Below are 144179 nucleotides of genomic sequence, written 5' to 3' on the forward strand. Positions count from 1 at the left end.
TGGGAGGTCAATAGTCGACAAGTGCCTGGTAGTATACTTTTACTTTGAGACTCTGCCACCTAAAGGGAGGCCTGAGAAGGTTCATATAAGAGCATGGTATTCAGTCATGTGCAGAGTCTCAAAGAATTTGGATTAGAGAATAAAAATTTATTTGGTTTAGACAATAGAAATTTCTGTTCTCTCGTTTATTGAAGGTACAAAATTGGAGTCTAGTTTTGTGCTTATGTAAGACAAATACATTTGCTTCTCAAAGATCACAATCTTTTCTCACAGAATCCAATCTTTTTGTATCTAGAAGACAAAACTGGGAAATGGCTATATTCAGATGTGTGTGTGTGGTGGGGTAGGGGGTGGGGGGCATTGGTGGGAGCAGGAGAGAGCTCATATGGTTTTAAATCATTAAAAGTTCTATTTGCTGCTCTAAATTCAGGTGCCTAGAATAGCAGGAATTTGAGGACAGGCCAATGCTAGCCTTTAATTCTTGGTTTTCAAGAACATCAAGGCTCATGTGGTAGGCTGAATAATGGCCTGAGAAAGATGTTCATGTCCTAACTCCAGAACCTATGAATACGTTACCTTACATGGTAAAAGGGACTTTGCAGATATGATTAAGTTAAGGATCATAAAATAGGGAGATTATTCTGAATTATCCAGGTGGGCGCAATGTTAACACAAGCATCCTCATAAGAGGGAGGCAGGAGGGTCAAAGTTGAGGAGGAGGTGATGAGTCCACGGTAGCAAGAGATTGGAATGATGTGCCAAGCATACTGGCAACCTCTAGAAGCTAGAAGAGACAAGGAATGGATTCTCCCCTGGAGCCTCCAGAAGGAAGCAGCTCTGTCGACACCTTGATTTTAGCCCTGTAAGACTTATTTCAAACTTCTAACATTCAGAATTGTAAGATAATAAGTTTGTGTTGTTTTAAGTTATTAAGTTTGCGCTGATTTGTTATAGGAGCAATAGGAAACTAGTACAGCCCATAAAATTAAAATAGCTAACATAGCAAAGGTGGTTGGGCTGCTCGTGAGAGAAGCTCATCTACCTTCACTTCCTTTAGCCTGTCTGAGTTGACCCCACCTCCCAGTGAACTTGCCTTCAGGATGCACACTCTGGCCTGCTCTGCACAGTCTAAATACAGGGCCCCTGGAACACTGGCAGCCTCATTGGGCCTATCTAGGGGCCCCACATCTGCATCTCCCATGTTTGCTGGTTGACGCTGATACAATGGCCCACGGTAGCCAGCGGAAGACACATATTGGGCAAGCAGGCCTCCTTCTTTCATTTTCCTAATATAAATCTAATTCACAGCCAGACCTATTTAGTATATTTCCAGTCTGGGGTTCACAGTTTACCCGCTTGAATGTTGGTCTTTTCACGGCAGAGTTGCTGAGGTCCTTTCTGTGTAGTTACATTGAGATCCCGTAAACTGAATCTACAGGACTCTTAGGCACTGTTCAAGATCCCAGGCACTTAGCCATATGTTTTCTGATTTCATATAGCCCAGAATAATATAGGCTGTTTAGGGGACCTCTATACCAGTACAGTATAGTGTCTAAAAGAAACACAATTTTGAAACCCAAAGCTTAAAGAATAGTGTAGATCTTTGTTGCACCACGTTAACTCCTAGCCAAACTTCCTAAAAACCCTCCTTACTTCTATGTCCCTAGGTTGTCAAGGCAGGTTTTGAAAACTCCCTCTCTCCAGCTGCACTCGATAGCCCCAAGCTGACTTTCTGAAACTTTCTCTTTTCTCCCCAGCCTCCCTCCCCTGCTTTTCCCAGGTTAGTTCCCTGCCCTATCTAAGGTAAAAGCAATCCCACCTCTCTCAGCTCCCACCAATTTTCCTCACCCATCACCCAGATGGACGTAACAGAAGCTGAGGAACCATGCAGTTCTAACAAAAAATCTTCCTGGGCAATTAGAGCAGAGGAAAGGCTGTGGACATTAGACATTAATATTTTTCATCTATTTCGCAACTGGAAAGTAAGAGAGCACAGGAAAATGTGTTTGGAGGAAATTCTGAGTGGAGGTGACACCTCTTAGTCTCCCCAAGGACAGCATTGTCTTGAATACTTGAGGATTTCCATTGGAAGGAAACAGCAGTGTTTGGCCAGAAGATGGCACTCTTTGAAAACAAATTTAGGCAGCTCCTTACCACAGGGGGCTGGGAGACATTGAATCCTAGTTGATAAAGATCTCGGAGTGCAGAGAAGGGCTGGGTAGACAGAACAGTAAAAGACTGAAGGTGAACAATGGTCAAAGGAGCAAATGGGACTTTACATTCAGCACTTATGGATGATGCTTATTGTGATTTTCTTTACCATTTTTAGCCATGCAATCTGCTAGGGACTGATGTTTGTGCCTCCCTGAAATTCTTATGTTGAAATTCTAACTGCCAAGTTGATGGTATTAGGAGGTGAGGCCTTCAGGAGGTGTGTGTGTAGGTCATGAGGGTAGAGCCCTCATGAATGGGATTAGTGCTCTTATATAAAAAGGCCCAAGAAAGCTCCCTAGCCCTTTCCACAGTGTGAGGACACAGCGAGCGAGAAGTGAACCAAGATACAGAAAGGCTGAGTGACTTGCCCCTGCCATACAGATAGGCAAAAATAGATAGAGTGCTGGTAACAAATGCATAAATCATATAATGCTGCCATGAAAAGAATCATTAGAAGTCATCAAGTGCAACGCACCCTTTTCCAGATGGGGGAGACTGAGGCAGAGAACCAAAGTGATTTGCTCAAGGTATCATAAGCTAATTAGGTGAGAAAGCTTCGATCAGACTCTACATGGACTGACTGTGGCCCAGAATACTGTGGCCCAATATTCTAGCATTTAATTAGCTTCCAGAAAACCTTGATAAAACATGAAAGTCAAATTGAACTATGAGAGTTTGGAGTCAATATAAAGTGGTTTTTAAACCCATCATCCAGGGATCACACCTCATTGTGACCTCTTGCTATAAGAAGCCATTTAACCTTGGGACCACTGACTAAATAGAGGAGCCAGGTCTGAAGCAGGGGTGGTAGTGCAGTTTATTAACAAACAAAACTGTAGCATACAGGCGAAATCATACTTCAATGGCAAAACACACACATATACGTACTCCCACATGTAGCACTGGGGCACAGTTCAGAGAGAACATTAGGCACCAAGCTCACAATCAAACTAAATGTAGTTCACAATCCTTTGATATTTTTTCTTCAGTGTAGTGTAAGTCCTTATTTAACAGTTGTGAACAAAAAAGGTTAACTTTTAAAATCTAATTCTAGACCTTACTATGGAGTGAGGCCAACTCAGCCTTCAGAATTGTGAAGCAGATGCCTTAACAGGGCCAGGCTCTTTCAACTGCTTAAACTGGCTGTAGTTTCTCTGGGTTGGAGAAAAGACCTATGGTATCTTGGTGTTGGATGGTCTCGTATATGGTGGGAGTTCTCAGTTCTGATTTCACGTCTGAAATGGCATTCATTTTGATACTCAATCTGTAGCTTAACAGGGCTGATCTAATTAGGATAAATTAATTTTTCTAAAAAGTTTGAGCAGAGGGTAAATCACATACTCAGGAGTCCTTCAACATTCAAGACTTAGATATGTTAACAACTTGATTACTGTTAAAACTGTTGCCAGGGCCGGCCCTGTGGCTTGGTGGTTAAGTGCGCGCGCTGCGATGCTGGTGGCCCGGGTTCGGATCCCGGGTGCGCATCGAGGCACCACTTCTCCGTTCATCCTGAGGCCGAGTCCCGCATACAGCAACTAGAAGGATGTGCAGCTACGGCATACAACTATCCACTGGGGCTTTGGGGGGAAAAATAAAATAAATAAAATCTTTAAAAAAAAAAAAAAAAAAACTGTTGCCAGTTAAGAAGTTTAAATCAGCATTTCCCAAAAGGTGTGTCAGAACCAAGTTAATCAGTAAGTGAACAGAAACAACTGAAATAGATCAGGGATGCGATTTCTCAACATGGTTTGATATAATATGCAACAACTCCGTATGTACTGGAGCATATCCAAGACATTACTAAAACTCCTAAATTAAATAAAATGCTTTTTAATTGCAAGGCAGAGTGGCAGAAAAATCCTGCTCTTTGCTCTTAGGATAGGCACTAGTCCCCACATCAGGGTCCAGTGACTTAATTTTGGATTTATGATAAGATTAATTATGTAATAACTTGGGTTGGTTTCCTTTGGCAATCTTTAATTCCCATTCAATAAAAAATAGATAGGAAGTTAGGTTAAGAAGTATTGGGAGGTAATGGAGATAACAAGGATATAAAATAAAATACTGAATATGGGAGATGATAGAAGAAGCAGTAGACTGACCAGCTATAAAACATTCACATGACACTTAGTACAGGGGCAAATCCAATCGTATCACTCTATTATAAAAGTATAAAATAATTGAGATACACAATGATTGACCTGATTAATAAAAAAAGATGAAGTGGAATCAAGCTTATTTAATAATGTGTGGAAGTCAGTCCACCAAAATTTTTATTTGAAAATTTTGGCACATAAAAGAAGAAGCTTCAGCTATTTAGAAACTTCATTTAAAATAAAATGCCTCATTCATCAATGATACCGAATAAGGTATTACTGGGTATCCACCACCTGTGTACCTGATTCCATGGAATTCTCTCGACTGCTTTATTGGATCACATCTGTGCAGATTTTTTAGAGATATTTATATTAAAAAAAAGAAGTATTTTTTGGCTGAAACCTTTGGAAGGGGATTTTAAAAATCTTACAGTTTTTAAAATGGGAAAGACAAGATGTGAGCACTGTTCTGGGCCCACATTTCTCCTAAGAGAACTTAGTTTTCATATATAAAATCACTCGATTTTATGTTTTATAAAACTTAATAACTAAAGCAAGTGAGGTTATAATACAGAGCCCTAATTCCCTTTCTGTATTGGATAGTCTCAACAAATAACAATCAGAAATTCATCATATGGATTTCAGTACTTATTTGAGAGAAATTGGCAGGTAACCATGTTGAAGACAAGTTAATGGATCTGCCTAATTCTACTATGGTCATAGGAAAACAGAAAAAATATATGCCACTAGGGGCCTTCAGAAGGCCAGGGTCTACCTGAAAAAAGGAAAATACTGCTTTCCTGCAATCGGCAGAGAACGTTATCATTGAAAACGAGGGAAGTGACGTCTAGCCACCTTCGAGGAGTAAGAGCAGATGCCTATTGCAGTTGGTCTCATGCGGAGCTAGTCAGGAAGGCCTCTTGGGGAACAGTCTTGCCACTATTTTCCTCTGCTCACCTAGGGAGCTGCACAAAAGCCACAGCAAGTCAATTTTAACATTATACCTTGGTAAACACTGCCCTCTTTAAGAGGAAAAAGAGGAAAATACAAATGAGCTAGCACTAAGACTAGGTGTGTAGAAACTTCACAGGAATTAGAAGTGGTCAGGAGAGTCCTGAGGCAGCAGCCCAGAAGATGTACCCCCTACTGGTCTGAGGGCCTTGCATCCTCCTGCCTCCACTGCTTTCATTTACTATTCCTCCATCCAAAGTGGGAGCTGCTCACCTCAGGAAGCTGTGAGCCTCTGGGCTCTGGACCTATACTTCATCATTTCCTAAGGACTGAAAAGGACAGTCACAGGCTGGGCCTTAACTTACTCAACCTCTGCAGAGAGAAAGTTAAATGCTTCATTTCTGCAATCATCAGGCATTTTGTGTAAAAGGGGAGAAAATCAGGACACAGAAATTGTTTCAGAATGAGCATTTCAACTTGAAATTCTTGAAATTAAGCGAACAATCACAAGGTTTTATTCTACCATCAATATGAGTTAATCTACACAAGATGGAACTTGATCTTACTGAAATTAATGAGGTGATTCTTCGGATTGTTTTCACTTAACACGGACTGAGACTAAACTGAGGGGTGAAATTCAGTGCACTTAAAGGTGGTCCAATGACAAGGCCTTTGATTTGTCAACATTTTGCTTTTGATGGTGCTGGGAAAGCGTAAGCAGGAAGCATTAGGTTGAAACTTCAGGATCGTGACAGCCCCCTGAATTTGTACACCACGATCGACAGGGCAGTTATTGTTGTGGACAATCCAATGATCTTCAGCAGGCCTGACACGGAGGGCAGATTCCTCTCCCAGAAGGTGTGGGTGATGTCTGTAGCTGGAACATCCTAGATGAATGAATATAGCTCATTAGCAGAAAACTCTTGCACTGACAAGGAGGGGCAAAACATATCTGTAAAATCAGTGCGTGGATATGCCCTGGAGAGTGGCATCTACAATTACATCAGACGCTAGAAGATGAGACAGATGAGTTTTACATGCAGTTACTGGTCCTTGGAGATGGAGCTGCCGAACTGACCTTTGATTCAGGTTCTTGAAGCCATACGTCTTTCTCTGCCACCTTCCCCCAAGCATTCAAGACCTGAAAGAAAGTGGCCATGGTATTAAGCATGAAATGAGGTTCTGTACTTTCAACAGATTCAAGGCCCTACTGGCCATAGATGAGCCCCATGAGTGGAGTAAGGGGCGGAGAAGTGGACATACAGATTTATCAGTGTCAACATCTAGAAAGGCCAGATGCCAAACACACTGCCGGACTCAGGAGGGAGAGTGACTCGCCTTCCTCTCTTACCTCTCTAGCTGCCCGCTCTCCGGCCTCAACTGCTCCTTCCATGTAACCGCTCCAGCGTGTGGCTGTCTCCGTGCCAGCAAAGTAAATCCTGCCTACTGGTTGGCGAATCACCCTTCAAGGGAACAGAGAGGTCACACAGAGTTACCTGGAAAGGTGCTGAGGGTAAATGAGCCAATCACTGCCCTCATTTACAACAAAAAAGACACGGAAACTCAAACTGTTTCAAAAACTCCCATGGGACTCAGCCAAAGGTGAAAGGCTCTTCCCTGTTTCCTGGGCCTGCACCTAAGGATCTGAACTTGCAAGCCAGAGAGAATCAGGCTGTCAGATCATCAATCACTAAAGATGATGCTGACTTGTTCCTAGCCAGCCAGAAGTGGAATATAAGAACATGCATTAAATCCACAATCAGATTTATTTGCTCTGTGTTTCCTGTTTGCAGTCCAATATGCTCCCTACAGTCTTTCCAAGGGGCGCATTCTCCATGGGATCACATCTGACTGCAGACCCCAGCCATGCAGGTACTCCAAGGGTGTCAGGAGGAACCGCAGCGGCAAGTGGGGACACAGGGAGATTAACTACCTTCTAACAAAGGAGAGATCTGAGGGATTATATGTCTGTCTCCTTAAAAAAACACATCTGTACAGTTAGCTTCTGTGAATTTATCTGGAGACTGGCTGAGGGCAGGGAAATGGGCCTTCTCTTACAAACAGGTCTCGGTGAAGAGAACCACGGAAGGGCTAAGCTGAATGGGCCACTGTCCCCTCCTACCCTGTTGGCTTTGACTTCTGCCACATCTGCAGCCACTTTCATGAAATCTCCTAAGCTGCACACCTCCACCCCAAAGGCCTTTACCTTAACCCACTGTCATGCCTTTTTCCAATTCCAGGAATCTTGGGCTTCATCTATTCCTAATCCTAGTCCCATCTTCTAGACTTCTACTTTGAATCCAGAACTACTCCAGTTAATCAATTCTGTTATCACTAACAAAGGCTATTCATTCACGACTTGAGATTTGACAGAAATAGACAGCACTAACTGCCCTTTGGAAAAGGAACTGTAAAGAGCACCCAAGATCAAAAAAGGTTTTCAGATAAATCATTTAATCTTTCATCAGACATTGATGACTTTCATTGAAATCCTGCATAAGTATAAAATATGATTGATTCTTGCATAAACCTGAAATTTAACTAAAATCATTACTTAATGATTCAATTAAGAATAAACAAACAAAAAGTTCATGTAAGGAAAGGATTAACAAATCCTTCTTCCTTCTCTGTGGACCAACGTGACCTTGAGTTAACTTTCTAGCTCTGTTCCTTTGGAAACCTGATGAAGGAATAACACCATCTACGTTACCAGGTAACACTGCTTATGGTAAAAATGCGTCCCCACACCCCTACATTGGAAAATTGCATCTGGGCTGCGAAAACTGTCATGAAATGTAAATACCTGTAGGAGTTTATCACTTTGGGCTTCCCTGAGTATGGTGCCTTTTGTAACTGGGCATGTCCCTTGCAAGGATCCTGGACACTAAGCCTAAGAGGCTGTTACAAGAGACAATGGGTCCTATGGGGCATGGGGCTTCTAAGCCAAGGTGAACTCTCCCACCCTGAGTGGATATCACCTCCTTACACCTTAGCTGTATACAGCGAGGATGCTTCCCCATGAAGAGGAATGTCTGACGCTGCTCTGGCTGGCAAGACGTGTTTAGCCCATGTCCCTCTGTGTAGACTGGTGCCCAGGAGCCTAGGTTAGTCATGTGAGACTAAATGTTTAGTTGAGCTCAAGAAGGCCTCTTGGAGGACACTGCAGCTTGCAGAATTCTCAACGTATTGCTGGCATCTGAAATCCTCACCAGTGGTCTGTGATTGTTCTAGGTATTGACAGCTGTTGTTCTTTGTACTGACTTATTTTTGTTATTTTGTTATTTGTACCGACTTTGTACCTACTTATTTTCCTATGGATATCTAGAAATGTACAAACTGACTATCTGGGATATTAGAAATAAGAATGCTGATGACTATTTTTACAATTTCTATTGAACCTTGCTTATCTTTTTAAGTTTGGTGCATGTGTTGTATTAATCAGTTTAGTGTCCGGGTAGTACCTTCCGTACTGAGTCATGATCCCAGGGGGAAAGTAGGCAGTGTAGCAGCCCCCGGAGTACTGCTCTTCACACCAGTTCTTCTCTTCATAGTGCACCGGCTGCAGATCAGCGGGAAGAAAATTTCAAAGGGAAGACAAAGCTGAAATGCTGGCAGTCAATAATAAAGGCTCTTGTGTGTTTTACTTTAACAAAAAGTTTACATTAAAAAAAAAGGCAGCCCTGTTTTTCTAACTCATTTAAGGGGAAACATGACAGTATCAAGTAATGGCCTTTTGTGAGGTACCAAGTGACAAACTATGTATACTTTGACTTTCTCAACCTTTTGCCTAGGAGAGACATGAAGTATTCCAGTATCTGGAAGAGAGGGCATCTCCATGCAGATTCTGAAGTCTTTTAGACCTAAGTCTATAGGAAACCCCACCAACAATCAGGTTCTGGAAAGGTCTGCTCAAATCTCTGGATTCTCTAAATCATAGACTTTACTTCCCCCATCTACTACAGTGTTACTGCTGACAGAGGGGTGGAAGGGAAGAGGCGGAAGATAAGCACAGTGTCTAAGAAAGGCTTTTTTCACAACCAAAACATATAAGCTGGAAAAGTGAATGATGGGAATCCTGCTAAAAAGGGGACAATTAAGATGAAAAATGTTTCTCAAGGGACATGAGAACCTTCTCCGATTTCCCTAACACATTCTGCAAGTTTTTTATTTGAACAGTTCAGAGATAATCCCCTGAAAGAGCCCCCAACTATCTGGTAGGTTCTTCAAAAAGAATTTCATTCTTGTAATCACTTTCAACAGTGGATTGAAAACACTACAGTTCCTAAATGAGCCGTGAATTGAGTCTACAGATGGAAAAATAAATTAGTATGACTTTGATCTGGGCAGAGAGTCCAGATTCAGTGTGTCTTATCAAGTATATACTACTGTGCCTTCACCAACAAATGATGACATATCTGGGATTTTATTTCACAGTAGTCAGTTGACACTGACATGAGGGCAGGACCTCTGTTCTGGGAACTGATCTCACCCACCCTGGAGATAATACCTGCAGCTCCAGGCTCTGATTACAATTGGCTGCCAATTATCTAGTGAACAGCCCAAGGAACTGCTGCATCAGAAATTGCATGCACCTGACAGCAGCTTTTAATGGCCTTTTGTGATTGTTGAAGTTAATCCTCTAGTAAGCATATCCCTTTATACTCTCTTAAGACTGTCAGGAAACCAGAATCCGCTTTGCTTTACCACTTAGAGCAAACTGAGCAGAACCTGCTAGGGATTAAAGCTGGAGGTTCTTACTTGTAAAGCTTCTTGGGATCCCAGCACTTTGGCATAGAGCTCACAGATTTTCCTCTTCCTATAAAAAAGAACAAAAAAAAGTTAAAGAAGTAAAAACTGATGAGTATACAATAGAGACAGCAAGACAGGGCTCTTGCCAATGAACCAGATTTAGTAAGGAAAAATTAAAATCAATGGCCTTCTGTCACTAAACAAAATGAACAGTTCCATGAATCTCCGCACTCTAACTCTATGCCTCAATACAGTCATTTGATTTGAAGATTCAACAGAATTTTCCTCTTTTTAAAAAATATTTTTGCCTCTTTCATTACCCTATACCATATCTATTCAAGATTAAAATGGGGAAAATGAGATTAAATTCAATTCAGTCAGTTTTAGGAACTGATTCTAAGTCACTTTTCTGGAATATGTAGAATTCCAGAATAATCCCTTTTATAAGTCTATAGTACATATGACAGTGTCTTTTAAGTATCCTATATTTATATTTTAAAGATCTACAAACATATAAAGCTCATTTGATCTTTTAAGCATAACATAAAATATGCTATACCTGGAGAGGCCTACAGTCATTCCAGTCTAGTAATCTGTCACTCGACAGAATGGTCTGCAGACACAGTACTCCAAAGGGCATCTGGGCAGTGCGCATGGTGTGCTATGTGATGTTACCTCAAACGCAGTCTTTGGTTACCCTCATAATTCATTATGTAAATGACCAGCACAGAACATGGCACGCGTTATGTCTTAAAAATCAGTAGCTTAATTTATCTAAGCACTTCTTGAAACAGATACATTTTAAACTTATAACCACTCTTGGTGATATTAAAAAGTTCTAATTTACTAAAATAACCCATTTTAGAAATGAATGGGTCTATTTCAGGATTTGTTGGAATAGGTTCACACCGATCCCAGTTATATACTTTTGGTATTTACCTACTTTAGTTTTTATATAGTTTAAACATTGAAAGTGCTCCAAAATACTTGTTACAGGCTAACAAGCAATTGGAAAAATATTTGCTAAAAAATGTGGCAAATGGTTTAATTCAAATCTGTAAGACGAGCATTAAAAGCTGAAGAGACAAACGACCAAAAACGTGTGAGGGGGAAGGTTACACTTACCAGTACTAAAAGAAACAGAGATTTTTAAAGATGACGATTTTATGTTGCCAATTACATTAGAAAATATTTTTAAAACATGTCCCCAATTTCTCTGAATAATGTGGGACAAAGTGTAACCTTATAAATTTAACTGAATGCTCACATTTATACCATTTATATAACCCCTAGAACTTCCATCTTGTGGACATACAGTGTTAAGTCAGGAGTAGGAGGTGGAATTATAAACATTGCTTATTGCTACCATTTTACCGTGGAAGGTTTTAAGGGAGAAACAAATGCCACTCCTGAGGTGATGTCACACAACATTAGGTGGCTATTTAAGTTCCAGTACAGACAGGAAAAGTTTGGTTTCCTTCAAGGAGCTGTTCATACTACAGATCAATAATCATAAATGAAAGGCAGAACTGGAAGAAGTCTCAAGACTACTGTCCACCTGTCTATCTCTCTCTATCTAATCCAAGCCCCTCATTTCAAAGATGAGGAGGCTGAAGCTCAGTGCATTGAAGAGACTTTTTCAACATCACTCAGCTAATTAATGGCAGGGCCGAGGCTCTACTCTCTTGAGCATCCCGCCTGTAATAAGTGGTCAATAAAAATTTATTGAATCAAAATCCATCCTCAGCCTAGTATGGTACCTTCTTTCCTACTCTATGATGAGATGACTCATTCTTAACTACTTCATATGAGTGTTACAAAGAATAATTCTGACATTTTGAGTCAATTAGAAAACAAAAGTATTGATAATCATCCTGAAAAGATTAATGATGCTTAACTTATGTTTGGAACATGTAGTAAAATCTTTATTAAAACAGTGAAATCTAAAATCCAATCAACCTACATTGTAGTTAATTTTTCGTTCATGAACAATAAACCAGTTATAATAATGTCATTATTTACTGTATTTCATACTATTAGAAGAGTCAAGGATGAGTTCATACAAATATATCAGGAAATTATCTTCCCCATCCCTTTCCTCCCATTAAAATTAAAAATTTTTGGAAAAGTTATGTAAGACAAGGATATTGGAGCAATGCAATGATTGGTTAGTTGGGCTCTAAAAATAATAGAACATATTTTAAATGATGGCCAAAAGAGGTCACTGTGCGAATCATCTTGTAGGTGAATTTACCCACTGGTTTCTAAATCTGGCTGCTCTTCCTAATAACTGGAAAAGCCTGTTAAAAAATACAAATACTCAGGCCTCACCTCTAACCTACCAAATCATAATCTACTGGCCTCATAAAAATATATTTTCCAAACATTTTTTGGGAGATTTTGATGCAGTCGGTTCTGGGAACCATTGCTCCAGTCAACAACATAGTCAGAGTTCTAAGGGTTTTGCCTCGTAAAAACTTTTGAGAAGTTCAGCCACCATGTGGAATCATAACCAAATGTCTACATCCAGGCTGGTATTTATTTTACTATTAAGAAGGAGGGAAAGCAGGAAATCCAAAAGAAAATGTCAAGCTTAGTGTGGCGTAATGAAAAAAAGTACACATTAGATGCTATTCCTGACTTGGTCACAAGCTAGCTATGGAGCCTTGGGCATATCATTCCCTGTCAGTGGACCCCAAATTCTTCCTCTACTCAATGAAAAGGTGGACATTAAAATAGTTCCCTTCCTGACATCAAATTTCATGGTAGCTCAAATAAACAAATCTGTGTGCAAATGTGGGAACTTCTACAGCCTTTCCTTGACTTCCAAAGTCATCAAAGTAACTCTCAAAGCAAGGGCTGTTAGTGGAGAGAAGTATACATTTGTGTGTGTATCGGTCCTCTTCAAAAGCTAACAAAGGATTTAGGACTACCCTAAAGAAGGGAAGCCCAGAAATTCCCAGAAGCAGTTCCCCAATAGCCAAATGCCTGTTTCCAGGTAAGAGTTCCAAGTAAGATTTTATTTGAACAAAGGATTCCAAGGCAAAATAAAACAAATATAACATGGTACAAAGAGAGAAAGGGAGAAAGATAGAAAAAAGCCATTGTCCTAAAATAATTGTTCTACACTAGGAAGCTCTCGGGAGAAGGGAACATCAGAGCTGTGTCCTAGGTAATCAAAGAGGAATACTTTATGTACACAAGTTACAACAGGTTGAAACACATATGTATGGATTTGCTTTTCAAAAAAGTACATGTTAGAGAACCTTAGAAAAGGAATAATGAATGGTCTTGCAAGGTGATCAGGACTGGGCCTCTAAAGCTTTTTTCAAAGCTAATGTTTTCTATGATTTTCTCTATCTTACAGGGAAATCCTACCTCTGAACTACTGTAAAATGAACACAAACATGTAAAACTCAATTTATATATGCATATGGGCAAGGACTAAGTCGAGGGGCTCATAGCAAAATACAAAAAGGTTGATTTGTTGTGATTTTTTTTTTGTGAGGAAGATCAGCCCTGAGCTAACATCCATGCTAATCCTCCTCTTTTTGCTGAGGGAGACTGGCTCTGAGCTAACATCTATTGCCAATCTTCCTCCTTTTTTGTCCCCCAAAGCCCCAGTAGATAGCTGTATGTCATAGTTGCACATCCTTCTAGTTGCTGTATGTGGGACGCGGCCTCAGCATGGCCGGAGAAGCGGTGCGTTGGTGTGCGCCTGGGATCCGAACCCGGGCCGCCAGTAGCAGAGTGCGCGCACTTAACTGCTAAGCCATGGGGCCGGCCCGATTTGTTGTGATTTTGAGAATATTAGTGGATTATTGTGTTTTTCATAATGCTATTATACTGTTGTCAGTGCAATAAGCACAATATAAATCTAACCTATTATATGTTTCAGATGTAAATTCTTACCTTGTTTCTTTATGCAGCTTAGCAAGTTGGTCAGCTTTTCGAGCAACGATGAAGCTAGAGAGAGGTTACACTTGAACGATTAGTCATCAGCAGTTTATCTTAAGAGTTGCTTCTTTTTGAAGTGTTCTTGCCTCCACCTACTTGGCATTAATGAACTCTCCAACACCCTCCCATGATTTCCCTCCACTAGAGCAAATGCCATGCTGTCTTCGGTCTGCCTCTGTGTCCAAAACCCTTGCTAGGCCGTGGGCTCCTAAATGACAGGTCACCTTCTACTCAATATTTTGCCCCCAAAGTTTAGCACAGTTCTCGGCATATAGTAGGAAACCAAACGTTAGATGAATTAATGTTGCATTAAATGATTATCCCAGTAATGACTGTTGCCTTCTGCCAAATACTTGAAAAATTGGAAAAACAAATATAAATAAATGCCTGTAGTAGATGTCATGGTGGGTCACCCAGATCTCTCTTTAGGATCAAGTACTCATTGCCCTCAGCTCATAGCTGAAGCCTTCCCCAGCAATCATTCTGCAGCAGAGAACTGCCTGGCTCAAGGTCCCGCTCCTCCCCAGAATGACCGGCTCTGGGGTGCAGTGGGTACCAAGGCCCACCCCCTTGCCTCAGTGCAGGATGCCTCTGAAGGGTAATCCTGCTCAGAGCTCCCTGTGGGATGGCTGAGGCCTCCACTGGGACAACACTGAAGCCCAATATCTCCCTCTGCCCCATCCTCATTCCTCCCCTTCCTCACAGGTAGTGATCCCCAGAGCACTTCTCAATGAACCTCCTTCACCCAAATCTCCATCTCTGAGCTGGCTTCCTGGAAAACTGGCCTAGCACAGTCCCCAAATTCAGTAACTCAGCAAAACTCTGTTATAATCTGTCTGCTTCCCTTTAATCAGATAGATTCTACTTATTATAATGATATTACTAATTGCATGTATATTTTAACGAATTGAATTGTGACAAGAAGAACTTAGTTATACTATTATTAGAAATCTTCCAAAAACTCAAATGAGCTAAAGGACAATGAAGTTATTTCTCCATTTAAAAAAAATTTTAAAATTGTATTTCCTTTATTCTAGACCAAAAAGACAAGTAGATCAGGACTGAAAAAGCAAGGGCTGGAAACAGATATTTCATCCTCTCCCTCACCCTCAGATTAAACTGTTCCTCAATTTGATTGGCAATTCTTTTAGGGCCGTTATTCAAGATCATTCTGGGAAGCAAAGATACAAAACATAAATGTGTTAATCCAGAGAATAGTATTTCAGAGGAAGCTGTGGACTGTTGAACTTTATGGGATATAGTCATAATTTTGCTTGATTTAACACCTTATGTTATAGCTTGCTAGTAATGATTTTAGTTAAATTTTAGGTTTATGCAAGAATTGATCATTTTAGATTTATGCGGTATTTCAATGAAAATCACCACTATCTGATGAAAGATTAAATGATTTATCTGAAAACCTTTTTAGATCTTGGGTGCTTTTTACAGTTCCTTTTCCAAAAGGCAGTTAGTGTTGGCTATTTCTGTCAAATCTCAAGTCAAGAATGAAATAACCTCTTTGATCTAATTCTAACTATGGACAACTATTCTTTAACTTTCTTTGGTGTTTTATTGAGGAAATTAAACACACTGGCTTTGGGTTGAGGACATTCCACAGTTCTAAAGTACAACGTCCTTTCTAGTTTCCAAAAGGCACTAGTTATCACAAACACAGTGCTGGGCAATTACCAGCCCTATCTTCAAGGCTTTCCTCGCCCAGAGCAAAGAGCAGGGTGGAGGTAATGAAGCTTCAAGGCAAGAACAAGGTGGAGGCAATTGCCCAGATAAAACAGAGTAGAATATCACTTTTTAGGAACTGCCTAAGTAACTCCATTACCATCTGGAAGGCTTCTGCCATACATGTCCTTGTTAATAAAGCTGAAGAAAGCCCAGAAGGGCAGACGGCACAGTATCTAACTCCCAGGGCAAGAAGAACATGAATGTTCTTCCATCTACAATTGGATAGGTCTTGATTGACAGTCTCCTGAAATCTCTACCTCAACCTCCTGCTTTCCTCTGGCATATAGAAGGTGGTAACAAACTGCCCAAACAATCTATATCCTTTCTTGCCCAGTGGAATTAGAGATGAAGGGGATGAACTGTTCCTATGGTGGTTATGTTGTGAGCACCTGCCCTTCCCAGGGAGGCTGGTGCTATTTCTTGTATTTTACAGCCAGAGAAGGGGTTATAAAATGTCTTACTGACAGTCCAGTAGCACAGCCTGCTTTCTAAGTCCCTTGGATCGTGGGTCTGCTCCTATTGGTTTTGTAATTTCCCTTTAATGATGCAATGTGCATGAGCTCAACTCTCCCAGGGGTGAAGGAGAAAACCACTGGTCTCTAAACGTCACTTGACTGCTACAGAAGCTGTGCTCTTTTGTTGTGATGTGGTAGAATAAATAGGCCTTTTGTTTGTATAGTTTTGAGGAGGGCTGAAAGGCACGGCAACTGGGAGGCTGCAGCACTCCTTAGCAATTCCTTTGTGGGAGCTCCTGCTTCCTTCTCTGGACCCCTAGTCCCAAAGGGCAGAGCAGGTGCATGCGGGGATGCAAGGAGAGGGTAAGAGCTCTCCTCTTCCAGATACAGAACCTCGCCCTGGACCATCCCTGGTAAAGGACAGCCATGGAGTGACCTACTAGAAAAAGTGCCATCCACTCAAGGCCTGGCTCTACTTCAAGCTGCACTTCCTAACTGGGCATCCATCTTATGTCCCAGGGTAACAATGAACATATTAACATTTGCTATGAGGCGATGTCTGGAATAGAGAAGAGTATACAGCCCAGAAACCCTAACTTTGGAAAGTTTTATAGGATAAAACAGTCAGTTCTCATTCCAGAATGGTTGTCGACATTCTGCCTCTAGGCAGGGTTGTCTACCATACTGCCTGTCTAGCTGCTTCTTTCACTCTGTCCTCAATCTGTAAGTTTTATCGAGGAAAGAAATATATGAGCGCAAGTTCAAAATGGTGTCAATTTTAGTAAAGTTTCCCAGTGTTCTTGTGCCACAAAACATTACTCTAATATTTTAATACAGGGAAACATGATCTATTTCTGTAGGGTTACTTATCATTGCTTGAGCTTGATTCCAAAACAATATGCTCTGCCAGCATCCACACCAATACACCAACACAATTTGGAAAATGCAGAACACCCAGCTCTAACTTACCCCATGATGGCAGGCAGCGATCCGTCTGGCTTGGTGTCATCCAGGGTTATTGAAATTGGAGCTTCCTCATCTTCAATGATCATACAGCCACAATAATCTTAACCAGGAGAAAATCAATAAGCGATTGGGACTGACCTCATCAGAGATTTAGGGGGAAAAATTTTACATAAAACTATTTTGCTAAGAAGAAGGCAAATCTTAAACCATTGGTCTTTACCCGAACCCTAGAAGCTATTTTCTATTAAATACACACACTGACTATACAAGGATGTCTATTCACCCAGACACTGGAAAATGACCCATCTCAATGACCTCTACATAAGGGTCATGTATGATCAATGCATGGCTAAAAGTCTAAGATGGCCCTGGAGTCCTGGACTACATGGAGAAAGAGAGAGGTGTGTTAGAGGGAATTACCCCTATAAACCCATGGAAGAAGTGGCAGGAAGGAATTCTTTGAGTATGAGCAGAAGGCTTATCAACAATAGCCACCATATCCATCTAGAGCATGCCTCATTTAATCTTCACAATACCCTGACAGTAGGTGTCGTTACCATTTTACACAAAGACTGATGCTGAGAGAGGTGAAGTGTCACACCTGAGGCCACACTAGTAAGTGAAGCCCAGGAATACGTGACTTCAAAACAGTGCATTTTCCACAGTGCCCCTTTGTCTCACTCTGCTCATGAAGAGTAAGTGGCAGGACATATGCCAGGAGCCAGGGCAATGGTGGCCCTGCAACTGGTGGGATCTCTTCTTTCCCTCTCACTGCCAGCAAGTGCTCTTGGGGTCATTTTGTGTCACAAAGGGCTATCAGGAGATGGAGAGACTGAGATTTATAATCCTTTATTTACCAATTTGAAAACACATCTTTTTTTCTGTTTAATGTCTAGCCTAATGTTTCTAGAAGAGTGTGGTCCCTTCACTTAGTACAATTTAAACATGAATAAGTGCTGCATACCCTTCTTCCTCCAAAAGGCCTCCTTGTAATACATCATGCACTTAATGATAGCCCCCATTGGAAGACGCTGAATCAACTGGTTTCTCTCTGATGGAAGCTCTGGTCTGAAGTGGATCTTGGCCGTCAAAGTTGGAGGGATGGCACTAATTACGTATCTGCACTAAAACACACAAACACAAAATAGCACCTCAAACGTGAGTCTTTGCAGAGGGCATGAAACATCATATTTATCATTTTGAATGACACTGAGCAGTAACAACATACAAAATGAGGCCACTACGAGGCAACAAAACAGAGCAAGGCAGGTCAACCAAGGTTGGTAATTTGGAAGACTGAGTTGGAAACGTGCCAGCATTAATTACGTCACTGCTTGGATTATATTTGGTTAAAAGCTGCAGAAGATACAAGGCCTATTTAATATATGATCCTTTTGACTAAAGTGAATTACCTCATAACGTTCATGATTCAATGTCTCTACGATGACGTTGTCACCTGACTGGTCGACATAGGTGACAGGATGCTCCAGCTTCACTCTGTCCCCGAGGAGGTCCATTATCCGTTCGCTCACTTGACCAGATCCACCTACAAACTTCCGTTCCTACAAAAGAAGGCAGGCAGGAAAGGAAATGTTATAAAAGCTCAAGGAAGGAAAATTGTATTGTCACTGATTAGAAAAACTCCAGAAAGTCACAGGCCATACGTTTACCCTCTGCACACTTCACTGTTGAACTCATTAAGGACAGAAGCAAAGTCTACCAAGGCACCTCAATCATTATGCTCTGCACAGCTTCTGGCAATGAAAAGCCATGATTAGTTTATAAAATCACACAATCAGAAGAAATGTTCCCCTTTACCAGTGACACCTTGACCAAATGCAAATATCAGCAAGTCTGTGGGCTTCAAACGCCCAAGAGTGCAGTGCATGGAGGGAGCCCTGGGAAAGGAAGTGTGCCACACTTCTCCCAGGGGATGTGGTTTCTTTTTTTAAGACTAATTAATTATTTTTTTTCCTGGTTTTATTGAGATGGGGATTCAGTTTCTAATTCCCTCTGGTTTCTCAAAGTCCTGGCCAAGGGCTGTCTAGGCAGATTAAGATGTTCTCTAAGAGAACAGGCTAAGGGTGCTCTTAGATATTATCTGGTCATCACCAAATGATGTTCTAAGAATCTAAATCTCAGATGTTGAGTAACTTTTTGCAAAAATGTCTGGAAGTTTCACTGCGGGGGCAGAAGGGTGAAGGCTAAGCACCTGCCTGTTCCTCGACACATTGTTCAATAGTTCCCTTGAGCAGCCCTGTAAGACCATGAGTGCTCCACCCCATGTGATCTGCTGCATTCACCATGGAAATCATTCCAGCTCAATCTATGAAGGCAAGTCCTTAATACAACTCACTTTGTAAGAACCAGGGCAATATTTTTAGCCTGTTGTAGACGATTCTTTGAATGGTTAGAAATACATGTAGGTAGACTAGGGCACAGACTAACATTTGACAATCAGGTACCTCAATCACACTCCTCCAGAAAACCTTGCATGAGTAGCCATGCAGTAATTTTTGCACTTTTATAACTGGCTATTGTTCTAACACCACCACCAAAGTTCTTTACAAAAATATTTCCATAGTAGTTCACACCTAAATTCATGATCTGTTCTTCCTCAAGAAAGTGGGACCATTTAATTTATAATTTGACCTCTGTTTTCCAAGAGTTACTTTGAACTTTAGTATAGTGGAAGGACCATGAACTATTTCCATCTTGTTCACTGTCCACTCCTTCATGTCTAGTATTTGTTGAACTAAATTATTAAAGGATAAATCTAAGGTCTTTATAAAGATATTGTGATAATGGTTTGAGATTCATAATCTGAATTGCACTTTCCAAAAGGTTGTGTAGAATTTGCATAGAAGTACCTCTGCTCCTCTGAATGAGGCATTTAAATATAAAATATGAGTCAAGATACCTCAGAAAGTAAAAAATCTAGGTTAAAAGGAGTAATGTGGGATTTCTAAGTGTAAAGACACGTAAAAAAATGCAACTATCCTGCATTTGTTCAAGCCAATGGTCAAATGGGTAGTAAGTGTTGGGGCCACAGGAATAATTTGGGGACTTCTGGAGGTCTCCTAAGGAGAGAAATAACTCACTTAGCAGAGAAAGACTCGACATCTCCTGCTATGGAACAGAGCCTAAGTTGGAAGTAAACTGCTCCTAAGTAAACCTCATCCCATCGAGGCATAACATTCCTAGAAAAGAGATACCCATTTTTTTGGATAAGGGAGATCCTTGACACAAAGAATCTCGGAGTCTAGAAAATCAGGGAATTAGGATTCTGGCCTCACCATTGGTTTGCTGTGTGTCAAGCCAATGAGCCAAATGAGTTCATTCATCAGTAATGAAAGTGGTATGGAAGCTGAGCAAATGATAGTGGGCAACAAAAATTTAGAATCCAAAATGTAGAACTTACTATTGAAAGAGTGGCCATAAATCACTTGTGTGAATTAGAAGAAAGAAGACACTTCCATTCTATAACAGTTAACATAAAAGAATAACTTTGAGACACAAAATGGGACAAAAAAGCCTCATGGCTGAAAGAGAGATGACTTTAAGTACAACAATTTCACAAGTACTAGAATTTTTTGGAAATTAGTTGATTTTAGTAATTTAGGTCCTCTTACATAAATAGCCTAATTTTATCTACCTCCAAAAGGAAGGAACTAAATTCCCATAACTTAATTAATCAAAATGAAACATTCTTTAGCTGTGAACTTATTTTCAGGAATGAGAAACAGAAATGAGAAATTTTGTTTTCAGAAAAGTTTTTTGAAATCATTTCAAAAATTCATGTTTCAAATTCACTCCTGTTTCAAAATATGAAAGCAATTATTAAGACACTGCACTGGGTGAGGGCAAAATCACAAATGAAGTTATAGTGTGAGAATGAACACTCCATACCTGACCCCCGTTGGTAACCGAGAATATCCGAGTGGTGCCTCCGCACTGCTTCACATACCACAAGAACCACAGGGCAGACACCTCGTGGGGTTCGGATGTCACATTGATATTGACAAAGAGAGTTGCAAACTCCCTAGCTTTCCTGGTCACAGAACAAGAGCAGAAGTCAGGAGTAAATACACACATGCATCACAGGACATCGTGTTTTTAAGACACAGTTCAGTATGGTTAGAGCATTTCTCTTGCTTTTCAAAGAAAAAGAAAACTTCTGGGCTCAATTTCTAAAGGAATGCATATTTTAACTCCTGGGGAAAGTAAACTTTTCCCTTGCTTTTAGGAAATTATGGCTTAACTCCAAATATGCTAATTCCAGTGCAGTCTAAAGGGTCAATATGCTTGTCAGGGATCACTAAGGATATTTATTCTCATTTATTTGAACAACCATCCTCTACTCTCCACCTCCACTGCCCCCACCCCGGTCCAGGCTACCACTGTCCCTCACCAGGGTTACAACAATGGTGGCTCCTTCTGGTCATCCCTACCTGGTTATCCTACATCCCCTCTTGATCTTTCTCCACATTATAGCCAATTAAGTTTTTTAACAGTCCAAAACTCAAAGAAAAACACTCTGCTTAAAAGACTTTAATGGCTTTCATGGTAAAAGGCAAAAATCTTAAACATGGTCAATATATTTGCACGACCAGCCTCTCAACCAGTTCTCCAAACTCCCATTACATCACTTTCTAATGCCATCTTTATGGTCTAGGCATACGGTCCATTCACTGCTGAAACATGTCAACCTCCCCATCTCAGGGCCTTAATAAAAGCTATACGCTGTTCTCTCTACCTGGAAAATAATATCACCCACACCATCCAACCTTTGTATCTCCCAAAATTCATTGTGGCTCATTTCTGGAAGATACCATTCTTCACACCATTCATCCTTCTGGTTTGCCCCCATGACTGTGGGCCATTCCTGGAAGATACCATCCTCCATCCTTCACCATCCATCCTTTCTGTATGCCCCTATTAATTGTGGGTCATTCCTGAAAGATACCACCCTCTCAAACCACCACACCACCTTTCCTTCCTGTCACACCCATCACCTAAGTCACTGTGGTACTTCCTTGAAGATACCATCCTCCCAAGGGGATACTCCCTTCCTGCCTCCCCCTACCAACTGTGGCTCATTCCTGGAAGATACCATCCTTCCACACAACTCATCCTTCCTGTCTCCCCCATCCACTGTGGTACATTCCTGGATCGCACCATCCCCTCAGACCACCCACTTGTCATGTCTCCCCCCATCCACTATGGCTCATTCCTGGAAGATATCATGCCACCACATCATTAAACCTTCCCATCTCCCCCACAGTCACTGTAGCTCATGCTGGAGGATACCATCCTCTCGCACCACCTATCCTTCCTGTTAACCCCTTCAAGTCACTGTGGCTCGTTCCTGGAAGATACCATACCCTCACTATATCTACTCTAACTGTATGCCCCATGGACTGCTGCATTCCTGAAAGATACCATCCACCACACCAACCATTCCTTCCTGTCACTCCCATCAACTGGCTCATTCCTGGAAGATACCATCCTCCCACACCATCCATCCTTTCTGTATCCCCAATAAATTGTGACTCATTCCTGGAAGATATCATCCCCTACACCACCACACCATCTATCTTTCCTGTTGCCCCTACCCACTCCAACCAAGTCACTGTTGTTGTTCCTTGAAGATACCATCCCCCCAAGGGGATACCCCTGCTTGTCTCCCCCTACTCATTGTCACTCATTCCTGGAAGATACCATCCCACCAAACCATCCACCCTTCCTGTCTCCCCAAAGCACTGTGGCTCATTCCTGGAAGATACCATCCTCTTACACCATCTATCCTTCCCATCTCTCCCATCCACTGTGGCTCATTCTGGGATGATACCATGCCCTCACACTATCCATTCTTCCTGTCTCCCCCCAACCACTATGGCTCATTCCAGGAAGATACCATGCCACCACATCATCTAACCTTCCTGGTCCCCCACAGTTACTGTAGCTCATCCTGGAAGATAACATCCCCTTACACCACCTATCCTTTCTGTCGACTCCTCCAAGTCACTGTGGTTTGTTCCTGGAAGATACCATTCCCCCATCGGCCATACAATCTTCCTGTATGCCCATATGCACTGTGACTTGTTCCTGGAAGATACCATCCCCTCACTATATCTACTCTAACTATAACCCCCATCAATGGCTGCATTTCTGGAAGATACCATCCACCACACCAATCATCCTTCCTGTAAACCCCCATCAACTGGGTCATTCCTGGAAAATACAATCCTCCCACATCATCCATCTTTCCTGTCTCCCCCATCCACTGTAGCTCATTCCTGGAAGATACAATCTCCCCACACCATCCATCCCTCCTGTCTCCCTCTGTCCACATAGCTATTTCCTGGAAGGTACAATCAGATTCACGATCCATCCTTCCTGCCCCTCCCCCATGCACTATGGTTCATTCCTGGAAGATACCACCAAACCATCCATCCTTACTGTCTCCTCCCATCCACTGTGCCTCATTCCTGCAAGATATGATTCCCCCACACCATCCATTCTTTCTGTATCCCTAATACACAGTAGCTCATTCCTGGAAGATACCATCCCCTCACACCACTTCATCTTTCCTTCCTGTCGCCCCCCATTCACTGTGATTCATTCCTGGAAGATACCATCCCACCAAACCATCCATCCTTACTGTCTCCCCTCATGCACTGTAGTTCATTCCAGAGAGATACCATTCCCTCACACCACCCACTCTTCCTGTCTTCAACCATCCACTATGGCCGATTCCTGGAAGATATCATCCCCTCACACCACCTACCCTTGCTTTCCAACTCCCCCCCACACAAGTCATTGTGGTTCCTTCCTGGAAGATACTATCCCCTCACTATATCTACTCTAACTATAACGTCTATCAACTGGCTCATTCCTGGAAGATACTATCCCCCATACCATCCATCTTTCCTGACTCCCCCCCCTGCACTGTGGTTCATTCCTAGAAGACATTCACTACATACCAGCCACCTTTCCCCATCCCATCCACTGTGCCTCATTGGTGGAAGATATGATTTTCCTACACCAGCCATCCTTTCTGTATCCCCAATACACTGTGGCTTATTCCTGGAAGATACCATTGCCTTACACCTCCACACCATCTAATCTTCCTGTCGTTCCCTCCCCGCCAAGTCACTCTGGTTGTTCTTTGAAGATACCATCCCCCAAGGGGATACTTCCTTCCTGTCTTCCCCTACCCACTGTGGCTCATTCCTGGAAGATACCATCAGACCACACCACCCATCCTTCCTGTCTCTCCCCAGCACTCCTGGAAGATACCATCCCACAAAACCATCCTCCTTCCTGTCTCCCTCCATGCACTGTAGTTCTTTCCTGGAAGATACCACTCCCTCACACCATTCACTCTTCCTGTCTCTCCCATCAACTTGCTCATTCCTGGAAGAATCCATGCCCCTACATCACTCATCTATCCTGTCTACATCCCATTCACTGGGGCTCATTCCAGGAAGATACCATGTCCCCACATCATCCACTCCTCCTCTCCCCCTCCACAGTCACAGTAGCACAATCCTGGAAGATACCATCCCATGACATCATCTGTCCTTCGTGTTGCCCCCCCCACCCACTCAATTCACTGTGGTTCTTCCTTGAAGATACCATCCACTCAAGGGGATATTCCCTTCCTGTCTTCCCCTACCCACTGTGGCTCTTTCCTGGAAGATACTATCCTCCCACACATCCCATCTTTCCTGTCTCTTCCCATGTACTGTGATTCATTCCTGGAAGTTACCATCCCTCCAAACCATCCATCCTTCCTGTCTCCCCCATCCACTTGGTTCATTCCTGGATCATACCATCCCCTCATACCATCCACTCTTCATGTCTCCCCCCATCCACTATGGCTTATTACTGGAAGATACCATGCCATCACATCTCCCAACCTTCTTGTCTCCCCCACAGTCACTGTAGCTCAACCTGGAAGGTAACATCCTCTCACACCACCTAACCTTCCTGTCAACCCCACCCCACCCTGAGTCACTGTGGTCCTTCCTGAAGATACTATGCCCTTACTATATCCACTCTAACTATAACCCTGCATTAACTGGCTCATTCTTGGAAGATACCATCCCCCACACCATCCATCTTACCTTGTCTCCCCCATCCACTATAGCTCATTCCTGGAAGATATAATCTCTCCATGCCATCTATCCTTCCTGTCTCCCTCCATCTACTATGCCTATTTCCTGGAAGATACCCTTAGACTACACCATCCATCCTTCCTGTTTCCCCCCACGCACTGGTTCATTCCTGGATGATACCATCCCCTCACACCATTCACTCTTGCTCTCTCCCCCATCCACTGTGGCTCATTACTGGAAGATACCATGCTTGATATTATCCACCCTTCCTGTCTACCCCCACAGTCACTGTAGCCCATCCTGGAAGATACTATCCTCTCACACCATCCAACCTTCCTGTCCTCCCTCATCCACTGTGGCTCATTCCTGGAAGATACCATTCCAACACACCCAGACCATCCACTCGTTCTGTCTCTCCTCAGTTGCTATGGCTCATGTTCCCGGAATGTACTATCCCCCACACCATCCACCCTTCCTGTCTCCCCCATCCACCATGGCGCATTCTAGGAAGATACCATCCCCATCCCCATCATTCACCTCTTCCTGTCTCCCCCATCTTCTGTGGCTCAATTTTAGTTGATGCACTAACTCCTTGGTTTATGTTTAAAGATTGCTTCATTAAGAAATCTCTTATATCCTCAGGTCAGGCTTCTTGTTATAGCATTATGTAATTATGTGTATAATGTCAGTCTCTCCTGCTAGAATAATTTAGACTTCATGAGGGTTCGAGCCATGCCTAACAAGTTCACCACCATTCCTCAATATTTGGTACAGTGCCTTCACATAACAGCCCCAAAATGCTGACTGAATGATCTGTAAGTCATTCAGCTAATAACACAGATTCTCATTGAAAACATTATATAGTTTATATTTTTTATTAATATGAAATAGTATGAAATAATGATGAATATAGCTTCCTTCTAATTTCGTATTTTTCTACATCTATATGGAATTACTTTAATATTTTTCCAAATTGCTTCTGTAACTGACCTCTATATAATCTGAAAACACGATCACTTGTTTTATTGCAAATTACACAACCCTTTCATTAAAGTTATAATTCATTCATCTACTTTTCTTCTTATGTTTTAGATTCATTTTATGGTCAAACCTACTCTGAAGTATCTAAAGTGCCCTCAAAGTTGCTACTAACCTAAACATCATTAGGTTTCCTCTCAACTTTTTTTCCTATAATTAAGAAAACGCTGCAGTTTAAGATTGGATAGAAAGGATCAGAAGGGAAGATAAAAAGTAAAATTTAAATAGTTGATTACTTTGTCCAGCAGATTTTATCGATGAGATCTTTCATGGTCATCTTGTCCCATTCCTCAGCGTGTGGGGCCTCCCATGGTGCGTCAGCTGGAATCTGCAGAGAAAGAAGGGCCCGCATTCAGGTGTGATGGTTACTGCCCACTGCCCTGTGAAGAGGCCCACTGGAGAACCTCTGAAAACTGGTCTCTCTGTCTATGTTGGACTGAGTGATTGGCATAGAATTCTATGTATAGATAGTGGTGGGGTTGGGATGGATAGCTCTTTGGATTCTATGCCTTAATGCTGTTGCCAAAATAATAATAATAATTATAATTGCATATAAATGTATTATAAATTAATAGGTAATTATGATGATGATGATAACTGTTATTATTGAAAGCTAACACCCATTTTAAGTCTTCAACTTAAGTTTGAGGCAGTGATATTACAGAGCCTGAGACTAAGTAAAAAAATGTAGGGGAAACACATCCTTCTCTCCTTTACTATCTAAAGTGGCATCACGTGTGGATTGAACAACTATAAGTAGGATACCTGGAAAAATATATCACATAAATTCTCAGTGGCATAGAGTTGAAAGCACACAGGCATTAGTATCAGAGAGATGTTGGTTTGAATCCTGGTTCCCTTGCTATGTGATTTTGGGGAAATTACATAACCCCTTGGCACTCATTTTCCTCATTTGTAAAGTGGAAATACTACCAATTTGGCGGAGTTGTTGGGTGCACTGGAAATGATATACATCAATGTCCTGAGCAATGTTCTCTGTACTGTGGAAGAATATTCAACAGTTGCTATTGTTATTTCAGTAACAGGTCACGGGCAAGCTGACAACACACTTTACCTCCTTTCCCATGTTATCCATTGTCCGCCACAGATTGTTGTAATCCAGATATGCAATGGGATTCCATACTGGAGGAAAGGCTCCCCGAAATGGATAAGTTTTCCCCTACAACATAAAAGCAAAGGATAATACCTTAAATTAGGATGGTGTTCTAAAAATCCAGAAGCAACCAACCTATTTTCAAAGCAACAGGATCCTCTACTGTGTCAAAAGCAAAAGTAAATATATTTTACCTATACAGGCCCTAAATTTCAATTAGATGAGCAAAATTTCCCTGGTATTGTGTTAGTCATTTTTTTTGTGTGTGAGGAAGATGGGCCCTGAGCTAACATCTGCCAATCCTCCTCCTTTTTTTTTTTTTTTTTTTTGCTGAGGAAGACTGGCCCTGGGCCAGTCTTTTTTTGCCCTGGAAGACTGGGCTAAGATGGGCCCTGCCCATCTTCCTCTACTTTATATGGAACACTGCCACAGCATGGCTTGACAAGCGGTGCGTCGGTGCGCACCTGGGATCCGAACTGGCGAACCCTGGGCTGCCGCAGCAGAGCACCCGCACAGAACTGTTTGCGCCACCGGGCTGGCCCCAGTGTCAGTCATTTTTAATTTACAGGAAATTATTATTTGAACTTATTTATACTTATATAGAATGAATGAATGAATGAATGAATAAAGGTAGTTCATCCTAGTATCTAATGTTGATGCCACAATATTCTCAACTCCTGAGTTCCTGTCTAATCTCTTTGGAAGGATGGTCCCACTCAGGTGAGAGCAGGATGATGACATGGAGGATTGTCTTTGGACCACATAGAGGACTGGAATAACAAAGCAGAATATCTCAGACTGTGTTTTAAGGTTCACATAGGCTAAATAAAGACTGGATAGACTACAGACCATGCCTGAAGTCAGGAATCAAAATATTAGAAATGTGGAATAATGGGCATTTGCCATTTTTGGCTGCCCAGCATCCATTCCCCTTTCCTAGTAGTACCCTAGCTTCTTCTTGGGAAATTGCCTCTCCTTCCCTGTGGATAGACGTGTAGGGAGGATGGTCCTAGGCACCATCTCTCATTACAGCAGGCGATGGGCTAGGTCCTTTCTCCCCAACTTCTCGCTCCTAGTGCAGCCAGGCTGTGAGCCTGTGATATGAGCTTGGCCAATCACACACTCTCAGAAGACTCTGCCCCTGTAATGGGTCACCCAAGAACAGAAGAAAGTTGACTGTGGGTTCTCCTTCCCTGGGGCAGCATGTTGAGCAGATGCTTCCTGCTAAAAAGGCCATGGCTGTAGTTCCTGTCCCTAACTTGCCAGAGTTCCCCTGGTCTCTGCCCATTCTTGAGTGTGTCCCTCCAGCCTCCTGTTGATTCTGTGGGCCCTCTGATATCCGTTCAGTTAATCCCCTCTTGTTAGCTCGAGTTGGTTTCTATTGCCTGTACCAAGACCTCTAACTCAAAGACAGCTAATTATTAGCCGCCATTTACTTCATTTCAATTGAGTGACAGGCACTGCGCTGTGCAAACGCAGGGGACAGGGGAGAGTGAATCCTTAGGAAAAGAGACCAGGTCTAGGTCGTTCCTACAGCCTTATTTCCTAATTTAATTTCTTTTCCTTTAAAAATAAAACATCTTGTAAATATTCATAAGGTCAAAATATTGTTTATTAATACAATTTTGCATGAGATTTTAATTTTTTGTCAAATGAAAATATATTCAATATTTGTAGAACGCCTACTGTGTGCACTGCACAATATTTAAGAGCTGTGTTGGATTTTAAAAAAGGGTTAAAGCTAAACTCCTGACCATCAAGGCAGGGACATAAGACATAACAGCATTTGCATTCATGTGAGCACACTCGCACACGTACATGCGCACACACACACTCCAACTGAGTAAGACTATTAAGTGACAAAGAAGTAATTTTCCCTTCCACAGTAGCAAATTCAAATAACCTTGGCAGATTATGTGATCTGATTTCTTATCTGAAAATGCTATGTTGTAATGCTGCAATACAACTTTTCGAGACTCCAAATCCTTTACCGTCATCATCTCCACCACCACCACCACAGCACCATCATTACTAACATTTATTGAGATCTTTCTCTATGCCCGCCACTGGCCTAAGCTCTTCAGATGCATTATCTTATGTAATACTCACCCCAACCCTGGGGATGCAAGCACTATTAATATTTCTGTTTTATAAATGAGGAAACTAAAGCCCAGGGATATTAGCTAGAAAATAGTAGAACGGAAATTTCCTGCTCCCAAAGGCTTTGTTCATAAACATTAAACTTGCTGGCCTCCTGTAGATGGAATGTTGAGATAGGTTTGTTCTAGAGATATCTTAAACTTCCCAACTAAAAGAAAGAAAACTTTAAAATGTGAAACTTATAAATCTTCCACACACATCTTTTATGTTTCTAAGGAGAACAATGGAGACTAAGAAGCTCTGGGGCATAAGATGACTGCTGAGGAAACAGGGTCAGCTTTGGAAAATGCTGAAGTGTATTCTGAGAGAAATAGGCAGAGATATTTTACCCAAAACACAAAAATAGCTATAGAGAAGAGAGAGACCAGGGTTAAGCAATAGCTCATAGGAAGCCTTCAGAACAACTGGTTCTTGTTATAATTCTTCCCTTAATTGAAATCAGGAAAAATCTATATTTTCCTCTGTAAAATGCGTTCATACTCAAGTAATAGTCTCATACAAAACTGATCTTTGCTCTGGAAAAAAAATTAAAAACAAAACTAAACATGCTCAATTGTCTGGGGACATTAAGAAAAGTGTTATAAACATAATTCAACAAAATGTGTCCCACATTCCTAATGTTCTTTGCAGGACGATGCCAACTAGAGTATGATTTCATACAAGGTCCTAAAGACCCCCTGATCTGAGCCTTGATAAACAAACAGGTGGCAGGAGAAGTGAAGAGTTCAGGGAGAGAGAAGAGCCTAGCCTAGCAATCGTTTTAGGAATGAAAGTCATGGAATATTCTAAAAGAATATCATAGAGGCCCACCATGATATTAATTTTTATCCTGCTGACAGAGGCACCAAGTTGATAAAGGAATTTCACTAATTAGTTTCACTTTTAGCAGTTTATGGCTTCTCTGCTCTATTCCACAGAAAATCTAAATCTGCTAAAGAAATACATATACCCGTACGTGGAAACCAGCACCTAAGCGTCACCTCTCCCTTTCTCGCAAGCCTCTGGGAGGCTTATTTCCTCCACGGCCTGCTTCTAAACTAGACAACTCGAGACTACTTTTTGTGTGTGTGAATCCCTCAAGTTGTGCAGTGGGAGGGCCTGGAGGTGTCTCTTGGCTGAGGGGGAGCTGCCTGCGATCCAGACCTTCTCAGTCTCTTACATGTGATTCTATAGTTTTCTTACAAAGGTGTTAGCAGTTTCTCAATCCTAAAGCATTTCTCAACAAGAAATGCCTTTACGACCTAAGAGTGGGAGGCAGGAACTCTGGGAACACTTCCAAATGGCTACTGCTCTTTAAAAATAAAAGAAAAAAGATTCTTAAGTAAAGGTCAAGTTCATTTTGTGCCTATACTCTGAAACCTTCATACCCTTCCAAAGTGGCCTTTAATCTCTAAAGGATACTGTCTTTGACACAGCAGAAATTGCTGATGTCAAGTAGAACACAATGTCCCTGGAACTGTGCCCCAAATACTTAAGCCCCTTTGAGAAATCACATTCTCAATCTACCACTGTTCATAATAATGGGAGACTATTGCCAGGAGATGACAGTTTATGGCTCCCACATTGTTCTTTATTGTTGGTCCTATAATATAAGCCAAGTTTATAGTGAGCCAGTATCATTTACTGATTGGCATGTTGGTGAGTTTTATCTCCCTGTACTTTTATGTTTTAGTTCAACAAAAGGAACTGAGTGTTATTAAAGAGTATCATAGACCACTGAGGAAAGCTGCCAAATATTTTTCTTTAATCATCTTGAAAATAAACAGATATGTTCTGGATTGGTTTAGGAACATGTTTGTCCAACCCATATGAATTCCTTGGCACCCTTCTGGTCTCACTGTTTTCTGACAAGCTGGTAAGAGAAATCTTTTGGTGGTTTCTTTTCTACAGTTCATAATAATGCTTTAAATAAAGAAATCATCTAAAAAGTGATCCATTAAATAAAATGGCAGTATTGTATTGTATTGTATTAGTAGTTTAAAAAGTCACTTTCTTCCTATTTCCAAATGCAGGTAGCCAAGTTCTCTTCAAACATAGTTCTACTCTACCTAGAGAAAGCCTTCACACTTGACATGGAAACATCTATTCCATTGTATTGTGCTGGTTCTCTCAAGTCTCCCTCCACCTAATTCCCATTTCCAAATGCAGGTAGCCAAGTTCTCTTCAAACATAGTTCTACTCTACCTAGAGAAAGCCTTCACACTTGACATGGAAACATCTATTCCATTGTATTGTGCTGGTTCTCTCAAGTCTCCCTCCACCTAATTCCCATTCTTCTTTACAAGACCCTCCCTTCTCCCATCTACTGATCAACCCCCAAGATCTGATATCTCACACCAATATCTTCATATTTGGGGCCATCTTGGCAGGTTCATCCACATACTTCTCCCCCAGATCTCACTGTTACTAGTTTTCTAATCTGTTTTTTTCCAAATCCTTGCCTATATAACCAATCTGTTAGTCACTGCCCATGTATCAGTATAGATCCATACCTCAGGCTGTAGTGGGTGGTGTTGATGCCCTACTCCACATCCTACCTCTGAGTTCACCTGGAGCTGTGGTAGGAGATTCCTAGACTAGAAAGATCACTATCACCAGTGAAAGGGCTTTGGTCCCTGTGGACTAGTGGTTCTCAACCAGGAGTGATTTTGCTTCCCAGAGTATATTTGGCAATGTCTGGAGATATTTTTGGTTGTCACAACTGGGTGAGAGATGCTGCTAGACAACCTACAATGCACAGGACAGCCCCCTACAACAAAGAAATTATCGAGTTCCAAATGTCAGTACTGCTCAATTTGAGATACCCTGCTGTAGAGTGATACACAAATGTGAGTGACTAACATAAAATTTTCTGGAATCTAACCCTTTCCATTTGCAGGATTCCTGGATTTGTGGAAGAACTTGCCTCAGAATCACTCAGGGTATAGAGTGCAGGGATCCTGCCATCACACCTACTAAATCAGGGATGTGTGGCCAGGCAATCTATATTTTTGACAAATCCCAGGTAATTCTAATGTTTACTAAGGCTTGAGCATTATTACATTATAGTGTTTGTACAAAATTCCTCTCATTCATTTAGCTATGCATGTTGTCATATTATTTGAATGAAGAAAATTAAAAATAATAAAAATACTTAATCTCATAAATGATTTCTTTTTAACCCTTATCTTCATTTAACTTCAAAAAATACTAAAAGAAATGATACTTTCTATTGTGGTTGTCCATTTCCTTCATTAATATTTATTTCCTCCTCAATCTTTTCTTAAAAATTATTTAGTTGCTTTACTCTTTTTACTTACATCCATGATTTTACTATGCCTGGATTCCATGTCTGATTTCTCTTGCTTTTCATTGCTCCTAGGTAAAATCTTGTGACCATAAGTTAGATGCATCATAGGGTAATAAATTTGGGCAGGTTTTGATGAATTTAGCAAGTTTACTATGTCTTTGAAGATATTCAGAGGTCCACATTATATATGTATTAAATTTTTAATATATATGTATGTATATATGTGTGTGTGTGTGCGTGTGTGTGTGTGTGTGTGTGTGTGTGTGTGTATAATTTGTTTAAACACAGCTGGTGCCTGGCAGAGGCAGAACCAGAGTTCATGTCTCCATGTTCTTGGTTCACACTCCTCTGCCCCCCTCCTCTGTGCCTCAATCTCCATGTCAGAAAGATCGGACCTGCAATGCCACTGAGCTGGATCCTCCATTGAGAGCCTGTTAGGATCTCCTTCTACGCCTGGAGCTTGTAGGCATGAGTGAATACTGATTTGGGAGAGACATGGTCCCAAAGATCCCACCTGGCTCCCTAGGTCGGAAACCACTTCTGCTTCCTCTGACAAACTAGAGCATTTTGTTCATTGCCCATGGCACCTCACCGTTTTCTGCACTGTATTAAACTGATTTACGTACATGTCTTACTTTCCTGACTAGTCTTAATGCACCTGAGAAGAAGGACCATGCCTTACACATGTTTATATCTCCTACATTGCCTTGTAAATACCAAGGTTCCAAGAAATGCTCATTAAATGAAGGAATAAAAGGAGGAATGGAATTCTTGCTTTTATAGCCCATCTAGTATCACATCTAGCTCCGCAGGTCCCAGAAACGGTCTAGTCTCTTTCTATGCAAACGACTCCCTCTTTTCTCACCTCAGACAAGACCTTCTAAGGAATGCCAATTTAGCACTGATTTTTAACTATCAATTTACTGGAACTCACTATGTGTAAAGTGCTGAAGGGAAGAGAAAAAGATAGAATACTCAGACCTTAAGGGAACCTAAATCTCTAAAAACATTTCCCATGTTAGCATTTCTCACTCTGATCTTTATGGCGTGATACAATAACGGGTTCCGTGGTCATAAATCTGGGAAATCCTGCCTTATAGTTAAACAACTTTTTTTTTTTTTTTTTTTTTTTTACTGCCAGTCCTCATAGAACTTCTAATTTGCTAATGGACATCTTGGCTCTTAAAGATAGGGATAGAATATGGAGCACTTCCAATATTTATCTGACCCACAAACTCCATCTTTTGCAAAGCACTTTTGGGATTAATTTGACTTGGAAAATATTCCCTTAGGCATGTTTTCGTCTTATTCTGGCTGCCACTGGCAGGGGCCTGAAAGAACACAGGAAAACATGGTCTAGAAAGAGGAGCTGTGACAACCAGAATATTTATCTTCCAAACGCTACAAATGGGAATATACTCTCATGTATACCTCTCCTGGGCAAGAGAGTACATCATCCCACAATACTGAGTCGAATAGGAGAAATAAAATGAAATCACTTGTACATCTAGCTAAAACTGCAAGTGCTCTGTGCTGAGTCTTGGACCTGGGCCTCCGCCCCTTAGAACCTGGTAGTATGGAGAGAAAGTACATCAGAGCAGGTCAAGAGGGTCAAGGGCAAACAGAGCTTCTTGCCAGACAGGCTGTTAACTGAGTGCATTCATCTTGTGTATCCCAGTGACTAGACAGATGCAGCCCTGCCCCTCTACTGGATGGTACTGGATGGAGGTCCCTCAGTAGTGGCTCCTGAGATCATGATGGAAGAGACATGATAAGTGGGAGGGAGGTGGACCAGGAGTCATCAGATTCCTGGCACAATCTTCCCAACATTTGAACATCAGAAAAGTATTTTTAAAAAATCTACAGATTGGGAAAAGTCACGGATACTCAGGACTTCTTTGGTGGGCACCCAAATAATTATGTAGATTAGCGACTGCACCCACATCTGTGCCCCAAGGACTACTTTTATCACCCATTGCTGGTCAGCAAGTGTGAACCAATAGTAATTTTTTCCCATTGTCTCTGAAGCCCAATGCTTTTTCGGAGACGTTTATCTGCTGGATATGGCTGTAGAAACTAGGCCACTGGGTACTTTGGCAAACACACAAAATTAAATCTCAGCCTCAGGTTCACCGTGTATCATTTGAGTCTGACAAATTACATAAGAGCTATGGGAATGAAAAGAAATGGACTAGGAGAATTCAGTAATTGTTCTCTTTGTTTGAAAAACCTGTCATGAAAAGGACTCAGTTCCACAGCTTTCAGGATCAAAGTGTTCATTACATTTAACTATAATTCACACTCAAATTTTCTGTGATTCCACCTAGAATTTTCTTGTTCTGGTTGCATTAAACCCAAACACAAAGCAAAAATTAAAATGAAGTGCTATGAAAACAGTACTAGACTGCTCAAATATAAGGTATGAACATTATTATCATTATTTGTCTCTTTTCAGTTTCAAGTCCTGTGTTTGCTAAGGTTAGTTATCATGTAGGCTTTCACATCTGTCTATCTGTCTGTCTGTGTGTGTGTGTCTCTGTCACTCACTTCTGTAGGACCTTGAACCAAATACTTGCATTCTTACAACTTTCTCCTATCTCTAAAGTAAGGATAACTGTCACTTAGTAAAACTCTGAGGTCCACTAAGTTTTCAAAAGGTTACTCGTTCATTGAGTTTGACACAGAAGTGAAAAAGCTTGGATTTCATACCTGAGACAGAAGTCTATGTAGCATCATCAATCCTGTTAGGCGGCAGGACAGGGCAATGACAGAAAAGACTTTCTGGCTGGGCCTGTGTGTGCTCATGGGACAATGGAACGTCCCTTTTTCAGGAAGTGCCCAGAATGGATCAGGTATGGGATTCATAGGACATTAGAGGGTTTTTTAAGTTTCAACTGTTAGAAGGCTACTCTGCAAAAGTTTGAAAATTCAGGACCAATGATTAAGCCTTTTGGTTGGGGTAGCGGGTGCATGCTCTGAGGTGGTAGGGGCTGCAGAGGAGGGAAATAGGCAGGAAGTACAAAGCAAGGAAGAGGGAGGAAGGAGGAGATTTTAACCTCAAACTGGCAACTACATTCTAACCTGAAAGGTCAGAAACTCTAGGAATTGGGTTATCATGGAGACTAGAGCAATTTCCCTTGAGGAAGCTGATTATGTAGTGTTTCATTCTATTCACAAGGTTCTTTTTGCCATTAACCAAAATGCTGAGGCCCCACTTGAGGAGGTGATTGCAAAGTTCCACAGCCTTAGTGAGAAAAATCTTTCGTGTCTGACCTAACCCCCTTTCTATGCTGCCAGTGAAGGCCAGGCCAAGGTGGGAGGGCGACTGTAGGCTACTGCTCAATGAATGCTTAGGAAACAATTTCTGTAGTAAATGACTCCCTATTAAAAATGAATGGAAGGAAGAGTTCTGTGGAGGGATAACAGTAACACAACAATGTGAATGTACTTAATGTCACTGAATTGTACACCTAAATATGGCTGAGATGGTAAATTTTATATTATGTATAATTTACCACAATTAAAAAAAATAAACGGAAAGAAAAAATGTAGTAATTAACCTGACTTTGCTATATATTGGGCTGTTGCTTCCACTGAGTAGAAATTTCATTCTCTAGAAACTAAATCTGAGATTTATCCCTGGAAGTTTATAGGAAAAAGAAAGGAGTCTGAGAGAAAATGGCTAATGGTTACCTAGCTTTCTAAACAGTACAAGGCTTTAAGAGTAATTTCTGCTTTCCTGTGACCCACAAGAAGTAAAGGAAGTCTTTTAAAAATGGAGGAGAAAAAAGAATGGAAGTTACTATTTCTTTTTTTTTTTTTTTTAAAGCCGGTTTCTTATTTTTTTTAATTTTTTTAATTTATTTTATTTTTTTTTCCCCCAAAGCCCCAGTAGATAGTTGTATGTCATAGTTGCACAGCCTTCTAGTTGCTGTATGTGGGACGCGGCCTTATCGTGGCCGGAGAAGCGGTGCGTCGGTGCGCGCCCGGGATCCAAACCCGTGCCGCCAGCAGCGGAGCGCGCGCACTTAACCGCTAAGCCACGGGGCCGGCCCTGGAAGTTACTATTTCTTACAAGCTATGTCCACATATCTTTATACTGAACACTTGATAGATCAAAGTGAAAATATGTAAACATCCTTAGTCTCTCTGCTTTTAAAAATCTATGTATAATTGTAATTTAGAGAAGAAAACAAATAATCCCCCTTGCATTACCTCATTTCAACAATCAAAACAGAATTTCTTACCAGGAGCATAGGCCCATTACCACTTGCCTGTCATTACCTAATTGTCTTTTTTTCATCTTCTACCCTGACTTGTACAAATTACTTTAAATCTTCTTTTTTTTCTCTTTTTTAAACCAGGTAGGGTATAATGGCATAAAATAAAATACTCTTACTTCGATCATACTTTGACTAATAAGTTTACATAAGTCATTTAACAAACAAGATATGTAGCCAACAATTCCAAACCATGCCCTAGACCTCTAGACTTAGTATTTTAACACAATAAATAGAATCCATCTGTAGTCTTCAGCCTGCAGAGCCCAACTGGCGTGGCCTGGGGGTTGCTCAGGAGTCAGGTACTCACTGAAGGCCAAAGGGGATCCAGATCTATGGCTCAGGGTCCAAGAGAAGAGAAGAAGCCACCCCAATGAACAGCACCACTGTTGCTCCCAGGCACACCCACTCCCCCCGAATCCCTGGGTCCACAGGAGCCCCTATTGCCAAAGTGGCATCTTAGCACTCCAGAGCCTGTAGGGGTAAGATCATTTTTGTCGTATCTTAGAGTAGTTTATTAAAGGGGTTCATAAGTTGACTTTCTGCCCATGGAATAAGGAACGATGTGATGTAACCCACAGAACCCTGGACTCAAGAGCTGGAAAGCCTCACTTTGGCTCCTAAACTCTCTGAGCCTCAGTTTTCTCATCTGTAAGATGGGGAAAAATAATGCTTATTACCTCATAGGGTCATTGGGAAGCTCAAATGAGGTAACACATGTATAGGCACATTACAGATGGAAGGCAATGCCAATGCACGGAGTCAAGAGGATGAATTTAGGTGAGTAAAAGAAAAGAGGCAAAGACACAACAAGCAACATCTCTACAAGAGCCTAACACCTTTGGCTTCTTGAGTTTCCTACTGAGAGGGGTTGAAAGTGAAAGCATAACTTTCTTTGAAGACAAAAGAAAAGACTTCTGTGAGTTGGTATGGAAAGGTGTTAAAAGCAGCTTAAAAATATATATCCCTAATCCAAAAGAAACACCCTATTATAAGCAAGGAGCCAAAGATGCAGTTATACCCAGCAAGAATTAAGACAAACTGAAAAAAAAATACATCCTCTGCTTTGAACATGGCCTACTGGCTAAAACAAAGTTCACTTCTTAGCAACAACACAAAAACTTACTTAGTATTCCAGAACACACACCTTCTGAAAAGCCTCTGATTTCAGTCTTTGGCATAGAAACCTGGAGTAAATGGCTGTGGGAAGAACAGAACCAAAACTAGGAAAAATTGCTTGCTGAGCTGTTACTATCAGGAAAGCCTATGTTGTTTTAAATAAATCTTTATCACACCATTCTCTAAAAACAAATGTGTTGTATATATTTATAGTCTCTATTTTTATTGAGAGGACGTGAAAAGCAGGGAGAAAGTGAGAATGGATGAATATGTCAATTTCTCCTTCAAAGCAGCTCCTGCGAAATGCCTTGTTCCATCTCTGGCAGTGTGCTCCCTCTCCACACCCTACCTGCGTTATTATGATCTGGAGGAACCCATGGAAAGCCAAAGAAAGGAATCAAGCATTTCTTCCTCCCTCTTCAAGACTTGGCATTGCAAAATTTAACAAAAACGTCTCCACAACTCAATGAAACTCATTCATAAAATAATCATAATGATGGTGTATCTTATTTACTAATTCAAGTAATGAATCCATAAGTCCAAGAGGCATTCAAGTCCACCTGCTTCCCTTACGCCATCCAAAGGAGAAGAATTGATAAAGAGAACATTTTAAACATATCAAGCTGATGCCACGTAAAATTCACCTTTTAGGTTAAAGACAACATGATTAATTTATATTAATTTTACAAATCAGATATAATCTCCCAAATAAAGTTATCAAGCTCACAATATTCATAAAACTCATGTTCACTGTAGAAACCAGTCAAGAACCTATTATATAAGAATCAGGATCTACTAAACCAGAATTAGAATAGGGTTCTATTCACAAGACCCATGAAGGATACAGGCAGAAATGTTAGCTAGTATTATTTATTTATCGTTATTGTTTACTTGTCTCCTCCCTTTAGATGGCAAGCTCCATGCGAGCAGAAACTTTGATCATGTGTCCACCACTGTATTTTCAGCCTAGAAAAAGATTTGGTACAGAGTAGACTGCCCAGTAACTATTTATTAAACTGATAAATGAATTTAGCATAACGATGTGAACCATCTATGAATGAAGTAGATAGACGTAGTCTCTTGGGAAAGGGATGGGGTGGAAAACACCACTAAATGTCTACCCCCAGTGCTCAGCTCAGAGACTCAGGCTTGGAACTCCACATTGTCATGTCAAAACTTGCACTGCAGACACAATCTAGCAAAAGTCAAGAATAGTTCTTTGGTGAATACTAAAAATCATCCTAGAGTAGGTTGAAACTGGATGCACTACGTCTACTGACAGAAGAAACAATTGGGGCATTCTTTAAGGCTGCACATTGGGAAAATTTAAGAGCTGAAGCAATCTGGATCATAAAGAATATGGCTTGGTTTAACTAGACAGTGGCAATCTTCTAGTGATTCACTCACTTCATTTCGGTGTTATTTACCGAAAAGAATGCACTGTATTAGATTACAGAAGCTGGAGTTGTCATGAAAGCCGATGCAGAGAGTGTCACAAAGACAATTTGCATTATTAACCCAATATACTATCATGCTGGGAAAAAGTCCCTTTTTTTCCCTAGAAGTGGCCAGAACAGTGAGAGTTGAGATATTTTTAAATAAGTGGAATTATTTTCTGCTATACAGTTTATTAACAATCTTACCTGGAATAGTTAACTGAATATCTTCCTGCTTTTCCCTAATCTGGCCTCCTTACTTTAGTTTCCTGGTCATTATAAAAAACATTCACTACACTGAGTATTTCTCGTTGCAGAAATGATACAATTTATTAGAAACACTAGTAGAAAGGTACTTATTCAGATAAAATGAATTAACCTCTAATTGACCCACTACTTTTTTACCTTAACATCGCTGTCTACCTTGGGTGAAAACGTGTTCTTTTGGCTGGTTAAAGTATATGAGAGGATGGTTTAATGGTAAGTATTTCTATTCTCCATCATTTCATTAGATGAGATTATGTCTTAAATGAAAAGTACAGTGTTTAGCATCTTAAATATGTGCTTAATTGTAAGTCAGTCCTAAAACTCATGAAGAGCATGCACTCAAGGGGTAGGCAGACCATTACTAGTTTTATAGCCCTGTCAAGTCACTTTACCTCTCTGAACCTCAGTTATATAATAACTGCGGATAGACAGGGGAGAATCATGCCTGTCTAACAAGGTAGATGTAAGGATTTAATGAATTTATGCATAAAAAGCACTTAGTTGTTTATCATGAGCCTCCAAGGAAAATAAAAATCTCCCAGCTCCTGAACTTTAGGAAGAAAGAGATTAGAAGCATGAGTCTGCTCAGATTCCAGGATAATCACGACTCATTTGCTTCCCAGCTGGACTAGAGAGTGAATTTACATGACTGTTTAGTTAGTAGTTGAGTGCAAAGGATTTGGTCTCTCTCCCTACATTAAATATGCTAATGAATGTAAAAGTGCTCAATAAATGTTAGTTGGTATTACTTTTACCGTTGTTATGACTAGTCCAGGGAAACATGCTATGTAGAAAAGAGAAAGTGGGGAAGCAAAGTGTTTTTTTCCATTTTTGATCATGGCCTATTGAAGCTAGCATTCATAAACACTTTGTATAATTTTTTATACTTTCTTCATTCCTCCTTTGACCTCTGAACTCACTTTTTCTAAAGGCTACTGGTTTTTTTTTCACATGTCACTGCCAGACTTTTCCAAACCATCTCAAACCAGCTATCAGAGTTTCCCAGGATTCCTGATCTCCCTGATTGGGCATCAGTTTGCATACATCACAAGTATCCTTAACTCCCAGCTCTGAAAGGCCTTGAAGACACTAGACCCACATGATTGCCTGGGGTGGGGTGGGAGGTAGATGTGATTACTGGTGTGGGAATCTTGGCATTAGAATGAGTAAATGACCCCTGCCCTAGTGACACTAGTTCCAGGAAGTGGGCTGCAATGTCAGATTGGAAACTTGATTTCTCAAGGCACATTTCCAGACTCCAGCTGCTCCATGTTTGACTTCAGTAAGAAAGAATAACACTGGCAACAGCTGCTGTTTCTTGAGTGGATATCAGCAGTCAGAGTTTAAACAATCTCTTGTTTAAACAGTAGGAAACTGCACAACTGAGCTAGACTTCCCAAGAGTCAAGGCTAGGTACAGAGGAAATTATCAAAGTGTGCAAAGAAATGTCAGGTAAGAAGGAGGATGAATAACCTGTTTGAAGTCTTAAGAAGTGGCCTCAAACTATTGTGTTCCTTGGGGCCTTAGAATTGCCTCATAGGTGCCTTAGGGACTGCCTGGGGCTGTGTGTGTGTGTGTGTGTGTGTGTGTGCGCGCGCGCGCGCGTGTCACAGGCGCTCCCCTACCCCCAGAGGGAGGGGAGGGAAGGAAGCTGAGAGCTTCCAACCCCTACTCCAGTTTGACTGGGGGTGGTGGTGCAGCCTTCAAGGGCCACAGTGGGTGATGTGAAGGAGGGCCAAGCTGAGGCATGACCCCTTGCAGAGATTCGAGGAGTCCACAGGGATTTTTTAAACAGAAAGAAAAAAAGAAAAGAAAAGCAGAATACCACTTTCAAACCGAGAGTCAATTTTTGATTGCTTTGAGAAAGAACAACTGAAAACAAAACCAAATGTTTTCCCAAATAATGCTCCCCCATTGATCACTTGAGCAAAACCTCAGGCTTACCTTGACATATTGAACAAGACGCTCTTTTATGTTCACTTTGTAGGTCTCTAAACCCAGCTCCTTAGACAACCGTAAGATTCTGTTCTGGGTGGGTCCCACATAAGCCCCGCCAACATCTACGTAATTCACATGTTCGTTCTGTAGAAAGAGAAAAAGTGGCCAGAAGATTTTAGTTAAAACTTGAAAAAAGAGTTTCTATGTCTTATTAAAAAAAAAACCATTTACTTTTTACAACTTAAATGTGACTTACATCTCTCTTATAAAATGCAACTGAAAATAGCAATCCTTTCTTCTCCACTCATTAACCGGGCACAACCCTGTACGACACTCATCGCTAAGCAATCCCATTTGTATAGTCACTGCTGAGGCCAATTCAGCAATAATATGCATAAAGAGTAAAGAACACTGTAGTAAATCTTGCTGATCTAGATCCTTTTCAAAGCATTTAGGTTATTATCTATGCTCTTCTTTGAGGTTGTGCTGGAGGAGCCACCCAGAGATTTATTAGGCCTAATTCTCTGATTTCCAACAGATGAAAACTTAAATCAGCCCACACTGATGGGCTCTTGATCCTATTTTAAAACATTTGCAGGGAAGAATGCATCATAGGAAAAGAGAGAGCAAAAAGGTATAAAAAGATTCATGTACCCAACAAAATTATTTTTTAATATGCAAATTTTCTTTCATAAACTGAGATTTACTTTCCCCCTCTTAAATGCTGTTCTACGTTTTTCCCAGCTTTTTTATTAACATGTTTCCCAATGATTAAATCAATAAACTGAATATTGGTGAGTTATAACTCTTCCATGTGTTTGTACTAACTTCTTATGGGTCTCTTTCTATTTTGTCATTTATACCAGTTCTCATTCATGTTGCCTTTCTCCTTGTTTGCCTGATTATTTTTTATTACGTGCCACTTATTGAATTTGAAAACATAAAGAAATAATTTGAATCCTGATATCTTTCTCAGAGAAGATTTATGTCTGCTTCTGCCCAGTACCTGGGGATGCTAACAATACTAGATAACTGTATTGCATTTTCTGTGCCTGACATGATTTGAAGCTGGGCTGAAATGCACACAGGGCCTAGTCCTCTTGCAGTTCACCCTTAAGTTCTAAGATGCAGTCCAACCCAAAGCACAAGGGGTTTGCCAACACCTCCCTCCATACACACACACACCTTGTGGGCTCTGGACTTGACCTTCAGTTGCTCTGTCTTTGTAAGACTTTGTGTGTGTGTGTGTGTGTGTGTATGTGTGAGGAAGACTGGCTCTGAGCTAACATATATTGCCAATCCTCCTCTTTTTGCTGAGGAAGATTAGCCCTGAGCTAACATCTGTGCCCATTTTCCCCTATTTTATATGTGGGACGCCGCCACAGCATGGCCTGATGAGTGGTGCATAGTTCCGTGCCCGGGATCTGAACCCACGAACCCCGGGCCGCCAAAGCAGAGTGCACAAACTTAACCACTACGCCACCAGGCATGTAAGACTTTGAAAGTACTACTCAGCCTCTCACTTGCTTCTTCAGTGGTCAGCAAACTCTCACCCACCCCCCACCCCCAGGGGAAAAGTAGGTCAATCTTTTCTGGATGTTGGCCTAGTGATTCTTCACTACTTTGTTAGCTCTTTGATGCTTTGAAGATTTGTGTGTGTGCGTACATGTACAGTGCAATTTGTCTAATCTCTTTGTATTTAGTAGGAGGGTTGGGACAATTTATCTAATCTGTTGTTTACAAAAAACTGATTGTCTAGTATTATTCAACTTTGCCTTCCTGGGGTAACCCAATCTGATATTATCTTTCTATTGCAGGATATGCTTTGCTAACATTTTGTTTAGGATTTTTGTATCTATGTTCATAAGCGAGATTGAGATCTGCCTGTGATTCTCCTTTCTTCTATAGCCCTTATCTGTCTTTTGCATTAGCGCTTGTCTGTCATTGCTAATCTCATGAGTTAGTGATCATACTTTCTTCTATTCTCTACAAGGGTTCATATATAAATAGAATGATCTATTCTTTGAACATTAGGTAGAACACACCTGAAGAGCCATCTAGGCTTGGTGTTTTCATTGTGGGAAAATCTTAAACTACAGATTCAATTTACTTTGAAGCTAAAGCACTACTCATATTTTCTATTTCTTCTTAAATCAGTGTTAATTTTGATAAATTATATTTTTCTCATAATATATACATTTCTTGTATGTTTCAAAACTATTGATTTAAAGTTCATGACATCCTCTTTTCATTCATTTATTCTTTACTACATCAGTAGTTATAACTTCATTTTCATCTCTTTTATTGTTTATTTGGGATGTCTCTTTTTTCTTTTTCTTGAAAAATCTGATCAGACAGTTGTCTGTTTTTAATGTCTCTTCAAAGAATCAACCTTTGTTTCATTGATCCTCTTTACTGAGTATTTATTTTTTGTATTATTGATTTATGCTCTTTTTTCCCCTCTCTTTTGGATTTATTACACTCAATTTTCTAACTCTCTGCATGCTTATTAGCTTATTCATATTCAGCCTTTTTTTCTTTTCTAATAGAAGAATTTAGGCTATAAATCCTCCTCTAAATATTGTTTTAGCTACATCCACAATTTTATTTTAGTATTTCCATTATTGTGCAGTTGTAAGTATTTTCAAATTTCCATTAAAATTTCTCTCTAAATCCATGTTTCTAAAAGTTTTGCTGTGTTTTAATGTCCACAGCTGGAATGTTTTTTAGTTATCTTTCTGTTATAACTGCATTGTGGTCAAAGAATGTGGTTTATATGATAACGATCCTTGAGGCTCATTTTATGACCTAGTACATGGTCAATTTTCAAATATTTTTAATTTCTGTTTGAAAAGAACATATAGTCTATAAGAAGTTATATGCATGTTTTATACATGTCCATTAGAATAAGATTAATTGTGCTCAATCTTTTTTGTTTGCTTAATTTATTATTAACTTATAAAAGTATGTTAAAAATCCCCTAGTATGTTGGGCATTTATCTTTGATTCTTGTCAATTTTTGCTTTATATTTTGAGGCTATCTTATTCAGTGCATACAAGTTTAGAATTGTTCAACCTTCTGGGTCTTTTATCATTATATACTGACACTTATTTCAATGAAATATTCTTTTGTTTAAAGTTCATTTTTTCTGAAATTAATATAGTTATAACAGCTTAGATTAGTACTTGTATATCTCCTTTTCTATCTTTCAGTTAGAGTTTTCTTTATTCTGACATTTTTTCCTCTTAATTGACAAGTTTGGCCCATTTATATTTATTATTATTTCTTTTAAAATGTCTAACTTACTTCTCATTTTATTATGGTTTTCCATTTTTCCCACTTTCATAGTTTTCCCTGATTTTTTTCCTTCTTTTAGATTAAGGGTTTTCTTCTTTTTGTTTTCTTTTTAAGTTTTTTCTTCTACTTGTTTGGATGTAGAAGTAGAACTTATAATTATATATTATATATACAGTCAGGCCTATTCTTTTAGACATTTTCCTAGCTAACATGCTACTTAATATAGTCTAAAGTTTATTAGTATATTATCTTTCTACTGAAAAATACAAAAAATCTTCATGCTTCAACTGTGATCACCCTTCTTCCCATATGTAAACTATAAAAGTACTTTGTTTCAGGTTTATTTGTCTCTCAACAAATTCAACATTATTTTGTTTTATTCTGTTGTTAATGTTGCTGAATTTTATTTAAATATTTATCAATAACTTTACTCACTGTCCTCTCTTGAATCTCAGATCTTTCATTTGTAATCATTTTCCTTCTTCTTGAAACACATCCTTTATAATTTCTTCCAATCTGAGTCCTAAACTTTATTTTTCTCAATCTGACAAAAAGATAGTTCTAGCAAGTAATGCATTCTGGTTAGTTTCTCTTTCTCTCTCTCTCAGAACAGTGAAGATATTATTTTCCTATCTTCTGGCATCTATTTTTGCTGTTGAAGAGTCACTCATAAGTCTAACCATTGATTTTTTCAGAGTATGTATGATTTGCTTTTGTTTCTAAAAAAATAATTGCTTTTGAGATCTCTTTTCTTTTGTATACTGCAGCTTCTCTGGGTCTGGGTGAGAATTTCTTTTCATTTATCATGCTTTGGACCTAATTAGGTTTCCTAGTTTCTTCCAATAATGCTGGAAAATCCTCAGCCATCATTTTTTTATACCATTATACACTATCTTCCATGTTTTAGGTGCCCCCCACCCCGCAAAATATTTTTCAGTCTTTATCTCTGAACTACATTCTAGATAATTTCTTCAGATCTAGGTCACTCACTCACTTCAGCTGTGTCTATATTAGACATACCTTTTAATTCATCCCAGAGTTTCTTCATTTTAATTAGTACATTTTCATTTTTAGAAATTATTTTTGCAAACTACTCGATCATTTTTTTTTGGTTTCTTTTACCCTGCTCCTGACTCTAAGCATTTGTTTTCTTTAAAATATGCTAAACAGTAATTTATTTTCTGTGTATAATCCAACTGTTACAAAATCTTTCTGGATTATTTTTGCTGCTTATTCTCTTTTGGTGCCTTGTTTCCTTGCATGTTTTGACATTTTTGACTGTGAGTTGCTCAGTTTCCTTGGAACTTTTTGTGTAAATTATTTGAGGCCTGGGTAGAAAGAATTTGATTCTACTTCTGCCAGCCACATTAAACTAAATATTCTGCCTAAGGTTTTTCAAATACCATATAGGTTGTGTAAATTTGGATGGAAACCATGAATGAAGGCAAGCTTTATTTTTCTCCCTTTCTGAATGGTAAGGTTTATTTCTCTTTCACTTTCATGCACAGGGTATAACACAAGGGATTCCAATTTGGAGCGCTTCCTATTAAAATTCCCTACCTTCAACAGGTTCTGGGTTTTATCCTCTGTTCCCTGAATGCCATACAGCCATCACAGTGGAACTTCAAAGTCTTCAGGGTTCAGTACGCATTCAAGGTGAAAGTCAAACTGTGAGCCCTTTTTCTTCCTAGGCTTCATGTTTTTATTTTGTTTTGGGGATTCATTTGTTTATTCAACAAATATACCTTGAGCTCCTACAAGGTGCCAAGTACTGTTCAAGGAGCTTCTGTTACATCAGTGAACAAAACGAAGATCCCTGCTCTCAAGGAGCTCACATTCAGTAGGAAGAGACAGAAAATGAACCACAAACATAATAAATAAGTATCTTAGAAGCTGATAATGACAATGAAAAAGAAAAAAAAAACTAGAGTAGGACAAGGCAGATTGAAACTGCAGAGGAGAGAAGAGAAGATTTCAGCTTCAAATACAAGGGACACGTAGGCCTCCTTGAAAAGGTGATTGTTGCATAAATACTTGAAGGAGGTAAGGCAGTTATCTATACGCATATTTGGGACAAGAGCATTCCTGGCGGAAGGAAGAGCCAATGAAAAAATTCTAAGGCAGAAATGTGCCTGGTGTGTTGAAGAAATAGGAAGCCAGTGTGGCCAGAACAGAGTGAGCAAGGAAAAGAGAATTGGAGATGAGGTTAGAGAAGTTACTGGGGGGAAGATCATGGAAAGCCTCACAGGGCCTTGTAAGGACACTGGCTTTTACTCTGAGGGAGAAGGAGAGCCTTTGGAAGGTTTTGAGCAGAGAAGTGCCAAGATCTGACTTAGGTTTGAAAGGTTCATTCTGGCTGCTGCACTAAAACTAGATTATAGGTGGCAAGGGTAAAGGCAGAGAAACCAGTTAGAAGGCTATTGCAGTAATCTGCAGGATTACTAGAGATGATGGTGGCTCCCACCAAGTGGTAGCCACGGAAGTGGTGGGAAGTGTTGAATTCTGGATATATTTTGAAGGCAAAGCCAACAGAATTTCCTGACAGAATGAATGTGGGGCCTGATGGCGTTGAGCATGACTCCGAGTTTTTCAGAGTTCCCATCCTCTGATATGGGGAAGGCTGCGAGAATAGTAGTCTTGATGAAGAGGATCAGAAGTTCAGTTTGGATGTGTTAAATTTGAGATATCTGTTCAACCTCCAGGAGATCTGCAAATTTCTAACTTCCATATCAAGGCAGCACAGTATATTTTATCCAGCATTTTACTTATTTCAATGGGGAGAGTTAATCAGGCTTTCCATTCTGCCATAATACCAGAAACAAAGTGTTCCTTTGACTTCTTTAATCTGTTCCTCATATAATCTTTACATTCCCTTTTACTAACTATTGGTGCTGTCCTCCAAACCTTCTCTAGTGTCCAACATCCTTTCTAAGATATGAAAACAAAACTGGAGTCAGTACTCCAATAAATTTCCAGGCTTTAACAAAGACAGCAAGAGGACTCTTGGGAGTTTCCAAACATGATTTCTTCAGAACACTGACACTATCTTTAAAATAAAAATCCTAAGTGAAGTAGTAAAAAGTGTGAGGCATTTTACAGAATGTTTCTTTATAAAGTTGAAAGATTCTAAAGGAGGTGCCTCAGATTCAGCATGAAGATACTAGAACTGTAATACCATATTCTGCTTTGTTGCATCTCAGTCTTTAGGGTCTTGATTTCCATCTCATTACTCAGCCTTTGAAAAGGTCACCAACGTGCAACTATATTAGGAAACAAATACACCATCCCTGTGGTAGCCCCGCAGGCATTTCAACTTCATTAATTTGATCCTGAAGAATTATAGAGGAATCACACTAGGAAAAAATGGGAAGTTCTAAACTAATAGAAGATCTATCTGAACAGCTGCCAAGTAACAATACCAAATTTGACATTTTGATACTTAAAGATCCAGAATAATTTTTATGACATCTCCATTCCAAATTATCCTAACTGACCATGCTATTAGAAGCAATTCTAACAATATTCATTTCAGTTTTTTATTAAATACCATTTCTGTCCTTGTTTCTTAAAGCCCTTTCTTCTCCTTCTATTCATTTGAAATCTTATAAATGTTAAGTCCTAGTTTCTAAGCATTTCAAGTTCTTTTCTCACATACTTATGGGAAGTTATAATACCTTGTTCAATAGACAGTATTTCCTATATGGTGCTGACATATATAAATAATGCAGCATGGAAAGCAGCCTGGGGCAATAACATAGATGAGGACAAGCATGTTGGAATTCTCATTTCCCTTATACAAAGAAATTTGTTCTTAAGTGAAAATCTGCAACATGACTGATGCTCCTGTTTAATAACCAAAAGGTTTTAGAGATAAGAAAAGTAGGGCTACGGAACAACTTAATAACTATCTCCAAAATGAAGGAATATTTTTCAGAAAATGACAAGAGAATCATATCCAATACGTCATACAGGCAGAATATGCAATCCTTCTTTTGCACTCCAACACAATGCCTACAATTACAATTCGAAGTTGGAAAGGAGCTTCTTTGACTACATAGAGATTGTATGTATCTCATTGCCCAGATGAGAAAACTGAGATGTAAAGTGCTAATAGGACTTACCCAAGATAAGACAGTGTGTCAGGCCAGCACAGGGGCCAGAATCCCAGTCTCCTCATGCCAAGACCAACAGCCTCCCAGTGGACTACATTTGAGGAAGTACTCAGAAATTCTCCAAATGCAATTAATCTGGATTTACATTAATTTAAAGCAAGCAAGTGTGGGAGATCATGATTTGGCCACCATGAAATATGTCTCTTTACCTTGATTGTTTTCTCTGATGGACATGTGACCTCCCCACTAACTACCTAAAGAATTTAACATAGAAGACCTGTCCCAGGAAGGAGTTACTGTCATCTGATGGCTGTAATATAATGTAAAATAGATGTTACAATAGGAAAGGCACCAACGGGCCCCTCTTTTCAAAAATTCTGTCTCTTCCTGACCACATTCTCTAGGTGGCCCTGCAGGGAGTTGCCAGACAAACATTTACATTTATAAGGGAAATCTCCATTTGTAAAGGTATCTCCCTCTCTGGGGGGAAGGGGGGATGGCCTCTCTAGAAACTTATCAGTGTGGAGGAAAAGGCCTTAAATCTACATACTCTTGATTACTATAATTCCTGTCTCTCTGGCCACGTTCTCTATAGGCGGCCCTGCAAAGCATTGTCTGACAAACATTTACATTTCCCTCTTCATGTAAATTGTCTTCTTCTGGTCTGAAATCCCAAAACACCACCCACCCCCAACATCCTCCTTTGTCTTTAGGTGAAGATAGTATTTAAGACAAGAATCTCTGCCATTTTGTTGAGAAACTCAGTTTCCCTGGTTTCTCCCATGTATACATGTTATTAAACTTGGTATTATTAAATCCTGCTAACCTGTCTTTTAATTATTTGGCCATACAGAAGAACCTTAAGTGAAAGGGCGAAGGGGGATTCTCCCTCTTCCCCGACACAAGCAAACATACTCCATAGAGCAGCACTTCCACAGTATCCTCTAGGCATCTTGTCAAAATGCAGATTCAGTTTCAGCACGTCTGGGACAGGGCCTGAAATTCTGCATTTCTATCAAGCTCCTGGGTGATTCCAAGGCTGCTGGTCCACAGGACACTTTGAATAGCAAGGCTGTAGAATACTTTTAGAGCTGAGCAAAGTGAAAATAGGCCTACGATCCATCCCTGTATATCTAAAATGGTAGAAAGTGAATGACAGAAGGGGAGCATGGTATGGTGTGACTGAAAGAGCTGGTATAATATCCTAGTTCAGATGCTGTTGGTTGGCTATTCAATATCCATTCATATTCCCTTTCCCATACCTACTTCTATTATGCAGCCTGGCAATGCTAAATACTTGCTTCCTCAGGCTCCCTCTCACCTAAGGGTAGCTATGTGCCCCAACTTTGGTCAATGAGACTAAAGCAAATGTCTGCTAGGGTCTTCTAGTAAAACAAAAGCTTTGCTAAGACTTGGGCCACCTCTCCATGCTCTTTCCTGCCTTGAATAAGAGGACTTGATGCTTAAAGTTGCAGCAGTTATCTGGTTACCACTAGGCAATAAGCCAACACACAAACAATGGCTGAGCAGCAAGACAGAAAGAGCGTAAAGCCTTGATAACAAAGCTGAACCCTTGCACCAGCCTGGACTACCTACCAACAGACTTCTTCCTATATAAAAGAATTGAACGTTTGTATTGCTTAAGCCATTGTTATTATCACTGCATAAGCCATTCTAAGTCTGACACATCTTCTAATTAGATAGATGCTTCCTCTCCTTCCAGTCACTTCAACAGTCTGGTTTTGTCCTTACTGCCAATCGTCAGCCTTTAACACTCTATCTGTGTGCTCTAGCAAAGGGTTTCTTAATGGCCTTCTTTCTAACTGCCAAACACAAGGGCCTCTTTTCAGCCTTCATCCTATGTCAAATGCCCATGGCATTTGACTCTGTTTACCATTCCTTCCACTTTCCTCTCCTGATTCGCATGGCACTCCTCTAGTCTGGTCCTCCTTCTCTGCCTCTACTGCCTCTCTCCGGTTCCTCTGCCCCTGCCCCCTCTTAAATCTGCATGCTCCCCAAACTTTCATCTTTGGCCCTATTTCCTTCCCACCTTACATTGTCTCCTTGTATACTTTCATCAGGTCCCACACATTCAACCACCTGCAACCATTTCCTTGAACAGTAGTAAACAACAAGTGTGCCTTTTTCCAGAATGGTGATGTAAGCTCAAGTATAAAAAGGCAGTGATGTAGCAAGAACTGGGCTTCCTTCTAATGTCTAGCCGACCCTATCTGAGCAAGGAGTGTCTCTGGCAGCAGCACACCTCTTAGGGAATGGGCACCATGGAAAAAGTTGCACAGAAATATGCTACATTTACTTCTGCTTACTATAGCCACACTTCTTTTAAGTTGTGTACCCTTGGATAAATAAACAAGGAACCTATACTGTGTGTGTGTGTGTGTGCGCGCGTGCGTGCATGTTGTGGGTGTATGGTCACTTCAAGTCCAGCCAAACCATAACTCCACCCGAGACACTACATACTCTATTTAGGTCTCTAGTATGGAAATTATGACACTGTACTGAAGTTATTTGTTCATGTTTGTTTTCTTCACTAGAATATAAGCTACTGAAGGAGAGAGGCTGTCATTTTTCGATGAGTGCTTGTTGAAAAGAACAGACACTTATTTGATGGAGTAGTTTAGGGCTATGGAGGACAAATGTCTTAACTGCATGAACTCTGCTGATCTCCTCTAGCTCTGCGACTTCCAATGACCCCCTTCTAGTTTGTGTGAGATATTTTATGTAAGTATTAGAATCACTTACTCTCACAGTGTATGTTCTTCCTCCAACTCTGTCTCGGGCTTCCAAAACCAAAACATTAACTTCATGTTCAGCTAAGAGTTTGGCGGCAGATAATCCTAAAAGGAAAAAAAGGAAAATAAAATCGAGGAACATATTAACATCTAAACGTGAAACATCCAAGATTTAACCAGGTCTACACATAAAATGAATGCAGGGCATCACGCATAATCTATTGATTTTGCTGTCTTTCTAATAAATTCTGACCACACTGTGATTAATTAAGCCACCAATTTTATAATCTATTCCATATTACATTATATATCATAATTTTATTATCTATCATAAGGTTGGTTGACAAAATGCAATAACTTTTAAAATATCTATTTCGTTTTATGGTGATAATGAGATCATATTTAAGAGCATTTGTTGAACTCCTAAATCAACCCTTATTGTGTTCCTCTTCCAGAAATCCTGATTATATAAACAGAAGAGTATGTTTTCCTGGAAACTTCCCCTGGCTACACCAGCCCTCCATATATCTGTGCTTTTCTCAACTTAAAAATCCCCTATAATCACCTCTTATAATTTATTCTGGATTACTTGCTTCTTAGATCTTGTTTTCCCCACTAGACTCAAAATTACCAAAGGTAGGAATCATGTTTCATACTTTATTCATTGGCTCAAAGCTGAGAACAGATTTTCACCTGTAAATCAAAACTTTCATAAAAGATAGATTTAAAACTGAGTAGTAATACCAGAAAAGTAGAGAAAATGTGGATTAACATTATATCAAGGGTGCATGCTATCAACATGACTTATCGCTGATGTTAATCTTGATCACCTGGCTGAGGTAGTGTTTGTCAAGTTTCTCCACTGTAAACCTACTCTTTTTCCCCCTTTCCATGCTGTACTTTTTGGAAGGAAGTCTATACACAGCCTACACTTAAGGAGTAGGGAGATGTGTCCTACTTCCTTGAGAGTGGAGTATCGACATAAATTATTTGGAATTCTCCTGCACAGGAGATTTGTCTCTTCTCTCCCATTTATTTATTTATTCAATCATTTACTTATATCAATATGGACTCATAGATAGTTGTTTTATACTTTGGGTTATAATCCAATCCTACGATATTTATTTTGTTGCTTTCAGTTGGCTCCTGTGTACCTTTGACATGCCCCCATCATTTTGTGTGTGTGTGTGTGTGTGTTTGAGCACTTCCTTACTTTCTGGTGTTACAAGATGTTCCAGTCTCATCTTGTCTTCTCTTCCCAGCCCTAGAATCAGCCATATCTCCAATGAGCCTTGGTTCCTTTTATCCGAGACCGGTATTAGAAAGCAAGATCTGGGCTCTAGGCGTGCCTCTTGCTACTGGGGTGTTATTGCTTCTAAGACCTCTCAGCTCACAGAGTAAGAAAATATATGTGTGTACACACTTATTTTTAAATCTACATTTTTTGTACTTCAAATGTTATCTTATACCTAGTTATCTTTATACTCCTAATACCAAAAATATGAAGCAGACTACAAATATAAACATACTTCAAGAAGAAAAAATATCAGTTAGAATACTAGGGTGAAAGAAAAATAAGCATGACACCAGGGATAAGATTAATAAAATGATACAAATAATACCTAAATATGTATACAAGTGGTTGAGGAGAGGAACCATTCTAAGTGACTTTAAAACCCAGTAATTTGATAGTTCATTTCCAATGATATATATCCCAAAGACAAAAAAGAACTGTAAACATTTTGTTCAGTAATCATTTCGTTGGTGCTAGTATTAGTTTTGTTATTTTGAGGCTATTATGTATGTAGTGTGGGATTAAGCAAGTGAGTAATCAGGCTGGTGGTCACTGAGAACCAGAATTTGGGGCATGGTGATAAGAAAATTCAGATGTAAGAACAATGAGATTAAGTAAAAATCTTGTAGTCCTAAATATGAATTGGAATTATCGATAGAATCTCTGGATATAGTCTATCTTAAAAAATACATATTTCTTAGTCCTGTCCAATGAAAAGGCCTAAAAATAATAACCTACCTAGTAGCAATGAACACTCCCAACACCCAGATTGTGGTTTCAAAACAATCAATTCCCCCTAAAATGAACCATGGCTCATGACCTATTCCAGATCTGGGGCAGGAAATGTACAAGACGGGTTTGGACCAGCAAGTCATACCAGAAAGCAAGGAGGCTATCAAAGACTACTAGGATTGTGACAAAAAGGCTCAGGAACCTACCTATATAAACTCCCACTGGCCAAAAGGGAACAATTGGATTACCAAAAATAACAAGTGCAATGGCTTAAATCCATGATTTCATGATAATACTAAATAAACAAATAAAAACTCCCATTTCTCACCTTTGGAGAATGCTAAGGAACCAACTTATAATTTTGAAAAATGATAAAAGAAAGAAAAGAATCTGGCATTCATCTTACCTTTCCTATTTGCACTAAACCTCAAAGCAACCAAATAGCTAACAAAGGGAGGTTTCACTATATAAAAGTATGCTAGCTAATAAGTGAAGACAGGAATAATTAGAATATCAGCATTTGCAAGCCCTAATGAATTAATGGATCTAGTGTAATAATTGTCAACAGCTGCTAACATTACACACAAAAAAGCGAGATAACCAGACATTATCTGCTTCCTGACGCAAGCACACACCACCACCTATGAAGAGCTGAAGGAAGGAAGGGAGGGACGGGAGGAAGGGAAGGAGCAAACAAGCTAAATTCTAATGTGATTAAGCCTCTAGATCTGATACTTAGATACTTTAAGGAACATGTTAAATAATACCACTGGGATGCAAGCAACAAAATCCAGATTGTGGGAAATTATACAAGACTGCCTTGGTTCATTTTTTTCAACAACTTGCCTACTCCTGCTCTCTTTCCCCTTCACAAGCATTTCCTACAATAAATCTCTTACATGGCTAGTTCTGTCTTGATGTCTGCTCTCAGAGGACACAGCCTGATGCAGTATTTTGTTCATATACAGAATGGCATGGAATATACATAGCCAGAATCAAGGATGTGTTTAGGTCTGTAAGATCTAAAATGCAGGGAAGCTAAATCATAATATCCAGCACTGTTATCTGCTGATGTTTGTACGTACTTTCGACCCCTTCAAGTACAGTGTACCCTTACATTGCTGACATCCATCAAAGACTTAGGTATGCAACGAATCTTTGGAATCTGCTCACAAAGAAAGGCATCCCATGACGATTTAAATAAATTCAAGCCAATATCTGCAAACCTTGGTGCACTGTGTTTTCTGGGACACAGCCAAGGCTTCTTACGCTGACCGTTGTAAAAAAAAGAAGGAAGGTGTGATGAAAAACATTTATGCATAAATCTTTGTTCTTATGTCTATTTCTTTAGAATTAAGTCCTAGAAGGGAAACTACTTAGTCAAACGATATGAACATTTTTTAGGCTTAAAGTACCACTCTATATTTAAAAGCAGAGAAACTAAGATGCAAAAAGTTTAATTTCTTCCCAGTTCTCCTTAATCAATCTAACTATAAACCAATTAGATAGATAAATACACCCAAAGGTTTACTAGAATTCCTTGGGTGGCTCTTCTTCTAAGGGAGGAGAAACTTGCCCTCTGCATGCTGCCTAAGAAGAAGCAGAAGTGGCTTTGAACTCCCACAGCAGTGGGATCTGCAGTGGTCCTGCCTCCAGAGGCAGCCTCGCAGTTGGTTTAGCATTGTGCATCCTACAGATCAACTTCATGTGCCTTTCCTGTTGCCTCTCACAGCCGTCCCTTGGAATAGATTTCATTATCCCCATATTCCAGATGAGAAAACCAAGTGCGTGATATGACCACAACAAAGTGTCCTGAAAGGGAAGAAATTTTACTTCTCACACCCTCACTTGGAACCTTAATAAAATCGAATCTAACGTGTAACTCTAAACAAGTTTGGTGAGTGGATTTCAGTGCCAATACTAAATAAATACTACTCAGGAGGATAAAGGGGGAGAGGAGAGCAGGACTAGCTGAGCCAGGACAACGACCAGACCAGTGACAAAGGTCATTTTGCAGTTTGGCATTTAAGGATATAAACAAAATTAAGAAGCTGACAAAAATGGTTGTTTCTGCATTACAGGAAAATGATTGGCCCTATCTTAGCAAGGAACGTTTAAATTCTTAGTTTAAGAAATAAGGAAAATGTTTAAAGCATTTAAAAAGGATTTCAGGAAAATGATTTTAAAAAGGTTTTAGAATTTTAAGGGAGAAGATTTAAGTTATTTAGAAAAATATTTCTTCTAAGATGCTGAATAAATAGGATGCTAATGCTTCAGTTTGAGTGCTAATGGTGAAGAAGACTCTGATAAGGAACTTCATGATAATTTAAAAGTTAGAAAATATAGAATATTGAAATAAAAGCAAGATGCCATTAGAAAAAGTTATTTTTGAAAAATAACTAACTAATTTTCAATGAATAACTCAGTAAGTCATAAATAAAGCACAGGCAAACACTTGTGATCCAGAAAAGCTTTTCTAATATATCAACTGTGGCTGTCTGTTGATTCGAATGGAAAAAACTAAGATAATGCCTGCTTCAAGATATAAGTCTTGGATTATACTCCTTAACTCTTTTTGTGTATCACTATGCATTCTACCCTCCCTTCATTACTACAAAATTCAATAATCACTTATAGAAAAAAAATCATATCTCAATTGTCAACTCCACAGATTAGTTAAAGGGCTTTTGCCATAATCTTTGAAAATATTTATTTAGCCTTTTTTTGTAAATGGGATAAAATTGTTAGAAAAGGTTTTTAAGTCTAAAGGCAAGTCACCAAATACAATGTAGCTACTAAAAAAAAGATTTCATATTCAAATACTTTTTATTTTCATATTTGGTATGAAAACAGATTTAAAATCTTGTATTAAACCTATTTCATCTTGCTCCAAAGAAATATAGATAAACCAAAGCTAAGAGCATTGTGCATTATAGCTCCTCCTTTCATTCATTTTCCATAATTTAATGGCCACATAGAATCTAGAGTGATAGAAGCCTGCTCCCTACCCACCCCTCCTGGCACCCCTCTCCCTCTCCAAGATAAGGAAAAGATTTGATACAGTAGTATGCTGGTAAATGGTTAACCACCATCTCCGGGCTGGGGGAAGGAGAGGGCAGCTGATTTGCAGCTTTGTATTTCCCTGGTATATCCCATGGATGATCCCATCATGGCTGATTTCAAACTACCAGTGTGATTTCAAGCTACCAATGTGATATCACTGAATGTGGAACTAAGAAGAGCATATGCAATCAGGATCAATCCTTTAGAGCTAGTAGAAGCTGGCTCCAACACACACTGTTAAAGCTATAGACTCGGCCTCAGATCAGAGAGGGGAAGGGTAAAGAAGTCATGGACGGGGAGAGAGTCTATTAAATTGGCAAGCATATGAGATTCATTGGGTTGTAGGGGATGAAGGACCACCTTGGAAAGGTGTCCCAGATTCTCAAGTGTCCTAGTGTCTAAAGTCTGTGATTCTCCCATGAGTGTGTTTGGGACAAAAGGTCTAAGTGGGCACCAGCAAAATCTACCATCCCCTGCACCTGCACCGAGAGCTCTTCTCCAAAATCATGGCCAACTGAGCTCATTAGGAAGAAAAGAGCCCAACACTCTAGAATGTCTTGTGGTTTTCTATGCGAGTAGAGAGTCCAAAGAAGCTACATTCACAAAGAGTTTGTCAAGGCCTTATTGTGTAAATAAGGATCTGATCACTTTCAAAATGCAAAAATCTGAAAATAGGAGATAATGGCGCAAGCAAATCTTTAATCATTTTGCAATTATGTATTTTACATAGGGGTGATGAGTTTAAAACAATACAATTCCTCTTCTGATTTCTCTCTCTTCAATCATTCAGGTTTTACAGAAACCAAAATAAAATAGGTTAATGGATTTATTAGAGAGGCTAAAAAAAAAAAAAAACAAGTCTGCTAAAAGTACATCTTGTTTGAGAGTTCAAGCAATTGTTAATCCTAGTTATTAGATCAGAAGAGCCTGGGTGAGATGATGTATACAGCCAGCACCACTGTTGCCATAGCAACTGCAAACCGAGCTCCAGCTTCTTAAAGCCATTGCCCATGGAAACTGTGTTCCCACAGATTCTGCAATGCTACCAATGTCCTGAGATGGCTATATCCCCATAGAAATGGTATAGGAAGTGATTTAACCCACATAGCATAACTGGACAAGGAATTAATAATATCTGCAATGAAGCCTTCAAGGAAATGGTCCTTTGCTTCCTGAGATATAAATCTGTTGCCATGAAACTTAGCTTCACACTTATCCCTGCCTTCTCTACCTCGCCAAGGGCCCTTTTCTTTAGCTTACTCCTTCAAGCACACTCACATTAGGAAAAAAGGGAATTTGTCCATTTGACTCGTGCTATCCTTTCCAGTTCAATTTCTAATTTTCCTCCTACAACAAATGATCTGGTGTCTCCACTTCCTCACTAGCACAAATCTTGAAATGTAGCATATTCGTCATGAAAAATGTCCAGGGAACCCACTTTCAATATAGACAAGTGATACAATCATCTGTCACACTCTGTCCCTGTTACCTTGCTTTATTGTTCTTCTTAGCATACTTCACCACCTGGCACTATACATACTGTATATGTATACTATAGGATATACACATATAGTATTTATATAGTTTATATCCTCTTTGCTAGAATTAAGCCCCCAAGAAAGTAGAGTCATTTGGGCATCTCGAGCTCAATACATCTAGAACAGGACACTTGATATTTCTCCATAACTCATTCTTCCCCTGCCCCTTTTCAACTTAGTAAATGGCACCACCATTTAGCTAGTTCTCAGGTCAAAACTCTCAAAGCCATTCTTGATTCCTCTCTTTTTGTCATATACCTTATTCATTCAAGTAGCAAGTCCTACTGGCTATAGCCTCAAAATACGTTCTGAATCTGACTGCTTCCCACCACTGCAACCACAGCCACTCTTGTCCAAGCCAATGTGGCCTTTTGCCCTTGTCCAAGGTACCATGACCTCTTGCCCAGAGATCTGCCTTTTAACTAGTGTGTCATGACCTTCTTCAGAATAGAACAGAATGTGTTATACATCTTTGCATCCCTAGAATAGAGCCTGCCATGTTGCAGGTGTGCAAATGCTTGTTGCAATGAATAAAAGAACCACATACCAAGAAAACAAAACCATGCTCACCTGAATGAGGGCAACAGGGAAGTTTCTAATGCTACTCAGCTTATATTTATCTCAAGCAACTAAGAAAGATTGACAAGGAAAGGGTACCAGGTAATTTTAACCTTTATGCCTAAGTAAGTCAGCAGATTCTATATACTACTAGTACATTTTCTGGTCTTTGAACCAGTATTGCGCCTTTTAGCAAAAGAGAACAGAGAATATCAATGTGCACACAAACTTGTCCCTGATACATACAACCATTTCTATCTACCTACCTACCTACCTATCTACCTATCCATCTCTATATCCATCTGTATTTTGTGCTTCTTTTCAGAGAAATAATTCTCTGCTTTTGAAAAAGCCAAATCTTCTAATCCATTTGATAAGCTAAAAAGACAGCACTGTCTCAAATGATAAATCGAGGAAAGCTAACAATTAACTTCAATTTGTCCTGAATTCAACAGGCTGGTTGTCTAGACAGTCCTAATTTATTTGATTACTGTTCAGCATTCATCTCCACTTTAGATAAATGGATCTCACCCAAGTTAGGGAACACAATTACCTCTTAATTCATTATTCACCCCATTCGTTCATTGAAACTTAAAATACATCAAGGGCACTCCACACTGCTGTCCTCAGATTCTGCACACTAGGATGTGCTGTGGTTTAAAGAAGTAGTTTGCAAAATGTTTTATGGAAAACTAGTCCTCAAGATGCTTTAGGGAAAAGTATCAATGTTTGTGGAAGTTGGGACACATGCTGTTTCTCCTTCTGGGAAATGTGTGGCACACATTGGCATATTAAAGGCTCTGATAAGTCCTGCAGTGAAGAGACCTGTTTAACTCAGCATTTCCCCACTCTCTTTTTGAAAAAACTATACCTCAAAACACACTTTGGGAAAGCTGGTTTCATCTCTTATAAGATTGTTCAAATATTTACAGTAATAAACTCCCCTGGGCGGGGTCCCAGGGGAACAAAGCCTAGAGCACAAGCTAAGAGTGTTGAAGCAAAGCTTTAGTGTAGCTATGGCTTATGATCTGCTGGCTTTTCCAGTTCTTCCTCTTTATTCCTAAAAAGAGACATTTTTCTTCAACTCTGACTTTCATCTCCACCTAGGGAATGTGTATAGTGTATATCATATATTAAATTTTTAAAATTAACTTTCTATTATGCAGTGAAGTGATCTCAGGCCAACAGAATTCTTACATAACTGCAGGTTTGGACTCTTGGACTGAATACTCCAAGGACAATAAAAACTATAGTCAAACATTAGCTCACACTGAAGTTTTAGAAGAAATGCTCCCAAAGCAGGAAAGCAGCAAAAGCCATAAATTTTGCTCAAAGCACATAGTGAACTCAATCAACAAATATTTATTGAATGAATGAATAAACAAATAAATGAATGAATGAACACATACATGCAGGTATGCAAGAAAAAGGTCTTTAACTTAAGCCACAGCTTACAGCAAACTCATTTAATCTGGAAACGGTCACCTTAAAGGTCACCTTTGTTACACTTCAGAATTTATACAAAATCCACAGCACTTCCATCAAGCATGATTTCCTTCATGAAATCCTTTCCTTGTCTGTCACTTCCTGCTCTCTTCTCTGTACCACGACTGAACCCCTGAATCAACCTCAGACACCAAGAGCACTTCAGGTTCACAGTTGTAACCTCATGACATAGAGGGGTCCTATGCCTCACACGGACACTGGAGAGACAAATGCACTGACAGATGATCTAGAGAACTTAAATCTCCCATTTGGGCCCGAATTTTCTCAAATGTCTTCAATGACCAATGATTTTTATAAGCTACTACAAATGCATATTAAATCAGAAATGTATATTTAATATCGATGGCTTCACTTCAATACATAAAATCTATAAATACCAATGTTGGAAAACTATTTAAAAAAAAATCACATCAGCCATCACAGCCTTCCATTTTCTTCACCAATGTTGTCTCTCCAAATACTCTCTTTTCAAAACATGTTAGGTTCACTGTTCTATTTATCATGGCCTTAACGTAGGAAATGCAGGTGCCTTATTTTTCAGCCTGGATGTCTTGACTGTTTTTATCATTGTCTATTTACATATTCATCACTAGAAATGGTCTAATGACCTAATGAATCCTTTGAATTCTTATTTTTTACCACTTCTGTGAAGTCTCAGTATCAGCCGAAAATATTTACACTACAGGGACAGTGACACTGAAGAGGTTTCCATAACATCGGATTTTTGCCTGGTGCATGAAAAAAAGTCTATGGGTAAAAATATGCATTTTTTTGGTGAAAAGGTCCAGTAGCTTTCATCAGACATTCAAAGGCAAATTTGATCCAAATGGTTAAGAACCACTGATCTAAACTATTCAAACAATCGCTACTCATTATCCTAAACACACCAGAAATGGATTTTTCAAAAACAAAATAGATTCTTCATATAAAAGTCATTTGATCTAATAGTGTGCCCCATATTTCTAAATTTAAATGTTCATGAAGCAGTCATATGCTATGTAATATATTCTAAAATATAAACTACTGTGAAAAAACAGTCACTAGGTTTTAGAGCATCAAACCTCAAAGTAAAGCAGTAACAAATCTTACTGCATTTCTATGAATGAGACTATAAAGCAAGCTCGGTGGGGCGAGGCATAGAAGGAGCACTGTCCTGGCGGTCAATATTTTAGGGATCCAAGGTCAACTTATACTGCTGAGAATTTTGTGGCATTTGGTAATTCACTTGACCCCTCTGAGCCTGCTTTTCAGTCCCTTTGAGCTCTTACAGGGTGTAATTCTATGACTCTTTAACATGCTTAATATGTAATTAACTCTCAAAGCCTATCATCTGGTTTTTATGTTCTTATTGACACTCTTACCTAATCAATCAATTGAATATTGCTATAAAGTGGAGTTTTACTTACTTTGGCCTAGTAACAACTAGAAAAGGCCTTTAAACTAAGGCTTAGAGGGGCCATGGAGAAGGTGTGAATGAGTACCTGTAAGAGAGACCCAACCCTGACTTAAGTTAGTGTAGGATGTCAATATGAGAGATGATGCAAACCATTTCCAGAATACAACATGGAAGAAAAAAAGTGTTGAGGAGGAGTCTGAAAGAGAAAGCTGAAGAGACAGACCTTTAGGAAGCCGAATAATTACTAAAAAAGATACTGGAAGATATATCACATATAACTTAATTCAACCTCTAATTTTACAGATGATAAAACTGTGATTCAAAGATTTTAAGCTGCACTAATTCATAATGCCAGATGACAACATAATAAGGAATAGATCATCCAAATGAAAATACAAATTGCTGGTAAAACTACAAAATATTTTTCAAAATAAAAGGATAAAACAGTCCTAACAATCAACTTGTCTCAAATGCTTACAATGTTTAAAAATGTAACTAAACATCTTTTGATTCATTTTGTGCAGTTCTAAAAACTCAAACTTAAAATGAAAAGTAACTATCGTTATGAAATCTATTTATCTCATACATGCAAGTACAGTCTTCAAATTAGTGCTGATTGGATGTCTACACTCTTTTTTTTTTTTTATTTTTTAATGTTTTTTTTTTTTTTATTTTTCCCCCCCAAAGCCCCAGTAGATAGTTGTATGTCATAGCTGCACATCCTTCTAGTTGCTGTATGTGGGACGCGGCCTCAGCATGGCCGGAGAAGCGGTGCGTCGGTGCGCGCCCGGGATCCGAACCCGGGTCGCCAGCAGTGGAGCGCGCGCACTTAACCACTAAGCCACGGGGCCGGCCCTGGATGTCTACACTCTTGAACACCCCTGTATGTGATATAAAACTACACCATAACCCCAGTCTTTTGGGGTACACCTGAATCCAAATACTGACAAGATTTGTCATAAGTAAAATATGTATATGTCACACCTGCACAAAGATTGTATGACCCATAATTCACCAATAACAGGCTTCCACATTTCTTTTGCTTAATTATTGGTCTCTGTGATCCAATTATACTGTAGTTATACTATACTTATATAATTATACTATACTTACATCTATTGTTAAATATATTTTTCACATTATCTGAGAATTATGTATAGATTCAAATCAATTAGTAATGAGCAAATGCTAAAACTGCCCATTGAATGTCAGATAAACCCTCATTCAACCGTGAAGATATTGAAAAATTAGAACCCAAATAAATGTAATTCTTATGTTCTTTGTTCAACATAAAAAAGTTTATAAAGGAAAAGTATCCTAGTTTATTTTTGAGAAAAAAACACAAAACACAAAACAGGGGCAAAGAAGTATCTTACAAGGCAGAAAATTAATGCTCAGCCCGCACTGAACCTCAGAGTATCTAAATAACTAAGTCATCAAAATAAGTGGCGTTTTTTTTTAATGTAAGCTTTTCTTAATCACTACAAAACCACACAGTATGTGCTGCCAAATTCTGGATTAAAATGCCTAAAATGCTTCTAGCAGAAATGATTCTTCAGGGTGATGTATTTCAGCAAAAAGGGAAATTGTGGTATGTTGTGGATTCAATTGTCCGAATTTAGAACATTACTCAATCTTCTTGCAAAATGGCTTTTCTGTTTCACATGATGGAAAATATTCAGTCCCTGATAATTTTATACCAACTTCTGGGTGGCTACTGTTCTCAATTCTTTTAGTTGAACTCGGCTTGTAGAAAAAAATATAGGGGAGTTCTATCGCTTAGACACCATACGGAAATATCTCTTTTTACATGACACTTGGAATTTAATTTCAAAAAACATGGAAAAACTCTCTAATCACCGAGGACTATCCAGCCTTACGACTAAAGTGTTTTCACTGCGTGCTCGCTAACCGTTGGGCAGATGTGGCACATTGGGGTTATCCCGACAGTTACCAGGATCACATCCCTAGAGGCACAGTAGGCAACAACTTTCCTCCCCTGGAACTCTTGCCATGGGCTTAAACACTGCTCATACATGGCTCACGGCCTCATGACTCCGTATGTGTGCTCCTCCAGTCCCTCCTGTTTGGTGTGTGTTTTTCCCATCCTTTTATCTCTACCTGTTAAAAATCCTACTTATCACTCAAGGTCCCAGCACTTTGTTCATATTCATAACATTAATATTTCTCTCACTGTACGAATGTCAATTATTTTCTCACTTGATTATTTCTTGCAAGAGGATGGGGCACCTTATGGGCATGGACACTAATACTTACTCATCTTTATATACCTCTTTCCTGTGATCTAGCCACTACCGGCATATGGTAGAGGCTCGCAAAATGCTTGAAAGAGTCCATGTACCAGAGCCTCCTCTGCCCAAAGACTCTGAAGTATGCATTGTCTTCTGAAGGTGGGCTTTTTTTCTCTCCCTAAAGAGAGCCAATTCATAAATTCCCAGTTGAGGGCAGATTTTTAAAATCTTACACACTGGGTTTCTGTCATTTGTTATATCTATGTCAGCTCATGAGTAAGAACTAGCATCTGAAGTCAGCAACTGAACCGCTATACTTAAAATAACATCAAGAAATAAAGACAGAAAATAAGTGTGAATTGTTAGATACAGATTATAAGCTCTACAAGAAGAGAGAAAAATCAAGGGGATCCAGAATGACCAAGGAAAAAAATCTTTAATCAGGTATTAAAGAATGGATAGGATATAAATGGTCAGAGAGAAGCACTTCCACATAAAGAAAAACAAAAAGAGGGAAAGAACGGAGGGACAAAATAAACATGGTATAGCACTGAGGACAAGAGAGCAGCATGACTAAAGCTCAGGTCCATGTTGGAATTAGTGGAAAATGCCACCCAAGTAGGACCAGATAATTGGGGGTGTGGAGGGGAGCTTGAGAGGCTGGTAATAGAAGCACTGAAGGTCCTAAGCAGAAGAGCAAGGTGATGGAAAAAGTGTTTTTTAAAAAAAATCGTATCTTCATGTCTAGGAGAACACTGCAGGATGGACATGAAGAGAGAGCCCAAGAGAAAGGGTGGCCACTGGGAAGATGGTCATAACCTGGTGAGCTGAAGGGGTCAAGGGTCTGTCCTGGGTTCAGGGGAGTCACTGGGAATGGAGAAGAGGAATAGCCCAAAAGAGGTGTTAGAAGGATCTGTTGACTGGGTGTAGAAGAAAAAAGAAAAGAATGTGTCAAAAATGATGGAAAGGATGGTGGTGCCAAGAACAGAGTCAAGGAATTGAGGAAGAGAAACTGGGTTGGAGGGCAAGGAGGCTTTTGGACATGCTGAATATGAAGTAAGAATAAGACATTCAAGTGTGAAATATCCAGAAGCAGATAAGCTATGGGACAGTAGTTCAGAGAAAGAAAAGGATTCAAACTAGAAACTTAAGAGCTTTCTATAGATAAGGGAAAGTTGAAGTCCTAGAATGAGAAAGAAGAAAAGAGTGCATAAGAGCCCAAAAGTGATAAACATCTGAACCTGAAGGCCATTTCAAAACTAGAAGTTCACAAAAACATGGGCACAATGAAAGCAACAGAAAAGAAGCAATCAGTGTGGGATAAAAATTCAGGATCCAATAGTGTCACAGAAAATATGAAAGGAGTTTCAAAAAGGACTTGGTGATAGATGATGGAAGATGGATAAGGGCCAGAGCATGTGAAAGATACCATTATACTACTTACAAATGAGCAGGGGTTTTTCCCCTCTACTAACATAGTATATAAAATTATTTAATCAGTGAGTGGACAGAAAAAGGGATTTTGTGGCTGTAAGACATGCTCTGTTTTATGTTTTTTAATGACAAAGGGAGATATATTAAGATGCTGCTATTCTTTGTGCAAAGATAGTTATAAAAAATGAAATATAATTCTGTTAATATGGATCGATTTTGAGGACTGTCATTTAGAATTTGTACTCTTCGGGGAGCTATTTTGTTATATAATAGGAATAACACTGCAGATGCTAAGTATTGGCCATATATTATAAGTATGTGTGGGTAACATATTAAAATGTGCAAGTCCTGACAAAAGTTATAAGACATATCCAAAAGCACTTAAAACTGATACAGGGACTATTAAGTAACTCATGGGATACTGCTAAGCACACACAAAGATGATGTGTTTCTGAGTCCTCAAGAACCCTTGGGAAGTAATGCCTCTCATCTGCTCATCAAACACCCAGTCTGTGTGCAGGGTTTATCTTGTGCCAGATTTGCATCTACTTTTATTTTAGTTATAAACCCTCTGGGAAGGCACCACGGCCAGAAAGCAATGTTTCTGGTCAGATTTGAGGGATTTTAACATCAAAACTGATGTTAAAATCCCTCAAAACTGACTGACAGAGATGGTATTAGGGGGAGCCCAATGCCTTTTCCACTGTCACTGATGGACTACAAGCTGGCTTCTGGAACAGGAGTGTGAACTACTGTGCAAGAAATGCACTCTACTTCCTCCAAACAGAAATGAACAACTTAATAACTAATAGTGACCATGGACAGATCCAGGTTTTGAGGGGCCTGAAGCTTATATAATTTGGGTGCTCTCTTTAAGAAAAAAGAATGCAAAATTAGGAATACAAGATACAGTATGAAACTGTTTAATTATTTAGAATGAGAACCAGAAGGGAACAGCAGTTGTAAGGCCATAAAGCATAAGAGTCATCAGCTACACTTAAATCCACCTCTGCTCATGACCAACTACTGGGAGTAAAGTATGGAAAGGGAGAAACAGCAGGTAATCAGGCAGGGGAAAAATAAAAGACAAAATGCTCCTTAAGGAATACTGGAACACAGAACTAGGAAAAGACAAGGGTAAAGTCCAAAAAGAACCCTGAATTGTGAAATATAGATGGTATAGAGATGGCAGAAGAGACAGAACTCCTAATCAATTTACACAACACATTATCATCATATTTATTTTCCAGTGATAAACAATCATATTGCTTCTAGGAGGCTTGCACAGAAGGACTAGGTTTTTGGAAACACCAGTCCACTTCATTGCAAGCACTCAACAAGTGTTTGTTGAATGAATAAATAAATTAATGAATGAAGGGAAATATTTCTTTTTCTTACTCTGCTTTCCTCTGATGCTCCAACATACATGCATGTTTTTGCTGGCACTGGCTGGAGTTGTCAAAGCAACAGCTCATGTGACTCTCTTCTCTGGTGATGAAGACTTTTTCCTCAACGGGACAAGTCAAAAGCTATCTCTACCCGAAATTAATTTGTAAGCATGTTCAGAGTCTCCTCAAAAGGATTATATATGGGGCCACCTTACTTAACTCCCTCCCACCTTCTTTCTCCCTCTCTTTAAATCAGATCCTGCAGGTATATTCCAGAAATTATTAACACCCTCCTGGGCCGTGGACAGCTTACTGTGGGCTTCTAGATAGAGATCAAACACAATTCCTAAATTTCAACCATTTTACCAGTTATAACAACATAAGTGACAATTTAATACATCAATCATGATGAGGTTTCCAGGAAGATACTGAGAAGCCTCATGCACCACTCAATTGGTCAGCTTCAAACCCAAGCCAGGACCAGGGGAACCCAGGCTCCCCAGCTGGCTCATCACAGGACAAGAGTCCTGTGGTGGTGGGAGCTCTTACAAAAGGACACAACAGGACATTCTCTGACCTGCCGTCAGCGCCAGCTTCACAAACGGATTCCCTTAGGGCAATAAATGCCCTATACCTTCTGCAAGTTCTAAAAAAACTGGTGAGAGTAGGTTAAAACTAAGAACCCACCTGGCTCTCTTCTTCTCTTTTTTAAAAAAAAACCTTTTCCTAAATGCTTCTTCTTCCTCTTCACTTACCAAATTTTCTAAGGAAAAGTGCTTAGAGAAGAGCAGGACTGAAATAACACTATTACTACCTCAATACTACAAAAATCCGTATACTGATGTTCCGCTTAGGGCAAAGGACGTGAAGTCAGTGAGGCAAAGCAGCCACCGCAGGAATTAGATGTGCGAGTCTTAAATGGGAGAAAATCATTTCAGCCACTTCTCGGCTGGGTGATTTGACCTCCAGAGAGTTACTGCAACTCTCCAGACCTCAGTTTCTTAGTTTTGTAAAATGGGGGCTAACATAGTACCCACCTCACAGGACTGCCGAGGACTGAGAAAATCCACGTAAAGTGCTAAATATGACTGCAGAGCAAGAGCTCATTAAATGTTAGTACTTAATAGTAGCAGTAGTAAAATTATTGTTCCTGCCTCCTCCCGGTTCACATCACCAGCAAAACTGGCCCAACCCCCACCCCCGCCTTGCGGGATCCAGCCGGCCACTCTTGCACTCTGGCGTGCACAAGAGAGACCCCACTAAACGCCACGGCGCTACCGCAAGTCCCCCACCCCAGGGTCAGCCAGGTCCCCTCAGGCTACCGCTATGGTCCACACTGACCTGAGATGCCGCCTCCTATCACGACTACGTCGAACATGTGGCCTGCGGTACTCGCCTTCTCCTGACTCGCCATGCTCTGGGTGAGACTCTCCCGGGGCTTGGGTATAGGAGTGGGGCCGGCCAAGGGCGGGGCGGACCCTTCTCGGGGGGAGCCCGGGGGCGGAGCTGATTCTTCCACCGATACCCAGGAGGAGCTGGGCATTGAGGGCGGAGCGGACTCTTGTAATGACACTTGCGGGGAGTTACTAGGTGTAGCAGTTCTTTGTAGCGAACTCCAGGGGGCGCTGAGCGCTGAGGACGGGTCGGACTCTAGTACCGACGCTAGGGAGGAGCCCGAGAATGGGTAAGATCCTGCTAGCGAACTCCAGGAGGAGCCGAGGTCTGAGGGCGGGGCGGACCCTTGTATCGACGCTTGAGAGGAGCCCAAGAGTGAGACAGATTCTAGTACAGCTACTTGGCGGGGGCCAAGCCTTGGGAACTCGATGGACTCTTGTAATGACATTCGAGGGGTGTTACTGGGCGGAGGAGGTCCTTGTACCGCACTCCGGGAGGAGCTGGACACCGAGGACAGGACGAACTCATGTACTGACACTTGGGGAGTGTTATTGGGTGTGGGAGGTATTGATACCGATTCCATGATGGACCCTTCTATCGACCCTCGGGGGGAGTTATTGGGTGTAGGAGGTCCTGGGGGTGTAGGGGGTTCTGATACCTGGGGGGAGCTGGGCACTGAGGGTGGGGCGGACTCAAGTACTAACAATCGGGGGGAGCTTGAGGGCGGGACAGATCTTCGTACTGATACCAGGGGGTTGCCGGTGTCCGGGCTGGAGGCTGGGGCAGCCCCCTCGGGGGTGCTCTTGTGGGTGGCAGACATGGGGATCCGGTCGCTCAGGCCGTGGGCGCCAGAGTCCCAGTGGCCAATCTTCGAGTCCGTGTGAGTCCTCGGGCTAGGACTGGGGCCGGCTTGGGCGGGCGCGCTGAAGCTCCAGGAGTATGCCGCGTCGGGTGTGGACGCGTTCGACAGGTTGCTGGAAAACAGCTGGGAGACGGTCAGCCACTCAGAATGGACACTCCACCGGGACGTGGAGGGCGAGGCCGGGCCCAAGTTGGAGGCTGGGTCCAGGATCTGCGGAGCGACGCCCCGGGCACCCGGCGCGCGCTGTGCCTCGCGCCCTCTGCTGCCGCCAGCGCCGCGGCCGCGGGAGGCGTCCCGGCTTTGTGCGCTCATAGGGCTGACGCACCAGGGGGCCGGGCGCTCCGCTCGCCCCCGCCCCTCCCCCTGTGCGCTCGCCTCTCAGGCCCCGACTGTCCCTGACCGGCACTCTGGAGGCCCAGCCCGGGAGCCCGGCCCACTTGGGGAGGGGAGATGAGGCGCTGAGGCAGCCTGGCTCCGCCTTCCCTGCCCGCCCAAAGCGCGCTCAAGGAGGGCTCCCCCGCCCGGAATAGCCGGGCTACGCCACCGAAAGGGAGGGGGGCGGTGGCCGGGCGACAGTGTGGGCGTGGCCGCGTGGGGGTTTCAACCTGGTGCTTTTACTCTAACGCTTTAACTAAAAGGGGCCTGGGCTGGGGTGGGCTTAGGGAAGCGGATACGTGAAGAAACGGCACCTGGATGGCACGGTTGCAAGGCCGCCGCCCCCACTTGGTCTGGCCCATTTGTGACGTCACGAGGGGGCCGGAAGAGATCTGCGCAGCCGCGCAGGGGGCGGGGTGAAGTGGAAACTGTCAGTTGGGGGAGGATTTGGCAATTATTGGTTTTCTGTCTGGTTTTTCAAACTGAGGTGCTTAACCAAAATTGAAGTAAATAGATGAGAAAATGAAGAACTCAGCTATCACAGATTAAGTGGGACCTGGAGTTTAAAAGCTAAGGTCAAGGAATGGCTAAGGTGCAGAAACAAAGAAAATGTGTTTCCCCATCCGACTGAAAAGAGGGATATTTAGTGCATATATTTTTCCTGTGCAGCCAGGCTCTTGTCTTGCTAGTTTTCTTTCCTTAAATTTCCACTTTATCCTTCTAGAGCTGAATTTGTCATCACTAGAACCCTCAAAAATAGATGTAATTATGACATGAATTCAGAGTAAATGATGGCAACTCTAGGAAGTTAACTAGTATCCATTCTCACTTATAAACATTTCTCCTGCCTGCACCCCCAATTCTGTATCAAACAATATCTTGTTGAAGAAACTTGAAGAAAATATAGATTTAGTCTTTTATCCAATTTTAATAACTTTTACTTTCTAGAAAAGGAGTTGAGACTTATGACTAAATCGGTATCACTTTTATCTTGTTAGACTTTGAAGCAAAGAAAGAGGAAGTAGATATAAAGAATTCAGCCATTTCTAATGTGATTCTGCCCAACTTTTTCTTTATTCCTGTTTCTTTCATTTCTTTTTATTCAAATATTTGATTTCATACTATGTGCTAGGCATAGGGCAAGGTACTGGGGGTACACAGGCAACACAAGACAGTTGGAGACCTTCATCAAACATACTGTCTGCTAGAGCAGCTAGTAGAGGAGATAGACAACTAAACACTTGATGTGTCAATCCAAATTCTGATAAATGTTATCTTGGAAAGGTTCATAGTGATAAAGTGTTAGGATGTCCTGACCACTCTGGAGGTTAACTTTGGTGGGGAGGAGTGTAAAAATGTCCCCGGCATAGGGAACAATGTGGGCAAAGGCCCCGAAGTAGAAAAAAGAATGGTTCATTGGAGCAGCTGAAAGCCAGCCAGTGGAGCTATAGCAAGGGGAGAAGTGCAGGAGACAAAGCTGCTGAGGTTGGCCGGGCCAGCGTAAGATCGTTGGTCTGTGTTCTAAAGCAATGGAAGGCACTGCAAGATTTTAAGCAAGGAGCAACATGACTAGATTGCATTTTGAAAAGGTCTATCTGCCTGCTATGTGAATAATGGGTTGAAGGGGACAAGAGTAGATAAATACAGGGAGACCAAATTTTGGAATTCTTCAAAGAAAGAGGTGATGGTGTCGGACTAAGGTGGGTGGCAGCAGTGGATCTGGAGGGATGTGGACATATTAGAGACTTTTACATGTAAAATTGACAGGACTTGGTTGTGGCTAGGATTTGGAAGATCAGGAGCTTGTTTTTGGACATGTTGAGTTTCAAGTGCCTCTGAGACGTGCAGATGATGTTTATGGAGTAGGCACTTGAACATAAAGCCTGAGACTCAAAAGCAGGAGTTTGGCTGGAGATAAAAATGTGGGAGTCTTATTAAATAAATAATGGATGAAATAGGTGAGTGGAAATATGAGTATTTTCTCTCTTCATTTTACTTGTTTGTATTGTATATTTTGTGTATCTTTTGTAATAAAAGTTATTTTAAAATAGATAAATAAAGGAATCCTTGTGACATGTCCTACAAGTATTGTTTCCTCCCTTGTGTGACCTTGGGCAAATTACTTAAGTTCTCTGTGCCTGTCTCCTCAACCGCAGAATCTCATAAATTATTGTATCAGGCAGGGTTCCAGCAGGAAACAGCAAACTCCAACTGGATCATTTGAAGATAGTATCATAAAGGAAGTGTTTTAAAAGATGTGGGCAAGATGGAGAGAAACCACAAGGAGTCGTGCAGTATTCCCAGGCTGGTGACAGCAAGAAGGCATCACTATGAAGGGAAAAGGGGAGAGAGCAGTAATCAGATCCTGGCAACAGGGGTGTTTGGAAAGGGCTGCCTGACACAAGCTGTGGCCTTTAATTCAGAGAGGCAGTCAGCCCACAGGAAACCCGCAGAGAGGGAGCCAGGACAAATAAATACCAAACCTCCCTCCCCTCCCTCCTTCCAATCTCCTGCTGGTCCTCTCCATTGACCTAATCCAACCAAAAGCTAGAAGGCAAGGGAGCCCGTTGATGGACTCCATACAGGTCAGCCTTTAGGGGACAGAACAGGTGGGTGTGCCTGGAAGGGGCGAGGGAAGATATCCAGTACTGTTGTAGTGAGGGTTCAGTGAACAAATGAATATAAAATACTTAGATAATTACTCAATACATACTCACATTTTAATTTCTAAAAACAACATTATATTCACGTCATGGACTGTAATTTACTTAACCATTATCTTCTAACATTAAGCAATTAGTGCTTTCCAATTTTTAAAAATATAATACATAACGTGGAGACGAATATTTTTATGCATAAAATATAAGTACATATTTCTTAGAATTTCCTTGAGATAGAATTCTAAAACAAGAATTATGGGGTAAGAGAGTAGGAGTATTTGTAAAGCTCTTCTACTGAAATTACCAAATTACTTACCTAAGAGATCATACAAATTTATACCTCATCAGCAATGTCTAAGAATCGCTGTCTTCTTACTGCTTCCGCTTCAATGTTAAAGTTAACTTTTTCTTTCTTTTTTTTTTTTTTTGTGAAGAAGATCAGCCCTGAGCTAACATCCATGCTAATCCCCCTCTTTTTGCTGAGGAAGACCGGCTCTGAGCTAACATCTATTGCCAATCCTCCTCCTTTTTTTCCCCAAAGCCCCAGTAGATAGTTGTACGTCATAGTTGCATATCCTTCTAGTTGCTGTATGTGGGACGCAGCCTCAGCATAGCCAGAGAAGCAGTGCGTCGGTGCCCGCCGGGATCCCAAGCCGGGCCTCCAGCAGCAGAGCGCGCGCACTTAACCGTTAACCCTAAACAAGTTAACTTTTTAACCTTTCTTATCCTGAAAGGTGAAAAATCAGCATGGCATTGCTATTCTAATCAGTGTTTCTTTAATTACTGATGAAACACTTTTTTCACATATTTATTAGCCATTTTAATTTGTCCTCTTGTGAAGGATCAGTTCATATCTTTCTGTAGTTGATTTCTGTAAGTGCTTTATATAATAAAATATTAACCCCTTGTTTGGTATTTTCGCTGCAGATAGTTTATTCTAATTTATATTTTAGTATAGTATAGTATAAATACTATATTTTAGTATTTAGTATTTATATTTAGTATTTATATTTTAGATATGCAGAAATTTAAAATTTGTGTACTTGTATCTATTCTTTAGTGATTTCTTCCATTGCCTTTAAACTTAGAGACCTGAAGGATAAAATCTATGTTTTCTTTTGTTTTTTGATGGTTTGATATTTTAATTATGTAATCCTAATCTACTGGTATTTTGTTATGTGCTGTAGGGTGAGGATCTAAATAGACACCCCCACACATACCCAAATAGTTAACCAATCATAACAGAACTGTCTGTTGAAAAATCCTACTGTTCTCCACTGATTTGTTTTATCTCATATAACATAAATACTGAGATCTGGTTTTGGACCGTCTCTTCCGTTATATTGATCTGCTTATTCTTGCCACATTGCCATCAATGCTACATTGATTTACTTACTGTTCCTTTATAGTAGATTTTACCAGATGGAAGGATTAGTCCTTTCCCAATACTCTTCTTTACAAATTATTTATGATATTCTTACATATTATTACCATTAATGTATTCTTATATATTTAAATGAATTTTAGAATCATTTCATCAATAAAATCTCTCTTGGATAATTTAATTTGGATGATGATTATTCCTAAGAAATTTATATTTGGCAATCTCACTTAACATCTTTTTTAAAGATGTCTTCATTTCCAGAATACTTACAAGAAATTGTTTTATTTATCCCCCAAATTAAACTATTTTGTGAGGATAATACGAGTCTGTGTGCGCATGCATGCGTGCATGTGTGCGTGTATGTGTGTGTGGTATCATACATCCTTTCAATCTGTGGATTTTCAATTTTGAGTTTTTATTAATCCCCATGCTAGGATAGTTTTCTTCTCTAACTTGGATTATTGAATCTGTTTTAAGCGGTTTCTTCCTGAGAAACACCTGTAATTATGTTATTGGAGCATCTTTCTATGTCCTTTATCATTGTTGTCATCTCTTTGTCCTTTTCCTCTGAATTCTGAGAGAGTTAATCAAATTTATCCTTCGTATTACTGATTTAATTTTATGCAGTTCTAATTCTAGTCTTGATTGCTTCTACTGCAGATTTTGACTATGCCATTTCAGTTGAGGGTTTTTTTTTTTTTAGACTTTAAATTCTTATTTCATCCAACTCACTTTTCATTTATGCCATGTGTATGTGAGTGTATTTTCTCCTTATGACGTCCTAATTTTGTTTTACAGAGATCACAGAGACTTATTTTTATACACTTTATGGGGACAACATCAACTGTTTTTGAAAATGCTCTTCTCTGTCTGCAGACATGTATTGCACTCTCGTACATTGCTTGCTCAAGTGCGAAATGGTACAACCCCTGTGGACAGGAATTTGGTAATATCTAACAAAATCACTTGTGCATTCACCCTTTGATCCAGCAGTCCTACTTCTAGGAATTTACCCTAGTAATACACTTCCACAAACAAGAAAAACATATGCACGGGTTATTTATTGTGGAATTACTTTTAATAGCAAAATATCCAAAACAATTTACATGCTCATCCATAAGAAACTGGTTGCATAAACTTTGATATGTCTACACAATGAAACACTATGCAGCTATTAAAAAAAAGAATGAAGATGGTCTCTATGAACTGATAGGAGTGATTTTAAGGATATGTTGTCAACTGATAAAATCAAAGTGTGAGAGAATATATATAATATACCTTTATATGTGTGTGTATTTGTGCCTTTGTGTAAGAAAAATATTTACTTTTCTTTACAAAAAGAAACATAGGAAGGGTAAATCATAAGTGGAGAAATGTGTGAAAATGAGATGGAGAGGGTAGGGATGGGAGTGAGATTTCTTGGAGTATTCTTTATAAAATAGTGCAAATCTCATTAGAGGTCTTCATGGGTTCAACTAAACCTTCAGACTCACAAAACTACCATGGGCCACATTTGGCATCAGTCTGCTCAGAGAGATGCAGATTGCCAGCAAGGCAGAGTCCAGTGTCTATCTTCCACGGGGGTGCTTGCAGCAGCAGATCATAGAGCAGTCCAAATAATAGTACTTCAGCTATCCTCTTTAGCCCCCCAAGTGGTAGTTCAGGTACAAGGGAACAAGTTTCACATCAGACGGGTGTGGACTCTAGCCTGGAGTAGAAGCCTTATGCCCCATAGGAGCCAATAACTTTTGTAATAATTCCACAGCCATAGTTTCCAGGGTCCCTCATATGGGACATATGCAATTTTAACAATCACCACACCTAGTGAAGCCCAAAATTATGGCATTTGCATCAAGTATTTATAGTTAATTTATAGTTTCTACCAGTCCATATGCTATTTCCCAATCAGAGGGCACTTTTTTTTTTTGCCATAAGTAATGTTGCCTAATAAAATTGGAACAATTTGAGCGTCAAAAAGAATTATGATGATAATTAATAAAACATCGCTAAAAATGCGTTAGTTCGTTGTGTTATGCCAAAATAAATAAGTTAATAAAATATAGAGAGAAAGGAGTTAAAAAAAAGAAAAGTTATTCTCTACAGAAAACTCCCAGGGAGTAAATATAGAAAAATTATTTTTAAAAAAACACCATTTTCAATTTGTAATAATTGATTCAAGCAAGTATCTCAGCAGATGCTAAAAACCTTGAGTAAAAGATTATTAGGAAACAGTTTATTCACCTGGTCTCCAAGAATTACTCCACAGATTATTTTATCAATTATAAAGCAAAAACATTCCTTTACACTTAGGAGATCCGGTAGTCATCACCATAACCAAATGACCAAACTTAAGCTCACCAGTCATCAATAACCTAAAATGTCCTTTGGTGTGATGCAGTGAGGTACACAACCTCACTTCTGCAGTATTCTTACCAAAAATGTCTAGCTTGAATCCAATCATGAGGAAAGAATCAGACAAATCTGGATATAGGACATTTTACAAAACAACCAGCCTGGATCCTTGAAACAAAAGTCAATGTTGTAAAAAAACTAAAAGGCAAGAGGACTGTTCAAGATGCAGAGAATAAAGAGACATAATGACCAACCACTGTGAGAAACTTGATTGGATCCTGGATTGGAAAATAAATATACATATTTTGACAATTGAGAAAACTTCAACATGGACTGTATATTTGATGATATTATTGATTAGTGTTAATCAAGCTAGATGTGATAATGGTACTGTGGTTTTGTGGGAGAACGCTCTTGCTCTTAGGTGATGCAGGCTGAAGTTGTTTGAGGTGAATGTCCTGAGTGCTTCCACTTATTTTCAAATAATGCAAGAAAAAACAGACAAATAATGAAAATGTGGTAATATACACAACAATTGGTGAATCTAGGTGGAGGATGTATTAGTGTTGATCAAAATATTCTTTTAACTGTAAAATTTTCAATATTAAGTGTTGGGGAGAAAACATTTCAGAGGAAAAATTATTTTGAGTCAAAAATTCTTTACCAAGCTAAGTTACTAATCAATTATGAAGGCAAAAAGAAATTTATCATACAAGCAGAAAAGAAAGTTTACTCTTCTTTCTGAAAGGAAAGTTTTTAGTATGCACTTCAGAAAAATAAGGCTGAAAGCTAAGAAAGAGGGCTATCTCATGGCAAGGAACAAACTAAACATCCAGTGAAATAGTGACCACTGGCCAGGAGTCTGGAAAGCAAATAGACCAAATTAGAGTTCCGTGGGCTCTATGAAGAATATAGTGGATTCCAAAGGAGATATAGAATGAATAAATTAGAAAAAATTAGGAGCATGGTAAAGAAAGCCTATTATCCTCTCAATTAAAGAGAGACAGAGAAGCAAACAAAAACATGGCATTACTGAAAAATTTGTTGCCTTTAAGAAAAGCAAATCCATTTGACCTTGACACTAAGCAAATTCTTCTTTGCTTGGCACAGGGATCATGACCTTGGAACCAGAGAGAAGAAAACCCCTGTATAATTGTGCCACACTACTCAGCTCTACAATTAACAGTGTTCTCATAACTATGTTGATATTTTACTGATTTTTCTACTTTTAGAATATTTAGTTATGGTTACAGAGAGTAATATAAGTGTTATCAATCTTGAGAATATAAAAATCAAGGAACAGCTGACAAGTGATGTGGAGGAAGGAGTAGAGGAAAATGTAGAAGTGTCACCATACTTATAAAGTGTCAAAAGATACTGTAGAAAATTGGTAGAAACTGAAATAAGATTTTAGGTGTACAACTCAAAAACATAAAGGAGGAACTAAATTAATGAGCTGACAATCAAAAATGGGAGTGAGGAGAAATTGTGGGAGTGGTGTAACTGAATTAAATCCTCACCTAAAATACAGGGAAGTCAATAGACAGTGTCTAAAGTAGACAAATGAAGAAACAGTACTATGAGCTGGGATTGTGGGAAAAAAGCACCTCCATATATTGCTGATAGAAGCATAAATTGCAGCAGTCTATTTGAGGGTAACGTATTAAAACCTTAAAAATATGGATACTCTCACTTGGTAATTCTACTTGAGGGAATTATTCTAAGGAGATAATTATAAGAGATTTAGCTATAAGCATTTTCATTGTTATACAAGTAATATATTGAGAAGAACCCAAATATAGGGGACTTGTTAAATACATTTTGGTTTACCCATAAAGTGGACGACTGTAACCATTAAAAATGATGATGTATATTTCACTCAGGAGTAATCATGGCTAGCTTCAACCATTCATTCATTTAAGAAATATTTATCAAGCACCTGATATGTGCTAGGCACTGTTCTAGATGGCATGGATACATCAGAGGGCAGAGCAGATAAAGTCTCTGCCTCAAAGACCTTGGATTCTAATGGGAGAGAGAGCAGAGGAAACAACAAATAAACATATAAGTAGCTATATAGGATGTCAGGTGGTCAAAGTGCTCTGAAGAAAAATCAAGCACAGCAAGGGGAAGGAGAGTAATAGGGTAGGGTTTAATATTTTGTATAAGGTGGTCAGGGAAGGCCTCTTCCATATGGTGACATTTGAGTAGAGATGTCAATGAATTGAGGGGCAGAGCCAAGAAGATATCTGGGGAAGAGCATTCAAGGCAAAAGTACAGCAAGTACAAATACCTAAAGCTAGAGATATGCTTGACTTGTTTGAGGAATAGCAAGGAGAGCCGCACTGTTGGAGTGGAGTGAGCAATGAGGGGAGTAGTGAGAGATAAGTGCAGTGCAAGAGTGGGCCGATCTTATAGGACCTTGTAGACTATGCTAAGGACTTTGGATTATTTTTTTCTGAGAAATGGGAAGCCATTCAAGGTTTTGAGCAGAAGAGTAAAATGATCCAACTTTCATTTTAGAAGGATAATCCTAGCGACTTTGTAATTGATAGATGATTAGGGCCCTTGCCCTTGAATCTGGGTGATCTTGGGACTGCTTAAACCCATAGAGTTTGGTGGAGGTGATGCTATGTGACTTCTGAGGCTAGGTCATAAAAGGTCATGAAGTTTACACCTGATTCTCTCAGGATGCCTACTCTGGTAGAAGTTGGCCACTATGTAAGAAATTTGACTGAGATCCCCATGCTGAAGAGGCCATTGTATTAGGCACCCAGTCCACAGCCCAAGATGATCTCACAGCTGACAGGCGCCATTGACTGTCAGGTCCGTGAGTGAGCCATCTTGGACAGCCAGCCCAGTTGAGCCTTCAGATGACCACAGCCACAGCTGACACCTGGCTGCAACAGCATGAGAAACTCTAAGCAAGAACTGCCTAGCCAGGTCCTTCCTCAAGTCCTGACCCACAAAATCGTGAGTAAAATAAAGTGGTTGTTGTTTCATACTACTACATTTTGGGGTAATGTGTTGTGCGTGAATAGTAATGGAAACACCAGGTAAGAGATGACAGTGGCTTGAACCTGGGCAGTAGAAGTGGAGGTAGCCAGATGTAATCAGATTCTGGAAATATTTGGAAAGTAGAGCCAACAGAATTGGGTTCAGGGTGTGATAGAAAGAGAAGAGTCAAAGATAACGCCTTGCAGCTGGTCCAGCTGACTAGGGTGAGGCAAATGGGGCCCTTTCCTCAGGTGCAAAATTTAAGTGGCACCAAACACTAAATAATCAAGATAAATAATATTTTAATGCACTATTTTAAAAAACCAAAATTAATGCAAAAATTCATGATGAACAAAATGTCAAAATTTTAAATAAAGACAGGATCAGTAATTCTGATTTTTCGTTTTGCCTTCAGTCTCCAATATGGCTAGCACAGATTAGGCTCCTGGGTGTTCCCAATATACTCATTCATTGATTTTACTCCTCTCAGCAGGTAGAAGATGCATATGGGCCACTCTGTTCAGTTTCCCTCTATGCCATCATTGCCTAGGAGCTTTCCTCAGCTCCTCAGCTCACTGGGGTCCATGGGACATTCTCTTTAGATTTCCCCGCTGACTCTCCCCCTGTTATCTAGAGCACTTGCATGTGAGTCATAGGAACTATTTGAGAGCTAATTGCCTGCAAACTCACTCCTCACTCACTCCTCAAAATATTAAGTGTCTGTGTCATTTCTGTAGAGGCAGTTACCTGCCTAAAATGTTTAAAACAAGATTGACAGATGCCAAATCAGCCTCATAAACTTGCACCTGCCCTCTCTCCTCCAGCCAGTATCCATTCCTCCCAACAGAAGTACAGCCCCTACAGTCGCAGGGTCCACGACTTCTCTGAAAGTAAGAAGGTGCCCCCACCTCCCTCAGAGCTACTACAACTAGCCACTCTTTGAAGAAGGGCTCCACCAGGAAAAAGAAGGCACACACATATTAGGATAATTTGAGGAAGGTTTAGTAATTGGAATATTTATCAAGTTATGAATGGAGTGCAGGGAGACTACAAACAATAGTGAGATACTCCTGAGGAAGTAATAGCAGAGCTGTTACCACCCCTAGGCAGGGTCGGAAGAAATGGAATCTAGAAGGACAAAGTCATACGGAAAAGACCACCTTGAGAGGAGCTGTGAACACTGGTTGAGGGACACAAATAGGTCCTGGAGATCTCACAGGGAAGGAGCCATGGAATAAGTCCCCCAAACTTACTCCCTTTGCCCTGTTATCTCCCCACTGAACTCCCCATTGGATGAACTCAACCAGAAACCAAAGCATATTGGGGCCTGTTACAGACCATAGAGGCTAACCTCCCATGGCAGATTGCAGTGTGGAGAAGAGTGGAAAGTAGATTTAGAGGGGTAACTGGAAGACATCCAGCACAGGTAGCCTTCAATTAAAGCAAGACTATGAGACAGATACCTTGCTTTTCACAACAAATTATCATCTTTTCCATTTTCAGGCCTAGTATCCAGAATTTATGGATCTTTTAAATAAATATATTTTAACTTGCAAGCAACCACAGTCTCTGATGGTTTGCCATTCATCCTCTATAACAATCTTAGCTGGCAAAAACAAAATCTCTAGATGTGACCAAGTGGTGTCTGCTAGAACTGAAGGGGACAGTAAAATCTATATTAATCTTCATTTTCAAAATTCTCCAGTAATCTTTTGTTTGAAGTCTCTCTTGATGTGTTGTTTCAGAAATGATAATTTAAGAGTGCAGTGAATGTTTCTCTCACACCTAACTCTTGGGAGAGTGGATTGGTATAAACTTATCAGAAAAACCATTTGGTGATGTACGTCAAAAGCCTTAATAATATTCATTCCTACCAACTACTATTTCTGTTTTTGGGAACTTTCATAAAAATACAAACACAGAGAAAAGATTTATGTTCAATCATATTTATAATAACCACTTCCAGAAAAAGAACCCATAAAACTGAGAACAACTAAACATGCAACAATAAAGAAATGGATAGGAATATGTCACAAGTATGCCATTGGAGATCACGCAGTCTTCAAAAATTATGTTTACAAGGAATGTTTTCATGGCATGAGAAAATTATTATAAGATTGAGTGAACAAAAGCATGATAAAAATGTAAATGGCATGTGGTCTCAATTGTAAAGCAAAATCTATAGGATGGAGAATCACTGAAATATTAAGCTAAAAATTTAAGTTTTATTTTGAAATAATTATAGACTCACAGGAAGTTGCAAAAATAGTACAGAGAGGTCCAGTGTACCCTTCACCTAGCTTCCCCCAATGGTAACATCTTATATAACCATAGTACATTATCAAAACCAGGAAATGTACTTACATAGGTTGGTACATGCTCCCCAGCATCACTGAAGTTATTTCTGAAGGATAGTCCATATAAGCCCTCAGCAACTATACTTGATTTATATACATATTACTATTGAAATGCTAACACTTCAATTTCTAAAATATTGTTATTTGGTAAAATCTGAGTAAGAGCTGTAGTTTAGTTGATTGTATTGCCTATGTCAATTTCCTGGTTTAGCCCTCCGCTCTCCCACTCTCCTCCCCACTCTGCCTCCCCGCTCCACACACACACCAGAAAGAGCAGCACAATGGTTCATAATTTTTTACTATGCTGCTTCCTGGACTTCATTCCCCCTCTATATGAATTTTTGCCTGGATGTTCTCTATTCATTCTTCTAGACCAAATCATTATCTCCTAATGAAGCTGCCACAGATTGGGTTCTCTGGGAAGACTGAGATGGAGCTAGGAATGCAAAAGGTTTATTGCGAGAAGCACCCATGAAAGAAGGATAGAAGAAGGACTGGGCAGGAGCCGGTGGGCGGAAATGCAGATCTAACAGTCTCTGCCTGCCCAGCGGGAGCTCCGAGCAAAGGGTGCCCATTAGAGGAGCCCCGTGTTGGGTGGAAATGGCCAGCCCCGAGTGCCAATGCCTTGCTCAGTCATTCACTGGGAGTTGCCCTAAGAAGACTGCTTTGCTTAGTCATTGGCTTGCACTTCCCCAAGAATATTGTGAAGTTGGTATAAAGCTGAGGCAGATCCTGAAGAAAATCACAGCTAGGGGCTGTCAGCTAACCACACCCCTCACTTCTGGGTAGAGGGTCCTTTCCTTTTTTATTTATTCTTTTTTTGAGGAAGATCAGCCCTGAGCTAACATCCATGCTAATCTTCCTCTTTTTGCTGAGGAAGACCGGCTCTGAGCTAACATCTATTGCCAATCCTCCTCCTTTTTTTTTTTCTCCCAAAGCCCCAGCAGATAGTTGTATGTCATAGTTGCACATCCTTCTAGTTGCTGTATGTGGGACGCGGCCTCAGCATGGCCGGAGAAGCGGTGCGTCGGTGCGCGCCTGGGTTCTGAACCTGGGCCACCAGTAGCGGAGCGTGTGCACTTAACCGCTAAGCCACGGGGCTGGCCCCCTGCCCTTGTTTTAATGCCCTTCTGTCACTGTCTTGAAATTCTTAATTTTATCTTTGAACTTGTGTTTTGTACGTGAAGCCCAATGAGACAATGGAGCGTGCCTGAGAGCTGAGAAGACAAGCACAAAATGCATGTACTCTGTTCCTTGTCGCTCTATTTGCATATAGCATTAGTGATGCCCTCTTTGAACAAGTGGCTTTGCAATTTCATTTTGCACTGGGCCATGTGAATTATGAAGCTGGTCCTGACAGCAGCCCTCCTCGAACTGGCTCCAATCCTGAATAAATGTCTATCCCCTAATCCTACTGTGAGTATTACATCTTCTACTGCATGTAGTATAAATATATTAAAATTGCCTGTTCATATATCTGTTGCCACATTATGGGGTACTGATTGTGTTTGGTGTACTCCACTCTATTTTATTTATTTATTTACTTATTTATTTTTTGAGGAATATTAGCCCTGAGCTAACATCCGGTGCCAATCCTCCTCCTCTCTTTTTGCTGAGGAAGATTGGCCCTGGGCTAACATCCGTGCCCATCTTCCTCTACTTTATATGGGATGCCGCCACAGCATGGCTTGATAAGCAGTGCATAGGTCCGTGCCTGGGATCTGAACCTGCAAACCCTGGGCCGCCAAAGTGGAGCATGCAAACTTAACCGCTATGGAGTACACCCTAGTGTACTCCACTCTTAAAAGGCGTAAATGCCAGGAATCTATGCATTGTTTCTGTTCTTTTACCTGTCTTTCTCCCTCTAATCTTCCCACCCATCTCCTACTCCATTGTAAATTGTTAAAAAGCAAAATTCAACTGAGTAAATTTTAAAGATCTTATAGGCTTTATTCAACGATTCATGAATTGGGTAGCAAACAATCTAGCAAATAGAAAGGAGCTCTGAGGAGCTATACAAAATGAAGGACTTTTAGACAAAATTGTCCCATTTGCAACAACATGGATGGACCTGGAGGGTATTATGTTAAGTGAAATAAGCCAGAGAGAGAAAGACAAACACCACATGATCTCACTCATATGTGGAATATAAACCAACACATGGACAGAGAAAACTGTATAGTGGTTACCAGGGGTGATGGGGGGTGGGGGGTGGGCACAACGGGTGAAGGGACACATGTATTTGGTGATTGTCAAACAATAATGTACAACCAAAATTTCACAATGTTATAAACTATTAAGACATCAATAAAAAGAAATGAAAGACTTTTATAGGCAAAAGGAAGCAGGAACAAGAAAGTTATACTAGGCAAAAAAGCAGGTTGGCTATTGCAGGATCACTTTCCTTAGGGGATGGTAGGGGTCTATCAGGCAGATTACCTAACTACTGCTGATCAGGCGATTCCTGATTGATTTCAGATTCCATTTCCAGGAGAGCCAAAACTGTAACTAAGTTGAGTCCCAGTATAGTGGCGTGGGACTTGGCATAAGTGACTCCATTTTGGGCCTGTTGTCTTGTTTTTGAAAAAAAGATCACTGTTATTGTCTTTGTGGAAGAGACAGTTATCCTCTAATATCTATTTTCCCTTTCTCCCTTAGAAATAGAACCCATAGTTTTTGCTGCACAGAATAAAGACTATAATCTCCCAGCCTTCCTTGCAGCTAAGTGTGACTAAGTTCTGGAAAATAAATATAATTGGAAATGTCATGTGAAATTCCTAGGAAATTTTCTTAAAAGGAGGGATTGTTCCCTCTTCTTTCCTTCCTGCTACCTGGAATGTAGACATGAACACTAGAATTCACGTTGCCATCTGGGACCACGAGATAGAAGGAGGCTGGCAGAGTAATAAGATGGAAGGAGTATGTACATTTCTAGACTTCTTTTACATGAGAGGTACACTTCTTTTCGTTTAAGCCACTACTTTGGGGGGTTTCCAGTCACAAGCAGCTGAACTTAATCCTTCTGATATAGTTCTTTAAACAAATGTGGAACAGTAAATGTGTGTCTACTGTTGCCCCGTTCAAGAAGGATACTCCCAACTGTTGTTCCTGTTCAGTTCCACCTTAGTAGGGGCTGAGATTCTCCTTACATGCCTCTCATCCCCACCTTTAGGTCAAGGGTAGGGTGGGGAAGGGGACTTACAAATGTCCAATATTGTTGAAAGGTAGGTTGTCCACAGGTTATGAGTTGGCAGGGGTCGGGGAAGCGGGTCCCTTTTACTCAGCACTCTGGTTATTGTGACAGAAAATTCATTTCTCCTATTCTTGTGTCCTTCCTCCATTTGAGTCTCTACTTTGCCATCTCTTTCTACTTCGCTTAGGCTCTGTCTCGTTTATCCTCTGGGAGAGGAAAAGCTGGCATACACATATTTGAGACTCTTCATTTGACACAAAAGTTAGAAGTTTCTTTGAATATTTTTAATGTATCCTTATTTCATCTTCAGTGGAGACTGAAAGAGTGAAATTGGCCCTCAGTGCGCCAGTGAGAGCGAGGAGGAGGCAGAGAAAAACATAGGACACAACCAGAATAATACTTTGAAATATAGCCCCATTGTGGGCGGGAACCACACCGATTATCATGACGATAACCAGTGATGGTATCACTAAGATCTGAAATATGTGGACCGAATTAAATTCTCAGAAGGATCTCCCAGATACAAGAAAAAATATTAATGTATGTGGTTGAGTTCCTTAATAAGTTACAGGTGACAAGTTCAGAGTGAGGCACTGGATGTAGAGCGATGAGGTGGGAACTACATCACCCCAGCTGCTCAATGGCTGAAGTTTCTATACTCAGACTGCAAGAGTGGCTGGTCCCTTTAAAGAGGTTCTTGTGTGCAGTGACAGAGAATCAGGGAAAAGTAAGGCTTTCCAAGCACATCCTCAGTTCTTTCCCAGACTTCTGGTCAGCAATGATATTGAATCAAGCCCTTTGGATAATTTTTTTAATGCTGGCTCTGGCTGTCTGCATCAATAGCCCCTGCAGGGGCCGTGTCTGACATTTATAAATGTGTTTACTCTTCCTTTCACCTAGATAGACAAGAGCGGGAGAACCCTCTGAATCATGTGTCTCCAGGCAATTTGAAGTCTAGGCTGTTCTTTAAATCATCCCTTTAACTTTCAATATTTCAAGACAGAATTTGAACAACAAGAATGGTTAAAAAAAACACTCAGGCAGTCGTCTCCTTTGAGCGGATAAACGATTAAGGTCAAATCAGCCTCACTTAAGAGATGCAGCTCCAGGCATTCCTACTGACTGGGACCAGAAAGGCAAAGTAAAATGGTAAGGCAAACAAGCAATTATCTACACAATTTGATCAATATGGAACTGGAACGCCATGCTTCCTTAAAAGCATCATCTTAAGAGAGACTTGAATTATAATCCAGATAACTGCCTTCAGTTTCCTCAACTTGCTTTTGTACAAAAACCGTTCAAAAGGGCTGAGGGCATGTGCTGATTATTCTCCATTTCTCCCTCCTCCACATTGATTTTCCACCCTTCTGTGCCCTGCTCTGACCTCTGTGGAATACATAGCCTGGGCACCCCTGCTTTTAAGCTTCTGATTGAATGGGGCCATGGGGGCGGGGGTTGGCAAGAGACTGAAGGATAGGGGAGAAAGGTCATGGTGTTTATTCTGTCACCATCTTTCCCCCTCTCCCCCCTCTTAGATGAGGTCATGGCCAGCCATGGGTACCTCCCTCTAACTCCTGTCCTGCTATCTTCCACAGCTCCAGATCTCAGCCAGGATCACTTAAAACCATTTCTTCCCCTTGCCCTGTCAAGCCAATTAGTGGCTTCCCGCAATTGCTAGTCCCTGCGTACTTCAGTATCACTTGTTGGTTCCCTTAACCCAGCCTATACCTTTGTAAATATTCTCTTCTTAAAAAGTCTATTCAAAAATCCCAGCTGAGTTTGTGGTGTGTTTCTTATCAGGACCTTGATTAATGGTCAACTACATCAATATGACCTGCTGATAAGCAAGGCTTTGGAGTTATGTTTACTTTCTATGTTCTATTTTTGAATGAGTCCCTTAAAAATATTTCAGAAATGAGGTTGTAATCACAGTGTATATGCATGGTGAATACACCATTCTAAATTTGCTGAGCTGGAAAAGAATGTTTAAAAAGAGAAGGTGTGACCTGTTATATAGCAGATAATGTCTGTTATCATTCCCCACAATCCTTTGTTTGAGGGCAAAAGTTCTTTAGAACAGTTTGGATTGATAAGTATGAGTATGAGTCAGCTTTACTATTTTTAGTTGCTTCATGTTCCGAATAAAAAAACTGGAGCTAACAGCTCTTGCTACAAGTGCAGAGCACCTGTGTCCGCGGAAATTCTTCCAGTTTACGTCTGTGATATATTATGATAAATTTAAGAAAATTTCCCCAGAGGAAGCTAAAATCTGAAATCACGATTATTACAATAACATTTTTTTAAAAAAGATGAGAGTGACATAGAGACATTGGAGACAGGGCAAGCAGAGAGAGCTATGGATAACAAGACGCGAACAGATGCTGTGCAAGTAGCACAGTTGCCAGGCACTGCACAGTCTCCTGACCACTTCTCTGTGGTTTGAAGAGGGGAGGGGTCTGGAAAAGCTTGGCTGTTGTCACTGAGCATGTAGTTTGGTATATAATGGGGATTTTCTCAGGACATGCTAGCAGACCCAGTGTGGGGGTGTACAATAAGACCACAGATTTTTAGACCAGAGGTTCTTAACCTGGGGTCAACTAATAGAATTCAGGAGGATCTGTGATCTTAAAAAGGGAAAAAAACCTTACATCTTCATTTTCATTAATCTCTAACTGAAATTAGCATTTCTTTCAATTATGAATGTAGGTAACGAACTGTAGTAGTGTTAGCAGTACCTGTGACTTTGTCACTGACAAGAATCATAGGCTCTGTCATATCATACGGTTGTTCTTGCAGCTATCTTGAAAATCCTTTATATTCATCACAATACTTCAGTCACATAGCCCACTGCTAGACCTTGCTATTTAATGCACTAATAAAGAATCACACATATTATTTTATTATAAAATTTTTAATACTTTGATAAGTGTGTTTTGATGTAATTGGTGTCTTTTCTAATCTTAGATCTTTTACTTTATTAATTTAAAAACATTATTGTCCAGACTGCCAAAGGGTCCATGGCACAAAAATCTTTAAGATCATCTGCCTTAAACAACCAGCTCTGACACGGAAATCATTGAAAGTTTTTTAGTCTTTAATGGTTTTTAGGTCCCAGTGACTACTTCAGTCATTACCCTTTGAACGATCAGAATAGATGTTCAGCTTCTGTTAAGTCTAGGAGGGAGTAACTTCCGTGGATAATGCTCCCAGGAACACCGTCCTCTGGGGACAGAGGAATCCATTCTCTATAACTTTTCCTGTTCCCACTGAACGGTAGCAGAATATGCCACACTAAAATATGCCACTTTGGCTATTTTGAGCTGGAGGCAAAAGAGAATCAACAGATGCAAAATGGAGCATTCTGGAGCCTTCCTTTTCAAACTAAAAGCAGAAACTTCTGAGAAATGAGGACTGCCATAAAGCCCCTCACCTAGGCAAGTTTTATGGCCATGAAGAAGATGGAAAGTCAGCACCAAAATGGACCTGCGTAAATAATCCTTATCTTCCATTAATTTCCACCATATATTTACCTTCCCACAATTTGCTGCCCTTGGAAGCCTAAAACCCTTTCCCTTTGTCTTGTCACATCTCTACAAATTTATTGTTCTTTTGTTAAGATACTATATAAGCCCAAGTTCTAACCACTCCTTTGAGTTGCTCATTGGTGTGTGCTCCTGTGTGTATGCATGATGCATATGTTAATAAATTTCTGCTTGTTTTTTTTCTTGTTACTCTGTCTTTTGTTAGTCTAATTTACAGGACCCCAGCTGAAGAACCCAAGATGGGTAGAGGAAAAAGAGTCTTTTCCTCCTTTACACCATTTTGGAAACCTCACTTGCCTACAATTGAGGAGCAAAGGACAAAACTGCCAAGTTTAATAGGTCAAAGTCATGGTTTGCTTATAAATACCTGCTGTCCCAGCAGAAACAGCAAACAACTCCTCAGCACTTAGACTAAAATTTTTCCTGCCCTATTATTTTTGAGTTACGTGGAGTCACCACTGTAGGCAAGTTTCCAGTTGTTTCCACAGGACTGCTTCCACCTTAAACTTTTATTAACAACTTGGATTGTATACTCATGTTTATTTGCATTGTCCAACTTCCCGACTGGATTGCATACTTCTATATGATGGGGGCTGTCTGTGTCTCACACCAGGAAATGTACTTACCTAGGTTGGTACATGCTCATCAGCATCATTGAAGTTATTTCTGAATGATAGTTCATATAAGCCCTCAGCAATGATCCTTAACTTATATACATATCACTATTAAAATGCTAATACTTCAGTTGAAAAAATATTGTTATTTGGTAAAATCTGAGCAAGATCTGTAGTCTAGTTAAGTGTATTGCCAGTGTCAATTTCCTGGTTTGGCCCTCCACTCTCCTATCCACCTGCCCCACTCCCCACCACCTACACACACATTCTATGCACCAGTAAGGGCAGCACAATGTTTATGATGTCCTCCCTTTATTTGTGCTGCATCCTAGGCTTCATTCTCCCACTGTATAAATTTCTGCCTGGATGATCTCTATTCATTCTTCTAGGTGAAATCAATCATTATCTCCTTATGAAGCTGTATCTATCAGTAAATGTTGCGGGGTCCCGGTTGTTTCAAGGGTCTGCCTTTCTAGGCAATCCAGTTTCCTTTCTTTCCCCCTACCTCCAAATAATCATAATTAGGATATTTCTTTTCTCCTCTTATCTCTTTTTGTGCTCTTTGTCTTTCTCCTCATCTTCTTGCTTGTTTCACACTTGTGTTACTTCCAAGACTTGCCACTCTCCACGTCAGAACTTTTAAATGTGAGCCTATTCTTTCTGTTTACAGGAAAGTCATTAAAAACAAGACCCAAAGCTCATTTTCACCATGTCATCTCAAAGCCACTTGCCAAGAGGATCCAGAGAAGATTTAGGTGAAACAGCAGTTCCAAAACAGCCTCAGAGGGAAGATATATTTAATAGGATTAATCCCTTGCTTCAAGGAGGATGGCAGATCCAATATTCCTAACTCACTTAGCATATCTGCTTCCGTGGCTGGCACATCAAATCAGGGATGGCAGACCCCCAGGCCTCTGGCCTTTCTTTGCTGTCACTCTCTCTTTCTTTCTCTATCCTTGGCTCTTACCTGAGTGAAATGTAAAATCTTTCAATTGGGTTTAAGTTTTAAATACTAATGGATGCTTGGGAAAATTAGCCATGGGCAGAGTTTTGTTAAAAGAAGAGATTCTGCAGGATGATATGTGTCCTCACTTGCACTTCCTAGCCACCTTTTCTTGCCTACATAATGGGCTGCAATTTGTCAGTTTAGTGCCTGCTGTGTATTCTAGGAGTCTTTTAATTTTCAATATCCCTCTCTCTTGGATGGAGGAACTTTAGATTGTATTTGAACCAGATTTTATTTACTCAGTATTCTACTTTGCTCTCCTCAAATCTCTGAGAGAGAGATTGTGTTGTTGTTGATATTTTAATAGAATATGTCTATCTCTCCCAGGGGTATTATTACATAGCTGATGACCTAGTGAATAGAAAGTCACTTAGTGACTGTTCCTTCCAAAGTATTCTTCAGCTCCACTGCTAGTCCTTATGTAGCTCCCCAAGCAATTCTTTAAAAAACAAGATGTGTAAATTTTATATCCTTTTTTTAGAAAGTCATTCATTACATCTTATTTTTTTACAACCTTTGTTCTATTGAATATTATTCCTTCTATCTTATTTATATGTATTTATTTTTAAGGGCTTTATTGAGGTATAATTTACGTACAACAAACTGCACATATCTAAAGAGTATAATATGATACATTTTAACATATGTGTACATACCTGAAACCATCACTACACTTAAGAAAATGAACATATTCATCAGCCCCCAAAGTTTCCTTGAGCCACTTTGTCTTCCTTTCTCCTGCCCCTCCCTACACCTAACTCCCAGACAGCCACTGATCTGCTTTCTTACTCTAGTTTGCATTTTCTAGAATGTTGTATACATGGACTTAAACAGAATGTATTCTTTGTTACCTGGCTTCTTGCACTCAGCATATTATTTTGAAGTTCATCCATGTTGTTGTGTGTATAAACAGTTTATTCTTTATTTTATTGCTGATACTGGATATTTGTGGGTAATGGACAATTGTAGATATATCACAATTTGTTTATCCACTCACCTCCTGATGGACATCTGGGTTGATTCCAGTTTTTGGTTATTACAAATAGAGCTGTGATGAACATTCACGTACAAGTCATTGTATAGACTTAAGCTTTCATTTCTCTTGGATAATACCTACAAATGGATGCTGGATCACACAATAGGAATATGTTTAACCTTTTAAGAAACTGCCAAACTATTTTCCAAGTGGTTGTACTATTTTACATCCCTCCAGCAATGTATGAGAGTTCCAGTTCCTCTACATCTTTGCTATATCCTGTTGAATATTAAGAGCATCACCTTGGCAAAATGGACTTGCTATAATTGCACCTAAACAGAAAGACGTTTTTTTTTTTTTTTGGTATAGGAGTGCATATAAATCTACGTTTGAAACAAATAATATTGTTCTAACAAATGTTACCTGCTTTTAAAATTCAGGTTCGTTTTAACCTCTTATAGAAAATCATATCCCACTGGGAAAAAATAAGGCAATAAAATTCAAGTATAAAAAATAAGAAAACCATCGACTTCATATTTCAATAGCTAAGGTATGTTAACACATATTACAAATAATTCTTGCAAATTTATATGACAAGAGGACAGATGATACATTTCTCACCATATTTTTTGGTTTGAAATGTAAAAAGAAACAAACAAGTGTTTGATGATGAACACATTTCCTGGTAATATGTTAGTGATTTTCCAAGTACTGCCCCAGTAAGAGAATAGACTTTTATATGTATCAAACTCATCCAGGGCAATGAAGATAAGGAAGTAAATCACAGACCAAACTATTTGATGAGCATTTCTTCCCTCGATAATTATTGTTCGAAAAATGCAGAGAAATGCAATAGAAGCATTTCTGTGTTTCTAGTACCTCACTGTGGATTTTACCCTGGAGCATTTGTACACAACATAAAGCCATTACCTTCACTTCTGGCTGCACACTTCTCGAATAACATGGGGACTAACTGGTTAATGATGAAACGCAGCTCTTCCTGCCAGAGCTAACACCAGCACAGTGCAGTCTCCCTGCCAGAAAGTCCTTGCGCTTTATTGTTGATGGCTTTATGGGTCAAGTCTCCTTGAGGCAAAATCCCTTTGGTATTTTGGTAAATAAATTCTTTTTACTGCATTTGCTAGAGCAAATAAAATTAGGGTAATGATCCAGGGCTTTGGACTGTTTAAAAGCCTGAAAATTTTTGGAAGCCATTCCACAGCAGGACAACGTTTTAACCTGCTACTGTATTGTGTTCTAATCAAAGTTTCAATGAACCATTCTGTCTGATTCCTAAAGAAAACTGATGTGAATGAATCATGTCCAACACGATAGGGATCATCTTAAAATTAAGTAAAACTGATATATAGACAATATCTTTTCAGTATCTTAAATGGATGAGAGAAAAAATATTTTAAATGCAGAACATAATTGTTTAAAAGCAATATCAAGTGGAAGACAAATTTTCCATTCAACAGCAGAGAGGACATACAGAATGTATCTTTATTCTTTCACTTGACATGAAGTTATGAGCGTTTTCCAAATTTTTACAAATTCTTTGTAATCATTCTTTGTGAGTGCATAACAGCCCATCAAACGCATATATTGACTTATTTAATGTCTCACATTTATTTATTTTCATGTTTTTGCAAATTGAATTAATGCTATGATGAAAAATTATGCAGAACAAAGCTTTTCCCATATTTGGAATGGTTTCTTTAGGATAGATTTCAAAAAATGGGATTACTTTCACAAAGAATATTAATCTCTTAGTTTTAATGTCAAATGTTAAAGTACTTCCCCAAAAGATAGTGCCAATTTGCACCCCACTGGCAGTAAGTAAGAATGTGTTTCATTGAAACCTCATCAGGGTTAGGCATTTTATAATTTTTTAACACACTAATTTAATAGGGAAAATACTTCTTTGTTTTAATTGCATTTTATATTACTAGAGATTGTTCTTAATATTTGCTTACTTTTGAGTTATCTACTCATATCATTAAACATTTACATCTTTTGAAGTAGCCACACTTTTATTTATTGATGTATATGAGTTTCTTAGACATTAAAAATATCAACCCTTGGTCTATCTGTGCAAAATTTACCACAAACGAAAACTCAGCACTTCTGCCTCAGTCTCCAGTTCTAAAATAACCATAGGCTGAAACATCCCTAAAACTAAAACTAAGTCTAAGCTAAAATTATTTTAATCGCAGTTTCATACTGACCTCTTTTCAAAGTTTCTCAGTTTACCACTCCTAAAAAAATATTCTGAGGAAGATATTTTCTGCTGCATTCATATTTCAGCTATTTGCACTCATGGACTTTCTGTTTCCCAAACTTATATTACCTTTTATATTTTATAAGGGATTGTTTGAAGTCATGTTTCCTGTTCCCAAAAAGTTTGACTCTGAGCCAGAGCTTAGTGTGTAGCTCAGTATATGAGAAGTGTATTCAGAATCATTCGTGGGGAACTGAAGGAAGCAGGACTGGGTGGAAGTGAACTGTGATGCAGACACAGCAAAGGTCTCAGTGGCTCTCCCAGGGAGCTCTGAAGCTGGGATGGGCCTTCAGAGTTGTTATCCCACCCTGAGATAAGGGGACCAGGCTTTCCACTCCAACCTTGACCAGTCACTGGATGAAGTCTACTCCTAGAAAGGGAGCATGAGCTTGAGGTAGTTGGCTGTTTCTGGCTTTTGGCAACTCCCAGACAGGGATTTAGCTGAGAGCCATCAGCCACCAACATTCCTGGCTGCTGGAATAATGAATGTCTCAGTCCTTAAGGTGGAATCTGGGATGATGGATCACAGCATCTGCTACAGGGTTGAAAGACTTGCAATTCTTTGGGGTGAGTGACTTCTTCTCTGCCATATCTAGTCTTCCACACGACTGAGAGGTTGAGTGTGGCTTTGTTAAACCTAATCTGTTCTCACGTCTTCTCTCAATTCTGGGTCTTATCTGGTGCTTTCCCTTAGCACTTTGGATCAAGTTCAGGCTCTTCCTGGGACTTAGAATTGCCATTTCTGAGGCTCACATGAGGGCTCTGTGGCTATGTAGGCTTTATCTGAATTACACATACTCATCTTATTGGCCCAAGAAGAGGCATGCACCAGGCTCTCCAGATCTGTTAAGATTCTGGGAAAAATGACCTTCCCAGGACTGCTATATATCAAAGCGGGCCTCACTTTTTCCTTTTCCTCTAACATCTCACATCCTTAGTCAATCTAGACCAGATAATCCTTGATCAGTTTATAAATCAATCAGTTTTGAACTTGGATGTCGAAGGAGTGGTTACCCAGGCATTGGCTTAAATGCTTCTATCAGCTTCGAGGTAAAATTTCTAGGCTCCAACAGAAAATAGTAATTTTGCAGGGTCATTTTTGTTTTTATTTATTATTATCTACAACCAGGGAACAGATGTACAGAGTCCCTAGAAATGAAAGATGGCTCTACTTAGAGCCTAGCTATACCTATGGTAATATTCAGTGAATACCTGTTGAAGAATCATAGTTTCATTGCTCAAAAGAATGCCGAGTGCCACTCAAAGGAGGTGAGGAGGACTCATGGGAGATGTTAAGGGGAGTCCTGAAGATGGGGGCCACTCACAGAGCATCTTCTTAGCAGACCCTTCTCCCTGAGATGGCCCAACCCCATTGGCTCTGCCTCTTTTCTTCCAGATTGCCATGTACTCACACAGAGAGTGGTAAGAAGCATACTGTACTGCTCCTGGAGTCAGAAGAGTTTGACTCTAGGCTTTCTTCATATGCAACTATAAAGAAATCAGGTAACTTCCCTGAGCCTAGAGTTCTTTTCTGTAAAATGGGGGCAATAGTCCTGGCCTGGTTCTTGTGGTTGTTCTAACGGCGTTAATATGTTAATACCTTATTTCTTGAGCATCATTGAAGTACAAGGTGTTCCTCTCGAGTCAATTTTTCAGATAATAGACCCATCTGGGTGCCATAACGTTAACTATTTTTAGTGAAAATCTTTTAAAAACTACATTATATACTTGAAGATTTTGAAAATAGTTCACAATAAACGTAACAATCTTTTTCATGAGTTAGGCCACCATTATGAACATTAGTTATTGTACTTTGATATCATATGGTCCGTATAAACTATGTTTTTCCTCAATTTTTAACTCTTTACTGAAATATAGTATACATCCAAAAAGGTGCACAAACTGAACACAGCCGGGTAATTAGCACTAAAATAGATAGAACATTACCAGCACTCTAGAAGCCTGCCTCATGCTCCCTTCTAGTCACTACCTGCACCCTCCACGAGAAACCATCATTCTGACTTCTAGCAGCATAGATTAGTTTTGCCTTAAACGCTATCTCATCGTCATTGTCTTTATTTAACATCTCTCACAACTTTTATCTTATGTGTAATTCAGTACCCTTTCATTCTGCCTTGTTTGTTGGTTAGTTATTTTTGATCAATTCATTTATTCAAGCTACATTTTTGAATGCCTGCTATATGCCAGACAATGTTCTAGGAATTATGGACAAGACACACATAGTCCCTGCCCTCATGGAATTTACATTTTAGAGGGGAAGACAGGCAATAAAAGTAAACACATAAAATTACCACAGATTGTCCTAAGTGTTATGATGGGAATTATTAAAATGCTATGACAGGGAGTAAAGTGAAACACTTTTGATAGAATTGCCAATGAAGGTCTTTTTCAGGAGCGACATTGAAGTTGAATAAGAGCCAGTCATGCAGAAAGCCAGGGGAAGTGACAGCAAGTTCCAAGGCCCTGAATTGATAAAGAGTTTAGCATATTCTAAGAACCAATATGGAGCCCATGTGGAGGAGGTATTTTGAACAAGGGAAGTGTGGTAAGGACGAATTTGGAAAGGTGGGCAGGGGAACATTCAGGTAGGATCTTTCAGGGCATGGTGAGGATTTTGGATTTTATTTTCCGAGCATTTGGAAACCATCGGAAGATTTTACACGGGGAAGTATAATGATATGATCTATGTTCTAGCTGCTGTGTGGAGAATTAATGGAAAGGGATAAGAGTGGATATGGGGAGGAGACAAGTTAGGAAGTGTTAAAGAGTAGACAATAGGCCCCAAAGGGAGTCACTTATGCTAAGCTCCATGTCACCACAGTGAGACTGAACTTAATCACAGTTTTGGCTCTCCTGGAAATGGAATCTTAAACCAGTCAATCAGGAATCGCCTGATCAGCAGGTGTTAGGTGATCTGCCTGATAAATCCTTGACATCCCCTATAAAAAAGGTAACTTTGCAATAACCAATCTGCTTTTTTGCCTAGTACAACTTCCTGGTTCCTGCTTCCTTCTGAAATCTCTTGCCTTGTATAGCTCTTCGGAACTCCTTTCTATTTGCTAGATTGGACATGGCCCTATTCATGAATCACTGAATAAAGCCAATAAGATCCTTAAAATCTACTCAACTGAAGTTTTATTTTTTAACAGAGGCTACTTCAGTAGTCTGGGTGAAAAGTGCTAGTGGCTAGGATCAAGGTTGAGGCAGTGGAGATGGAAATAGCAGTCAAATTCCAGACCTGTTTTGGAAGTGGAATTGACAGGGCTTCCCAGTGAGTTGGATATGGGGTGTTTGTGTGTGTGTGTGTGTGTGTGTGTGTGTGTGTGTGTGTGTGTGTGTGTGCTGGGGGGAGGGAGGTGGCAGAGGATAGGTAAGGGAAAGGAATGAGTTTAGGTTGACCCCTGGGTTGCTCCTAGGAGCAACTAGATGAATGGTGGAATGGTGGGGCTACTATTTACTGAGAGGGGAAAGCTTGTGTTTTTTTTTTTCCCAGCTGTTCATTAAATTAAGACAATGTCTTTTTCATTGAAATATCCTCATAAAACCTATTACAGTACTAGGTGAATGTTTATTAAATAAATGAATTGAATATTCTTTAAGATCAACTGTTACTTTTATTACTGTCAATGTACTTGCCCCTAATAAATCCACACCTTCAAATCTCTTGTTTTTAAACTTATGCAGCCTGGGAAATCAGATAACAAAATCCTCTCAACTCCCTGCAATTAAATCTACAAACCTTTATCAGCATCCGTACCAGTCTTTTCCTCTTTCCTTCCAGTTGCAGTAGAACCTGGGCTCTGGATCCTATCTCCTTTAAAATTCATATCATTTCTGGCTATTTTCTTTCCCTCTCTCTCCTTCTCTGCCTTTCCCTCCCTTTTATTTTTAATCCCTTCTTTTCTACATTCTGTTTCCCATCAAAATGTCAACGTGCTCCTTTCTCCCATTAAAAAAACGAAGAAAAAAAAGTCTCTTTTTGTCCCATCCTGCTTCACCTATTGTTTATTCAATTCATTCTCATTTTCTTGCTCTCTCACTCTCTAGCTCTCTCAATTCCCTTTCACAGCCAAACATAGAACGAGTTGTCTATACTTAATGTTTCTCCTAATTCAGCTCCCACTCTTTAGAAATCTGTGTTCTGTCTCTACCACTCTGCTCAACCTGGTTTTGCCAAGTTTATTAATAAGATTTTTGTTGCTAATCTAATTAACATTTCTCATTGTCATTTTATTTGGCTTTCAACAGCACTCAGTGTTCTCTCTCTGTGAAGTACTCTTTTCTCTTCGCTTCTGGGGCACTACACTCTTTTGGATTTCTATTTACTTTTCTGGGAGCTCTCTCTCTGACTGTTTTTCTTCTACCTATTTCTGGATGTTTTTGTCTTTCATGATATTATCCTAGGCATCCTCTCTTCCACTCCATGTCCTCTGACTGGGTGAGCTCATTTACTCCTCTGGCTTCCTTTACCAGCCACAGGCTGAAGACTCCCAAGCCAGACCTCTCTTGTGAGCTCCAGACAAGATTCATCTGACTGCCACCAAACTATCATAGCTTGTGTATAGGCACCATAAGCTCACTCAACACGTCTAGAATAAAATTTGTCATTTTCCTTGCCATAGCTGCTACCCCTCCTTTATTATCTTAATGAGCAGCATCATCTTCTACTTGGCAGAAAAATCATTTCCTACAGAAAGCCTAGTGTAGTAATTTAGGTAGTAGTTTGATTTAATAGTTTAGGTCTCCTTGCCATGTGTTCCCTTAATTCTCCTCCAATAATGTAACTTACACTATTTTCTTACAGTCATTTGTTTAATTACAGCCGGCCCTCTGTATCCGTGGATTCCACATCCACAGATTCAACCAACTGCATATCGAAAGGCCTGTGATGGTTGCATCTGTACTGAACATGTACAGACTTTTTTTTCTTGTCATTATTCCCCAAACAGTACAGTTTAACAACTATTTACATAGCATTTACATTGTATTAGATATTATAAGTAAGCTAGAGATGATTTCAAGTATATGGGGGGATGTGCATAGGTTATATGCAAATACTATGCTTTTTTTTTTGGTGAGGAATGTTGGCCCTGAGTTAACATCCATTGCCAATTTTCCTCTTTTTGCTCGAGGAAGATTGTCCCTGATCTAACATCCATGCCAATCTTCCTCTATTTTGTATGTGGGATGCTACCACAGCATGGCTTGATGAGCAGTGTGTGGGTCCGCGCCTGGGATCTGAACCTGTGAACCCCAGGCAGCCGAAGCGGAGCATGTGAACTTAACCACCACACCACTGGGCTGGCCCCTACTGTGCCATTTTATATAAGGGACTTGACACCCGCAGATTTCAGTATCTGCAAGGGTCCTGGAACCAATCCCCCACAGACACAGAGGGACAACTGTGTCTATATCCCCCTATACAATGTAAGATTCATGAGGGCAGGAACTGTTTCTATTTTGTTGTCACAATCCCAGCAACTAACATAAGGAGCTGACATATGGTAGGTGCTCAATGTTTGTTTAATGAATTAATGAAATATGTTAGAATTTTAAATAAACTCAGAGTGATAGTTTGGGGCTCTCTTGTATGAATAAAATATGTGGAATTTAATGCATAAACTTTCTTTTAGGTGATTGAAGAGAAGGTGGGGAAAAGGCATAGACTTTTCCTATGTATTGTCAGACATTTCTTTAACACTCTTCCTCTCATACTCATTAAGGAAAAAAACGTTCCAGACCTGAAGTCAAGTAACTGATTTCCTGATTTAAACCATCACTGTCTACCAAAGTAGTTAAGCATTGAATAGATAACTTAAATTTCAGGGAAAAAAATTTGCTGTTCTTTTAATAAGCAATTCTGCTAATTGTTCTAGTTAGTTTTTCCATTTTTAAAACCTAGTATCATAATCAAAAGTAAATTTTACAGTCCTCCTGTGTTTAGAGAGTTTTAAATTATTAAAGTCAATTTTTATTATATTTTCCTGTAATTTTACACATGCAATTTTATTTGCTGATTTGCTTCTGTCTCTTAGTGTGAAATAATAGAAAATATATATCTTGGTCTCTGCCCCTGGTTCCTGGCACAGAGTTCCTAAAATCCTTGTAATTTCCTAGGTGATAAGAGCACTAGGAGCATCCTTTGTTCTAATATTTGGTCTTTGATCCTGGTTCCTGGCACAGAATTCCTAAATCCCTTGTAATTTCCTAAGTGATAAGAGCACTGGGAGCATCTCTTGTTCTAATGAGGCAGTGCTTGGTGGGCTCCTGGATGGGGGCTGGTCACTAGATAGACCAAGCTATGATTAGAATCTTAGACCTTTCAGCTCCATCCCCTGTCCTCCAGGAAGGGGTTAATGATGGATCATGCTTAAGTGATGAAGCCTCCATAAAAATCCCAAAGTTATGGGGTTTGGGGAACTTCCAGGTTGCTGAACATGTGGAGGTTCTGAGAGAGTGGTACTCCTGGAGAGGTCATGGAAGCTCTGTGGCCCTTCCCACATACCTTGCCCTATGCAGCTCATCCATCTGGACGTTCATCTGTATCCTATATCTTATCCTTTTATAATAAACTGGTAAACAGTAAGTGTTTCCAAGTTCTGTGAATCATTCTAGCAAATTATCCAACCCAAGGAAGGGATCATGGGAACCCCAATTTGTAGCTGGTTGGTCAGTAGTACAGGTGGACTTGCAATTGGCATCTGAAGCGAGGATGGGCAGTCTTGTGGGACTGAGCTCTTAACCTGTGGGATCTGACACTATCTCTGGGTAGATAGTGTCAGAATTGAATTGAATTGAATTATGGAACACTTAGCTAATGTCACAGAGAATTGCTTTGTGGGGGAAAACTCCCCAAATATTTGATGACCAGAAGTTTCAGAAGTGAAGTGTTCTGTGTAAGTAATAAAGAAGAGACACATAGGACAAGTGAATTTTTCCCACTTATTTAGCAAGTCGTAGAGTTGAAGTGAGAAAATAAATACTAAAAAAATCAATACTAAGTGAACATTGTATAATATTGGTGGAATGTCACATGAGAAGCTTTGTAATCTAAGACTACTAATTTCTTTGGAGTTCAACAATATAGATTTCATTTCATCCTCTTCATTCTCTATACTTTTTAAATCCTTAAACTCATATGAAACATTCATTGCAATATAAAATCTCCATTTAAAAACTACAAAAGCAGCTCTATGTGACACACATTTTTCACACAGAAATCATTGAAGCATTATCTAAAAAACTACAGCTGTCACTGCTTTCATGGAATATATTTCCTAAATATAGGACAATTATTAATCATATGGTGGGTACACTTACTGTGCAAACGTATGGAAAAGGAAAATGAGACCAACGTACATATATGACATTATAAATATGTCACAACTTGACATATTGGCATATTTCCTTAAAAACATACAGCAAAAAAAGGATAATCTCGGGGCCGGCCCCATAGTCTAGTGGTTAATTTCAGCATGTTCCGCTTCAGTGGCGCAGGTTTGCAGGTTCAGATCCCAGGCGTGGACTTACACCACTTGTCAGCCAGGCTGTGGCGGTGACCCACCTACAAAATAAAGGAAAGATTGGCATGGATGTTAGCTTAGGGTGAATCTTCCTCAAGCAAAAAGAAGAGGATTGGCAACAGATGTTAGCTCAGGGCAAATCTTCCTCAAAAAAAAAAAATGTAATTTCAGAATTAAGACTAATCTTGAAACTGTAGGACCTTGGCCTTTCTCAGTGATTTCTAACTATAGTAAGGCAGTCCTGCATACACACATACATAACACACCCTTAATAATTACACACCTCACCTAGGGTTAGATATCTTGGTATATCAGGGTGTGAGTTATTCACTTTTGGAGACTTCCCAGGAAAGCCTAATCACTGACAAATGTTGATGCAAATAATCCATAATCAATCTATAAATCAAAATTGCAGTGAGTTTATTAGTTATTGGTCCTCAGGTCTGAGGACTAGAGCCAGAGGCTTTTTTCTCCCAAGGAAGAAAGGGCACCAAAGAAGTGAGGTGTATAGAGTGGTTATATACCATCTCGGAACAAAGAGCATACATCACATATGATAGGAATGTCCCTTTTACAATAGTCACGAGATTGCTTTGCTGGCACAACAGATCACTGGTCACAAGGTAAGCACGTAGGTCGGTAATTAATCCTTAGTTTCTAGTAAGAGATGCTTATCCTTAAGGAAATGCTGATATGGAGAAAGATACATCCCTGTCTTTTTTTTTCTTTTGTGAGGAAGACTAGCCCTGAGCTAACATCCGATGCCAATCCTCCTCTTTTTGCTGAGGAAGATTGGCCCTGGGCTAACATCCATGCCCATCTTCCTCTACTTTATATGGGATGCCCCCACAGCATGATTCCACAAGCGGTGCATCGGTGCACTCCCGGGATCTGAACCTACGAACCCTGGGCTGTTGAAGCAGAGTGCGCGCACTTAACTGTTATGCCACCAGGCCGGCCCCAGATACATCCCTATCTTTAAGAACATCATTCTTGTCTTTGGGACATTGTAAATGTTTAAAGCAGATGTATAATGCATGCTCAACAGGCCAGGTCAGTCTCTTTTGGAAGAACAAGGTTAGGCCAAATTAGTTTTAAACCAAATGGCTTCCTCATATACTCCAATATATCCTATTGCTTTTCATTTATTTATCACAAACAAATGCATCTTTAGTTTTCTTTAGACTTCAGGATTCTCAGCTTTGCCATATTCTAGTGTTAGTCCTAGACCCACAGAAATCTATCTTTCTCTTCTGAGAATGTCTCGTTCACTGCCAAGTTTACTCCATGATACTTTTTGGCAGGAGAGAGAGTAGAACAAAGTTTACACTATTTATTATACTCCCAAACTATAAGGCTTTCCACCTAATCTGCACATGATTGCGTTAGGGTACGTCTGTAATAAGTGATTATGCTTTACTTGTAACTTCTCAATAGAAATCAACTTGTTTTAGATTAATGATCTACCATTAATATATTACTTATCTAATGCTGCATAACAAATCACCCAAAACTTAGCAGCTTAAAGCAACAAACACGTATTATCTCCCAGTTTCTGTGGGACAAGAATCTGAGTACAGTTTAGCTGGTTCCTCTGGCTGAGGGTCTCTCACAACGCTCCAATCAAGGCATTAGCTGGGGCCACAGTTATCTCAAGGCTCAACTGGAGAAGGACCTACTTCCCAGCTCACTCACATGGTTGTTGGCAGGATTCAGTCCCTTGTGGGCTGTTGGACTGGGGGCCTCAGTTCCTCTCTTGCTGTTGGCTGGAGACCATTCTCAGTTTCCTGTCACGTGAGCATCTCCATATGGCAGTTCACAACATGGCAGCTGGCTTCATCAGAGCAAGTAAGCAACAAGAGCCAGAGAGAAAGTGTTAGCAAGGCAGAAGTCACAATCTTGTTGCTCTAATTTCCGGGAGATTCCTCATTCATATTTTCCAAACCTTCCATTGGATTTTTAAATTTTTGCTGTTTTGTTTTTGAGTCTAATAACTTCTTTTAGTTGTTGTTTTCTGAATATTCCTTCTGTTATAGTATCCTAGTCTTTGTTTTACAGATGCAATATTTTCTCTTAACTCCCTGAGGGCATTAATAATTAAAATATTTGTATCTATTATGGTTCAACTAGAGAGGCAGAACCCCGAAGATATATTGTGTGTTTGTGTGTGTGTGTGTGTGTGTGTGTATAAATCTCTGTATCTGATGCTAGAATGTGAAGTCCAAGGCAGGCAGTTAGGAAAGGAAGATGACCGTAAGGTGGGGAAGAGAAAATGCAAGGACAGACTAAAATTGATGTCAGTTTTCGTTGCCCCTGACCTTAGTGGTGTGGGCGTTCTGTTTCATCATGGAGTTAAACACACACACCTGCCTCAGGAATTGGAGATGCTGCAGGAGGATCCAGGGAAAGGTAGAACAGTGGCAGGTCCAGCCACTGCCTCACACCAGTGGGTGAGTCAGCAGATCAGCAACAGCTTGTGTGAGCTACAAAATGGCTGCTTCCCTTCTGTGCTCCAAATTTCCCAAGAATCTTCCTTGTGGCTGACCCTGATTGGAAACATACAAGAAAGGGAATTCTGGAAAATGTAGTTCAGCCTAGCCAAGTTGACACATTATAAAGCCACCACAATCACCAAACGACTCCTGTAGATTGCTGGCTAATAAATAATACCACAATATTTAAAAATGCGTCTCATAGAGATTTATTCATCCAACATTTATTGAATCCCAATAGGTACTAGGTACAGTCCCTGCTTTCAAGGAATTCACAGTTCCATGGAAAAAACAGACAAATCAATGGAGAGCAAGAGTCCAGCGGGAGTTCTAGAGCTCTACATTCTCTAGTCACGATCATTTATTCCTCAGTCTCCACATCACAATTGGCAGGAATGAAAAGGAGACCAGAGCTCTGCATGCTTCTGGCAAAACCTCCATCTCCAACTCCTCTTTCGCCATCATAGCCTTACTATCACTATCCACCTTGAGAGCATCAGGAAAAATCTCACAGTGACCTGAAGCCCGTCACTTCTTTTTTATTTCCACAGGCCCTAATTCCCGAGTAGTGACAACTCCCATCTCAACTCCCTTTCTTGCTCTGTTTTTCTCTATGGTACTTATAATCTTTTGAAACACTATTTATGTTACTGAATTATTTGTTTGTCTGTCTTTACCCATTAGAATGTAAACTTTAAATGGGCAGGGAAATTTTTGTATGATCACTGTTATATCTACAGAGGAAACTACCTCACACGTAATATATATTCAGTAACCATTTGTAGGGTGAAAGTAAATCATCTACTCATTTCAAGGAGGCAACCTGCAGTACCTGTCTATCATGGTTTTATTGAACCTTTTATTGAGAAGGAGATGGAATGAATAATAGATATTCAGATGTCATATTAATCTACGAGTTTAGATGGCACGAATGTTCTGGAAACATTCTGTTTATTCATATTTTTAAAAGAAATAACTCACAGAAACAACCTCAAGGGGCTATCTTATCTTACCTTCTGAAGGAGAATATAGAAGAATGCTCGTCTCGCTCCTTGGTGTTTTGACAGACAACCAGTCCTCTAATGATTCCGGTTTTCTTAAAATTGTGAAGATTGTTTCTAAAATATTATTTGAACCTGAACATATTACCATAGTTTTTCAGTTGTACTCATCATTTTTACACCGCAACAGTTTCAAGATTTATAGATAAGCTAAGGCAATAGTCTCTGGGTTCCAATTTGTCTCAAAAGTATAATTTAATATCCTCTTCCCAAAAGCAGTTGTTCAGTGTTGCCAGTACGCGGTTCCAAATCTGGGACTATTTAACCCAGATAAAAGTAAGAGCAACTGACAAGTGTGTTTTAAGGTTCACCAGGCTTTTCTGCAGAATCAGACAGCCAGCTGTTCCTCATTGTGTCAGAGGTGATGCTATGTGCTCACCAAATCCCATTTCATTTTCTACTATCTGGATACATAGGAAGGTTACAATCCCCAAATTCCGTTGCATTGAGGTTGAAGCCATGTGACTGGATTCTGGATAAAGAATTGCGTGTGGAAGTAAGTGGAGGACATGTTTTCTGAATGGTATAGCTACAAGATGCTCGAGCTTCTATGCCTTGGGTGACTGAGTTTATAGCACAGTCTCCTATTGACTGTACCGATTGTATAATGTGAGTGAGAAATAACCTTTGGTTGTGTTAAGCCATGGAGATTTTAGGGTTTATTTGTTACTGTTTCCTGACTAATCCACCCACCATTGATAGGAACCTGTGACTGAACTGAAAAATTCAGAATTTAGGTTAGAATTATGTCCTGGTTCCTAGGCAAATATTTTAGAAAAAGCTATTTTATTCCACAATGTGGGAAGTTTGTAAGTAATTCAGGAGTTTGCTGGGGTCCCTCCCTTCTTTCTTAAGAGGTATCGTTTGCTAATCTATAAACATAGTCAAAATTTTTGGTCTTATTTTATGCATATGTTCTCTCCAGAACATTTCTCTTAGAGTCTTAGTTTCTCCTGCTGCTTCTGGCTTAACCGTGGGAATCTTTCCAGGGCCAGAAATCACCGCTGTGTTCTCTCTCAGAGATATGGGGCATAGTGTACAACAAGGGATGGGGGATAGTGTACAACAGACCCCTTTCCTCTGGCCACCCTGTCTCTAAAGGGATAAAATATGTTTAGAATAGAGGGACAGAGAGGGGAAATAGAAATTGAAGTTCTAGCTACATTTGACTTTCCTTTCCACCTCCTGAGAGGTGCACCCAGAGACATAGGTCTTCCCTTGGAGAAGGCCACCCTTCCCCAGCTTCCCCTAACTCCCAATTTGCTTTTCTGCCCTCAGGTTTGGCATCTGCTTCCCAAGAACCCTTTCTTTCAAATCTCTCAGTCTGAATACTCTCTTGTTCCTGTCAGGAAAACCACATCCTGTCCCACAGGAAAAGATCTATCTGGCTCTGCATTCAACAGAATCTTTCTTCACATGGAAAGATTTGTTACCCAGCTATGAGGAATGCAGTCAGCAGGCAGCCTCCAGCTGTCAGTGACTTCAGGGTCTGCCTCACCTAGAGAGCAGCCTTGTTGGAGTTCACGCCCTTGCCAGGGCAGCCTACATCCAGTAACTGAAGGATTCAGTGGTGTAAAGGCCCTGCTATTTTGGCCTGATGGGAAACAACTCTGATGGACAGTCCTATCTTCAGAGATCCCCATTGGATTGAACTAGGCTGTATTGGGTCTGTACTGTAGTTCCGCTTCTCCCTCTGCTCCCCCTTCCTTTCAAACATGTTGATCTCTAATAGCATCTTGCACCCCAAATTCTGTCCCAGCATCTGCTTCCAGAGAACTCAACCTGCAAGAGGCTCTCTGGATCCTGTCTGGTTCCTGAAGTCATCACTAAGACTCCTGAATTTTGCTGGGTAGACCTTGATGTTTGTCACTGGCCATTCAGCAGGCAGTAGTGGGGGTAGGGTGTGTGTTTGGGTGGAGATCTACTATTGTCCAAGAGAGCTGTCAGCCATGGAGCTCCATTACTCAGTGATCTAATCACCTCTTTTAAACGCTATCATTTATCGTTTTTAGAGATCACACAATCCAAATACATATTGAGAGAAAAATATTCCCCCAATTAGCAAAGAGCTGTTTCTTCTTTCAGAGATAGTGTAAAATGTGGGGTTTTTTTGGTATTCCCAGCTTTTGGTTTCCCCAGCTATCTGAAAGTTTGCTTTATGCCACTTCACTTTTATGAAAGACCTACATTAGTAACTGTTTTCACTAACTGAACGAAATCTGAAGAGGATTTTCGCTTTTGTGAAAAAAGGCGAAAAGCAAAAATAGCGTTCAGTATTGGTTTTGCAGCAAATCATTATAGAGGCTGAGCAGTCAAGCACACTGTCGTACTTCAAGCCTTCCACATCAGCCACAGCAGACACCAAACTTCGACCTTCGACCTCGAGGCAGGCAGACATAGAAGGTGTAGATGTTAGTGACCTGTCTGCCCTGATGGATTCAGGTGATGACAATGAGATGTTGATAGATGCCTCTCTCCCTCTCTCTCCTACAGCCCAGTCTCCTGTACCTCCCCCCACCCCAACCTCCACAACTCAGCCTAACACCCCGTCATCACCACCGTCACCTCTCAGCCTTCCCGTGTGCTCGCTATCTTCTGGATTCTGGTAAGGGAAATTACACTGTACACACATTATTTCTACTTGATGTAAGCTGTGTACTTATCATATCATTCCTGCTTTTACTATATGTTAGTGTTATTTTAGGGTTATGTGTTATTTGGTATGATTTGGTAGGTTATTTTTCGGGTCTGGGAATGCTCAAAAAATTTTCCCATATAAATTAATGATAATTGCTTCTTCGCTTTACGCCATTTTGGCTTACGAAGGGTTTCGTAGGAACGCTCTACTTTCAGATAGCGGGGGAAACCTGTATTTGAGAATAATACAACAGCTATCATTCATATTTCTGCTATAACTCAATAATTCAATTCTGCTATAGAAAATAAAATTAAATGGGATAGATGAGACTCATAAAAAGTGTTAAGCATAAATGGTAAGCTAGAAGTTCATAAGATATAGGCAAAATTCATAGGATGTGTTAAGTATAGATACTTAGTAAGTATGTCATTTATGAGACAGGCAGAATATATAAGAGGTTTAAGTTTAGATAGTAAGTTAGTAACCTAAAAGATAGATAGAATAAATGGAATAATAATAAAACAGACAAGAGTGTTCTTATGGATAGAAAGTGTGATGAAAAGACCAAGACCAAATCATGATCATGCTACCTCTGATTGACAGTTAAGTCACCCCTAAATTGGCCACCCATTGGTGACATCCTGTAGGGTACAATTATGGCTTCACACATGCTCTTCCCAAGAAAAGCAAATGAATTTCATAGCTATTGAGCAGGCTTATCGACAAGTCACATCTGTGTTCAGATGTGCTTGTCTCTGCATCTCTGCAACAGAGTAAGTGTGTGCCATTTGTCCCAGGAAATTTCCATTTGTAGGCTGAGAGCCCACAATATATAGTTTTCTAACTACATTGTCATTGGTGGAAAGCTGATGTGGCAGAGAGGGAGGGAGAAAGATTCAGAGATAGTGACAGAGAAAAGGAGAACATTCTAAGGATTCAGATGTGTGGTCTTTCCACCCTGCTTGTACTCTATCCTAAGTGTATTAAGCTATCCCATCTTTTCCTTCTTGTTTCTCACTATGCTTTAGATTGATTTAATAAACTGTGTGTTTATTATTTACATCATAATTTGGTCTGTGAACCTTTCTGTTTTTTAACCTCTGGGATTCTGGGATAGGTTGCCTGATAGTAACGATAGCAACCATTGCATCAAACTGACTTTCCACATGATACAGTAGGTCACCATTATTTTGTTTTCTTACTAAGCAACTCACCACTCTTAACTGATAATCACAAGAGAGCACCACTAGCATTCAATAGGAACTTTCTCTGTTTCATGGGGAAGCACACTAGTTTTTTCTTCAAGGTTATGGTGATTTTAAAATAAGTTCAAAAATTCTTTGATGCTCCTTTCAAGATGTGGAGCTTAATTTCCTTCTCTTTGTGTGTGGGCTAGACTTGGAGACTCACTTCTAATGAATAGCATATGGTAGAAGTGATGCTATATAACTTCCAAGACTAAGTCATAATGGCATTGTGGCTTCCTCCTTGCTTCTCTCTGTCTTGGATCATTTCCTCTTGGGGAAACCAGTTGCCATGTTGTGAGGACACTCTAGCAGCCCTAAGGTATGGCCCATCTAGGGAGGAACTCAGACTTCTGGCCAATAGCCACATGAGTGAGCTTGGAGTTGGATCCTCCAGCCCCGGGCTTTTCTTCTCTTTAAGTGTAGGATGACTTCAGCCCTGGCCACCATCTTGATTATGACCTCATATCAGGCCTTGAATCAAAACCACCCACTAAGCTACTATCAAGTTTTTGACCCACAGAAACTGGTAGATAAATATTTGTTGTTTCAGGCCACTAAGTTTTGGAGTAAGTTGTTAGCTAGCCACAATTAACTAATACAGTGATCCATTATGATGAGTAGCTGAGGGTGAGGGGTTCTTATGTATGACTATTTATGGGAAATGTGTCCTTCATTTCCTTCCAAAAGTCTGACTTTATCTTGTGACACACAGAGAGCAAGGAAACCAGCAATTTGTAGAGAATAAAGAATCAACAATTCTCGGTTTTGTGAAAAGAATTACAGGAAACTCTGCATTTACAGTTGTTTAATTTTCATAAGGCTGTGCCACCCTCATGATATTAAAAAAAACTTGGCATCATTTGCTTTGCCCGTTCTGTGTTTGAATGATGAATGATATCTCCCGGGGAGTCAATGCCTCATCAGAGGCAAAAACCTTGTACCCATTTAATGCTTGATTATTGCTCCTCAAATTTGTATTTAACTTAAATTGTATTTAACACAGCAAAATCCAAACATACCCCTCCTTTCCCATGGAAAAATATGTTTACTTATTCTAATATTAGGCTTAGGTCAAGTTTCAGGGAACCTCAAAGACTCAATACTTGCAGCAAAACTGATTCGCAGCCCTGCAGCAGCTTTACTTCACAACACACTGGGGTATATGCACCGCTTGTTACCATGACCTATCTTGTGGTAATGCCAAAGTCATATTTTTTCCTGGTGGACTTGATAAATGGTCCAAAACGTTGGGAGGAAGAAATACTTTGGCTTTCAGCAACTCTTTCACAATCCTACCCTTCCATCAAGGATTACCTGAAAATTCTGAGGGATGATCGTATGCCTTAATTTTCTCTACCAAGGCACCCATGCAGTTTGGATTGTTCTAGAAATTTGTTTATACATTTTATAGTACTTATAAAATGTTGTGGTGTAAACATATATTTTTGTGCTAATGTTCAAATCCCCTCACTAGTTTGTAAATTCCTTGTGGGCTGTGTGGAGCAAAGAAGAAAGCACAGATACACTTTAGAACCAGACAGATGTGGGCTTAAATTCTGGCTCTACTGCTTACCAGCAGCATGACTCAGGCGCAGTACATAATGTCCTTGAGCTTCAGTTTCCTCATCACTAAAATGGACACAAAGATTTTAGTCTCACAGCGGTCTTGTAAGGGCTCAGTGAAATAATGCATGCTAACCATCTGTCACATGGCAGACACTCTTTCCCTTTCCACCTTTATTCATCCCTGTAAACCATCACCCCTACCTCCCACCCACACATACTCCATAGCATTTCATGGTGCCTACTGTAGTGTTTCTCAGTGAATATTTATTGAATTTATTATTATGTTATTAATAACATCAATAACACTTTGGACTTCTATAAACTCTGGCAGGATCAGAAAGATCTATTCTTAACTAACCACATTACTGTGTGTATATGTGTGTGTGTGTGTGTGTGTCTGTGTGTGTGTGTAATTCTACTACCTGATACATTCTTACTAACACAAAATAAATCGGTCCAGACAGAGAATCACGGGAGTAGATAACTCGTTGCTTTAGAAACTGCTACTTGCCTTCCCTCTTGCCCAGTCATCCAACTTATCTTTTAGAAACATGTTTTGTTTTTTTAGAATATTCATGAGTTCATCATTGTTATCTGAATACCTTTTTTATGTTAACCAGAAATAGTGGTTTCAATGAACTGTAGGTAAATCTGATTCATTATCTATTCCTTAAAAATATTGCTGTGACTGTGTATCTCATGTTTTTCTCCTTAAACCAGGGGGTCTCAAACTTGTACATCAGAACCCTGCAGGGCTTGTTATGAAAGCAGATGCTTGGGCCCTATGTCATCTCATTCCGATTCAGTAGGGCCCAGGCATTTGTATTTTAAGCAAAGAAATAAGCCTACAAGAGATTCTAAAGCACATCAAAGTTTGAAACCCAAAGATACAAATCTTTATTTTTAAGAGTTGAGATTATGATTTCTTGAAAAAAGAAAAGCCAGTCTTTAAAAACTTTACTTTGTAATGATAACCCTGTTGACCCTCTTATTCAAGTCAAAATTGGGAGTTATTTTAGTCTCTTTCCTTCCCTCAGCCCGTACATCTAATCCACGGGAGAGTCTAGTACTTTCTTTCTCCAAGATATGTCCTGAATCTGCCCTCTTTTATCATTCACCCCTGGCACCATCCTAGTCCAGCTATGGAGCAGTGCTACAGCCTCAAACTGGCTTTTTTGTTCCACTCTTGATCTGCTTTAGTGCATCATTCCAAGTAACAGCAAAAGTAATCTTCTTCAAGTCTAAAACAAATCATTTCACCCCTAGCTTAAATCTCTTCCTTGGCTTCTCTGTACCTAGAACAAAAACCAATCTCCATTCCACGACCTATAAGCCCAACATCACTTGTCCCTGCTCATCTCTCCAACCCAGTCATGGACCACTTCTTCCTTCTTGGTGTGCTACAGCCCCACTCATTTTTACTTGCTCCAACATGCCATAGGGATTTACATAAGCTTCCGCAGAGCTCTTCCCCTCCAATATTTCTTGGAGCTGCTTCCTTCTTTCTTTAGGTCTCAGCTCAAATGTCATATTCCTTGAGAAGCCTTTCCTGACAGCCCATTTCAAGGTAGATTTCCCCTTCGTTCCACCTTATTTTCTATCTCAGCCCCTTAATTTGTCTCCTATGTAGCATCTATGACAACTTATAATTATTTTATTGATGTCTATGTTTAATTGATTTTTATCTCTCTTCCCTACAAACATGTATGCTCCATGCAGGCGGGGAGCTTGTCTCATTCCTCATTTTCCTAGTGCTCCTTGCATTAGCTTGCCCCCATTTTTTTTTCTACTCAACATGTCTTCATATTATATTCCTTCCATCTATATCTGATGGATAAAGAATGATATAAAGTTTTTTTAAGATTGAGAACAAACAGTCTATTGATTTAGTCTGAGATATTTACCTCTTCAGTCAAAACCTTTCACCCAGTCACCTGGACAGCTTAGTAATGGAGCTTGCAAATACATAAAGCTTAACTAAGAGGCTTTAAAGCTCCTTTAAATTTTAACTAAAGCTACAGGATATACTGAGAAAGGGGAGCAGAGAATGTTAGCTTTAATACATCCCACACTTGAGGCAGGATCCCTGTAACAAAGAGAGGGTAAATAATCTACCGTCTTAAGGAAGTAATTAGCCAAAAGTCATCTAGCACAAAATACTCCTACCTAGTAAAATATGCACTAAAGTCTTTTACAGGGATCCTCTCCTTAGATTTTTATTATGAACCTTCAGCAGGAGTGCTTCAATACAAGGGTGTTAAGGATATTGCTAAGCACCACTAGGTCTGCCTGAGCAGAAACGCCAGCCATCAAAAAAGGCTGCTAATGTGTGTCAATGGAGAACTCTGCCTACAAATCAAACTGGCAGCATTCTTCCCACATGCCAATGGAGTGGCAGATGAGCTTTCTTGAAAGGAGCATTTGCAAGAGGAGAGAAAGTGCTCACGGTCTGTCCGGTAGTAAAAGTTTCTCTGACAGTCACATTGCTCCTGAGTCCTCTAGATAAACTCCAGAATCCAGTTGATACTGGAGGGGAGTGGAGGTGAGACAGACAGTGACAAGTCCCTCAGAGCTCTTTGTCCCCTCCCATCGTGGACAGAGCTCTGCTCCTAGAAATATTCCTCCTCATCATCACAGAAGCTGTTTTCCAGAGCATAAGTGCAGTCTGGGTTGGATGCTGCCTTACGTTCCTGAATCGACTGTAGAGTTGACAGGACAAGGACAGATCCAGATGTTGGAGGCCAACCATTGCCTTGTGGAGCACAGTGCTGGCAGACTGTAGGCTTTTTTGATTAATAAATTTTTTATTTTGAAATAATTTTACATTTAGAGACTTGGGAAGATAATACAGAGAGTTCCTTTATACTCTTTACCTAGCTACCCCTAATGTTAACTTCTTACACAACCATGTACATTTACCAAAGCTAAGAAATCAACATTGGTATCACACTATTAACTAAACTACAGACTTTATTCAGATTTCATCAGTTTTTCCCACAGTAGGTTGTTGGTGGCTATGATTTTCCAATAAGAATACCTCTGAGCCAAAAGTAAAAGGGAACACCTGTTTGATGAGGTCAAAAATGAGCCCCAGGTGTCAGTATTCAACCAGCAGGTCAGGAAACCAGTCTGTATAAAGAGAGTAGCCAAGCATCATTTAAGTTTTCTGAATGTTATCAAGATAGATACTTCTTCCTTCTTAATTGCTTCGGTCTTTTATTTAGACACTATAGCTCTTTCTCTAGCTAACTTTCTTCTACTTACTGTTTTCTTCTCCTGTCAACCCCTGGTGTTTGGGAATTAGTGGTCCAGTTGAGTAACAAAGTGGTTTGTTAACCATGAATTAGAGCAGAGGGGCCAATTTTACTTTATCCTAGATTAAGATGAAACATGTAAATTTTGAAGTACACTTCGAATTCCGATGTGTAGGAATTGTAGCAAATAACTGGAAGTAAGTACTAGTAGAATGATTTAACAGAGACAACACTTAATCCAGACACTTTTGATTTTTTCCCTACTCTAAACTATCTTATTCTTAAATGAAATTATGTTTCTACGTCTAAATCTGGTGTCTGCCATTCAGTTCTAAACTAGAAACTGATACTTACCTACTTGGGACAGATAAGAAACCAGACATTACAATTTGATTTGCTGTAACTTGTATTTTAGAGACTATCACAGCATGGGACAACCATAGATCAGGGATTTGAGACACTCTTTACATTCTTGTTCATCTCTCTTTTTGGTTCCCTCACATGTCAATTCTCTTCTGCCTACAATTAACTTTCAGTGCTGGCGCTGTGAGTTTAATCAAGAGGATTTCTCCGAAAACACTCCAACAATATGTAAAAGTGATTTATTACTATGTGTGGATTATCTCCGTCACAGTAGGACTTATCTCGAAATTGTTGCTACCTGGCTTTCTTTTAGGCATTAAGACTTGCCTCAAGTGGATCAGGGTTTGGCCCATCAGCAATGATAACTTGGTGCATTGCTCTGCAGCTCACACAGCTTTTGCACTTTTGTTCTCATTTCGTCTTGAGGCATCTCAGTGCGATGTGTATTTCATGACTCAAGCAACTGAAGCTTTGGATGTGTAGTGGCCCAAGGACACAGAGTTAGTAAGTGACCGAGTTGGGATGAGATTCTAGGTTTATTTATTTGTCCTAGCCAAGCAAGTTCTTGGTCTTAACTCTAAATAAGCCTAAGGTACTGCAGTACCGTCCTCCATGCTCCAGGAGTCTTTGTGTGCTTGCTCATCTCTAACAGTAGAAATGGCCTCAAATTTCAATAATGTTCAAATATCAGTGACTTTAAAATGTAATTTGTCTTTGGCTCTGAAATCAGTTGGCCAAAACTAATCTAATAACATGGGGCTTTCTTTGTTTAATTAAATTGTAAGAAAGGGAATAGTAAAGGACTTGCTCAAATTGTCAGCAGGGGTTATCTCTTTTTATTACTTTCGCTGTTTCCAGTGGAAGTTTTTGCTGCTGTAGAATAACTAAAAATCTTATTCTGTTCTAGTCTGACTGACCTTGACTTTTCTAGACTCTTGCTCAATCTGTTGCCTTGATCACTCTCCCCTAGTCTAACTTTTGTTCATGTATGAGTTTGCCTTTCTAATATGGCTAGGACTCAAGAGAAAGCTTTTTATCTTGGATTTCCTCATTTGGAAAGCATTAATGACCTCAGTTTTTCCTGTTCTTAGTACTGTTAGAACTTTTAAGACCTAATCAGAGTTAGATCAAGACGTAATTTCGTGAAAACACTTGGCAGACAAATTATGGGCAGTGAATAGGCTCTGCTTGTATGTAATACAGTAAATATTAGCTTAGATAGAGAAGGTAAAAACCTGCCTTGCGTTCATCAAGTTGGGATAACAGATACAGATAAAGCCAGCTACAAATTATCAGGAAATATTTCTCTCCAGGTCATCACAGCTATAAATTATCAGAAGAACCTCCATTTTTTTTAAAGCAAAACATGGAAATTTCTCCAGTTTATTTTATGATGCTAACATTAATAATAAAACCTGACAATGATAATATAAAAAGAAGGAAATAAAGAAGAAAGAGAGGGAGGGAGAAATAAAGCTATAGAACAAAATTTCTTAATTGAAAATAGGCTCTAGCAATATATCAAAAGAAAGATACAATATGACTAAGGGACCAGTTGGTTTAAAGATCAGGGAATCTATCAACCTAATCCATCAAAGCAGTAAATTAAAGGAAAAAAACTTATATGATTATAACAATATGGGCTGAAAAGGTATCTGACAAAATATAGCCAGAACCTCCTTGAGTGACTACTTCTTTCTTACTCACTGAAGAACCTTGTTCTCTAAAGTCATAGACTATCAGAAACATAACTGTTTGAAATTAGATCAGTAAGATGAAGTCCCCCACTTTTGCCTAGAGTATCTGAGTCTCTATGACAGAGAGAAGCAGCCTAGGTTTCCAATCCAGGTGTAGATAAGGCGTTTTGGGACACAACATTCTACATCTATTTTAACTTTATTATCCCCAAGGACACAGGAGCTTGGGGCTACTTCACAATGGAGACCTGACGTTGACGTCTTTACACACTGCCCTGCTTTGCTTTGAGCTCATCATTTACCTAAACTCTACCTTCTCCCCAAATCCTACAATAACTACCTTTTCCTTTGGTGAGAGATGCCCCATGACTCCTCTGTTGCTCATTCTCACTTATTGCAATGGGTCAACAAACCTGATGCTGTCAAACTACAGGTTTGTCTTGGTGGTTTGAGACTGATTGAGCTAAGATAGATGGCCAATGGGTTGGTTGGTTTTCTAGGAAAAAATTGTTCACTCAAAAAGCACTAGTGTTAGACTCTTTCTGAAGGAAAGAGAGCTGAGTCTGCTGGATGTTGACTGTTTTGGGTTGTTTTGTAAGTTGCCTTTGGCCAAGATTTTGGCCAAAATGTAGCTTACCAGGGCCTCACTGTCATTTGCAAGCAATTCCTCCCCTGGTGTGCACCACCACCCCATTGCCCATGTACAACCAACTCAATTTTCCAGTTGAGAATAAAGAAGAAGTCAAATATCTTCAGGCTGGCTTCAAGATATAGGTTTCTCTTGGAAAATGGCATTCTTCAACAAACTACTCAGTCTTTGCTACAACCAGATGAGAATCTTCAGTAATCAAAGAAATTAATCTTTGGAGAGACAACTTCACTTGTGACCTAGAGCGCTTATGAAGGGCAGCCTGGCCTGATTTTAGACCAAACAGTCTTTCCTTGGCCACACACCACTTGTGCCCTGTCCCTGTGAATGTTACAAAGCTCAAGTTCATGGCTGGCAATCTCTTTGGTTTTCTATTTCTTTTCTGCCTTATTTTTAATCTAAGGTCTGCAAGTCAGGGAAACAAGCTAGAAAATTGAACTACTTTTCTCTTTCTTCATTAAGTTTCTCTAAAAGACTGAATCAGACTTTACTTTGTATCCACAAGTGACTTCTTCTACCTCTTAAACTACATGCTATTCTAAAATACCTAAGCAACCAGCTGTGGAAAAAAATTGAGACTAAAGTCATTAAGTCATATCCTTTAAGGTATTAGGGGCTTAACTTGGCCTGTAAGGACATTGACTTTGCCTCAAACTTGCTGTGTTACCTTGTGCATATCTCTTTCTTTCTCAGTTTGCCAGTTTGTGAAAGGGTAAATTATTTCATTCTGTGTGTGTAAGCTCTGTTGGACCCCCAAATTTTGCAGAATTTCCTATTTGGTTTCCCAGGGCCCCTGGCACTCTGAATCAGTCTTTGCTTTGCAAAGGTTGCCCAGCTGCACGACTACTCCCTACCATGTGAGGGCGCTGTGTGGCAACATTTCCCTTTGAATCTCCCTGGGCATCACATAAGACTACTCTTTCAGACACCCACGGGTAACGTTAGCCTATTAGTATTTTTATCTCAGGACAGGGGCTCAGCTCAGCTGTGGCCATGCTGTGATAGCTCTTGGGGCCTAAAACCAGTGGGGAACCCCTAGGAATAGAAGAGACCTATTGGTCAGCATAATAGTGAGGGTGTGGAAAGACTGGTCGTATGTGGAGCTGAGTGGGGCTTATAGGGCAGAATGGCTCCAAAGGAGAGCCAGATGCTATTGGAAGCAGAGGGAGGCCTGTACTAGTAAGCTGCAGTACTTCATGTTGTGTCAAACTTGGATGTAAGACATCTTAAAGGCAAGTGACCAGTTGAAAAGTCAGGTTGCCGAATCAGATGAGGATAATCCACTCTCTTCACAAGGGTAACTAACCCCAAAAGCCAGGAAGTCCTGAGCAACAGAGCCCATTGATGTGAGGAGGCTAAATGACTGGTGGCAGTGGGGGACTTCTAGGTACTATGATATTGAGACGGACTCTTGTCCCCCAGGTACTGTCCATCTGATGAGCTTTCAGTGGTAGATGCCAGAGGGATAGAAGCTATAGTTGGTGTGAAACCGTTTTGGGGGTGAGCAATTGCTCGCTAAAGTAGAGTAGGTACAACATTCTTGCTATTTGTGGGAAATAAAATGGCATGGGTATTCCTTAAACCCCACAAATGTACCTTAGATGCCTGGGAGTGTTGGGGGAGGAGATGTGGGTGCAGACTTAAAGAACCTTGAGCTTATCTTCAAAATGTAGCTTGGACTGGAAATAAAATGGATTAGTCCACAAGTCGTAAAGTTTTACTAAGTAAAGTGGTGGTGGCTGGATTAAATGTGGTACCTGTGTTAAGTCTGAATTAGCCATTTCTTTGAAGTTGTCTGCCAGGGTAGTGCCATAAAAGCCAAGGGAAAATTCATACAAAATCCAGAAATGTTCAGAGCCTGGAAGTGTGCAAGATCTTCAAGTTCCCCCACCTTGGTCTAAGCCAAATTCAGGTGTCACAAAGAGTTTCTCAGAGGTTACCTATTATGTCAGGTATAATCACCAGGGATTTCTATATTCCAGGTGTGTCAGAAGGACGCCTCTTGGAGCTATTGACTCTCCTTATTAAGCAGAATCCCAAGGAGACAACACTCGGGTAAATTGCCCTAATTCCACCCATAGATTTTGTCCTTGCTGTGGGTGGGTACCCATTTATTTTCTAAGACAGATTGTTTTCTCCAGCTTCAGTAACAGCTGAAAGCCCTTCCTGAAGGCTGACAAGGCTGGTGGTATCCTAGAGGTATAGTTTAATGGAGACCTGTGACCTTTGGATATGAAGGATCAAGAGCAATTAAAGGATGGGCAACACTCTGATCTTGATGATGTGGCAGAGGTTGAACTCTCCAATAGCCAAGCCCTGGAACAACCCCTGCTGCAAGTTGTTATCAACCAACTCAGTCTGTCTGGCTTCCAAAACAGAGTCTCCTTTTGCTATGGGCTAGCTCCTGGGAACCAGGCCACTTGTGCAGGTATATAAAACATAAAGGCAACTCCCTTGTCTCTGTGTTTGAAATATTTGTAGAGATGGAGCACGTAGAATGTGAATATGAGGAACAGGATGCCGTGGGACATGTAGATGGGTCTTGTGACACAGCTGGGAAAGTAATAGCTGGATCTCGTGGTAATGCTGATGAGGTTAATAGCTTGAAGAACACTAATGCCAAAGGCTCAGTAAAGTCAGTAAAGTAAAACAGAAGTCTGTTTCACAGGAGTGGTCTTGTGAGATATTGTCCCACCTCTTTCAGGGGCTATCCATCAACAGGTGGCTTGCATTTTCTGCTGGCCTATTGGACCAAGGCTGAACAACGGGGTGGCAGATACAATGTATCTGCCCCCTCTGTGGGTGGTAGTGTGAACACAGCTGGCTGCAGGGCCCTATCTCTTGTTCAGTGGAGGTAAACAGGAAATGTGTATGGGGAGGTGAATGTAGCTGACCTCCAGCCATTCTCAAATCTACTTATTTAGAGTCTGAGTCGCCCATTGGGCTAGGTCACTGCTTCCTTCACCTCTATGCACCTCTTCCTGGCCTTAATAATTGGGCTGATGCCATTGTGCTTGCATGTATTTGCATGGAGCATGTCTTGTGATGAAAAAGCCCATGGTCTCCCTATAGATTACCAGATTTCATGACCTAGAGCTGTGGGTCAGCCCCATGTTCCCCTCCTTGGTAAGCTGGGACCTGAAGAATGTTGCTGTTCTGTTCCCTATGAATTTTGAATTCTGTGTTTCCATATTCAATTATAACTGAACAGAACAGCTGAACAAGTAGGTGGGCTTGATGGGAAATAGTCTGGGATGGTAGCAATGTGGGCACTGCAGCATCAGAGCAGTTACTACTTGAGATCATGGAGCTGGTGTTTCTGATCTGGTGGCTTCTCTGCAGTCCTAGTCATTTCAGAGACTGCTGAGTTGCAAAGCTGTACTGTCTTCATAGGAGCCCTAGAATCTGAGAGGTTGGTTTAATCTGATCCAACTGATCAATAAATGGTTCCTGTAATGGGAGAGGAAACTCTGGTTCCTAAAGCTGTAGCCTTCCCTCAACTCTAATTTGCTCACCTACCAGAGGAAGTTTATAGAGTTGGAGCTATCTTGGAGGTAGGGGAGAAGGCGTTTGGACATCATGCTTAGATCTTGAGCCTAGGAAATGAACTGGTCAGTATAATCTGCTTGGACATGTACCAGACCTTGGGTTTGATAGACCATTGGTTGGCTACCTCTTGAATTCTGCACTTGATTGACACGACTCCTGTGTCCATCTCCAGAACGAATCTGTTTCTTTTCAAACTGGGGTCATCTAGTTTTGTTCCTTATTTGGCCAGGTCTCCCGGAGGGCTTTTAGACTTATTGTTGGAGTCTCTCATACATGAAAAACCTTGTGATGCATTCATCATATTACCTATGTAATCATTTGCCTGATGAGGCCAGGGAAGATAGCCTCTGCTTTACAGACTTCCTGCCCTTTATAATCTGTTCCATTATAAGACCCTTGGGAGCCTCAAGGGTACTCTATTAAATTTGAGGTTACTGTTGGCAGGATCTGCTGCTAGGACAAGTAGGCAAAGCTTGCGTTAAGAAGGAGATGCTCATGTTTGTATGGGAAGCATCAGGTAAATGCCTGCTTATGTCTGATTCTGAGAGGAGGAGATATAGGGGGGAAATGGGGCAAGTAAGAAAGGGAAGAGGAATATGTCTCAAGCTAAGCAAGGGAGGTAATTGAATATATTTAAGAAACAGAATAAGCAAATGTTCAAAACAGAAATCAAATAACCATATGTATAGGCAACTTTAGCTACCAGAAAGAACAGCCAGGGGTGGTGATCATTGAGTCAGGCAACCACAGACAAGGCTTTATCCACAGGATCTAGAATGAGTACTAGTTCCCGAGAAATTTACATTCTACCACAGTGAGATGACACATATATGTCAGAATGTTTAGAACCAAGTGCCATAAAGACAAAACAGGGTGATTGTGGTTGGGGTAACTATAGCAGGGATGGCTGTTTTAGTTAAGGTTATGAGGGAGGCCTCTCTAGTGGAGAGACATGGATGAGAAAGAAGCAGCAGAGTGAATACCTGGAGGAAGGGAGTTTCTTTTTACCAGAACTATAAGTACATAGGGACATAAATGTGACCAGTGTGGCTGAAGAGTTTTGAATAAGGAGGAAAGTGGAAGGAAATAAGGCACACAAGGGCTGGATTATGTAGAGCCTTGTAGGCCATGGTAAGGAGTTAGGATTTTTTTTTAAGTGTATTGTCAAGCCTTTGGGAGCTAAACAGGGATATGATATTTGACGTACATGGTAGAAAGCTCACCCTGACTTGTGCAGGGGTGAGAATGGAGCAGGACCAGTTAGGAGGATCTGGCAGTAGTCTATCAGATTGTGATGGCTCAGGCGAATGTGATGGACGATAGTGAGAAGTAGATCTAATTTTGAAAACTTTGAAGGTTGAATTTACATGACTATTGGTGGATTGACTGTGGAATGAGAGATGAATCAAAGGTAACACAAATTTTTGGCCCAAACAACTGGGTAGATGGTGACATTGGCTGAGATGAGTAAGACTGGGTGTGTGTGGGGGGTATTGCATGGGGACCCTGAAGAATTCTATTTTGAATGTGGTGAGTCTGATATGCCTAAAATGAGAAATGCCAGACTACAAACTCATTGAACAGTCATTTGTCTTCGTATCTCCAGTCTAGCACTTGACACACAACACTTACTAAAACGGTTGAAATGGACAGAAATACCATTTTTAAAAATCATCAAATTAGAACTAGGGAATTTAGCAGAGATCTCATCATCCCCTCAGTAGGAAGCCCTCCTCTCTCCATCCTTTGTTTCCTGATTATCTAGTTTTGTGTGTGTGTATAAACTTTCATTCTCTACTGCTGCTTCTTGTCTCTGAGACCATGGAATGGGGACATAGTTGATTAAATGATGGAGCCTTCTCTTCAGTGTATTGAATGTATCCTGTGTGGGGGAGTCCAGGTTCTGGGGCTTCCCTAAAGAAGCCGCCTGTAACTCCCAGCTTCCCTAGGCACAGAGAAAATGACTCCAGGGTTGTCATGCTTTGCTCTATAAGGCTTTTTTTTTTACCGGGGCAGGAATATTCACTTAGATGCCTTAGATTCCAGGGACTTTGGCTTATATTTCTATTATCTGACTTAGTTGGAAACCCTCATTTTCTTTATATCCATAAGATATCAGTGAAGATTTAAAAACTAGTATCAACTCTGCTACCCACAGTGATAATGCTAAGGAAAGCGGAGAGTTTTTTCTGAAAAACCAAATGTAGCTCTACAGACATTGCTATTTTGGGCTGGTATAAGAATCTGCTTTACAAGTTTGCTCGTAATAATTACAAACAAGCTGTGTCTGAAATATCCATTTGCTTGTGTTTTTAAGGGTTAAAGACTTTTCATATAGAAAAGCCAAAAGCTTCATCTTTCCTCTTGCTCCCAATCAAACTAGCAATATTTGCTATTCCAGTATGCAGCATTAGATTGAGGTAGGAAAAAGCCAGAGGCTCATTGTCACTAGCTATATTTCAGGATAGCATTTAAAAAAATACTGCAGTGATCCCTCCTGCCCTTTGGAAATTGTGTTCCTCTCTGCAGGTGCAACAGGGGCTCTGCGGTTTTTTTCCATGGACCACTTTGGCAGTCTGAAATGCGTATAAAGGTCTAAAATAAAACACATGAGATTTCAAAGAAAATAATTTAAAATATATCAATTTTAAAACAAATTTGGGATATAAAAATATGTACCTTTAATGCATTAAATAATAAGACAATACATCTTAAGCACAGGCAAGTTAAAGTTTAAAGACATCAGTGTGAAGACTCTTTAGCTTGAATCAGAACATTAAGTTGGGGTGATCTTTGGACAAGACAGTATGCATGTTATATCAGACATCTAATCAGTTCTGACTTTGTTTAATGGATACAAGGGTTGAAAAATCTCAATTTCACAAATATATTGTTTCAAAAGAAATTAAAGCTTCCCTAGGTCACATTGCAAGGCAAAAACAGTTGAATTCACCAAGGTTTTTGAGTTAAATTCCGATTGTATTAAAGCATTCACATTAAGATCAATAGGCTAGGCCGGCCCCGTGGCTTGGTGGTTAAGTGCACGCGCTCCGATGCTGGTGGCCCGGGTTCGGATCCCGGGCGCGCACGGAGGCACCACTTCTCCGTCCATCCTGAGGCCGAGTCCCACATACAGCAAATAGAAGGATGTGCAGCTATGACATACAACTATCTACTGGGGCTTTGGGGGGAAAAAATAAATAAATAAAATCTTTAAAAAAAAAAAAGATCAATAGGCTAGGGCCGGCCCCGTGGCTTCGTGGTTGAGTGTGCGCGCTCCGCTGCTGGCGGCCCGGGTTCGGATCCCGGGCGCGCACCGGCGCACCAGTTCTCCGGCCATGCGGAGGCCGCATCCCACATGCAGCAGCTAAAAGGATGTGCAACTATGACATACAACTATCTGCTGGGGCTTTGGGGGAAAAAGGAGGAGGATTGGCAATATATGTTAGCTCAGAGCCGGTCTTCCTCAGCAAAAAGAGGAGGATTAGCATGGATGTTAGCTCAGGGCTGATCTTCCTCACTAAAAAAAAAAAGAAAGATCAATAGGCTATTTTAGAATTCAACAATATCAAAATAACCCAATTAAAAGATGGGCAAAGGCTTTGAATAGACACTTCTCCCGAGAAAATAGCACCCTCTGCTTCATGCAGCACCATCAAACATTTGTTTTGTATTGTCACAGGTCTTGGTAAATATTTCATATGTCAACACTTAAAAGTCAATATAATAAATTCTGTCTCAGCTACTAGATATAATAACTCTTAAGAGGCAGGGGGCTGTCTTAGTCATCTCTCTCCCTAGCACATTAAAGCAACTTTAGGTCTGTGGAACGAGGAAATATGTATTAGCAGAAAACCAGAGTTTGGTATTTTGTGCATCTCTAATATATTCCTACTCAACTGCTTAAAGTATCTTCTGTGGCTGTTTGACCACATTTTCCAGATACTCTCTAGAACTCATGCTCTAGCTAAGTCTGCGTTGTTCCACTCCCTTAGTGTAGATATGACTTTTAACCCAACTGGAGAAATTTAAGTGTGGGCTTGAAAGATATTGGAGTGGTAGGCACAGTCACAACATTTGAAATCAGTTGTGTAGTTGTGCTATGATTGTTAAATGGACCACCTGAGCCCACCTATTAATAGTCCATCAAATGACCCCTAGAAGATGGCGTTAGCCTTTGTCTGGGGGAGACTCTCTACTGAGTACTCCTGCTTCCTCTCCCATAGCTCTCCTGGTGTTCAATTTGTGAACCAGCAGCCACCTTGCACGGTGCCGCATGTTAGTTTTAGGTGTTCTGAGATTATTCTTTGAACTAGGGCTTTCCATGTCTGTTTTTGTGACTTCTTTGAGATCACTGGAGGCCAAACCTCTCTTGCTGTTTTCGTTTCTGCCTTTGATATTATTGGTTGTGCTGGTGGAGAGGAGTAGACCACCAACATCAGCTTCTTGTTTCCCTTTTGTGAGATCATAGAATACTGTGGCAATGCTGTGATTGGAATGCCATGTCTGGAACATTTGTGAGTCTGACGCTAGATAAGCCAGCATTCTCATAATGAAGAATGATGAACCTATTAGCTTTATTCAACAAATAAACATTTTATATCATCGTTCTTTACATCAACTTTGTTCCTGTTGATACAACATGATAAAGCACATTACTGATAGGATGAACATCCTACTAGAACACTAGTTATTCTTTTTCTTAATGCTTATAATTTTGAGTGAAGGACAGTAAAAATTACTACTACTTTTTAGTTAAGTCTGGTGTGAGTGCAAGAATTCAGTAACAAGGTCTTGGCAAAAACATTGTAACATTTTTTTTTTTAATTCAAATAGTTCTATGTCTCAAGGTAGTGATAGTCTACCTCATAATAGGATGGTAACCTAGTTTGTCTATTGGTATTTTGAATGTATTGGACACATAATAATGCTATACAAATAACTAGTCATCAAAAGCAAGGCTTACTGTATACTCAAGTAAAATATATCTAGGTTGTAGGTAACTCTAAGGTCTTAGAAGAATTAAAATAAAAATTAAGAGCTGGGGAGTAGACTCTATAGACCTGATATGAAAAACTTGGTACCAGACTGAGGCTTCAAGTCTATACATCTCCCATTTCTGACTAATTTGTTCCTGAAAACATGCTGGTAGCAAAATTTTAAAATGCAGGATATATTGCTTTAAATGGGAAAAATGTGTTAGCATTCCATTCACAAACCCTAATCCATTCTCCCAAAATTCCAGTAAAAAGCAAAACAAATTCTTAAATACCTATAACAATTCAAAAGGATTTTTGCATAATAGCATATTAAACTGCTATTTCTAGTTACTTAATGAGTTCATTAGCTGAGTATATTTGTTTTCAAGGCTCAACAAATATGAACTTTTTTCCTTCTACATAGCAACAAACACATAGGAGGAAGATATGTAGGACCTGGGCATTGTTTCCCACAAACTTCTTGCCCTACCCTTGCAGGCTGCATTCTCTTGGCCTCTGTGAAGGCTGGCTTCTAGCTGGGTTTGGCCAATGGGAGACACTGGTGAGAGATCAAAGATTGGTGGGTGGGGAGAAGGAAGAAGTTAGGATATTTCTCCCTATCCCTCTCTGCCTCAGGCGTTTCTTTGGCAGTGGCTCCATCTCTCCCTGAGACCTAACTCCTGCTGTAGTTTCAGCTTCTCCCATCTGACCCTTTCTCTTGACTCTATAGGCTAAGCGTTTTAGTTGGTTCCTGGTTTTGCACATCTCTAGGTTGCTTCACCATTCTGTTTGCTTTTTGTTTCCTCTCTCATTTGTGTGAACAACTTATTGTTAAATTCCACCGGTTGTAAATACTTGAAGTGGCCTCTGTTTTCCTATTTAGACTCTAACTGATGCACTCTGCTGCTTGGTGGGTGCAGATGAGAAAGTGTGAGCCTGTGAAGGAATGAGTGAGAGAGTAAATGCCTGTAGTTCAACTACACCCAAATCAAAGGAATTAATGAACAGTCTCTTGTTTTCTTGGCACTCAGACACTACACGTAGATGGTTGTAAATTATCGTTAAAACATAAACAAAGCAACTAAAATTGGTCAACTGTTTGTATTTCCTTTGCTTGCAATGACACTGCTCCTGATAGCAGGATTGCATTTATAATTGCATTTTGAAATGTGTTGATTCTGTTCATGTCATGATTACACAGACTATTAAGAATAAATCTTAAAGATTTGGCATCAAGTATCTATGCCTCTTCATTTAATTAATGGAATCATGTTAAACATTTTCTTCAAATGCTTTTGCACTTATTCAGATGGTGTTGTGGGTTGAATTATGTTCCCCAGAAAGGTATGTTGAAATCCCAACCTCTGGTACCTGTGAATGTGAATTTCTTTGGAAATAGGGTCTTTGAACATACAATCGAGTCAAGATGAGATCATACTAGATTAGAGTGGGCCTTCATCCAATATAGCTGGTGCTCTTATAAGAAGAGGAAAACACACATACACACACACACACATACACACACACACAGAATGCCATGAGATGACAAAGGTAGAGATTAAAATGATAGGTCTACAAGCCACAGAACACAAAGGATTGCAGGCAACGCCAGAAGTTAAGAGGAAAGACATGGAATAGATTCTCCTCTAGAGCCTTCAGAGAGAGCGTGGCTCTACCAACACCTTGATTTCAGATTTCTAGCCTCCAGAACTGTGAGAGAATAGATTTGTTGTTTAAGGGCACCCAGTTTGTGGTACTTTGTTATGGCAGCCATAGGAAACTAATACAGATGGTTTCACTTAATGTAGGAAAAATAATGACATAGTGCAGAACATGTTCAAACAGCATGATCAAGAGTCCTAATCCTATGGGGAGAACAGTTCAGATACCATTGGAACACACTCCCTACTGTGCAAACTTGCACACAACTTAAATGTTTTCACTCGCATGCATATTAATCATTAAAGATTTTCAATTTGAATAATAAATTCAGGGTAAAAACTTCTAATTTATAATGAATATTTAGATAGTGAGTTCAGAGTGAGTTATATCCATGATAGGCTAAAAGAAGAACAAACTCCTATATTGGTCACAGTCCTGCAAGAGAAACAGGACCAGTAGGACTATCTGTCTAATATCAAGAGATTTATTTCAAGGAATCAGCACACATGATTGTGGGGGCTGGCAAGTCTGCAATATGTAGGTCAGGCTGGCAGGCTGGAGACTCTTGGGCAAGAGCTGACACTACAGTCCACAGAGGGAATTTCTTCCTTCTCAGGGAAACCTTAGTTTTGTCCTTAAGACCTTTCAACTGATTGAATCAGCCCCACCCAGATTATCAAGGATAATCTCCTTTACTTAAAGTCATCTGATTATAGACATTAATTACATCTGTCAAATATCTTCACAGTAACACCTAGATTAGAGTTTAATTGAATAATTGGGTACTATAGCCTAGCCAAGTTGATACATAAAACTAACCATCACAGCTATTAAGCATTGTACATGTTTGTAATACCCCCTACACTCCCTCACCAATCCCCAGAAAACCACTGACCTTTCTGTCACTACATATTAGTTTGCCTTTTCAACAATTTTGTATTAGTAGGATTATATGGTATGTATTCTTAAGGGAGGAGATCTGGCGTCTTCAACTCAGCATAATTATTTTGAGATACACATTGTAATGTGTTGACGCATATGTTGTCTGTATCAATAGTTATTCCTTTTTATCACTGAGTAGTATTTCACTTTATGGATATACTGCAACTTATCTATTCACCTATTGATGGAGATTTCGGTTGTTTCCAGTTTTTAGCTGTTATAAATAAAGCTGATATGAACAGCTTTGTAGTCACATACATGTCTTTGTATGGACATATGCTTTCATCTCTTTAGGGTAAATACTTAGGAGTAAAGTGACTGGACCATAGGATATTTATATGTTTAACTTTTTAGGAAACTGCTAAACTGTGTTTTTCTTTGGATAGTTTCTATTGCTATATCTTAAAGTTTGGTAATTTTTTCTTCTGCAATATCTAATCTGCTGTTAACCCCATTCAGTGTATATTCATCTCAGATGTTGTAGTTTTCATCTCTATATCTTTTGATTTAGGTCCTTTTTAATATATTCCATGTCTATACTTTTTGAACATATGGCATTGAATTATAATAACTATTTTAATGTCCTCGTTACTACTTCTAACATTTGTGTCATTCTGGGTCTATTTAGATTCATTATGTTCCTCGTTATGAGTCATGTTTTCCTGCATCCTTGCATGCCAGGTAATAATTCATTGGATGCCTGACATTGTGAATTTTACTGCATTGGGTGCTGAGTATTTTTGTATTGCTATAAATCTTCTTGAGGTTTGTTCTAGGATATAGTTATGTTACTTGGAAACAGTTTAATCTTTTCAAGTGTTGCTTTTATGATTTGTTAGGAAGTTCTGGAACACTGCTCAGTCTTGGGCTAGTAATTCTCCACTATTGAGGCAAGATTTTCCTGCATATTCTTCCCAATGCCCCATAAATTGTTGCTTTTTCTAGTCTGGCTGGCGGAATCAGGCACTGTTTGGGCACTGTTTTCTCTAATACTTTCAGATGGTACTGAATATTCAAGGAGGGACCCTCTGCGAGTCTCTAGTTTTCTCTCTATGAAGCTATCTCTTCTATGATGCTCTGTCTTCAAACTCTAGCTTCCTTGGCCTCCCTGGACTCTCAGCTCTATCTTCTCAACTCTGAGTCTGCTGACGTCTGACTCAGTTCTCCCTCCCTGCACCATGGCCTGGAAACTCTCTCAAGGCAGTAAGGTGGGGCAGTTCTAGGGCTTACCTTGTTACTAGTCTCTCAGGGATCACTGCCCTTCATTGCCTGTTGTCCAGTGTCTTGAAAACCATAGTTTCAAGTATTTTGTCAATTTTTTTTTGAGGTTGGAGGGTAGATAACTTCCTTGTTACTCCATTTTGGCCAGAAGTGGAATCTGGACCAAAGCTTTTGAATACTCAAAAGACTAATCTCTCACGTCATCAAGAGGGCCTTTGATGGTTCTTTCCTGGCATGGGCATCAGTTGTAGCCCATTCTTATCCTGACCTCCCACTTAATGAATACTGCTGTAAATCTTCTCCCCCTTCCTTTCTCAATTATTCAGACTAATAAACAGTATATTTAGCTGAACTATATGAAAATGTAACCCACAGATGAAAAGAGAGGTTTTTTTCCCAGACACCAAGCATATGGTGTCCTTTCCAACAGCAATTCTCCAACAGCAACTGGTATCGAACAATTCAATTTTGACACTAACTCCTGGAGTTAGAGACTCCAAGACTGCCCCCACTTCAGTCACCAGCTACAAATGGAGTGCCCAGGCTACCCACATTTCTACCTAGCTGACTACAAATTCAGAGGTTCCCACCAATCCTGCTTGGGTTCAATAACTTCTAGAACTACTCACAAAACTCAGGAAAGTGCTTTACTTTCTATTACCAGTTTATTATAAAGGATAAAACTTAAGAACAGCCAAATAAAACTGATGCATAAGACAAGGTATAGGGAGAGGGGCATGGAGCTTCCATGTCCTCTCTGGTCATGCTACCCTCCTAGCACTTCAATGTGTTCACCAACCTAAAAGCTCTTGGAACCTCATTGTTTAGGGGTTCTTATGGAGGTTTCATTATGTAGCTATGATTGGTTAAATCATTGGCCACTGGTGATTGAACTCAACCTCCAGCCCCTCTACCTTTCCTGGAGACCAGTGGGTGGGGCTGAAAGTTCCAGCCCTCTAGTCAAATGGTTGGTTCCATTGGCAGCCAGTCTCCCATCCTGAAGCTACCTAGGGCCCACCAATTGTCATCTCATTAGCATAAACTCAGGTAGGGTCATGGTCGAAAGGGGCTCATTATGAATAACAAAAGAGACTCCTATCACTCAGGACATTCCAAGGGTTTTAGGAGCTCTGTGCCAGGAACCAGAGGCAAAGGCCGAAGAATATTTATTTCTCCTTGTACCATGGATGGAGAAAGGCATTCAAACAGAATGTGAACTCACAGTTAAAAAGTAAACTGAGTAAGGGCAAAGATGGAGTACTTTGTTCCATGCTGTATCTCTAGCATTTAGAATGGTACTTGTTGGGTGTTGGACTATGAATGAATCAGACACAAGGGTTCAGATCACTATCTACTGGTGTTGACATTTTACTACTTCAAGTGAAATGTAGAAAACTTACCACCGTTGTCTTCTTTACCTTCCCCCCTTTATTATATAATTTTAAAAAATATATTGAAAATCCCAACAGATAATGTGATAACTTTTGCTTCAACGATCAAAGACAACAAACTCAACAGGAGGAGGATAGTCATTTATATTTACTGATATTTTTACCCTTTCCATCATTCATTCTTTATGATTTTCTAAGTTTCATTCTTTTACCATTTCCTTTGTTTGAAGAACTTTCTTGAGCCATTGTTTTAGAATAGGTATCTGGTGACAAATACTTTTAATTTCTTTTTCACCTGAGAATATTATTTCACCTTCATTCCTAAAGAATCTTTTCACTGTATATGTAGAATTCTGGGTGAATACATTTTTTTTCTTTCTTTTAAAAAATGTTGTTCCCATGTCTTCTGGCCTCCATGGTTTCCAAAGAGAACTCTGTCAGTCAAATCATTATTGTACTATTGGTAATGTGTTATTTCTCTCTAGCTGTTTTCAACATTTCTTTAGTGTTCAGATCACTACCTCACTACAACCAAGTGGAGGTACAAGTCCGTGCTCCCTACTCAGTCTCTGCTGATGGGAGGAGAAGGGAGATTCACATTTTGTTCTCAGTGGTGTTTGAGTGCAGTAGAGCAAGTATTGTAAAAATGTTTCTGTCTTGTTAGTCTACTTGTTTTTGTTCTTTTGGCTAGAGACAGCAAGCTTTCCCTGAGGCCTTTTTGTTTTTTTCTGTTTCCAGATTAGGGACTTCTCCTGAGCCCAGACCAGTGTATATAAGAGAAAAAAACAAAACCCAGGGAACTCACCTCCATGTCATCCCTCAAGTCTTGAGATCCCTAGATAGTCTGCCTTCTTTTCTTCATCATTCAGCACCTTTTAATGTTTGTTTATGTATTATTTCCAGGGTTTTCAGCTGTACTTAGTGTGTAGGATAAGGTTATCACATCTCTCCCACCTTGTCCAGAATTAGAAGTCTACTTTTTTGTTTTAACCGTGCTTTTGTAAACATCCTGATGCCAAATCTTTGTCAAAGTATATATATATATTTTAAATGTTGAAAATATCACTTATATAAATGTAGCAAGTTCATGTCAAATATTTAACTCATTATTGAGGGAACCAGTAGGTTGATAAAACTAGTTCAAAGGGTAATTCAAGAGATTCAATATTTGGGGGACCTGAAAGAATGCTGGAATAAGAGTGCTGAATTAGATACAAAACTGGTTAATGGCCTATAGGGCAACAAAACACCCTTGGGATTATTTTTCTACTGGAAAATAAAATCACTTGTGTCTCTATAGAACAAAAGTCTACGTGTTAACATGTATCTGCATGGTCTTGACCCAAAATAATGGTAAATGGAAGTGAATGGTATATTTTCCTAGATAATTAAATAATCTGTGAATGGATCTCTTAGAAAATACTTCAATATGACATTGAAAAGGACATGCCTCCATTCTTCTGCATTATTTCCAAGTTTTGCATAATTTTTCTCAACATCTTTGGACATATCCTATTCCTGTTGGATGTATCCTTAGAAGTGGAATTGCTGGAATGTATCTTCACTTTCACTTGGCTCTAATGCTCTTGGTGACAATTCTCCTATAAGCCCAGAAATGCCCTTAATTTTTGAGAAAGTTTTAAAAGCACTTAATCAAGCTAACTATCGTAGCAGCAAAGTAGAGGTGAGGGGAGTAGGATAAAAGTACAGCTGACAGTCTATTCCTCTTCTTCAATAGGCAAGGTGTGCCATTAAATCATCTTTGTTTCAATTGTTAACAATGCTGAATTAAAGTAATGGCTGTGTTTTCAGTCTGTTGGTAATAAGACTTTTTGTTTAATTTATGAATCTCAAGCCTAACAATAGGATTTGACTCCAACTCATTTCTAAAGTAGAATATTCTAAAATATAAATCTTCTTGACATCTGCTTCTCTGCCTTGGACAGCTAAACTTTCTGCCTTCTGCCTATGTAGGCTTGGCCCTGGAAAAAGCCTTTCAGCCTTTATGCATCTCACTGACTCATAGGGGCCAAGCTGCAGTTTACCTACTTCTCCAGTTGACCTGGACCTAGGCCTTTTACACCACACTTTCCTGTTCTGAGGCCTTTCCCCCTGGTTTTTCTTCCTTTCTATCTTTTTCTTTCTCCTTATCGTAAGGACAAAAGATATGAAAATCGTTGCTGCTATGATAGTTAGCTTGATTAAGTGCTTTTAAAACTTTCTCAGAAATTAAGGGCTATCTTTCCAAGTGCTTCTTTAAACTGAAGAAGTGATTCATAGTCAGAGATTCTGGTAGAGTAACTGGGAAGATAAGGAATAGACAGGAGAGCAGGTGTGTGGGGGTCCCACAAACATGACTGGCTGTGTGCTTTATAAGTGTAATCTGATTTCTGGTGTTTCCAGTCCTGTGTGCCTGTATGCTGAGTCTGGAAGTGAATTTATTCTAATAACTGAGTCATCTTCCTACTGTATGATGGAAAATTCTTAATGTAAGGTAGGCGTAATTATCACATGGATGAGAAACTTATTTACCTGTCCTGATTCATGTGGGATCAATGCTACTCCTGGAAGATCTGAGAAACCACCTCGGTTTCTTTAAATGTTCAGACTTCAAAAACAGAATTTATCCCTCTGATTTTGAACAGCAAATATAGTGCTGGGACAAATTGTCACTTTGGGTACTAACAATTTTAACCTTGTTTTATCCCTACTCAGATGACCAGGGTAATGAAATTCTTTGCCATACACCGAACTTGCAAGTAACCTGCTTTGGTAGCAACAAAGCGTTAGTTACAATATTGACAATGTGCTAGAAAAATCCATCTTTTCCTGGTTATGGAGGTGGTGTTATTTTTTTTAGTAATAATGTATTATATGCAAGATCTTACTTTTCATATCCAGTGTTGAATAGGAACACACTCTGTGGTAATTCTTTACTCATTTACTTTCATATTAATGGAAGGCCATAATGTTTTAAGTTTCTCCTGTAATTCTAGGATGTCTCATGAGCTCTTTCTAATCTCAGCTTGGGCGTTATTTTTTTGGACAGAATTTCCTTGGATAATACGTTGATTCATGTCTTCAGAGAAGCAGAAACCAGGAAGGGATTAGGTGTGCAAGAGATTTATTGGAGGAAGTGCATGTGAGGGATGTAGGGAGAAGGAGCAGGAGTAGATGAGAAGAGCCTTCAGACCACAATGCAAGTCTGATGCCTGCAAAGGAAGATAAATAAAGGAGGATTGGATAGTAAAAGCCTCAGACTACAGTCAACTCTGAGAAAATTTCAGTTAGGCTAATGGGGAGTTTCCGAGCAAAAGTTGCCCATTAGGAGTCTCGCATTGAAATGCGAGAAATAGACCAGCTCTAGTATTACTACTGTGCTCAGTGGGGAACAGCCCAAGAAAAGAATGGCCTGATGTGAATTCTGTGCTGGACCCAGCTAGAAACTTTCAGCCAACTCTATTCCCCACCACAGGCTCTCTTGAAGGGAGATATGAGCAGCACGCCTCCGTGGCCACCTCAGATAGTAATTCTTCTAAAAGTTGGTGGTAACTTTAGAACATGTACAAAGTTCTTTTCCTTCAAATCGGCTAGATGAGTGCAATTTATACCTTTGAAATAATCAATGATTGTATTGACATTGACTCTTTCATGGAGCTGATTAGTAATTATGACAGTTAGTATAGCTTTTGCCATTAAGATCTCAGCGTCTCTCACAAGGAGAGAAATGAACTCTTTTTTTTTTATTGATAATTAAAGCTCTGGACCATAAATAGAGATACTAGAACATAACTCTATCACTAACCAATAGGCACTTCATGAGGACTAGGGGTGTTTTTGTCATGGGAATTTTTATTCCACTGAGATAATATTACATTTCAACCCTTTTAAATCAGGTAATCCCTAAGCAAATTTGATACTATTGGGTAGAAAACAACAACAGTGAGGTGTAGACTGTTTGGGTATACGAATTATGACTCTAAGTCCCAGTTCTGGTCAAAGAAAAGAGGCCTGTATCTAGTGAAGGACACCATGAATTATCAGAATCAATATCTTAATTTTGAACATATGTTAATTTATATATGTTACCCTGGTCAGATGGGTGGGCACAGCAGAGCCAACATGTACACTAATCATATATCGGACCCACACATTAGGGTTTGTTATCTGTCGACTCCTAAAAAGCACACCAGAAAAGACCTGTTGATTGAACAAAGAGAAGTTTACTGGATATACTGCAGTAAAGGAGAGTACCATAGTAACAGTCTTAGTGGTATTTCCAAATGGGAAACCAGGGTAGAGTATGTATATAGTTTTAAGGCCTAGGCTGGACTTTTTTTAAAGCTTTATTAAGATATTATTTACATACCATATAAGTCACCCATTTAAAGTGTACAATTCAATGGTTTTTGGTATATTGCATTATTTTTAAGTTGTAATATATATAAGAAAATTTTCCATTTTAACCATTTTTAAGTGTACAGTCAGTGACATTAATTACATCCACAATGTTATGCAATGGTAATTACTCTCTATGTCCAAAACATTTTCATCACCCCAAACAGAAACTCTTTAACCATTAAGCAATGATTCCCCACTCTCCTCTTTCCCCAGTCCCTGGTAACCTCTAATCTACTTTCTGCCTCTATGAGTTTGCCTATTCTAGATATTTCATGTAAGTAGAATTATACAATATTTGTCCTTTATATCTGGCTTATTTCACTTAGCATATTTTCAAGGTTCATCCATGTTGTAGTATGTATGAGAACTTCATTCCTTTTTATGGCAGAATAGTATTCCATCGTATGGATATGCCACATTTTGTTTATTCATTCATCTGTTGATGGACACTTGGTTTGTTTCCTCCTTTTGGCCGTTGTGAACACTGCTGCAGTGAATATTGGCATACAAGTATCTGGTCAAGTCTCTGCTTTTAGTTCCTTTGAATATATACGTAGGAGTAGAATTGCTGGGTCATGATAATTCAATGTTTGGCTTTTTGAGGAACCACCAAAATGTTTTCCACAGCAGCTGCACCATTTTACATTCCCACCAGCAATGTATGCACCTTCCAATTTCTCCACATCTTCACCAAAACTTGCTATTTTCAATTTTTTAAAAAATAAATTATAGCAATCCTAGTAGGATGTGAAGTGGTATCTCATATTCATTTAGATTTACATTTCTTTAATGACTAATAAAGTTGAGCATCTTTTCATTTGCTTATTGGCCAGCTGTATATCTTCTTTAGAGAAGTATCTATTTAAGTCCTTTGCCCAGTTTTGAATTGGGTTTTCTTTTTGTTGTTGATTTGTAGGAGTTCTTTATATATTCTAGATATTAAAATCCTTATCAGATATATGATTTCCCAATATTTTCTCCCATTCTGGAGGTTGTCATTTCGCTTTCTTGATAATGTCCTTTGCACAAAAGCTTTTAATTTTGATGAGGTCCAATTTGTCTGTTTTTTTTTTTTTCTTTTTTAGCTTGTGCTTTTGGTGTCATATGCAAGAATCCATTGCCAAATCCAAGGTCATGAAGATTTACTCTTATGTTTTTCTCTAAGAGTTTAATGGTTTTAGCTCTTATAGTTAGTTCTTGATCCATTTTGAGTTATTTTTTGCATATGCAGTAGTCCCCCCCCTTATCTGTGATTTTGCTTTCTGTGGCTTCAGTTACCTGCAGTCAACAGTGGTACAAAAATATTAAATGGAAAATTCCAGAAATAAACAATTCATAAGTTCTAAATTGTGAAACATTCTAAGTAGCATGATGAAATCTTGTGCTGTCTCGCTTATCCTGCCTGGGACCTGAATCATCTCTTTGTCCAGCATAGCCATACTGTATGCACTACCCGCCTGTTACTCACTTAGTAGCTGACTCAGTTATCAGATCCACTGTCATGGTATCACAATGCTTGTGTTCGAGTAACTCTTATTTTACCTAATAATGTCCCCAAAGCACCATTAATCTCTTACTATGCTTAATTTATAAATTAAACTTTATCACAGGTATGTATGTATAGGAAAAAACATAGACTATATAGGATTTGGTACTATCCACGGTTTTAGGCTTTTGCTGGGGGTCTTGGAAGGTATCCCTCGTGGATAAGGGGGGACTACTGTAGTGTGATGTAGGTGTCCAGCTTCATTGTTTTGCATGTTGCAACTGGAGAAATCCAGTTGCCCCAGCACCATCTGTTGAAAAGACTATTGTTTCCCCATTGATGGACTTGGCAACTTTGTCAAAAAACCATTTGGCCATAGATATATGGGTTTATTTTTGAACTCTCAATTCTATTCCATTGGTCTATATGTCTGTTCTTATGCTAGTACCACACTGTTTTGATTACTGTAGCTTTGTAGTAAGTTTTGAAATCAGGAAGTGTGAATCTTCCAACTTTGTTCTTTTTCAAGACTGTTTTGCCTATTTAGGGTCCCTTAGGATTCTATATGAATTTGAGGATTGATATTTTCATTTCTGCAAAAAAAAAAAAAACGGTTAGAATTTTGATAGGGATTGTGTCCAATCTGTAGATCACTTGGGATCGTATCGACATCTTGAAAGTATTAAGTTGTCTCATCCATGAGCATAGGATGTCTTTCCATTTATTTAAGTCTTCTATAATTTCTTTCAGCAATGTTTTCTAATTTTCAGTGTGCAAGTCTTTCTCCTCCTTGGTTAAATTTATTCCAAGGTATTTTATTCTTTTATATGCTATTATAAATTGAATTGTTTTCTTAGTTTTCTTTTCTGATTGTTCATTGCTGGTATATAGAAACACAATTGATTTTTGTGTGCTGATCTTATACCCTGCAACTTTGCTGAATTCATTTATTAGCTCGAGTAGATTTCTTGTGGATTCGTTGTGATTTTCTATATATATAGGATCATGTCATCTTTAAGTAGATATAGTTTATGTCTTCCTTTCCAATTGGGATGCCTTTTATTTTTTTTTTCTAGTCTAATTTCTCCAGCTAGAACTTCCAGGAAAATGTTGAATAGCAGTGAGGAAAGCAGGCATCCTTGTCTCATTCCTGACTTAGAAGAAGAGCTTTCAGTCTTTCACCATTGAGTTAGCTGTGAGGTTTTCATAAATTCCTTGTGTCATGTTGAGGAAGTTTCCTTCTATTCCTAGTTTTCTGAGAGTTTTTATCATTAAATGGTGTTAGATTTTGTCAAATGCCTTTTCTGTGTCAATTGAGATGATCATGTGTTTTTTTCCTTCATTCTGTTAATGTTATACATTACATTTGCTGATTTTCTTATGTTGGACCACCCTTGCATTCCTGGGACAAATCCCACTGGGTCATGGTGTATAATCTTTTTAATGTGCTGTTGGATTAGGTTTACTAGGATTTTGTTGAGGATTTTTTGCATCTATATTTATAACAGATATTGGTCTGTAGTTTTCTTTTCTTGTGTTGTCTTTATCTGGCTTTGGAATCAAGTTAATGCTGGCCTCCTAGAATGAGTTAGAAAGTGTTCCTCCTTCTTCTATGTTTTTGGAAGTGTTTGAGAAAGATTGGTGTTAACCTTCTTTATATGTTTGGTAGAATTTCCCAGTGAAGTCATCTGGTCCTGGACTAAAGAAAAAGAGTTGAGAGGTTTTGTATTATTGATTCAACTTTTTACCTGTTATAGGTTTGTTAATATTTTCTATTTCTTCTTGAGTCGGTTTAGGTAATTTGTGCTTTTAGGAATTTGTCAGCATACAATTCCATATATAGGATCTAATTTGTTGGCATACAATTGTTCATAATATTCTTTTATAATCCCTTTTATTTCTCTATGGTCAGTAATAATGTCCTCACTTTCATTTCAGATTTTACTGACTTGCATCCTTTCTCTTTTATTCTTTGTCAGTCTAGCTAAAGGTTTGTCAATTTTGTTGATCTTTTCATAACACCAACTTTTCATTTCATTGATTCTCTCTATTGTTTTTCTATTCTCTATTTTATTTCCAGTGTAACTTTTATTGTTTTCTTCCTTCTGTTAGCTTTCAGTTTAGTTTACTCTTTTTCTAGTTAGTCAAGGTGTAAAGTTAGGTTATTGATTTGAAATCTTTTTTTTTAGTGGAATGTATACTTCATTTATTTTTTAGTTTTTTTAAATTAAGGTGTAATTGACATATAACATTATATTAGTTTCAGGTGTACGACATATGATTTGATATTTGTATATATTGTGAAATGATCACCACAATCAGTCTAGTTAACATCCATCACCATACATAGTTACAAAATTGTTTTTTTCGTGTGATCAAAACTTTTAAGATTTACTCTCTTTCAAATATGCAATACAGTATCATTAACTATAGGGTCCTTCTTTGTCTCTTGTAACAGTTTTTGATTTAAAGTCTATTTTGTCATATTAGTATAGCCATCCTAGATCTCTTTTGGTTACTCTTTGCATGCAATATCATTTTCCACCCTTTTGCTTTTAGTATATTTGTGTCTTTGGATCCAAAGTTAGTCTGTCATTGACAGCACATAGTTGGATTATATTTTTAAATCCATTCTGCCAATCTCTGCCTTTTGGTTGGATAGTTTAACCTATGTACATTTAAAATAATTACTGATAAGGACTTACTTGTGCCCTTTTGCCATTTGTTTTCTGTATGTCTTATACCTTTGTTTGTCCCTCATTTTCTCTATCACTGCCTTCTTTTAGGTTTAGTTGATTTTGTTATAGTGAACTGTTTTAATTCCTTTCTCATTTCCTTCTGTAGATATTTTTTAGATATTTTCTTTGTGGTTACCATGGGGATGCCATTTAATGTCCTAGATTTATAAAACTCTAGTTCAAATGATACCAACTTAACTTCAATAGCATACAAAACCTCTGCTCCTTTACAGCTTCATCCGCCACCCATATTGTTGTTGCCACAGATTCCATCTTCATACATTGTGTTCCCCAAAACATAAATTTATAATTATTTTCTGTGCATCTGTCTTTTCAATCCTATAGGAAATAAAAAGTGGAGTTATAAACCAAAAATACAATAATACTGGATTTTATATTTGCCTGTGTATCTATCTTTACCAGAGGTCTTTATTTCTTCATATGGTTTTGAGTTACTGTCTAGTGTCCTTTCATTTCAACCTGAAGGACTCTCTTTAGCATTTTTTTGTAGGGAAGGTCTGAGATAACAAACTCCTTTAGGTTTTGTTTATTTGGGACTGTTAATTTTTGAAAGACAGTTTTATCTGCTATAGAATTTTTGGTTGACAGCTTTTTCCCCCCAGCACTTTAAATATGTCATCCCACTGTCTTCTGGTCTCCATGGTTTCTGATGAGAAATTGGCTGTTACTTCAGCTTCCCGAAAGATATCATCAAGAATTTCTACCCTTGAGGTATTTTGGTCTGAAGATGTAGGTGTAAAGTTGGCATTTTTCCATCCTCTTGGAAATCACCCAAACATAGCCAGGAAACTGAGAAAAATGTGTTCTATCTTAGTGGATTCCTGCTTTCACTAAAAATCCAAACCACAAAATGGGTGGAATGAGTGCCCAAAGTGGTAATCAAACTTGAATACTGATGGGAGGAAATGGAGAGAGAATTCTTGTGGTTGTGGATCTCAAAAAGGGCTGGCAAAACTTACTTCTCTGAGGTAAGAAACACACCTGAGATACAAAACCTAAATTCCTTCATTGCAGTAGTAGGAATGGGGAAGCACAGCCTCGCTGTGAAAAATTCCTTGGTTCTTAGAGGGAAAGTTGGTGAACCTGAACAGGAATGCACACAGACAAGCCACATTTTGTCCATGTGGTTGTTGGGAGAAGAAGTAGCCATAGAGGTGTTTATTATGCAAATCTATATCCATTGGATGAAATTTTCATTGCCTAGAATAGAGCCTAACTCATCCACCACAAATCTCCTGCAAATTATTTTGACTGATGGAAGAGAGCTTTCCTGGACTAAAAATGAATAATCAAAAAGGAAATAGCCCATGACCTATTTAGAGATGAAAAAGGAAATAAAGGAATGGGACTAACAAGTCGCAGACTAATCCTCACAAGAAAAAATATTGCCATAGAGAAAATAAAAACTTTGAAATATTTTACCCTACACAAGAAAACTTACTAAAGCAATTGTTTCTATAAAAGAATAACACGAAGTTGATGTATAAGAGCTCATGGAAAATATATTGACACAGGAAAGATATTTACTGAGCTCTGTCAGCTCACATTTTAAATAGAAGAAAAAAAAACCATGGGGACTAAGAAGGAATTTGGACGAGGGCAGGTCCTGATAAAAGCACAGCAAGCAATAAGAATGAAATGAAAAAGTAGAGTACAACTTTGTGTTGGAGCTCCCTTGACTATCTTTTTTTTTTCATTCGTCCTTTTAAATTCTTTTTATCCATTTGTTTGTTCTGGGCCATTACTTCAGTATTTTAAATGGTTTCAAACCAAACATTATTCTATAGTTTTATGTTTTGTTTCTCTTTCTCTTATGAATTACAGTCTTTTGCCTGGATGCCCCAAAATTCATTTTGTTTTTGGACACAGAATGGTATAACTTTACTAAGATCGTCTTTTTCCTCCTAGGCCTTGGTGTGGTCTTCTAATTTGAAAGCTTCCTAGAAATAAGACTGCCTTCGTTCTTCAGTATTCACTACCTCTTAAAGAATGGTTGCTCCATATAAAATTCTTTGATCATGCTTTATTTCCTTGAATACTTTGCTTGCCCTTATTTGAACAAAAGTTTGGAGAAATGCTTACAAACATTTTTGAAAGAACATTCTAGATCTCAGGAAATGAGCCCTTTCCTTAGAAAAATATGAAATTCAATCAGATAAAATTACTGAAAAAAAACCTATGGTAACAGAAGTCATGAAAATATAATTAAATATATGATTGCCTAAAATACATTTGGGTAATCACATTTTGTTTTATAACTAATAAAAATGGAAGGAAAAGGGGAGAGATGGTGGGAATCAATATAATTTCTACATTGTTAGAGTTTATAACTGTGCTGAGTTCCTTATCTTTTATAGCTGGGAGGTTACAGTATTTGATATAATAGTGTTTATGTATATTTAATTTTATACTGTTAAAACTAAGAAGGACAAGGTAATCAATAAAAATCAGATTGTTGGAGGAAAAGGAGAGGAGGAAGAAGGAACAGAAAATATACTAATTTGAGAACTAAAATATTAAACCATTTGTATTTCAAAATACAAATTTAAATTAAAACTCTTAATGTTGCTGGGTAAGCATTCACAAAACTTAAGAGGAAGAAAATAGTTAGATTTATGCTTAAACCTGTTGGATTGGAAGTGTTTGCCTTTGAGGATTAATACTTTTTAAGGAATTCTTGCCTCTCACTTTAATTTGGCTTTTTAAAGAAGCAGGGATAAAGAAGATGGGAGAAGAGACAACCGTGGAAAAATATCAACACATCTTTGAAGCTAGGAAACAAATGTTACCGGCTCCTTTATCTCCTTTCTAATAGTAAGTGCTGGGAGAGGGAATGCCATGAAAAGTATTCTGATTCAGGCTGCTAACAAGGAAATGCTCAGCACAAAATACTGCACCTCAGAAGGTGAGCTGAGGAGTGGTGCTGAAAATAAGTTATTTAAAAAGTCTGTACAATGAATTGTTAAGCCCCCAGCCCCCCTTCCCTCTCCTATGAATACAGGAGACCACCCCTCCCAGAATTGCACTGGAAACCAGAGGCTTATTCTATGGATACATTGTACCAGAAAAGCTCTTAATTCTAGGACATCAGGCACAGCAGGAGTTGAGGGAGACTGCCATATTGAAAAGATTGATGAAAGTCTTCCTAACTGAATGGGAAGACTCACAATCTTTTCTCATGCTCACTCCTAATAATACTGGCCATTGAACTTTACCCTTCTATCCCACACTGGAGATTGGGACTGTTCAATTTCTCCAAAGACAAAATTTCTAGATTCACCCTATTGACATGACACTTGGTGGGACTCCAACAAGCTTGCAGGACCTTACCAGATCAATACCCAGTGGAACTGTAGAAAGAAAACAGAGGGCTCCAGGGGAGATGGCTCCAAGAAGACAAAAGATTAGATTTTGACTATGTAGAAAAGAGTATTCATAGGAGGTTTATGGTTCGATTGTGGAACCTAAAGAACTAGCGATAGGGAAGTGGGAAACTAAGAAAATGAAAAACAAGGCAAAAAAGACATTTGTGGGTGAGTTTCCCTAGCTGGCAAGTCCCATGGCTGAGGCGGCTAGAGTTTTCAAGGCTCCTGTGGGGTGGTTTCTACTCCAACCCCGCAGCTGACTCCCATGTTGGAGCCTTTGGACAACACTGCCCCCTGCTGGACAACTGGATGCTCTGAACAATGCAACCGCTGCCTCCATCCTTACCACATCTACCAGATTAGAGCATTTCTCAGATGCCTAATGCCTAGCCTCTCCCCAGGGCACTGTCCCTTTCAGCGCTTAGTGTTCTCCTTGTTTCACAGCCTCCCTGAGATTTTCAGTTTTCATCTGGAGGGTTGTAACACTTCCACCGCTGAGGGAACATTTCAAGAGACTGTCTCCAGTACTATAATATTGAAAACTCATATCTTTTTGGAAAATAAGATACAAATTTCAATGATTTTAATCTCTTTCCCAGTAGAAAACAGATGGAAAAAATGAAATGAGTATTTTACTATTTTGTGATACCTGTGATCATGGCTTCAGAAGTCAAGATGAGCATCACAAATATATATATCTGAATACGAAAAATATCCTGAGGTTGATTGTCCTTTTAGTGTTTGTGAAAAGATTGTGCTGTTGCATTGGAAAATTATGCATGCTTCTGCTTGAGGAAGATCCAGTTAGAACATTGCAAAATGAAGGGAAGAAAGAAGAGAAAGCCATATATAACTCAAGCTAGTCTTGAAAGGAAGAAAAAGGAGAAGAAAAGAGCAGTGTTGGTGCCACAGTATGGCATGAAGAGGGAGATGTCCAGACATTTGCAAATTGCAAAGATGAAAAGTTGTGGAAAAAAGATCGCAAATGGAAAAAAATGATTGTGCTGGAAGTAAAGCAAAGAATGGGTCTGACAATTGTGAGTGTGGTTCGAAAACTGAAGGCCTGCTTGAGGTAAATGCTCAGAAAGATGTACTAAGTGGCTTCAGATCCCTTTAGTGTTTTGGCACTCGGATTCCGAGTCTGTTAACGAGGAACCTCCAGAAAATACCGACACTTCCAAGGAAGTGACACCAACCCTATGCTCAGTAATGAGCAGTTATGGCAGACTTGCAGATTTGGAGAGCCAGAGAAACTGACATCTCCACTTAGGTTCTCTGGACTATTGTTAAGAACGTCCACATCAGTCTCAAAGGGAAAGTGAATGTAAGAAATCTCTCAGAAGGCAAAGAAGAAATGTTGAAAATGATGAATGCCAAGCAAGAAAAAAAAAACCTTGCTGCCCTTTTCTGCTGCCCTTCCTTCTCTTCCTTCTTGTTGACGCAGAACACACCATCAATATCTCCTGACAGAGTGTGTAGTTTTGGACATTCAGCATAAGGAAGATGTTACTTTGCAGTCTGTGTGATACATCATCAAAGAATACCTTTTAGGACTTAACAATTCTGTGAAAAACTGAGAATGTATAGGAGGCTTATTTCAAAACATAAAGCTGAAGCATATAATGCTAGTATTTTAAAAAGGTTTTCTTCCACTTGTTGTTATGTTGAGTCAGCTCTGACTCCTGGAGACCCTATGAATGAGTGATGTCCAGTGTCTTGTCCTCAACAGCCCTACTCAGCTCCTGTAGACTCGTGCCTATGGCTTCCTTTATGGAGTCCATCCATCTCATTCTTGGTTTTCCTCTTTTCCTGCTGCCTTCTACTTTTCCCAACATTATTGTCTTTTCCTGCCTTCTCATGATGTGCCCAAAGTTGGACAGCTTCAGTTTTATCATTTTTCCCTCCAGTGATAGTTTAGGCTAAACTGGCTCGAGGACCCATTTGTTCATCTTTCTGGCAGTCCAGGGTATCCGTAGAGCTTTCCTCCAACACCATATTTCAAATGCATCAAGTTTTTTCCCGTCAGCCTTCTTCCCTGTGCAGCTTTTGCACCCATACATAGGAATTTGGAATACAAGGGTGTGGATAATCTTGGCCTTAGTCTCTAATGACACTTCCTTACACTTGATGATCTTTCCTAATTTTTTCTTTGCTGCCCTTCTGAGTCTCAGTCTTCTCTTAATTTCTTGGCTGCAGTCTCCACTTAAATTGATGACTGAACCAAGGTAAACAAAATGTTTAACAATTTCAATGTCTTCATTATCTACCTTACAGTTGTGTACTTCTTCTGTGGTCATGAGTTTTGTCTTCTTGATGTTCAAATGTAGTCCTGCTTTGGCACTTTCTTCTTGCACTTTCATCAGAAGTTGTTGCAAGTCATTTGCTGCTTTCTGCCAGTAAGATGGTGTCATTTGCATATCTTAGATTGTTCATGTTTCTTTCACTAATGACTGATAACTAAATTGTAAGTCTTATAAGACATGTTGGATTTCCAAATTATTTCCTTTGAACTTATGCAAATATTTAACTGAAAAAAGGAAAAAAAAGGCAAATGAATTCTAGGAATGGGGTAGAAGAGTACCAAAAAGAAATAATAATCATATTTACCACTTAATTTTGCAGTGAATCATAGTAATGATAGTAAAGAAAATAGTAAATACTGGTTTAACTAGAAATTGATATAATATTAGAGGGGACAGAGAC

General features: G+C 39.7%; 1 protein-coding gene across 1 annotated transcript; it reads right to left on the reverse strand.

Annotated features, from left to right (window-relative positions):
* Positions 1-3012: 3012 nt before the first annotated feature.
* MAOA (amine oxidase [flavin-containing] A) lies at positions 3013-69785 on the reverse strand. Its single transcript, XM_087427005.1, has 15 exons — positions 68558-69785; positions 52066-52160; positions 41899-42036; positions 27365-27469; positions 26526-26617; positions 21038-21179; positions 18541-18690; positions 18093-18252; positions 17132-17228; positions 13923-13976; positions 10020-10077; positions 8723-8820; positions 6613-6724; positions 6340-6402; positions 3013-6148 (listed from the first exon to the last, which is right to left on the reverse strand). The coding sequence occupies exons 1-15, from the start codon at positions 69783-69785 to the stop codon at positions 6002-6004; spliced, it is 2739 nt and encodes a 912-aa protein (XP_087283131.1). The 3' UTR covers positions 3013-6001.
* Between the last annotated feature and the right edge of the window lie 74394 nt (positions 69786-144179).

Source organism: Ceratotherium simum, chromosome X (assembly GCF_057802395.1).
Source record: "Ceratotherium simum simum isolate JZ-2026a chromosome X, ASM5780239v1, whole genome shotgun sequence".
Taxonomy (NCBI): Eukaryota; Metazoa; Chordata; class Mammalia; order Perissodactyla; family Rhinocerotidae; genus Ceratotherium; species Ceratotherium simum.

What these genes read in the sequence shown, in the direction of transcription:
- MAOA (XM_087427005.1), bottom strand. Translation starts at nt 69,785, where the DNA reads ATGAGCGCACAAAGCCGGGACGCCTCCCGCGGCCGCGGCGCTGGCGGC. An exon ending in GATAGGAGGCGGCATCTCAG is followed by an intron (nt 52,161 to 68,557) that starts GTCAGTGTGGAC and finishes TTTTCCTTTTAG; the next exon opens with GATTATCTGCCGCCAAACTC. An exon ending in GATCCCAAGAAGCTTTACAA is followed by an intron (nt 8,821 to 10,019) that starts GTAAGAACCTCC and finishes GCTGATCTGCAG; the next exon opens with CCGGTGCACTATGAAGAGAA.